Source organism: Armigeres subalbatus, chromosome 3 (assembly GCF_024139115.2).
Source record: "Armigeres subalbatus isolate Guangzhou_Male chromosome 3, GZ_Asu_2, whole genome shotgun sequence".
Lineage (NCBI taxonomy): Eukaryota > Metazoa > Arthropoda > Insecta > Diptera > Culicidae > Armigeres > Armigeres subalbatus.
The window spans coordinates 341,664,374-341,808,552 of NC_085141.1; the positions used below are offsets into that span (position 1 = coordinate 341,664,374).

Sequence of the window (144,179 nt, forward strand, 5' to 3'; positions counted from 1 at the left end):
TGCAATAAAACGTAGCTAAGAGACCCCCAGGCAATCGGGAGACATTTAAATGATGACGACTGACGGCTAATCTAACCCACAATGGAAAGCACACTCATGCTGCGAGGGGGTTCAGTGGTAATTTCCTATTTAATTGGCATGTAATTTTGGCAGTGGTGGGAGGTTACCTTGATTCAATATTTGTTAGGTCACACCGATACCAATCTGGACCATGCGAGTGTGCGCATCGGTAAACTAATGGATTGGCTATCGGTGCGGCGATGGGCAGTGGTTAAACAATCGATGCTTGCATAAGGGCAGCTTGTTTTATGCGGAACCGGTTTCTGGTTGTTTTGGGTGAAGGGAGAGTAAAAGTTTTATTTTGAAGCCGTGGTCCATTTCACCTTCGTCAAGGCTCTCCGGACAGGTCGTTGTTTGTCATCGAAATGATGGATGGTTTTTTTGTGATTATGAGAAATCTCGGATGCATTGTCGTAAGGAACCCGCCAGATGTTATGTAACATCTGGATCAATCCAACGACACAGTGCTATTTCGAATTTAGCAAACTCAGTTAAGTTATATGGAGACAATAATGGTTGTATCTGGAAATGCATTTAAAAACTAAGATGAGAGTCGAATATCAACTATTTCCCTACCTTCTCTGATGGCTCTTGAGCACCCTTAGGGGTACGCATGGCCAACGTAAAGAATAGCTATCCGGGCGCCTACTCGCTGTAAGCTTGACCAGGATAGACTCCTATCGACTTTTTCTAATTTGTTGAGGATTCGTCTCCACGAGTCCTAGGTCTACTACCTAGCTCTAGAGTTGATTAATCTGATTGGATTTTCAGAAATTTTGTAAATTCGCAAAAACAGCCATAAACATGCTGCGGTTATCTAACGACTAGTGTATTGTCCATATTAAGTCATTATTGATGTTTATAAAGAATCAATCGCCGCGAAATTGCTGGTGGGAATTCTCATCGATTTGTTTTCGGCGAAAAATGACAAAAACAAAACATTACCGTTTCGGTCGATTTACTGGCCTTCGACCATCTTCTGCGGACAAATCTTCCAGTCACTTATTTTCTAACAGACAGCTATTACTACTTGGGAAATTACATTGGCTGAAAGCTAAAAATGGCTGAACTGGTAATTTGGGCGAAAAAGTCGTTTTCCCATCAGCCCGAAATGCCGTTCCACCGAAATGGATGAAAGAATGGACCATTTGGCCGAAAATGTTGTTTGGCCCAACCAGTCATTTGGTCAAATGTCAATTACTTATTTATTTATTGTACACCGTCTTCAGATAACCTGTATATACTGTTTTTAAAACTAAAGTAAGAACTAAATTATATTTTGCAATCAAGTCAATAAACATAGAACTGCTCGGTTTCCATTTATCGTTATTTCTATGTGCAAATTCCCTAAACTTAACTCTGCGTGGCCAGGTAGTACTAGTCTAGGGCTCTACATTACGGGTGGGAAGATGTGTAGTTGTTTTGGTAATCCCAGCTTGGTGAATTTTACTACTCACACAGTGAACTTTTCGGTTTTCTTATGGCAAAATGTTCACGATTTGGTTTTCTTATGGCAACTAATCAAAACAAAGAAAAAATTTCCGTCGAAATTGAAGTATTGCACAAGATTTTTCTCATGCAGTACTAAGATTCCGTCAACACAGCCGTTACTTCCAGGGCCTGGTTCCCTTGGGAAAGTGGCCAATTTTCGTTCAATCTTGGAATCCACCTTGTGACATGTCAAACTTCATAATTTTGCAAAACAAGTACACTGGAGTCCATTTCGGTGATTTTCGATCGAATTGGCCACCTTCCGGGTACTTCAAGGTAGACCTGTGCGCTGATTGAAATTTTACCGGCGGTGGCGTGGCGTCTTCACGCCGTTGGTGATCGGTGGCGGCGTGGATCGGCGTGAATCAGTTTCAAGCGCCAAAATTTCTTCAGAAGTTCCTCCAGAAATTCTTCCAGAAGTTCCTCCACGAGTTTTATGAAATATCGACAAGAAATTGCTTTGAACATTCTTCCAGATATTCCTCTGTAAGTGCCTCTGGGAAGTTCCCCCAGAAACTCCTCCCGGATTTCGTCTGGAAGTTCCTTCAGGAATTCCTCCGGAAGTTTCTCCAGGAATTCCTCCGGATGTTCCTCCAGGAATTCCTCGGGAAACTGGAATTCGCCACATGGAATTCCAGGAATTCCTGGAGGAACTTCTAGAGGAATTACTGGAGAAACTTCCAGAGGAAATCCTGGAGGAACTTCCGGAGGAATTCCTGGAGGAACTTACGGAGGAATTCCTGGAGGAACTTCCGGAGGAACTTCAAGATGAATTCCTGGAGGAACTTCCGGAGGAATTCCTGGAGGAGCTTCCGGAGGAATTCCTGGAGGAGCTTCCGGAGGAATTCCTGGAGGAACTTCCGGAGGAATTCCTGGAAGAACTTCCGGAGGAATTCCTGGAGGAACTTCCGGAGGAATTCCTGGAGGAACTTCCGGAGGAATTCCTGGAGGAACTTCAGGAGGAATTCCTGGAGGAACTTTCGGAGGAATTCCTGGAGGAACTTCCGGAGGAATTCCTGGAGGATTTTCCTAAGGAATTCCTGGAGGCACTTCCGCAGGAATTTCTGGAGAAAATTCCAGGAGGAAATTCCTAGAGGAACTTCTGAAGAAATTTTGGCGCTTGAAAGTGGTTCACGCCGATCCACGCCGCCGCCGATCACCAACGGCGTGACGACGCCACGCAGCCGCCGATGGCTGAAAATGATCTATCACGCAACCGCCGGTAAAATTTCAATCAGCGCACAGGTCTACCTGGAAGTACCCGGAAGGTGGCCAATTCGACAGAAAATCGCCGAAATGTACTCCAGTGTACTTGTAGGGGCAGCAGGGACTATGTCCAAGGGCTTGACGACCCCTCCCCATGGCCACTGCGAGCTAGGGGGCCTGCCTAGGATGTGGTGGGGTTTGACAGTGGGCTCTGTTAAACCTCTACAAAAAGCTGCATGTGTCCATAAGCAGGCCCTATCAAACCCAGTCAACACATGAACGTATATGGTGTCGTGTAGGATGCTGAAGTGCAGGCGATAGAGGTACTTTTCCACACAACATGTATGAATATCGTCTCCAATTTAGCATCTTGTATTGCACCATGTGCGATTTTATGTAGACTGGGAAGCGACCGTGTGCCGCTCAAAGCGCACAAGCCCAACACGAGTGCCAACCGGCACATCAGGATTAATACCAGTGAGATCCTGATTACGGTATACTGGTCAAGGCAAGTGACAGACACGCGCGCGTGAAAGTAATGCAAAATAAACGACATGTAAAATGAACGTAAATCTACATTCTTACTTAACGTCAAATAGAGATAAAATAAGGGTTGCTGAATAACATTAGCTTTCCGATTACTATCAATTATTTTCAATCCCGTTTCTTTTTACTTTTCTTACGTTAATGAAATGATAACGCGGGCGCCCAATCCGAAATTAAATGAACAATCGCTCATTTTGAGCGATTGATTGTTTATTCTCGCGAAGAATGAACAATTGAACAAATTAAGGAAAAGGTAATACTGCTGTGTAGAAGTTTCATAGATCACATCACTTTCCATGGTGAATCCTGATCTATGTTACTGATTACCCCACCCAACTAACACTACTTCCTTCCCGTGGTAAATGTGGAGATGCAGAGGTATTCTCGGTCTCTAGTAGCAACAATTACCACACACTCAGATTCCCTCCCTTTCCCAACTGACTGTAAGGACTTGGCCGGCGCCGTTATTGATCAATATTTGCGAGCTGCTGAAACGTGCACTTCGAGAATAGTTGGTAAATCCCAACCACTATTTACTTGGATCGTAGTGCAATTTGCACCAGTTCTGATCAATCACGGAGTAGCAACCATTGATATGTACAGTCAGTCTAAGCTAAGCTAAGCTAAGAAATGTACTCCAGTGTACTTGTTTTGCAAAAACATGAAGTTTGACATGTCGTAAGATGGGTTCCAAGATTTACGGGTATCGGCCACTTCCCCAGGGGAACCAGGCCCTGGAAGTATCCGAAGGGTGGCCAATTCGATCGAAAATAGCCGAAATGTACTCCAGTGTACTTGTTTTGCAAAATCATGAAGTTGCAAGATGGATTTCGAAGCCGATCTGCAAGTGACCATTTTTTCCGAGAGGGAGGTAACCCCAGTACCCCGCGGAATATCTCCGAAACTATGGTCATTGCACGGAAACGGTTCCTAAAACTATAGGAATTTTGTGATCGATTCCAGAAGATTGCTTGAAAATCCGGTAGAAATTGGCTGAGCTACGTGGTTTTGAATTTTGAGTTTTGTCGTAAAATGGGGGTTGGGGACGTACGTGTTAATCACAGAGGCAATAATCAGCACAAAATCAATCAATAATTTATTCAACGTTTTCATCTAACAACTAACATCTAATCAAAAGCGGAGCGCGATGAAAACGGTGACACAAGAATCGTTGATCATCACATTTTTTTATTGATTCAATTCACTGAATGGATAATATGGTCAAAAATGTCCCGTTTGGCCAAATGACATTCACGGTACTTATTGAGCGAGATATCGTAGCCTCTCTACCTTGTAAGTCGATTTAAACCAAAAGTCATCTAACCAAATCCCATTAAGCTGAATTGAACGTATATTCGAAACTGTTATCAGGTCGAAAATAGTTTGTCCGCAAATGTAGTTTAGCTGAAAACGACATATACTGCCGCTAACCGATGGCATTCATATACAGATGTGCTCGACTTGCGGTTAGCGGCAGTATAGCCGAAAGAGACATTCGACTGAACTGGTAATTTGTCCGAAAAAATCGTTAGACCGAATAGCCCATTTGACCAAAAACGTCTTGTGGTAGGAATGGACATTTGGCCCAAAAATGACTTTTCTGCAAAACCATCCTTTCGGCCAAACTGTATTTTTAGCCAAATGACCTATTCGGCTAAACGATTCCTTAGCAAAATGATCAATTCAGCCGAACGACACTTTTCGCAGAAAATGCCATTTTTGGCTTAAATGCCAGTATCGACTTAAAAAGTAGAAAGGTTACGGCATTTTGTTCCATTTGTCAAACGAGTGGCCATTTTTGACCACATTATCCATTCAGTAATTGACATTTGGCCGTATATCAAATAACATTTTCGACCAAATGGCCAAAAGGCATTTTCGCCTAATGACTCCTGTGGACAAACGATCGTTTCGGCCAGACGACTTATTAGTGCAAACGGTTTTTTTCTGCTAACTTACCAGTGCTTTCGGCCAATCGAATTTCCCAAGAATTTTCTGTAGAAAAGGAAATCCATAAAAAGTTCAAGCAATATTCCGTTATATTTCTGCGGAAATTCCGGAAAATTTCTCGTGAATATTTCAGGGAGTCTTCCGAAGAAGACTTTTATAATGTTGGCTACGCCGAACTAGTCATCTTCATTTATCCTGAGAAGTAAACGTTATATTGAGAAAGCCAACGTTAAAGCATCCCTTCTTCCAGTAATAAGCTCCTATAATTATGAAGGATTTTCCGTGTACATTTTGAAGAGTACTCAACAGGAACTTTCCACGGATATTCCGACTAGTTTCTTGTAGAAATTTGAAACAACTTCCCGTGGATATTCTGATGAGATTCTCATGTAAAATCCTAAGAGTTTTTCGTTAAAATTCCAAACAATTTCCCTTGGGAAATCTGAAGAGCTCCACTTAGTAACTCTACTTGGAAGTTGAAACTCTTGAAAGTAGCTTCCGTGTAAAATCTGAGATTAATTTCTAAATGAAAACTCTTGAAATACTCAAAGTGTGTTCTGGGGAAGTTGATCAGATTTTTCTGGCGTAATTTAAAAGATTCTTCTGTTAATATCTTGAAAATATCCAAATGGAGCCAGTCGGCCAACCGATATTTTCAGACAAATGAATTGTTCAACAAAATTACATTTTCGGCCAAATAACTTTAGCCTACTTAGTCTTCTAACAAATGGTCTATTCGGTCAAACGATATATTCCAAAACAACTTTCAGCCTTGTGGACTTTGGTCAAATGGCTTTCTGATGAACGACCCCTTCTTTGTCAAAAATTCAATTTCAACGAAAAATTCTTTGGATTTTAACGGGAAATCCTTCGTAATTTCCACACGAACTTTTACATTGGTATCTTCACGAAAAAATCTCTGAAGTATCAACGTGATGTTGCAGGGATCAATCAGGAAATTCAACTTATTTTTTTTTAAATCTTTCGTTTATTTGGAAGGCTCATTTGCCGTGAAGCGTTACGGAGCCGAAATCAAGTTTAACAATACATTTCTTGATTCTTATACATAGTGTTAGTTTTGGGGAACCGAAAGACTCGCGGTTTAGTCGAGGTTAGGGAATACAATAATACAGTAGGAAAGGAAAGGATTTTAGGGTGCTTAAGTAATTACGATGCTGATGTTCACAAAGTTGACATTCCTCGCATTTTTACATCTGTAACGGGACAAACAAACTTTTTTTGGGAGACAACGACGAGAGGAAGACATACGGAAGGGATTAACGACAGATATGGAAATGTACAACAAGAGGAAGACATTCGATATGGGGTACGACAAACAAGGGAATGGGCAGACAATGATTACAGTTTTACATCAGCAACTTTCTGAAATTGGTGGACCAGGGACATGTACTCGAGATCAAGGCCCGACAACACTTCCCTAATAGGCTTTGGTTGTTTTCCTCGGACCCGGAGATGTTCAGTTAGCGCAGATCTGGGGCCACGATGCTCCTCGCACGCCCACACGACATGATCGATGCCCTGATAATTCTCGCCGCAAACACAGAGATTTCCTTCCGAGAGCCCCACTCTGAAAAGATGTGCATTTAGAGTGTAGTGATTGGACATTAGACGACACATGGTTCGAATGAAGTCTCGTCCCATATTCAATTTTTTGAACCATGGACGCTTCGACACCTGCGGGCGAATAGAATACAGCCATCTACCCAAATCCCCATTTGTCCATTTCTGTTGCCAGTTGTTCAAGGCTTCCTGACGAACTAATGTGAAAAATTCATCGAAGATGATTTTCCGATCGTAAATATCACCTTCCATAGCGCCCACCTTAGCCAGAGTCCGCTTTCTCATTTCCCGGGATCGAGCAATGAGAAGGGACCCAAGCCATGGTGATTGTGTAAGACCGTTGTGATAAGGCACTCAAAGGCACGCTGAGTGCTTAACCGGTTTCATTGACCGAACAGCCTCCAAGGAACTTAGACTGTCGGTGAAGATGAAAAAGTGGTCAGGAGGTAGGGATGCGATTTGCTTGAGTGAATGGTGTATAGCTGCTAGCTCAGCAGTATACACGGAACAAGGCTCTTTGAGCTTAAAGTAGGTGCTATGAAAAACGTTGAAAACACCGAAACCAGTGGAGTCATCAATTTTTGACCCGTCTGTAAAAAAGCTTCTCTCCTCACTGGTGTGCCCGTATTTGCTTGCAAATAATGGAGGTATGACCTCCGCACATAGAAAGTCTGGTATTCCATGAACCTCCTGCTTCATGGACAGATCAAAAGTAACAGAGGAACTGTAAGAGTCTAAGAAGTCAGCACGATTGGTATCTACCGAAGAAGGGCTTACCTCCAGCGTTATGTACCAGTGGTAAATACTCATGAATCGAGATTGAGGGTTTTGTTCGAGCAGCTTATCGAAGTTGTCAATGACCAATGGATTGAGAACCTCACAGCGGATGAGGAACCGGAGCGATAATTCCGCGAAATCTGTTAGTAGCAGTACTCCCGCAAGTACTTCCAAGCTCATCGTATGTGTCGAATTCATACATCCTAACGCGATACCGAGACAGCGGTACTGAATCCTTTGAAGCTTCAGCATGTGTGTTTTAGCCGCGGACTGGAAGCAGAAACTACCGTATTCGAGTACCGTCAAAATGGTTGTTCTATACAACGTGATAAGATCTTCGGGATGCGCTCTCCACCATGTTCCGGTTATTGATCGCATGAAGTTGATCCGTTTCTGGCATTTTTGTGTCAGATACACAATGTGCTTCCCGAAGGTACATTTCGAGTCGAACCAGACCCCGAGGTATTTAGAAGACATGCTATGAGTGATTGTCTTACCCATCAGTTGGAGCGGGAACTTTGCCGGCTTATGTTATTTTGAAAAGACAACCATCTCAGTTTTCTCCGGAGAGAATTCAATACCCAGCTTCGTAGCCCAAGTGGACAAATTGTCCAGAGAGTCTTGCAATGGTCTTTGCAGATCAACTGCGGTTGGCCCCGAAACGGATGCAACACAATCATTTGCAAGCTGTCTCAACGAGCAATTTGGCATGACACATTCATCAATGTCTCTGACGTAAAAATTGTAAAGAAGGGGGCTCAAACATTAGCCCTGGGGGAGACCCATGTAGCTAATTCGTGAAGTTGCCGAGTCACCATGAGAAAAACTCATACGCTTCTCTGACAACAAATTGTACAAATAGTTGTTCAAAATTGGTGAAAGTCCACACTCGTGGAGTTTGTCAGATAAGACATCGACGCAAACTGAATCAAAAGCCCCCTTAATGTCCAAAAACACTGAGCCCATTTGCTCTTTTTAGCGAAAGTAAGCTGAATTTCTGAAGAAAGCAACGCAAGACAGTCGTTCGTTCCCTGTTTCTGCGGAAGCCAAATTGTGTATCTGACAAAAACTATTCGATTCTACCCATTTGTCTAGCCGGAAGAGAATTTATCTTCTCCAACAACTTCCGAAGACAGGACAGCATCGCGATGGGGCGATACGAATTATAATCCGACGCGGGTTTTCCGGGCTTCTGGATGGCTATCACCCTCACTTCCCTCCAATCATCCGGAACAATGTTGCACTCCAGTAACTGGTTGAACAGGCTCAATAAGCGCCTCTTCGCGACATCTGGGAGGTTTTGAGTAAATTGAACTTGATTCTATTCATCTCAGGAGCGGAATTGTTACATGAAAGGAGAGCAAGCGAGAATTCATTCATCGAAAAGGGGTGATCCATATCATCCCTGTCAGCAAAAGCATCACGTAGCTCTTGCCTCACCGGTACCGAATCCGGACAAACTTTCTTTGCGAAGTCGAGTATCCACCGCGACGAACTTTCACGATCTTCGTTTACGGACGACGCGTTGCGCATTCTTCTCCCGACGGTCCACAGAGTTTTCATTGAAGTCTCGCGCGATAAACCTTCAACAAAAGTTCGCCAATATCCACGCTTCTTCACTTTGACCAGTTTCTTGAACTGGATTTCGAGCGCGGTGTATCGTTTGTGAAGAACGATCGCCCCGTGTTTCCGAAATTCTTTGAACGCGGCGGATTTCTCGCGATAAAGTTGCGTACACTCGATGTCCCACCACGGACTGTAGGGTTTCCTACGAACCGAAGCTCCTGGCACCGGCCGACGTTGTGCCTGAAGAGCGCTTTCAAGAATCAACTGCGATAGAAACTTGAACTCTTCCCGCGGGAGAAGTGCTTCTATCGACTGTATGCCATCGCTGATGGCGTCCGCATATTTGCCCCAATCGATGTGCTTCGTGAGGTCATATGAAAGATCGATGGAAGCAGATTGCTTATGTCCATTGGAAATCGAAACTTCGATCGGCAAATGATCACTACCATGGGGATCTTGGACCACCTTCCAAGTACAGTCCAACGATAATGAGCTCGAACAAATGGAAAGATCTAGACGGCTATCTCTTGCTGGAGGAGCCACTCGTGTAACTTCTCCTGTATTCAAAATTGACATATTGAAGTCGTCGCAGAGGTCGTATATCATTGATGAACGGTTGTCGTCGTACAGTTCCCCTCAGCCTGTTCCGTGGGAGTTAAAATCTCCCAGGAGCAACCGTGGCTCGGGCATAACCGAGCAGATGTGCGAGAGATCTCTTCGAGATATCGCGGTGTTTGGAGGAAGATATATCGAGGCCATACTGAGGTCTTTTCCTCGAATAGTCACCTGACATGCGACAGCTTCGGTGCCAGACATCGGCGCAAGATCGACTCTATAGAAGGAGTGCTGTTTTTTGATCCCTAAAAGCACCCCTCCATATCGATTTGTCCGATCGCGGCGGATTATGTTGAAATCAGGAAAATGAAGGTTCACATCTGGTGTTAGCCATGTTTCACATAAAGCAAAAGCATCGCATTGTAATTTGTTAACTAAAAATTTAAAAATATCTAATTTTGGAAGAATACTTCGACAGTTCCACTGTAGAATCGAAATCATGTTACCCCTATTGACTAAGTTAGCCATCGAAGGATACAAATGACTCGAGGAGGGGCATTTTCGAAGCCAGCTGCTTCAGGAGAGGAGTCAGAATAGGAAGAACAGTTTTGACCATGTTCTTCACGGGGTCGGAAGCATCAAAAAAGTTGAGGATGAGCTCCACGATGCCAGAAAGTGTGAACATTGGAGCGCTCGGGAGTTCTTCTGCTCGCTCTGTATGCTCTCTTTCTGGCTGAGAAATCGCAAAAAATGGGGCATCTGGGATTTTAGATGTTCCCGGAAGCGGTGGAAACTCTCGATCATCCCGATGTGAAACCACAAAGGTTGAACGTTTTTGAGTACTTTCACCCGCTTTGAATTTGATCATGTTTGATTGGGGCTCAGGCTGTTTTCTAGGCTTTTTTGAGGGTCGCTGGCTCTGTTTTATTCTCTTCCTCGTTGAGCCATTGAAAACAAAGGGAACCCCATTTCCAACTTCGGAGTCAGAGCTACCTTGATCGTCCAAAGGAAGAGACGAGTAGATGGTGTCAGAAACGAGTGGAGGAGCGACCTTCCTCAACATTTCGGCGTAACTTCGCCGAGAACGCTGCTGCAGAGACCGCTTCTGGTGTATTCGCTGCTGCATGTACGTTGGGCAAGCTTCAAGAGCATGTGGAGGGCTTTCGTTACAATAGACACATTTCGGTGCCGTCTTGCACGCGCCCTCCACATGCTTCTCTCCGCATTATGCACAGCGAGGTTTATTGCAGCAGTATTGAGCGGTGTGGCCCAGCTGCTTGCAATTAATACAATTCATCACCTTCGGTACATACAGCCGAACAGGTAGACGAAGTTTGCCAATCACTACGTAGTCACGCAGTGCGGACCCGGAAAAACGCAGAAAGACGGAAGACGCTGAAAGAGTCAGACGGAGAATAACTCCGCTTCTCTCCCTCCTGCGACACCAAATACATTTGTTTGCATTCCAGTATCGCAACAGGAGGCAAAGAAACGTTCTTGAAACGACCGAAACCTTGTTTCAAATCGTCGCATGTCATACTTCCCTCCGTCACCACCCCCGCGATCTCACACACTGCTGACGGTAAATACACCTTATATTCGAGAGTGAAAAGCTCACAGGTGGCAATCTCGTTGGCCTGTTTGCGATCACTGACCGTGACACGGAGTTTACTGGACCCAACCAAGTCAATGGTCGTGACAGACGAAAATCGCTTTTCCAGATCTTTGCTAATCTGGCTGATATTCAAACGTTTGCCTTTGGGTCGAAAGAAAACAACATATGGTTCACTAGAGTCGTGAGGGTAGACCTTGGGACGGGGGCTCGTAGAGGAAATTTTAGCGTTGCTGGTGTCCATTTCGTTTTGGTTTGGAACACCCGAATACAACGAAACATCTGACATGGAATACGAAGTACCCCCGCCAACTTCGCCTTCGCGCATTGCGGACACGAAATGCGCCGCTGCAGCGATGCACAATCTATTTTAAGACTAAACAATTATCACAAGGACAGAAAAAAACACACACGAACAAATTAATGATTTGGAACAGAGGGGAAGACGAGTAGAAAAGAAAGAAAAAACTATTCCAATAAGAGGGGAACAATGAGAGGGAGCTCAATTAAATACTTGTGTTCACACTGCTGTGTTGCCGGCTAACAGGCAGCACACACTAGCTTGATGGACACTCGCCGGTGGTGCGGTCGAAGCGAACCACGCTATTGTTGGTGTTCTCGCAGCACGGCAGCGTCTGTGTTGGTGGAGACGCACGATGGATGATGACTGTCGGCATGGGACGATGATGCCTGCGCCTGCGATGGACGCCGAATAAACTGCAAAGTTTTGCGTAGTTGCAAAACCAACGAAATGGCTACTTAACTGCTAGCTAAGCACCACTTCCACTCAAGCACTATGCTTCAAAACACTTTCGGAAAAAAACCACTACCTGTACTTCAGGAAAAAAAAACCGAAAAAGAAGCAGACCGTACGCGGACTTACAACCGTCTCGCACGGATGCTTGACGTGGAATGCAGGAAATTCGACTTCTTCAATTTTGAATCGGCGTGGAAAGTTATGTATCAGCGTGATAAAAAATTTAAACGGCGGCGCGCCGATGCAAAAATGTCAGCGGCGGCGGCGTGCCAAAAACTGTCGACAGCGGCGCACACCTCTCTACCTGAGAGGCAAGAGGGCTCCAGAGAAAATCATCAGCCCCATCGAGGCACATTACGAGCTCTTCTCCTGTAGAGTTCGGCACAATGGGGTCTAGTCCGGATCGTAGCTGGTGTGAGGCAAGGATGTATTCTATCACCGTTACTGTTCCTCATCGTAATAAACGAGATTCTGGTAGGTGCGATTGACTGTGAACCAAACCGCGGGCTGTTATGGGTGTGTATCAGCGGAGAACACTCAACGGCTGCACTGCCCTTCTACGCATAGTTGTCCCATGTTAGTTTTTGTGGATTTTGACTTTTCACCATAGAGCAGTCTATTTTGATGTATACTTTTAGAAAACTCCAACAGATTTCGAACTTTGTTCGGAAAATCATTGAAAACAACACCAAGTCTATTTGTCCCATTGCTTAATTTCTATGCATGATTGTCTCGCGGTGATTAAATTCATCATTATGGCGGATTCTGTTATTTTATGGAGCAACACACATTGAAATAGCATTTTCTGTTTAGATCTTGCAATCTTAGCCTGTTGCACTGGTTCAATGGGGGCAATTTGTACAATACTCATTCTTAGCGACATAATCACTTCAACCACGTGGAAGGTTTACTTCTATAGATAAAGCATGTGGAGACATACGTCAATCGCAGTAGTCATTCACGAAGTCATGCATTGAACGGGGTTGATATGCGTAGAAACCATAAAACAAGTGCTCTATTTCTCGGCATAACTGTCCCGCCGATCTATTTTCATGATCGTTGTCGCAAATGCTGTTTGTGAGTGAAAAATAAGAGTGATTTCAATGAAATTAAGTCTTCTGAATGGCTCTGTGATGTAATAATCTTATATTTCAAATGCCATTTTCTCATTTGTCGTTTTTTGAATTTGGTACAAGCAGGCGTAGAACGGCAGTGCAAGTGTTCATCAACAGATGCTCGCCGCAAATCGCAATTTGTACCAAGGTTACAGTGTCACGCGCCAAAGACTTTTGAAGTATAGGCCCTTTCTACTGTATTCTAAAAAAAACAAGAACATTGAAAAGGATTTTCCCACAATTACAATTTTTTTGTCATGAAAGGTATGTAGGAAGTATTGTAAGTTATTTTTTTTTTGATATTTTTATTATTACTACTTTTATCTAGAAATTGTAAATATATAAACAAAAAATTATCAAATATTAATCAATGGTTGCTTCAAATTAATTTTGAAATTATGAAACAATTGTTGCTCAATTGAATGAAATATAATCTCTCCTTTATCGCATATGTTGCTTAAATCAAGAAACCACTGTACTAAAACGTAGTAAACTCGCTCGATCCCTTTACGATATCGCGACATCAGGCTTTAATTATGCAAATTTAAATTTATACTCAGTAGGTCATAAAAAATCCTCCATAATATGCTCGACATTTATTATTGTTGACGTCTCGTTTGATGCTGCGGTGCTGGTTGTTGTTTTGTTCCGTAATTGCCATCGGTGCGATCAAGGTGTGCGGACTATACCTACAGCATCCACCCAAACAACTTATTCGATGGGGTCCATATGTGTGGACAGGTGACAATGAGGAAGTGGAAGAAAGTTTTTTTTTGTAAGAGCAGGTAAAGGGTTCGCTAAAATACCGGTCACACTCAGTCAGTCCATATTTTCATCAAGCTGTATGTTGCTCTGGTTGTATCTTTAGCAAATTTACTACGATACGATGACGGTCGGTTGGCAGTGTAATCGATGGGAAGCGGTTTTCCCTTTCTTATCGCAGACTTGAATTCGATCGAGTGTGCTATGCTAAGGCAACATGATCGTTTTACTGGTTTGGAGTTTTGCAACTATAAAGTTACATAATCCGGCTTATATTGTGTTACTCGACCAATTTGGGGCAGATCAGGATCTACCTACCAATTAGTTGTGTCGGACCCGTTGATAAACTATGGTTAAGGTGAAAGAATGCAACTTGCAAAGATTTAAATAAAAGCTAGTATGTGACGAATAAATTTCCGTTTATTCGTGAAACATGGTCAATTTCAAGTTGAATACACTATTCTATCGCATATAGAAATTTGTGTACTAATAGCTTTGTAAGATTACGCGGTTTATTACGTAATATGAAATAAAATGAAAATAAGAAGAGTGAGATTTGACATCAAGATAATCTTTATCATGTAAAGTCTGCATTGTGGGGTGTGTGGCCGTGTGGTTAGAGTCAATAGGCATTCATAGGCAGCGGAGTGTGGGTTCGATTCCCATCTCAGTGGCAAAACTTTTCGTAAGGAAAAGTGTTTAGCTGCTCCGTTCTCTTGTTCAAAGAGCGAAACACTTGGAAGCATTAAAACGTGTGTTGGCAATCTCATATCGATTCGAGATCGCGGACGGTTCGGAGGTGAAAACTTTTACCTCTTCGCGGCTGGAGGGTGGACGGATATGCGTGGTGCGCGTGTGAAAATCTAAACATTGTTGAGGTGGATAATAGCGGTAGTGGACAACGAGCAGACCAGGGACGCCTCGGACGTGGGTGCAGTCAAAGTTCATATGGTGTGAAAGGGAATGTAATAACCGTTTGCATCGTTGGAAAGGTTACAAAGTGATATCGGGATACAAGTGCCTGGCAGTGTCGATTACAAAACTGATATTATAAGGTAGATTGTACGCTATTCGTGCCTGTTGGAAGAAACAGTTGGGTTACTGAGAAATATTACAAAGTTTTACATAATCGGTGATTGTTGGAAAGTTAATGAACATTGCAAAAAGGGTAAGATATTGTGCTCAATTATGAACTACTAATCACAGGATACGAAATATGCAATGCAACGTGCATTTAAATTGAAGTGGTGTTTAGATAACAAAGATGGTGGTTATTTAACCTATTTATTGCCTGTAATATGCTTGACTGAAGAAGAAGAAAAAAGTGTTTTGAAATGGTACAGATTATTTCGCTAATACCAAAATAACCGTACGTTGCATCTTCGGTGCTCAAAAGAATGCGAAAATTGGAGTTGACATATAGAAATTTGAGTACTAATAGCCTTATACAGATTACGCGGTTTATTACGTAATATTAAATATGAAATAAAATGAAAATAAGAAGATTGAGATTTGACATCAAGATACTCTTTATCATGTCAAGTCAACATTGTGGGGTGTGTGGCCGTGTGGTTAGAGTCAATAGGCATTCATAGGCAGCGGAGTGTGGGTTCGATTCCCATCTCAGTAGCAAAACTTTTCGTAAGGGAAAGTGTTCAGCAGAGCTAATGGATGCTGCTCCATTCTCTTGTTCAAAGAGCGAAACACTCACTGGAAGCATTAAAACGTGTGTTGTCTGTTTAAAAGCCTATCATCTGAAAAGCCTATAGCTCATCGTAACTCATGTAGCACCTTTTGAACAGATTTGGTTACAGCAACTTAAAAGTGACCAAATTCGGTCGCATATAAGTTTCGGCAACTAACTTACAACATGCGGGATGACAAGTCATGGTCTTTTGTTAAAAAAGCTTCTTATTCTTATTTTAAAATGCATTGCAATCATGCTCGTAGATGTTTGACGATCCTGCGTCTTTGATCACGAGACCTCTAAAAAGCTAGAAAAGCTCTGGAATTAATTTTATGTTTTCCAAGCGTTCTGCTTCGCGAATTCGCGACACTAACCTACGAAGAGCCATGCATCTCCAAACACTTGAACGCCAGAAAGCAAATTGTTCCCTAAAAATTGTCAGCCAACTGAGGCAAAATGTTTGTAATATATTTACCAATTTGTTGTTCACATGTTCGATATTTGTTTGAGTATTTGGGTAGAATATCGCTCAAGATAATAGTACCACAGCTTGGACCATTAGTTTGAATAACGCACCGTAAAATTAGATTTTTTCAATTTACACATAGGTATCTGTTTCCGCGGCGATATTTTTGTATTGAAGGTACACAAAAGGTACGTAGAAAACCCGTCTTAGATCGGAGCGATTAAATTGAGGAATATCCACCATTGGCTCACCAACTCAGACCAAAGTAAATTAATTGCACTCAGCAATGTCGAACACGCCTTCCTGCTCACTAATCAACTACCGTAAGCTCCAAATTGGGGCAATTCATGCGAACCTTGTAAGAAAAAAATCATCCACGGATATGTACATCTGAACCAAGTGATGCACCACAATAATTACCCTCTAGCCACACAAGTGTGCGGCTACTTCACTGAGAGTGAGATCCCTCCGGAAAATACCTTACTCTCACTCTCGATGAGCAACTTCAGACAGCCTCAAGTCAAAACATGCACCCACTGCCACCGGGTGGCCGGCCCGCGGTGGTCGTCTGCAGGCGGATCATTGCATCGAGTTGCAGCAAGTGAGAAACGGAGGCGTGAAACTTGTTTGGTCACTTGCACTGCGCTGCTACTGGTAGGGGATGTCAAGGTTAAACAGAGTTCCCCCATTTGAACGCCTTGTTGGATTAATAATATAAAGAATGGAATAGTGAGAAACATTCTATTATCTTAAGTATAAGTATTGTATTTTTTAGAAAGACTGCCTTAACCCGCCTTCCCCCAAGTATGCGCGAATATCGCGCGATAAAGCCGGTCGGTCATTCGGTGTGACAAAGTCGTTTGTCACAAGCTCTGCGCCAGCAAGCGGAGTTGGAAGAAAAACTCGCGGAACGAAATTTATGAACTAACCAACTCGGATGCTGCGTTTGGTTGGTCAATCCATTCAACCACGGACCTGAGAGGGGCGAAAAGTTTAATATAGAGCAACCGATCCGGGGGTCCCAAGACCATTTGACCGTAGTCGCTGGTACCTAACGCGCGTGCATCGGATTGGCATTCCACCGCGTCATACCGTTTGTCGTCGTGATCGTGATCGATGCTCACTGTCGCCGTCCAAGAAGGAAAAGATCAATTTCTCCAGCCGCGCGCAACAGTCTAGACGGGATCACGTCACGACTGATTGGCGAGCGATCTGCGCTAATGAGGCACGATCTTTGAAAATTCCACCCATCACGGAGGAGGCCCGGCGCGCGTGCGCGTGTGTGAAAAGCGTCTAGATTTTTGGACCCCTGCTGCCGCCAAGTGGTCGAGTCAGTGCAGTGGAAGTAAGCGAAGGAAAACAAAAACAGAAACAAGTCAGCTTCAGGTACCGAGCAGTGAGAGTGTCGCCGCCTTCAACGGGCATATCCGCGAGAGGTCTGCGACGCAGCATCTGGCCCTGGCAATCTCATATCGATTCGAGATCGCGGACGGTTCGGAGGTGAAAACTTTTACCTCTTCGCGGCTGGAGGGTGGACGGATATGCGTGGTGCGCGTGTGAAAATCTAAACATTGTTGAGGTGGATAATAGCGGTAGTGGACAACGAGCAGACCAGGGACGCCTCGGACGTGGGTGCAGTCAAAGTTCATATGGTGTGAAAGGGAATGTAATAACCGTTTTCATCGTTGGAAAGGTTACAAAGTGAGATCGGGATACAAGTGCCTGGCAGTGTCGATTACAAAACTGATATTAGAAGGTAGATTGTACGCTATTCGTGCCTGTTGGAAGAAACAGTTGGGTTACTGAGAAATATTACAAAGTTTTACATAATCGGCGATTGTTGGAAAGTTAATGAACATTGCAAAAAGGGTAAGATATTGTGCTCAATTATGAACTACTAATCACAGGATACGAAATATGCAATACAACGTGCAATTAAATTGAAGTGGTGTTTAGATAACAAAGATGGTGGTTATTTAACCTATTTATTGCCTGTAATATGCTTGACTGAAGAAGAAGAAAAAAGTGTTTTGAAATGGTACAGATTATTTCGCTAATACCAAAATAACCGTACGTTGCATCTTCGGAGCTCATAAGAATGCGAAAATTGGAGTTGACTGATCAAAACTGAATATATCAGCAGCTGATAATGTATTACTAGAGCGCGAAGAAATATTCGAAGTGTTTGATAAGGTTCAACGGACCAATCATTGTGTCATCTTATACAACCTAATTGTTGAGACATTTTAATATCTTCTATAGCGACTATCTCTGTCATGGCCCATGATAGTTTCACGAAGCGAGGTCTAGACAAATAATTTGGCAGTATTTTTGATTAATGTTTTTTTTTGCTTAAATAAAATGTTGAGTTAACATTTGACAAGGGCGCCCAACATAGCATTGGTCCTCAAAGCCCCAATCACACGCTTCCACGGAGATGCCGATTAGACCTGTGCGCCGATCTACTTTGAACTGGCGGCGGCGTGAATGTATTTTTCTAACGGCGGCGGCGGCTCAGCCTGAGTCACGCCGCGGGTGTTTTCGGCGGCGGCGGCGGCGGCGGCTCAATCGACGTGGTCCAAAATTTTCCTTCAAACAGTTCAAGCAATTTAAATGCCGAGATGCAGACATTGGAAAGTTGACCAAGAACTTCTTCAAGAATTCCTTATAAATTTATCCAGGAATCCCTTCAGGAATACTATGAGCAGATTCTCATTAGATTCCTTTAAAAAAATCAGGAATTTCTTTACGATTTCCTCCAGTGATTTCTACAGGAGTTCTTTATAAATTTCCTTCATGAATTTCTTCAATGGTTCTTCCGGGAGGGAGTGTAATCTTATATATAAAAATGAAATGGTCTGTGTTCGTATCCGCATAACTCGAAAACGGCTGGATGGATTTTTTTCATTTCTTCAGCAGATATGTCCGTTACCGTTTCCGACGGGTTTATATGATATTTCCTCATGCAAAAATATTTAGTTAAATTGAGTAAATCGTGAAAAACTAAAATGAAGATTTGTATGGGAAAGACGCATGGGGCGTTCTCAACGCGTATTTTCGCCTACTATGCAGGACAACGTCTGCCGGGTCGACTAGTTTGTGATAAAAATACAAGCAAACATTCTGAATTGTGCCTCCTTTACCCTAGCAGCACACATATTCCACATAGGTTACTGCAACTCATATGTGACCACATTTAGTCGCAATCAAGTTGCTGCAACCACATTTGCCTGGCTTGTGCTGCTCGGGTATCCTGGTGGCTACAAAGCAAGGCCATGCTGAAAGTGACTGGATTCATTTCATGCTACGGTGTAGGATTTTTGATACTTCCCTGTGACTTTGAGCATCATCATATTAGTTTTATTACACAGGAATGTAGAAATGGTGAATTGGCTCAAAAACCTCGTAGTTAATAACTGTGGAAGTGCTTAATGAACACTAAGCTGTGGTGTCTACTACCTGGAAAAACCTGGAAAACCTGGAATTATCAGGGAATTTCTCCCCACCTGGAAATGCCTTTAGGAATATATTAAAAAAACTAAATTGGTTAGGATTTTTCAAAGCAATTCCTGGAGGAACTTCCGAAGGAATTTCGGGATCAGTTTTCCAAGGAATTATTCAAAGAAATCAATAAAAGAGTGTCCATAAGAATGATTAGCAATTTTCTAAATTATTTCTGGAGGAAATTCCAAGTTAAAAATCGAAAAGAATCCCGGAGGAATTTTAAAACGAATTTCCGGATGATTTTTCGTATGGTTTCTTTAAGAAATTCCAGAAAGGGAACCTGAAGGGATTAAAAAAAAGTGTAGATTGATTTGTGAAGAATTTTTGCTAAAGGAATTCTTGAAAGAATACCGAAGGATTCCGGAATGGAGTTTCTGAAGGTATTCTCGAAGTATTTCCAAAGAATTCTTAAATTCAAAATATCCGGAAAAACTCCTCCAGGTGTTTTCTAAAGTTTTCCTTTAGATACTTCTGAATGAGTTCCTAATAAATCCCAAGGAATTAAAAAAAATCGAAGCATTTTCCGAAAGTTTTTTTACAGTAAAGCAGTAATAGAACGCTAGTGGCGCTGTAACCATTGAAATTATTCTGCCAAAATATGCTCCGATAAGCTTACTAGCCTATTCATATTACGATTAGATTATTTATCGTAATTAATATCGTGTTAAAGCGGAGAAAAAAATTGAATGTATGGGGATGGCATCAGGTTGTTGTTTATCATGATATTTATGATCATAAATGGCGTAATCTGAATAGGCTATAACTTGGCTGTTTGACACTTATAGTACCGGTACCTTGGCTGCTAGGTCCAAGTAATCTAGATGTTGGTCACACGAACAGGTATAAGGACGTTAGGCATACACCTTTAAGCATAAAATGCCCCAAAAGCAGCCCACGACATTATGCCTAACGTCATGGACCCAACAATCTCATATTTTTGCATCAACGCATTTCCTGAAGGAGATTTCGTAACAAGTTCTGAAGGATTTCCTGAAGAAATTCCCAAACATATTTTTGGAACATTTCCTTAAGAAGTTTTCTCAAGTTTCTTTAAAAAAAACAGCTGAAATAAAATTCAAAGAGATTTCCGATAGAATTCTTAACCAAGTTCCCAAAGAAATTCCTAAAAAAAATATCAGAAGAAATCTGCAAAGTATTTTATAAAGGTATTTCCAAGGGATTTTCACAAGACATTTTCGAACAAACACCTAAAGGAATTAAAAAAAATCGTAGAATCGCCAAATGCATCTCTAAAGGAATTTTCGAAACAAACTAAAGTTTTAGCAAAGAAATTTTCAAATTAAATCCTGGAGGAAGTTCTGAATCAATTCTTAAAATCTGGAGGATTTTCTGATGGAATATTTGGAGAAATTTTCAAAGGAATACCTGGAGGAATTTCCTATGTGTTTCCTGAAGGAATTTTGATTGAATGGCTGAAGCAATTTCTGGGTGAACTTGCGAAGGAATTCCTGGAGGAATTTCTTAAGTAATTTACAACATTGTTTTGTGAAGCCATCAACATATTCTTTAAAATAATATTTTTTGCAATATTTACTTTTTTGAATTGATCATTTTGTTGCGAAATACTATATACTCATGGCACGTTTGTTTTTGCCTGAAAATTGATGTAAAACACCTGGAAAAAACCTGGAAAAATCAGGGAATTTTGTTTTTACAGATGAGTAGATACCCTGTGCGATCTTCAAATTAGGATGTAATGCCAACAAAGAAGATCAAAAAAAATTCACAGGAGTTCCTCATTCAGGTATATATTAAATATCCAGAACTTCTGGACAAAGGAATCCCTAAAACTCCTAGAAAATTAATTCTTCGAGTGAATGTGAAATCTAAGGGAAAACCCAATTACATAACGCTTTAGGGGTGGGTGGGTATCTGTTTGAGCGTTCGGCCTATACACATTTTCAAACCTTCCCTTGCAAAAAGCATTACAAAGAGGTGGGTGGGGGTGGAAAATGATCAATTTTGGCGTTATGTTATTTGTGAATGAACCCTTAAATTAGTTTATAAGCATATAGATGACAAAACCCTAGATTATGTTTCTTTCAAGATCATCCTGAAAGATAAGTGGAAAATTTTTGGAGAGAGGAATTATCTCTATGGCATATCTGAGCTGATGTGAGTATCTCCCCCGAATCCACAGATGAAAGATTCCTGGAAATACCTGAATAAGGAATTCCTCTTCAAGTCTGATAGAAGGATTTCCCAAAATTCGTGAGAGAGGAATTGCCCTGAACTTTTGTGAGGTCAATTCCCAAAAATGTTTGAAAATTTCTGTAGAAAGAATTCTTGAAGGAGGAATTTCCCAGAATCTCATAAGAAAGTACCATCAGAAGATTATACCACAATTCTTGTATAACGACTGCCCAGAATTTGTGACGAAGAATTTGTACAGAATATCTGGAGATTTACTGAGAATTCGAGAAAAAGAAAAACCGGTGTTGAGGGGGAGAGGGTATGCTGAAGTTCTTTAGATAATTTGGTCATGATTCCTACAAAGGTAAGTCCTCAGAGCTCCTGGGAAAGAATTTCCCAGAATTCCTAGAGATGGAAGAACTCAGAATGCTTGGATAATCAGTTTCCCAGAATTCATGGAGCAGGAATTCCCTAGGATTCACATAGAAGAGTTTTCTCAGAATTCAAAAAAGCCAAGGTTTTCCAGAATTTCTGGAGAAAAAAATTTGCAGACTTCCCAGAATTAAAGAAGAAGGAAGTCTATAGGATTCTTGATGAAGCAAATTTTCACAAAGCCACTCCAGGCATTTTTCTACAATTCTAAGAAGGGCAATTCTCCAAAATTGAATGAATTTTCCAGAATTTTAGAAGAAAGTATTTCGTAGGAAGGGCTTCCCAAAAATGTTACAAAAAAAATTACAAAAATGTTAGTTATGTAAAATGTGTTATGTTATGTCTAGCTCTTTTGTGTACGAAATGATTCAATTGTGGTTTTATCATTGCCTGAAATTCTATGCTGATCCCCTCATCGCATCCTCTGATGGCATCTTGCTTCAAAATGTCTGTCATCAGTGATAAAATCAGATGTCTTTAAAATTTCTGAATCGTGCAAATAACACATTATACGAGAATGTTTTTGTGATTATAAATTACAACCAGAAACAGTAACTTCAATAAATTGACAGAATTTAAAAAAAATATGAACCAATTTTTATTAGCTTTTCCTGTATCCAGACCATGATTTGAAAAATGCAAAATCTTATTTTTACTTCGAAGCATAGATAAACATGAGTTTGATTTTCTTAAGGTCACTCCTGACGGAATCCAAGTTTCAAAGTGCTCACGTTTTCGGAGGCACACCAATCGATACGGAAGCAACGCACAACTGTCATTTTTGTTGATTTAGTTTTGCTGCGTCGCAGCATGCGTGAAATAATAAAAATGACAGTTGTGCGTTGCTTCCGTATCGATTGGTGTGCCCCCGAAAGTGTGAGCACTTTGAAACTTGGATTCCGTCAGGAGTGACCTTAATCGTTTGAGTTGTCGTGAGTATAATCCGCAACCTCCAGCACATGTCATGCTTGTACTATTATCAGTTTGCAAGGGGAATAATAGCAGCGAAATGCAAATGTCTATTTTTGCGCACTATAAATCGTGTGCATTTTCCTAAAACGCTTAAACGAGTTCTGGATTGGAAGGCTTTACTCGTTAGTTCCTTGAATTTCGTGTCAGAAAAGGCTTTGTATTTACTACATATTGTTTTCAGCGGCGCAGCCGAAATTTTTAAAATTTATTTGGGTATGAACGGAGTTTTTCTTTTAACAATTTGGGGGTGGGGGATTAACCCCAAAAACGAAAACTACGTCAATAATATTTTATAATAAAAATATCTCAACGGCTCGCCTAAAACATACCGGCGGCGCGGTAAAAAAATCCAGCGGCGCGCCGGTCAAAAAAGGTGGCGGCGGCGGCGCTTGAAAACGGTTTTGAGGACAGTGATTTACTTTCCAAGTATGTTATAAAGCCTCAATAGATCCACCGATGTTACTAGGGAATTTATCGCCAGTCAAGCTTTCCATATGTGTCGGTTGATTTTGAGAGGATGCATATATTAAGACCAATTTTCGTAACAATTTGCATTTCCTCTAGATCAGGGTTTGCCGAAATCACTCTCAATAGATAACGAACAAATTTAAAAGAAAAGCAAAAACTGTTACGAATCATTATAAGCCATAAAAACAAATTTATCAAACTTGTATACAAGTGCGAAAAAACGGAATCGGATGGGCAACACCCACCGAAAAGTGATGGTAAAACGCTTTGCTTACGCTCGTTTTGTGTTAGGTACCATACAGCTGGGTAATACAATTTGAAATATATCCTCAGAACCAGTGCCCCTGCGTTGGGAGCTTTAAAAAAAAAAATAGTCATGTGGTATAGCCTTCCGAATCAGTACTTTATCATAACAGCCTGCGAAAAATGTTTTCACGGTATGCTACATATCGTATTGTATACAGAGATGATAAGTGATTTCTTTTTTTTTTCAATCATTGCACTAGATTTTTTTTTTCATATTTCCAAATGCGACTGGTTCCTATTAAATCATACCTGTTACAGCTTCCGTTGGAGCCACACTTGCCATCGGAAAATTAACCACTTCCAAAATGAAGTCCAAACAGGTCGTGTGACGGCTAAAACTTCATGTGAACAATAAAGATAAAAATAAGGATCTTACAGTTTCATGATTACAAAATTCCATGACCACTCTTGATCTGTTTACGGTACCAAGGATACTTTGGATTAATAGTATTATATTGGCTAGGATTCGAAGCATCTGAGAGTTGGGCAATCCGGATCTATCCGGTCATTTGGTCAGTTGACATTTCCCAAGTTGGGTCTAAGCACTAAACAAATCGCATGACGACTCAAGCATCAAACTGAGTTTTCATAATTCCAAGATTATTCAGGATCAAGCGTTATCGCCCATAATTCGTACACACTTAATTGTATTATTTGTTTTATGTTGTCGGGATTTGCACAGCCGAGTACCGTTTTGACTCAAATCTCGAACAGACTCATATTGCTGAGTGTTCGCAATGGAGATTTATATGAAATATTCCATTAAATGGAGAGGTTTTCGTATCACAAATTTTTTTCTCCTTACCGGGCCCGGAATCAAAACCCGCTCCTAAGCAAATGCTAAGCTGACGTCGGTAACCCCACGGTCACGAAGCCTACAAAACCATAAAGACCTCCGAAAAATGTACTTCAGACGAAGTATGCGCCAACTTGACCAACGGTTATCAGCACTATCTCAGAATTGAATGAAACTTGGTGGGCATAAAGATATGGTATTTCTAAGCCACTCTGCATACTGTATTCTTCAAAAACTGTCAAGAGTAACATTTGACAAGAGCCTAATATTTTTCGTTGATTTTTTTAAATAATCGATGAAACTCTAAAATGCCAATAACTACAAAAAAGTCTGTCGACAAAGACTGTCGTGAAATTCCCTGAAGTTTATCATATATTTATGCCCACCAAGTTTCATTCTATTATGAGATGGTGCTGCCAGCCCGAAAGAGGGGTTGGCGCGAAATTCGTCGCTTCCATTGCAGAGGTACGTCCAATTGGATGCAATCAAAACTGCTCTGAAGATCAAACGATCCCTGAATCTTCTTGAAGGGGATCTCGTTGGACATATGAGCATCCTGAATGAGTTGCGAATCAGTGGATTTGTTTTGAGTGCCGGAGATCCAGGGTTTCGGACAGGCTTCATAATATTTTATACAGATGGCTCCAAGCAAAATCAAATGGCATGGGCCGGGATTACTGGCCTTGGCAGTAACATTTCGATATCAATGGGAATTTGGCCAACGGTTTTTCAAGAGGAGATGTACGGCATTCGGGAATGTGCAGAAATTTGTTTAAAACGGAATTATCGAAATGCAAATATATGCATATGTTCAGACAGCCAAGCAGCATTGAAGGCATTAAAGTCAAAAACTTATAATTCAATGCTTGTGTGGGAATGCTCCAAGCTACTGCAGCTAATTTCCTATCGCAATAAGGTTAATCTATATTGGGTTCCTGGCCATTGCGGAATAGAAGGAAACGAAATAGCAGACCAGTAAGCAAAATGTGGATATATCAGACAGTTTATTGGACCCGAACCTTTCATCAGTCTATCACTTTGTGCTATTAAAATGGAGATTAGAAACTGGGAAAAAGTACAGATACAGCATAACTGGAAAAATACTTTAGATGTCCGACAATCAAAACAATTTATTAGTCCTTATGTTTCCAGTACATTACGACTACTTAGCCTAAGAAAAACATGATTCAAGATTTTACACTTGTTTGATAACAGGTCCCTGACCTTGTAAATATCACCTCAAAATCATTGGACAGCCTCAAGACGACGTATGTAGCTTTTGCAAGTTTGAGAGTGAAAGCTCTGAACACTTATTATGCAACTGTTTTTGCAATTTTTCATAATCGGCTCAAATTTCTTGACAAGGGTATTATTGAACCCCTGGGAAATATCGGATATCCTTCCCATTAAAGTAATACATTTCATTCGAAATGGTATTTCTGAATGGGAAAAATGCCCATGAATGTAAAGTTGATCACTCCCATATTAAGGCATATAAAAAGGGCATAAGTCACAATCAAGGAGTGTATAATTGTCGCTGAAAATGAAAAAAAAGAAACAAGCAACAAAAGAGAACAGCGTTAAGTCTTTGTCCTCACCTGCAGAGTATAAAGACAATGTTGCGTTCCATTTTATCTGCAACAAACATGGAGATGTAATTGTTGTGAACTTTTCAAACTGCGAAAACTGAACGTATATTTCAGAACTAAAACACAAACCATCTTAACAGATGGTTAAGTTTATGTCTAAACTTTGTTAACTGATACTTACACAGAAAAAAATAATGAAAACTAAGAAGCGCGTAAAAAATAAAGATATGGAAAATTACACTATTTTGGGCGTACATGGATATTTTTTAACAAGTACACCCTAAATATATGCAATTTCTATAGCATTATGTCAGTTTCTGTGGCATAAATCATATAAAAATTGACATAATGCAATGGAAATTGCAAACATTCCGGCGATAAAATCGTTTACTTACTTTCGTGTAAATTTCAACAACTTTTTCTATCTGTGTATTTAAACAAAAACATCATCGAAAACAATGGTACTGGTCGCCGAAACGACGGAACCTCGGTCTCCATTGCAATCGGATACACAAGCCCAACTCCTGGTGTTAGGTGGGACGCTAAACAGCCCTGACATGACGGCTCTCCGACGAGACAGGAGGTTTGCGCAGGCCCAATAAGCCGCCTTTCAAAACAACCATTACGAACAACATAGAATATAACACGACTCGATACAATCGGTTACGACCTAGGCGACGAATAAAGGATCACGATTGGAAGCTTGTAACATGGAACTGCAAGTCGCTAGGCTTCGCAGGTTGCGGCAGGATAATCTACGATGAATGACATGCCCGCAACTTCGACGTCGTAGCGCTGCAGGAAATCTGCTGGACATGACAGAAAGTGTGGAAAAGCAGGCATCGAGCGACTACCTTCTAGCAAAGCTGTGGCACCACCAATGAGCTGGGAACCGGCTTCATAGTTTTGGGCAAGATGCGCCAAAGCATGATTGGGTGGCAGCCAATCAACGCAAGGATGCACGCAGAAGAATGGATTATACATTCAACCACACATTGGGTTGAACTCAACGAATAATGTTATTAACTCAGGGCTTACAAACATTTTTGTTGAATTCAACCCGAAATGTTTGTTGATCCAAAAGCACATGATTTGTTTCCCGCTTAATTTGAATGCACCGGATATTCTAGGTTAGGTGCACGATCATTATTTTCAATTACATAGTACATTTTTCATTGATTGGAAAAAACTCATGTGCAAATAAGATGATAAATTTTGTGATAAAATGTTGATGATAAAATGTTTATTATAAGGTATGTATTTTATTTAATAGAAAACTAAACATTCCTAATAAATTTCCAAGAAAATAATCAGACGGAAGGGAGTCACAGGGTCGTGTTCCCTGCTGAAAAAAAAAAAACACGAACAATAAATTTAAAAAAATCTAAAAATACATGAAGCACTTACCTTATTAATAAATTGATTCTTTCTTTTATTATTTCCGATGCTTCCCCAACACAAATTTTGAATAACATTATTTCACAATTATCATAAAATCACAATCATCATAAAAACATGTGGGTTCTGTAAGTTTTTTCCAGCTAAAGGATTGGTTGCTACAAATAATTTGAAACATTTTTCATTGTTCAATAAGTTATGATACGGTTTCCAACCGACTGATTGGTCATTTTTTTTATACATCAACAGCTTCATCATGTTAAACTAAAACCCAGAACGTCGATGAGTAGTCTATAGAAGGTTAAAGACACGAGGATTACTGAGAAACTAAAATGTGATAAATGAAATTGAATCGAAGACCAACATTTTTGAAGGAGTTTTCTGGAAAAATCTACTGAAATTTTGCCAGAACAAAATCCAATGATTCCCTCCAGAATACTCCTATGAACTTCTCCGGAATTTCCTCAGAAAATTCTTTTGATTTTTACGAAAAAAATTACTCAATTTCTAAGCGAAATGTTTCCCGTAACACGGTAGATCACTTTGACGTAGTGTGTTACGGTGTAAGATCTACCATACAGAGCCCTAGCTTAATCCATTTTTCTAGCTAGGGATATAAGTTGTGGCAATTAAGCATTCATCGTATTTAGTCTCCGCTACCAATAGCAGTCTCAGAAATAAAACAGAATTAATGTTATCTTTCAGACAGTTAAAAAACTCGAATTCCTCTTGTTTGAGGCTAAGCTATATGCAGTGGAAACTGACTGCTGGAAAAATCGAGTTAGGGGTTTAAATAGTATTAAAACTCCTCATGAACAGGTGAACAATGGTAGTGAGAGAAACACACGAAAGTTCTTATTACTGAACAAATTCTCTTGCTTGAAATGGTCCTGTAGACAGAGCTAAATCTCGGGTTTGTAGCTTTACTGGTGATATTTGTGCAGTGTAATCTGACTGTACACGGAAAAAATAAACTACCCAATAGTGAGTTTAATTCACCCAACCTCCGAACAAAAGCCAAAATTGAGTAAGTAGGGTCGAATTAGTTTGTCTTTATTCCTATGTTAAAAAAGTACCCAACGGAAAATTTATTTACCGAAATGTAAGTTTAATTCACTCAATTTAGACCTCAAGTAATAAAACTCAAAATTGGGTTGTTTAGCTCAGAAAAATATCGAGTTTTTGCAGTTTAACATAAAGAGCATGCTCTCCTGATCTCCAACATATTTTTATTTTGTTTGTAAACCTTTTATTTACATTTTTATACAGCAAACAATAAGCCATTTCAATCGATAGAATGACACTAACATTCATAGAATGACAGTTGGCCCATGCAGCATAAGAACAAATTTTTAGCTCCATATAAATTTAAAATGCAAATTAAAAATAGTTCCGGGGCTCTGAAAAATTGGGGTTAGTCTCAGTTTTTTATGCAGATTCAGAATATGTAAAAACATATATACCCCTAAACAACCCAATTGGCTTCCCGTATTGAACTGGCGTCGTTGGATTGTTTGACTCTTTTGTTTTTGACAACAAAAGAAAGAGTGGATGAAAGAGAAGAGAAAAAATAACTAAAAAGTAGGTTTAAAAATACTCATTTTTTTTTTACTTATACTTTTATACTTTTTTTCTTCCGTGTAGGCAAGCGGGAGCCACGTGCACTTCCAACACTATATGCCATTTGATGGTTCACTGCGTGTGGCTAACGACACATTGCCCGATTGCTTTGATTGCTAATAATGTGACTGTCAGGTATGGTTCGCATTGAGCCTACTTCGATGGTTTCAAAGTAATTTAGTATTTGTTTTGTATGGCAAGTGCTATTTCGCTGCCACACAATATTCTAGAAGCATGACAAAGATGGGGCTAGGGCTCCGATGCATGGCCAAAAACAGCATTAGTAATGTGACCAGGTAAATTTTGTGTGAGCGCGGGACAAAAAAAAGTTCATAGTTTAATACGTTTTTACGTTTAGCAAGGCTTAGTTTGCTAACTGTTTGATAAACGGCTACTCATTTTAGAAGTCAAAGCTTTCTTCAAACGTTGATTTTGCAGCTCAATGTAGCTGCCATGGAGTTTCGTATAATTTTAAAGTTTAGCGGTTCCCTATCCGATAACTATAAAACTGTTGCAACTATCGAATTGCAGTTAAAAAGCGTTGCAATTAAATGACTTTCAGCTGTTGATCGTCTAGTGTACAGAATTTTGTTAGAATTTTTTTGAAAGCAATGAAATCGAATCTCGAAAATTATTTCCTGAATAACCTTAATAACTATTTTTAAAATATCTAACAAAAGTAGATACTGTGATTATGAATTAATTAGATCATATTTTTCTAAAAGTCTATTCTGGTTGAAGCTTTCGCCTTCAGGAATCAGGTCCACGGTTATTGTTCCAATTTATTTCCAAACAGGTGAGACTGAATAGATATCTGCTCAGAAAATCAAAAATTTCGTCCCATTTCAGATCGCTTGCGATTCTGCAGGGAGAGCATCGTGCTTGAGTTTTGCATGCAGAATCGCATCGTTCCGCTTAATTGCCAAAAAGGATTTTGCCTCAAAAAGCACCAAAACCCAATAGAAGTGTATTTTATGTTACTTATGGATTTATTTTCCAATGTTTTAAGCAGTCCATAAACCACGTAGACTGTTTAGGAGTGGGAGGAGTTTCGAAAAAGTCTACGATAGTCTACGAAGGGGGACGGGGGGGGGGGGGGATATTAAAAGTCCATGTAGTCTTTTTTATGTTATTTTATTTTTTATTTTTTTTGAAAACAATTCATACAGCAGCTTCGTGCGTAGTTTAATTGTTTTGATTTTTCTAGGATGTTCCGGTTTTTTTTCTTTTGCAAAACTTTACCGAAACAATCTCTTGCATTTCTCCATAAAAATCTAATAAATTTCACTAAAGTAAAAGTCTGAACTATGGCATAAAACTATCATGGATTTCTATACCAAATTTTCAAAACGACTTATCTGCTTTTGTAAACAAAGATTCAAACGTCAATTTGTCTCCCACGCAAACCAACACCATCAACACCTAAGTGAAGACTTTGGCTACCTGTTGATGGTGTTGGTTTGCATGGGAGTGCTCTCAGATTCGACAAATCGACGTTTGAATCTTTGATTACAAAAATAGATAAGTCGTTTTGAAAATTTGGCATTGATTTCACCACGGAATTCTTCTGTGTTGAGCAGAAAAATTCTCCAAAGTATTTTATAAAAAAGATTTAAAAAAAAATTCAAATTTTTTTACTTAAATGTCTTTGGAATGCCCAAAAGATATTCTTTGGAGTAAAGGAAAATTTCCCCCGAAATTTTTTCGAAAAACCCTTTATAATATCCACTGGAGATTTTCTGGGAAATCCTCGGGAAAATTTTCGCGAGGAATTCTTTGGACAAATGAGCGAAAATCTTCGAAATGCCCATGGAAAATTATTTCTAAATTTCTTCAGTAATTCTAACGCAAATTCTTTGGAATTATCGATGGAGATCTTCGAAATTGCTAAAAAAAATTGTTGAAAACTTCCACGAGAAATTATTTGAATTTCCCACCAAAAACTGTTTGAGTTTCATAAAAAAAGCCTTTGTAAATTTCATGAAAATTTATTCGATTTTTCAGGATAAATTCACAAAAAATTCCACCGAAAATTATTTAGTAAATTCTTTGGAATGTCCACAGGATTTTTTTTAAATTTCTTCAAGAATTTGTTCCATATTTGCAAGAGATATTAAAAAATATCGCAGAAAACCATTCCAAATTTCTACGGGAAATATTTCGGAATACATATCCGTTTAAAGTTGAAATTACCTCGAGAAATATTTCTAAATTTTCACGGGATTTCAATCCCGATTTTTTAACGGAGAATTTTTTGGAATTTAGAAGAAAATTCTTGGGATTTTAACAGATGTCTATTGACCGGCATATTGCATGGGAGTTTCAAGAAAAGCATCGAAATGATTACGGAGAGTTCTTTGGAGTATTTCCTGGAAGCTTTCAAGGTTATCAATTGGGAAATTTTACGAAATTTCCACGTAACACTTATTAGAATGTATACTTGACATTTTCAGAATTTCATCTCAAAATTTTGGAAATTCTGAAAATTCTTCAAACTGCCGTTGAGGTCAGATGCGTGACAGATTTTAGGCAGTGGCGCGCCGATATAAAAGTGTCGACGGTGGTGGCGCACACCTCTAGGAGGAATAGAATTCAACAGAAAATAAATCAATTGGCCTTGAGATTTGATTTCAGGAGCTATGAATGGAAGATTGAATTTGATTTAATTTCGAATTAATTTTTGTTTTGTTGGATTTTGTTCTGTTTGATTTTGTTATGTTTGAACAAGGATGTTATCGATCATTTAGTAATCTGCCTTCGATCATTTAGTAGTTTGTCAATAACTCATTCCAGAGGCTAAATTTCAAAATGTGTTGTATGGTGGACTTTTAGTGCGAAAGTTTTTCTACAACTCTCCTTAACAGGTCGATGTTCGAATTCCACTATTAAAGGAGTTACGGTGCTAGTTGCCTTACTTATACTAAATGATAACAAAATATGCAATCATTTAGTCTAAGTTACTGCTACTAGCGATAAAGCTCCGTTATTAGTGAAATTCAAACAACGAACTGTTAGGCAGAGTTATAGATACACTTTTGCACTAGAAGTCCACCATAAAACACATTTCAAAATTTTGCCTATGGAATGAGTTATTGACAAACTTCGAAATGATCGAAGGCAGATTACTAAATGATCGATAACATCCTTGTTTGAAATTGAGTTGTATTGTATTGTTTACTTGGAAATGAATTTGAATAGCAGAATTTAAAAGTGGTTGATTTCCATATTTTTCAATCACATATGATGTTTTGTAAAATTTGGAAAAGTCCACGTAGACTTCAAGGGGTGGGGAGGGGTTTCGGAAAAATCTACGAAAGTCTACTAGGAGGAGGGAGGATTTGAAAAAGTAAAATTTCGGTCTATGTGGTTTGTGGACAGCCCCAAAGTAAATTCGATTAATTCAACGGAGAATGATACGTAGAAATCAAGCAATGATTCAAACCACAAGTCGAATCATGAACGATTCTCTCTGCCATGAGTCGGGTGGTGTTTGACTCGCGCTTGATTTGAACTTTGGATGAGATCTAAGAATTTGAGTTTTTCCCAACACTGTTATCGATATCCAATATCAACACAGTAAAGGCCATCTTCTAACTGGAGTAGATTTTCCACAAGATTTTGCTCCGCATGGCATTTAAATGGAGTGATATTTTGGATGTTCCGTGTCGAAATACAAGCAATTACGCAGCAGGAAATACATAGAGGCAAAATCTGCTCACAAGATTCCCATGGTAAAACAAACAATAGAAATAATGTAGTCTGAGTCACAGAACATTTTATTCTTGATTTCTATGATCCATATGATTGTCTTATGAAACTTAGTATTAGTCAAAATTATAAATTTTAAAAATCTAATAATTTCTTTTAAAATACTAAGTAATGACTAAAAATGTATTCTATTTTTCTGTATTTCGCGGGACATTATCTAGAAATAAGCTGAATGCGGGACGTTTCGCGGGACCCTTTTCAGCGCGGGACAAATAGTGAGAATGCGGGACTGTCCCGCGGACGTCTGGTCACAATAAGCATTACTGTTCTGTTCTCCCAAAAAAAGGATTGATTTTCTATTGATAAGGGGATTGCTCTCTGTGAAGAAATTTCGTAATTTCGGTTCATTAATATTAGAATTATGAATGATGAATGTAATGAATGAATGAATGAATGTAAATTTGGTTCAGAGTGTAAACAAATTCTGTTTCGCAACTGCTCAGTACATTACATTGATATTAATGTAGACCATTTACATTCGGGCTGAAAACTCATGACAAAAGGTGCGTGATAAGAACTTCAATGGTTAGCAATATTTTAACAAAACAGTATTTTAATTCATGGTTTAATATTTTGTGAATACGAGTCATTCTTGTAAAATTATTGTCACGTAATTTTTGATTTTAAAATTATTTTGTCATTGAAGATGATAAGAAGAAAAATAAGAAGTCATTATTTTTATAATATTCATTATATTCATGCTATATACTTTATATTCAAATGTTCATATGCAACGACCTGTGTCCTGTTATTGATGTGAAAAGCCAATTGCATTGCACTAACGTTATTTGAATACCCGATAAGTTGGAGTCCAGTTGTTATTATAATTTTATACATTGTATTGCTCATACCAATTTATTTCTGATAAATCACTCAATTCATTGGTTGCATTCAATATTTGTAGTACCTATGTTCTTCATATTTATTATGTTTATTAGTTTCATTTATTCATTATATTCATCAAATAAATTATACCTATACTCAAAAAGTGCTTTATATTTATTACATTATTTTACGATATAAGCTTTTTTTAGGTTAAACAACCTGGGTATGACCAAAATTAAACTAATTTTGGCTTCCCGTACGGATGGTCGAAGCTGGGTGGATTTAACTAAATTTTGGGTAGTTTATTTCTGTCGTGTATATTGTATATTTCTATGATCATTTTTCAGTGGATTTATGGCTGGTTATGCCGTCAGAGATAATTGTTCTGATACAGGCCCGAGGTCCAGTGATAGCAGTATTCTTCAAGCGAAACGCCACCGTATTATGTTGTTACAGGAAGTAGTTGTACACCGAAACATCACCGTAAATTTACAATAAGTTAATTTAATGTTTCAGGTACAGTAGCTTTCCAGGATTATATGCTATTTCATATATTCTCTACACATGCCTAAATTTTCCATACAATATTACTTATTTAACTGTAAATATATGAAATGGGGTTGGGAGGGTGCATCAGGGCATCAATGAAGTTACAACTGGACAATGAAGTGGTAGCCAATCGGAATCAAAGAAGAAAAGTATTAGGGGAAAATCAGGGTAAAAAAGGGAAATTTTTACGGTACCGAAATTGTTGAAATATCTACAGTAAATTCTTCAGGCTTCCCTCAACAAATCCTATAGAAGATCCTCGTGAAACTCCTTAGAACTTCCACTTGATAATCATCGGATTATCCACGAAAAATTCTGTGGCATTCCCACGCAAAATTCTTCGATTTTTCACGTGAATTTTTTTTAGATTTTTTTCTGGATTTGAGGAAATATATGAAATTTGTTAGGAAAATTCTTTGATATTTTCTCGGGAAATATTTCACAATTTCCACGGAAAACAAACTTTACAATTTCCACTAGAACTCAAATCGTACTGGAATTCCTTTGGAAATTATTTCAACGGGAAATTTTCAAAATTTCCGCAAAAATTCTATAGATTTTCCACAGACATTTTTCTCGAAAAACGAAACTCTTAAGGCAAATTCTTCGAATGTAAAATCTAGACCAACATTTGAAAAGGGCGTAACAGCCAAAATTTATTCCTTCTGATTCTTCGTCTACATATATAGCTATATATGTGGGCAAAGAATCAGAAGGAATAAATTTTGGCTGTTACGCCCTTTTCAAATGTTGGTCTAGAAATATCCACGGCACTTTTATGTACGTCTCATCCTGCGTTGGTGATTCCACAGATTTACCGTCGTTGGACGTCGAATATACCAAGCCGGCCTCAAATCATCATCATACAAATCCTTTATGTGCTTTTTCTGCGACAAGAAAAAAAACAAAAAAAAATAACTAAGCACCTACAATACAATGATAAAATAATTACATATTGGCACAGTGAAATTCATTGTTTACAAACGCAATTACCACTCCCGAACCCACAAACGCGGAACTCAAACACCGAAAGCGTCGACATAATCATAGATGTTTGTGGGACGGACGAGAGCCTCTCCGCACCCTCCAAAGGAAACCATTTATTCAATGATAATTATCAAACACTTTGGGCAGTGTTTCGATTTGACATTTGTTCCTAAATGTAACACCTCGGCAAAGCTGCTTACTGTTACATAACTGCCTCTTTCGGGTGCGCTCAGTTTCGGCGAAGCCATAAGCTTTCTCCAATGTCGGATCTGATTACATCTACGAGATGAAGTGGAAATAAAACCTGACCATGAACAGCAGAAATGTTCAATTAAGGAATGATGCAAAAAGATTCAATTCGAAAAGAAATTTGATTTGTTTGTCGAACCTGGCCGAGCATATACAATGATCCTTTGTTGATTACTCCTTCAATGCGGGTATTTATTTTTTAAATAAATAACGTTTTAGATTTATAAGTACAGTATGCAGGTAGCTGCAAAAGAAATACAGATTATGTGAACTCGATAAAGAAATAAATCACAACAAGTTTTTAAAAGCAAAAATAAATTGATCTCATTGAACAATAAATAAAATGTACAATTTTGATGGTTATTTTCGCTGAACTATACAAGAAATTAATAAAAATTAGAAACATGTCGAATCGTTTTTATTCAAAAAGATAAGGTTACTAACAAAAAACTGTGTGGGTCGCCAAAATGGACTGTAATCTGAATTTCACTAATTAAATTTAAAATGAGCCATGGTGAGATCGTAAGTCGGACATAAGACTACACACTATATGGGTACAAAAATGTATGCTTTGAACTTAGGGGATATTTAAGGACAAGCCTCCCAGCATCCAAAACGAATTTCACTCGATTTTTTGAGGGCATTCCACACACTGCGGAAGCAACGCACAACTATTATCTTTATTATTATTTCAGTTTTGCTGCGTCGCAGCATGCGTGAAATACCTAATAAAAATGGCAGTTGTGCGTTGTTTCCGTATCGAGTGGGGTGCTCTCCTCGAAAACGCGAGTGAAATTAGTTTTGGAATTCGGGAGGCTTGTCCTTAAAATATTTTCTTAACATCTCTAGCAAATTCGATAAAGTATATATCAATCAAAAGCGCATTCAATATTGATCCAAATATTGAGAACTGAAGCTTTGCGTCGGCGCATTGGATCTATGCCGCTTTATACTCATTTCGACACAACAGAAGAAAATGGCTAATTTGTTTTTCGGCGCGATGTGTATAAAGCGGCATGTGATCAACTGAATAACTAAAGCCAAAAGAGCATATGATTCACTTAACATACATTATTTGCGGCGCTTACCTGAATGAACCGAATACTTGGCTGCCAAGAGTCGCCGCACTGGTACCGCTTCCTGGTCCAAAATGGCTCAATAAATATTATGCAGATCACCCGAAACTGAAACTGACTTTCAATTGCGTGAGAAAACCGTTGAAAACAAGCGACAATAACAGTCGGCGCTTCGCAGTTTGCTGCCGGCAATCATCGTACTGCCGCAGTTTTCCCCACCGGTTAAATGAAAGCAAAAGAGATCAATTACGGCATTTTTCTCAACTGTCAATGGGTCACCCCAACGGATGCTGCTTCTGCCATACACAAAGCCAAATGCAGTAGCAGCGAACCCGAAGGTGAAATTATCCACCGACCGAGGCGAGGTCTTAATCGGTGCTCGTTTGAGGTCCACCACGCTGAAGTTGCTTTTGAGGCATACCACCTCAATAGGCTACAATTTCGTCCGAAGAAAGACATGAAGCAAATGAGGTAAATCGCGAAGCACGTGAATGGGTTGAGTAAAACACCACATTGCTGATGAAGCGGGGAATTGCAGTTCAGTAAGTCATTCATTAAAAGCAATGCATAGCGTTAATTGATTCGAATCTTCGGGTCGTATAAAACATATGGGGAATATGAGAAAACCGTAGGACCATACAATTTTATAAGCAATCAAGTCGGGACAGTGCTCGTCGATGAGAGGAGCTCGACACTCCATGTTTTCGTTATTACCACCTTGTAACTGTATCCCGCGAATAATTTGCGGAACGTTTAACAAGCGATGGTATGTTGTTTATCACCGGTCGAAGCAGTAAACGTACTTCGATAGCAGGATGCCTTCGAATTTATTTCAACCATTTAACCAATCATTATTGTGGAAAATGATATACTTTCTGCCTAAGGAAGAATTGTTTCAAAATTTAATTTAGTTGTAGAACAACATTTGAAAAGGGCGTAACAGCCAAAATTTAATCTTTCCAGTTTTTTGTCTATGAACAGATCGGACTCAATTATCCGGAGTTCGATTATCCGGAATTTTGGACTCGATTATCCGGAGTTTTTTTTTTCATCGAATTTTATGACGTAAACTACGTCTAAGGGGAAGACTCGGATGCAGGGTGTAAAATGGAAATTTGCAGATTCGAAACCGTCACGAAATTAGGAGCGATTTCAAATGCTAATAGCGTCTTTATCATTCGATGGATTTTCGAGAATTTCTTATCAATCGATTCGGAAACTCTTCAGCAATTTTCCAATTCCATCGTTACTATCGATTGTCAACGTTAAACTATTGAAATGCTATTTCTTTCCAAATCCGGTAAAAAATTCAGAATTTATCAACCCCGTTCAAGCAGCCCCAACACGGACATCAGATCGATGTGAGGTACAGACCTTTTGGCCCAATGCTTGGTTTTCCCTGTGTATAAAAAGACCAGTATTTCGCGTGCGCGCGTCATTTTCATTCATGATTTCACAGAGAGCGGACCGGGGCGTCCAAAGCCAATCCCAGCTACAGCGGCTGTCACAGTGGTGGTGGTGTGCAGCAGAAAATTGTTCGCTACTATGGCAGTCAGTTATGTGCTGTCAGTGATTCAAAAAGCGCATTTTTGAGAAAAATAAAAGATGATTCTAAACGAATTTTCTTCATAGAACAATTGCGTCAGTGTCGGTCCGAGCGGCGGCCATGGAAATGAAAGCGGTTGCGATATGAATCTTATTCAAAGTGCAAAACCAGGGGTTGCAGAAATCGCTCTCAATAGATAACGAACAACGATAAAGGAGGGGCAAAAACTGTTCCGAATCATCACAAGCCATGATAATAAATTTATCAAACTTGTATACAAGTGCGAAAACACAGAATCGGATACGCAGCCCCCACAGAAAAATGGTGATTCTCGCTTTGTTTTCTCTCCTTTCGTATTGGTTACTACACAGCTGTGTAGAACAAGTTGAAATGCATCATCAGAACCAATGCACCCCGCTTTTGGAGCCTTTTAAAATAAATTTATCATGGGGTATAGTATCCCGAATCAGTTCTCTATCATGACAGCTTGCGAAAAAAATCTCTCACGGTATGCTACATAGATGATAAGTGAGAGACTTGTTTTTTCTCTTTAGGATTCAATCCCTGAGCAAAACATAATCGCTTGGCGGACGGCGCAAAGTTTGCCATCGGTAGCAGAATCTCAAGCACGTGTCGGAATGAGACTATGCAACTAATTTATTAGCATGATGACTGGACGAAAAATCGATGGCGTTAGTATCGGCCCTACATAACGACGGCTGTCGTCAGGTGTTTGCCCTCGAAAATGTATTCACTGCGAAGATTGCCTCCGAAAATATATTCATAAGAGAAGGTTGATTCGAGAATAATTTTCTTCAAAGTACAAAACGCAATTGCTTGGCAACGGCAGAATGTTGCCGTCGATAGAAGAACCTCAAGTGCCTCAAGTACGTGTTGGAAAAAGACGCTTCAATGAATTAACTCGTACGGTTACTGGAGAAAATTCCATAGCGTCAGTGTTAGTGGCCGTCTGCAGCTTTTTTTTCCTTTATCTATGTGAATTTACAAATTTTTAAATTCTTCACTCGTCGAGAATGACAAGGCCAGGGGCACTTGGCAGGGGGAGGGGGTAGGATTGCGACCCTCAGGTCCAACCGTGGGACCTTCTATTGACAAATTTCAATACAAATAAACTTAATATATGAACATTTTAAAACACATTAGAACTTGAATAGAAATGGGTAATGACTAAAAAAGGTCGACGAAAAGGAAACTATGACCTAGCATAACAAACAATAATTATTAAGTTTGAAACATCCAACTACGGCAAAATCCAGATAATCCTTGGTAGTAATAATATAGGTCCAAGTGACGTTGAGTGCGCTGCTCTCCGGAGATAATTGAAACGGCTTGAGGCGGAAGACTTACCCCAATTGTCGCGGTCAAGCCTCTTATTCCCTCTGGTCATCCAAATTCAGAACGGAAATTAAATTCCGAAAATGTTCAGATGTATCCGACCGTAATTTAAAGTATGCAGAACGCAGGAAAATGAATTAAATAAGATCAGAGTGCTGGATATCAGCTTTAGAGCTCTGAAATTGATTTGTTCTTGCATTGCTGCGGTAAAAGACCAGGGAATTTATGACTATGCTGATAGGGCAACAGTAATGGAATTGGGGAAGTGGGAAATCGGTGGTTCATGTTGCGAGGGACTTAGAACCCGGGTTGGGGCTCCTGGGCAGCCCGATCACTGGAGGGGTGGGGACTTATAGCCTTGAGGTAACCAAGCCCGAAAGCCTCGTGTTGTGGGAGCTTACTTCTTAGATTGACCTCGGGAAGCCCGTGAAACCGTTAAATTAGTTTGTATATGCCCCCATCTTTTAAGAAAGAGATGAGGCATCGTCGTCGGATAGTGCATCCCTGATGCTAACAGGTATCCCGTAGGTATCCCTGAGAGCCTGATATTTGGGATATTGACAGACATAATGTTCAACGGTGTTGCGAACATCACAGACATCGCAGGTTGTATGGAAAGGGCTCCCATCGAAGTTATGCGAGAGCCACGGTTCGGTTCGGAGCCGGGAGATGAATTGCTGTTCTTTCAGGTTGGATAGGTCTTTTGTTAACCCTTTATAAGGCAGTGGCAACCAGGGTTGTTAATCGTTAATTTATCGTTATCGCCGATAAAGTTGATTGTGATCAACGTTATCGGTTGCTACGATAACGATGAATCAACTGAACTAATATCGGAGTTCAATAAATTAACGTAAGTTAACTCGATAATTTTGCGATAATGGGGTTACTAGATTACGCGAATGAAGTTGGTGAAAAATTTTGACAGAAGCCGAGAATGAAATATTTTTTTTACAGCTGGTTGATGAGAGGTAATTTTGATTGAAGCGAGGCACTCTAAATATATTGCTTAATGCCTGCTACTCTACGAACCGATGAGAAGTGAGGTGCTCTGTGGGTGGTTGGGGGTTTTTTCACTATGCAGCATATATGTTCCAATAAGAAGATCGCAAAAATTTGCAGTACCCAGGCGGACTTAATTCTCTGAGACAGTGACACTTAAATATAAATACGCTTTTAATGAAAGAGCATGAGCTAATCCTTATCGTATAAGCAAGAATATTCACCTGGATTCGGAACCCCCACGGCAATATATTAGGATTCAAGTACTAGGAATTTATTTGATGCAGCGATCTGTTGTGGTGCATTCCAGGCAGCACCAGTACGGACCAGTAAACATTCTCTCAACAGTTTGGTGGACTAGCCTCGTCACATATTCAATATGATTTAGTTGCACTAAGCAGTTTAGTCTTTGAGTCATAAAATATTCATATAACTGGGTGCTCCAGTTCTTCTAAACAGAAGTTTTGTTAAACATGCTAGATTAAACAAGTATGGGTAGACATTCAAAATGCTCTCAGATTCTCTACTATGAACAACTGCGGCTTTGTAAGAACATTAATGATTGAATAAAAATGATTTGGTCAATTCGGTGACCTCCTTGAATCCCAATTTAATTTCAGGATTTAAAGGCGTTTATGAATATTGTAAGGCGATACAATATTTTTTAAATAGATATTGCAAATCCAACTTGTGAATATTTGTACTTTGAACTATAGTACATGTTACAGTTAACTCGATAATTATCGATAAATCAACGAATACTCGATAACGATAACGTTAATTCAACGCTCACTTTATCGCCAACGAAGCATTATCGTAAAAGCGTTATCGTTATCGAAGTTGGCGTTAACTTAACGATGATAATTTATCGATTAACAACCCACCAACCCACCAACCAACAAATTATATGTTTTTCTATTTATTAACAAGAGCTCTACTTATTATTTCACATGTAGTGGCTTTATTTGCTTCCTAGTAACACCCCAGATGAATTTGAGCCATACAAAAATTGAAATGTCAATTTGAGAACAGTTTTTTACGAACAGATCGTAAGTTTCGAGTGGAAGAAGGATTTTCAGTTATAATTCGTTAAAAAACGACAAAGATATATTTTTTCCCGTTGGTATCAATTATTTTGAATCTCCTGTGTTAGATTATTACGTGATTAGCGTGAAAAAAGCTTTGCCTTTCTGTATATTTGGTTTTTGGATTTTTGACGAAATTGACGAAAGCTCCCCCCTTGGGAGAAAAAACGCGAAATTTTTTTTTCACTTATAATGCGTTTTCTGACTAGGACTCTTCACCAAAAAATGTAACGTACCTTGATTTGATTGGTTCTACGTAAAATAATTTTTTTAAAAACCTTTTTATATGTTTGTTGTTGCCTGTTTTCCCGCTTGCCGGGCAGTGGCAACTATATTGCCACCAATGTTGTCCCGCTTGCTAGGCAGTGGCCATGTCAACATTGTGTCCTATTGTTGTTTTTGTTAATTTATTTTTTAGATTCGTCTGCCTTATAAAGGGTTAAAGGCTGGCTTGCAGGGCCTGACACCAAACCCCCTAAATTTCCGGAGGACCATTCCTCCTTATTCCCGGTGGACCATGGTGTACAGTTTCACTTAGAGTCCCTCGCTGGCACTCGGACAATGATCAGCCGCCCCTAGCATGGAGAACAGACGCTGTTGTGAGCCGATCCTGACATGGAGAACTCCCTGTCAGCATACGACCATAGTTCCCACCGGGGTTGGTTACCCGATCTTCCCTAAGGTTGCTCGTATCCCGGCCAGCACCACGGGGAGGTAGGGATAGGAGTTGGTGGGTAAGCAGCTAAGGACCGCGAAATGGGGTCTATTTTATTCCTTCAGGTACGCGAAGTACCAATGGTACGCTTTAGCCAGCATTTGCCGCGAACCGAAATGTGCCGGGATAAGGATGGGAACATCTTGACGGACGAACGTGTGGTGATCGAAAGGTGGAAGCAGCACGACGAGGAACATTTGAATGGCGCTGCCCGGGTAGAGGTGAATAACAAACAAATAACATAATAATAACAAATTTTGCTATGATCACACTTCGAAAAAGCCATGTAACTTTAGATGCTTCGAGACCGACACCCACGAGCATCATTATTGATGCGAAATTGTGTCATGATAAATGTGAAACTAAGTTCACTTTTAAATTTACACGGCTGTATTATTTCAACAAAAATGATAAAGTACCAGACGGGAATCGAACATTGGTTCACTGCGTGAGCGCCACTCACGCTACCACACAGCCAGCACCGCTTCATGAAGAAGCAGAGTTCAAAGTGAAACAAGTTCTACATTCTTCTGCGCATGCTCTGTTCATTGCATCAACCCGTCGGCTGCTTGGCTGTTGGGTGCGTGTGTTGTCGTTTCATACGTTCATCGCACCGGTTGCTGTGCTTTGTGTTCGATGGATGTAAATTTCAGTTTGTTTTTCATTAAAACTGTGGCGATTGTACTGAAACTTTTGTGTGCATCCAAATTGACTGAAAAATACATCTCAATTCATATTACGTCTTGTTGTATTGTGTCAGTTTTTTCCATTACGTCACCTGTAACATTAATAATTTTTTGGTGTGTATCAGATTTAGTTATTCTTATGTTATTCATAAATAACATAAAATAACATTCCAACAACAAATTTTGTTATAATAGTAAAATAAGTTATTTATATGTTATTGTAAGAAGGAGCAGAACAACAAATGAAGAACACATTTTGCAATCATAGCAAAGTTTGTTATTCATTTATCATTTGCATTTTCAACATACCAATAATAACTAATTTTGATATTTTCTTTTCTTCAAATATTTTGCTATTGGTTTGTTATTATAATATCAAAATGAGTTATTTATGAGTTATTTACTAGAGCAATGTCTGTTATTATTTTTGCTATTTTAGCAACTATATCAAACAAACTAATAGCAGATTTTGCTATTCAGTTATTCATATATTAATAGTAAAATTTGATATTATTTTGCTGTTTTCTTCTACCCGGGTGAGAGTACAGGCAGTGAATGTCAAGGCTGCGGAGGAGATGACAACGTCAGTTCAGCGGACGATGTAAGCCAACCAGCCCCCACCTTGAGGGAAGTTAAGGATGCCATCCAACAGCTAAAGACCTATAAAGCAGCTGGTAAGGATGTTATCGGAGCTGAGTTCATCAAGATGGGCCCGGAAAAGATGGCCACTTGCCTGCACAAACTGATAGTCAGAATCTGCGAAACTGAACAGCTACCGGAGGAGTGGAACGAAGGTGTTGTATGCCCCATCTACAAGAAAGGCAACAAGCTGGAGTGTGAGAACTTTCGAGCGATCACCATCCTTAATGCCGCCTATAATATGATATCCCAGATCATCTTCCGTCGTCTGTCACCATTAGTGAATGAGATCGTGGGAAGTTATCAAGCCGGCTTCGTTTACGGCCGCTCGATAACGGACCAGATTTTTATTGTACGGCAAATCCTTCAAAAATGCCGTGAATACCAGGTCCCAACGCATCATCTGTTCGTTGATTTCAAGGCGGCATACGACAGTATAGACCGCGTAGAGCTATGGAAAATTATGGACGAGAACAGTTTCCCTGGGAGGCTTACCAGACTGATCAAAGCAACGGTGGATGGTGTGCAAAACTGTGTGAAGATTTCGGGCGAACACTTCAGTTCGTCTGGACTTTCGTGCCTGTTGTTCAACATTGCGCTAGAAGGTGTCATGCGGAGAGCCGGGTGTAACAGCCGGGGTACGATTTTCAACAGATCCAGTCAATTTATTTGTTTCGCGGATGACACGGACATTGTCGGCCGAACATTTGCAAAGGTGGCAGAACTGTACACCCGCCTGAAACGTGAAGCAACAAAAGTTGGACTGGTGGTGAATGCGTCAAAGACAAAGTGCATGCTTGTGGGCGAAACCGAGCGCGACAAGGCCCACCTGGGAAGCAGTGTTACGATAGACGGGGATACCTTCGAGTTGGTCGTGGAATTCGTCCACCTCGGATCCTTGCTAACGGCTGATAACAATGTTAGTCGTGAAATACGAAGGCGCATCATCTGTGGAAGTCGGGCCTACTACGGGCTCCAGAAGAAACTGCGGTCAAAAAAGATTCTCCACCGCACCAAATGTGTCATGTACAAGACGCTAATAAGACCGGTTGTCCTCTACGGACATGAAACATGGACAATGCTCGAGGAGGACTTGCAAGCACTCGGAGTATTCGAGAGACGGGTGCTTAGGACCATCTCTGGCGGTGTGCAAGAAAACGGTATGTGGCGGCGAAGAATGAACCACGAGCTCGCCCAGCGGCGAACTCAGTATCCAGAAGGTAGCTAAAGTCGGAAGGGTACGATGGGCAGCACATGTTTCAAGAATGCCGGACAGCAATGTTCAGATGTTATGGCAAACCTGGAACTTTCCCAGTTTTCTCGTACGTTTTTCTTTATCCAGGTTTTTACGTCTCCCAATGGGACGGATGTCCTAAACCGCTGGCCCTGATATCTGACTTCGGCAAGGAGATCTGTCGTGATGTTTCCAGGCACTCCGCAGTGCCCCGAATCCAAGCAAAGGTCGTGTTCGGGAGCATGTGTGCAAAGATGTTTTGGATCCAGGGGTGCTTAGGTTCGTCGCTCTGAAGTGCGGAAATGAAGCTGGCAGAGTCAGACAGGACGAGGATTTCTGGATGGATAGATGCTGCGATAATTGCAGCGGCCGAAAAGATGCTGCACATATCCGGGAGGCTGTCTGACACAGTGAAACCGGTCCCGGTAACCCCAATACTCCAACTCCACGGCCGAAACCGACCCATCCGTAAACCTGTGTACGTGGTTGGTGAAATCTCTGTTAAGGAGCTCGGCCACCGACCCCTGCGGAAGTTGCAATCTATGGAGCTGCTTATAGTGGCTACTGAGGAGTGCCAGCTCCTCGCTCCATGCCAGGGGGAGACCGACACCGGCCAGAGTGTGCAGGATCCGGCCCCTTCAGTGAGGAGAGGGATCGTATGTTCTCCGGAAATGGCTATGGCGAAAGAGGCGGCTGTGTGACAGATGGCCGCCACCGCACGGTGGCGAAAAGGCAAGATGCCTGCCTCGGTACAGCAGACTCGGCTGGTGTTGATGGTAACAGTCCTGAGGCGGCACGAACGTAGGAATTCAAAATCGGTGACATAGTTTCGACGAGGTTACGGTAAACGATACAGGTCAGTTCCAGGCCACAGAATAGGTGGTTATCTATGATAGCCTCCCCGATCTTTAACCGGAGCCTCCTGTTGTTGGTTCAATGAGGCCTACCCAAGTAACATTTTAAGATTTATCTTGCTCTATAAGAGGTTTTTATGACCAGTTGCTAATAAAACTAATAACTCCACCAAAACCTCGTCATAACATCATTAAGATAGCCTTCCGGCCTAATGGACCAATCTAGAAGAAGTTATTAAAACCGTATTAAGAGTAGTAATAAAACTGCAATAAAACATTGTATTGAATTTGTTGATACTCTAGAAGAGGTTGTCATGACCATCATAAGAGCAACAATAAAACTTTTTCAATTTATGGATTATATTTATTGTCGTTCTAGTGCCTTTGTTTGCATTTTCACTAGATAACAATGTCCCCTATGTAAAGCTGATGTGTGGAAATGGATGCTTCTGATTTCACTTGAAATGGTTGATGTTGAAAATGAAGCATTTTTTAAGTAGTTCATACATCAGAATGACATGCGCAACCAAATTTATCGTGAATATTGTGGTTGTAGAAGCTTAAAATCAACGCGCCTCGGAATTATCGAATAATAGGAAATTAAATAATTATCCAAACTGCTCAAAATATTGAAATTTCAAATAGTTTGTTATAAAGTAAACCTCAGAAATAATTTAATTCCACTAATGAATAGCCTATTTGATCGTAATTGATTTATTTTTTTAATCAAGGCTATGACGTTGATGATTATTTTAACATGCCGACATTCCTTTTTATGAAAACGAAAAATCTGGTGATAAATAGCTCAATGGCTTTTGTTTGTGTGTGTGCTTTTGTGATAACCTCAATAATTCTCTTTGGTTACTTCATGACCGTTTTAAACTTGTTATAAAACTTTGCCATAATTACACTTCCCCACAACAGATGGCCTTCGGTTCGATAACATGCAGCCTAGTGGCTGATGCGGGAAGCACTTTTTCATCCTACGGACAACGATGCCAAATCTGTGGAAATTAAAGCTCTCGGCGGATTTGCGGATCCGTATAAGAAATCTACGAATGCTAGTAATTTCCTGAAATTAGTGAACCTACGAATATGTGGAACATTACCAATTCGTATTTTCGGTGTAATTTGTAGCAATTAAATATGTGTGTATGTTACAAGGGCAAATTCTTTAATCAGGAGGACATGTGCATGGGGAAAAATGCAAAAATTATTTCCTCCTTCTCTTTTTTTTTAGAAACCAGAAACTCGAAATCATCGTGAATTAAAATAATTCTTCATGAAAAGCCGCAATTCAATTATGTGCATATATTTAACAGCATTTCATATTTATGTGTCTCATTTCCCAAATCAAAATCAAAACTAACATAAGAGTTACAGTTCAATAATTTTCAAATAACCCTGCTCATAGAACAAAATTACTTTTGACAGAAATCGAATTGTTTTTGACAAACCTTTATTGGTATTATTGGATAGCACCGGAGATTCGTATGACCAGGGGATTTTTTACTTGTCGTTTTTAAGTTTTTTTTTTATTTTGGAAGTGATAAGCATCGTAAGTTTATCAGAAACACCAAAAAAAAAAATATACTAACCTCATTATGCGTCTTATTGAATGATTAAATTATAAGTTTTACAGCAACACTGCACAGTATTATTTTTTGTTTAAATTTACGTTTATTTTCATGCACATATTTGGAGCATAAAAATAAACGCATTAATGAGTTAGTTCTTAAATTTACACGAATTAAAAATGTAGTCATGCATAATTACATAAACATGTATTTTCATTTTAATCTATTCAATCATTTAGTTTTACACGATCATGTAAATTTAAACAATGATTTAATTTTACATTTCGCTCACGATGTTTTTTTTAGTTTTGAAACTTTAAGCAGAAAAAAAAATTGCTTAAATGAACGATCTAAGTCACAATTTCAGAACTCAAAGCTGTATATAGTCCATTTTGGGAATATTCCTGAAAGAGAATATGATATTCCAAATATATGTGAATGCAGATATATATTCATTCAATTTAATGGTAACTCTAAATATATGTGATAGTTTTATTTAAATAAAATGACGAGCTTCATAAATTTTATTTGTTTATTCATACAGTTAGACATGTCTTAAAAATAGCAGTAGTATCAGTCTCCCATTACTTCAAAGTTCGACAACGCAGAATATTGGCTATCCAGAAGGCAAGTGTGCGGTCACATCAACTTAATATTCTGATTCAGCGCAATCCAATGAACCGCAAGTCAAAATAGAACAACGGAAAATACGACGTGACTTGAAGTGTCACTGAAAAGCAGATGGCTTTTATATAACTAGTTAAACTTGCACCGTGTACGAGTAAAATGCACACTCAATTGTACATTTAACGCACTTTTGGAAATTGTTTACTCGCGTATTGCAGATCACTTTTCCTCATCTTCAAAACAAGCTTTGCAAAACTTACAGTTAATCTCGTCTCAACAAATAAAATCAACCACCACCTCACTAAGTGAAAAAAAACTGAAGTGCACTTGAGGCATCCATTATTTCTGTTTGCTTATGTTACTGTACTTCTACACGACGATTGAAAATTAAATCGAAATTGATTGAAAATTCAATGTATATTCATTTAATTTTAAAGTAGCAGTTCAAAATTACACTGTATTGTAAAAATATGTTAAATAAAATTTAAAATTATGTGTTTTTCGATGCTCTTATTATGTGCATTAAAATACATGTAATTTTCAATCGATTTCAAATTTAAATCAATTTTTTATTACAGCAATTATAAAATCTACTTAATTTTCAATCAAATTCCCGATTCAATCAATTTATTATTACATCATTTCTAATTTACATGTCGTGTAAATTTAATTATTTTTTGCTGTGTGCTTTCCAAATTCAACATGGCGAATAGATCGATTCGCGTTGAGTAGTTTTAAAGCAGTGATCCAAACTGGTTTTATGACGCATTTGAAAGCAATAATAAAACTATTATTAAAACTTTAAAGCTAACAAAAAGTTTAGTTTTAAAACATGGTTTATAAGAGTTTTATGGATATCTCAAGAGTGATATAAAACCTTTGTTCGTTAGCATTGTTTATGACCACCATAAAACAATAGGCTTTAATTATTCCCATAATAAAACCTTATTAAAATTCATATAAAACTCAACGGTCACAGAATTGTTACTTGGGTAGATAAGGTCCGAACCAGGTTGACTCTGGTCCGACAGCTTACTTTGACATCGTGTAAGTGCGGGAGGAGGTGGGCCCTCCTTAGCCGTGCGGTAAGACGCGCGGCTACAAAGCAAGACCATGCTGAGGGTGGCTGGGTTCGATTCCCGGTGCCGGTCTAGGCAATTTTCGGATTGGAAATTGTCTCGACTTCCCTGGGCATAAAAGTATCATCGTGCTAGCCTCATGATATACGAATGCAAAAAATGGTACCTGGTTTAGAAACCTCGCGGTTAATAACTGTGGAAGTGCTTAATGAACACTAAGCTGCGAGGCGGCTCTGTCCCATTGTGGGGATGTAATGCCAAGAAGAAGAAGAAGAAGAAGTGCGGGAGGAACGAGAGGCTGATTGCTGCAGAAATTTGTTTTCGAACGACATTGTTCACTATGTGAATGAATTTATTGCAAAACTTTTCTCCAAGCTGTCTGCTATCATCAAGCGATTGTGCTTTGAAATATAAAGAAACATTGACTCAGATTAACAAATGATGGTCTAATTATTTTGAATAATGCACATTTTCAATCACTAATAGCAACAAAATCAAACCCAGAATCTTGCGAAAAAATTTCAATTTTCACCGGCAACAGCCAAACCGATGAACACTCCAACATAGTAAAGAAATTTTCAGCCGTCTTATCCCTGGACAACAAAACAAAAGTTAGAACTTAGAATCTTGAAAGACAATGTCAATTTTCACTGGCGCCAAGCAAATGGATGGAGACGCCAATGAATTTCTGCGACAATCACCTGCCGATTGCCTCCGCTCTGACCGACTTGGAGGCCATGATTCCACTATACACGCTAAGCGATTTTCTGTGGTTCGTCTCGGATCAATTCTCTTGTTATTCGTCCCAAAAATACCCATTTCGAACCATTAAACAGTACATAATCAAACTCAGTATCTGGCGAGAAAATTTCACTGGTCATCAGTGTTGGTAAAAACTCAAAATCTCAAAACTCATGGATGAGTGAAATGATGTGTTTTGGCATGAAAAATTCAAGCGTGATGCATTCCTTTTAAATCGCAGACGATTTCGTTCGTACGGGAGCGCTCGTTGATTGAGATTTATGAGTGATTTTACCAACACTGCTGGTCATGTATTTGATAAGTCACAGTACCTACAGTCTTCACTTCCTTGCGAATGTAATGGTGGTCCAAACGAGAACAGATTTATTTTCAAAAATATCACCAGCCTTGTTACACGTCATTTCCATTCGCGCGTGTGTCATTTTCGTTAGACATTTTCAAGGAGGTCGGTCTTGCTTTGAGCCACGCATCTTACCGCACGGATAAGGAAGGCCGAAGATCATTGGCCTTCCTTCTTCTTTCCTCCTTCGTCCATTCTTATTCTTTTTTCGTTCTTCTTTCTTCTTTCTCTTCAATCTTCCTTCTTCCTCAAAGGTTCTGACTTCTCACTTATTCCTTCTTCCATCTACATTCCTTCCCGTCTTCGTTTTTCCTTATTCATTCTTTATTCTTATTCTACATTCCATCTTCTTCCAAATCCCTCATTTCTGCTTTCATCTTTCTTCCTTCTTTTTTCTTCCTTTCTTTCTTCTTTCTTATTTATTCCTCTTCCTTCTTTCTTCTTGCTTCTGCTTTGTTACTTTTTTTTCCTTCTTTATTCTTCTTTCTTTTTTCTTTTTCCTTTCTCACTTCTAACTTATTATTTATCCTCTCTCACTTCTTACTTCTCACTTCTCATTTCTCACTTCTTACTTTTCATTCGGCTTAATGGCCATTAGACCTAAAGACCTTTAACCTTATGACCCAGTATCGGATATTCAATTAATTTTTAAATTGTTTTGACATTGTGCTTAAGTTCTGCAGTAATTGGCCAAACACAATGAATACTTTGGCGTGCGTTTTACAGTTTTCTCATGGGAAAACGTATCAATTGTGTTTGGCAGATAAGAGTTTGTCATTACAAGTAGACATCATCGATGCAATATAAAACATTTCGACGGTGCGGCATTGCATAAAACAATCGGCGGCGTGTTTGAATAATATTTACCGTGCCGACTCGCAAGGAGTGTCTGTGCAGGTCCAATGTCATGTACCTACTCACATCAACTATGTGTATCAATTTTCTTTCACTTCGGCTCTACTAAGTGCACTTGAAAGCCAGTTGCAACACTTCATCAGTTCTCATCGATTCAGACAGTCCGACAAAAACACACCAATGGCTCCTGTCTTACATCCAACCAAGTGCCATTATCGACAATTTACACAACTATTATCGTCCGTCAAGCAGTCAAATGAAAAAGGCACACAATGCTGCGCAACACGCTTGTGTTATGTTCTCTGAAAACGTGAGCAAATAGAAACATAAATATCGGACATAACACACTGAACTGCCGACATGGAAGTGAGGAACACCAGATGAAAAAGGGCAAAATCACTTCCAGAGAGTGTGCAGAGGAAACAACAACGACACTCGCGGTGTAGTTTCTTTTGACGCTTACAACCGTTTATAGTAGGTGCTAACATGCGGTAAGAGCGCTAAACTATGGGGCAAGTCAAGCGGTGGAAAATGGACGGAGTACAAATGCCGACCGTGGAGCAGCTTCAACATAATATGCCCCGAAGGGTTTTCTTTCCGATTTATGTTTCCTCTGCTGCGATCGTTTCTGGTTAGTTTCGTATGAGAAGGCGAAGCTTGTCATTGACTGGTGGCACACCTGTGGACTAGTTCCTAATGGAACTTGGTCTTACCTTCCATCTTCTTTAGCATTTCCACGGTTATTGATTGCAGACTGTTTATGTTTGTCATTGCATTATACTGTATGAATAGTGACATAAATATATAACACTGTTTCGGAAGTCGATAATGATACCCAACCGAAAACATCCTAGAAAGACCCAGAATCGAACTCTTCGTCTGCGTGAGATTTAACCGATTCAACACGGATTTTTTTACGTCTTGTTTCAACATAAATGTTGGACAAACTGCCTCAAAAACTTCAAAAACTGCTTCAATATAAAGAGCAAACAAGTTCTTCTTATCTAGCAAAAAAAGAATTAAAAAAAAATTTCGTAATTTTTTCTCAAACTAATAGCGATTAGTCCTCGCAGCTCTTATTTTATCACTTGTAAATTATTTTACTTTGGTTTTTACCAGAATGAGAATTTTTTTTCGCCAGTTTTGCTATTTTGCACAGTAACGACTTGGTGCGTCCCGAGAAAAGCGTTTTGAGAGCAATATCTTCAACTACCGCAAATTTCACCTGCTGCTCGAGTCCAGCCCTCAACCCAGAGGTCAGTAATCATCACTTTCATGGCCCGCGCGCTCTGTAGCCTCTCACGGAATTATGGCAGCGACGACGTAAGACTTTTCAATAGGACTGCCTGCGGGTTTTAATGATGGTGGTTAAAATCTGCCGTAATAGTTGCCTCGGTGTAACTCCAGTGACGTTATTTATTACGAACTGTTAGGTGAAATATCAAAAGGCAAAGAAAGGATCATCACTTAGGATACCAATAGTTAAAAAGTCAAACTAAAACAAGTGTGTTTGTTAAGGAATTGCCTAAGGTTTTCCTAAAAGAATTTCCTGAAGGAATTGCTGTAAGAACTTTTATGCCCAGGGAAGTTGAGAAAAGTTCCAATGCCGGACCGAGAATCGGGCTAAGGAAAGTTGCTTTTGTTGACGGCTAGTTTGCAATTAAACTAAACGAAGTAAAATCAAAATAAAAATTTGCCCATCTTTTGCCAAGCTTTCACACATAGACTGGAACTAAGATGAACATCTATTCCATGTAAGGGTAAGAGATTGTGGAAAATGGAAAGCTCTCGTTTAGGAGTAAACGTTTCCGATGTCGACCGTAAACTATTATTTTTATTGACATGGCAATTAGAGAGCTGTCAACACCCACAGATGCGATATTCGCATAAAACCGCAGCTTCATAGAGCCGTATAGTTCAAAAAGGTATCAGGCCATTTGACCGAATGACGTTTAGCCGAATACCGTTTGATCGAACGTCATTTGGCCGAATGCCGTTTGGTCAAATACCGTTTGGCCGAATAGTTAAAAAATATGAACTCAGGTTACGAGTAGTGAAGAGTGAGAAATGAGAAGTGAGTAATAAGAAGTAAGAAGTGAGAAGTGAGAAGTAAGAAGTGAAAGTGGAAAGAGAAAAGTGAACTGAGATCTGAGATCAGAGAACTTCTTTATTCTTAGTTTTTTCTTCCTCCTTCCTTCCTTCTTCTTCTCCCTTCTTCCTTCTTCCTTCATCCTTCTTCCCTTATCCATCTTCCTTCTTCATTAATTCTTCTTCCTTATTCCTCTCCCTCTTCCTTCTTCCTTCTACCTTCTTCATTCTTTTTGCTTTTCGCGTATACTAAGTATACGTAAAGGCTATAGGACCACTCTAAAACCAAACTTTCGATAGAAGGCTCGGAGACCCATAGTGTTATATACCAAACGACTCAGCTCGATGAATTGAGATGATGTCTGTATGTGTGTATGTATGTATGTATGTGTGCGAGTACGAAAAAATGTAAGACAAACTTTTTTGTACTAAGCTTTATCCGATTTGCTGGAGTCCTTCTTAATTTTTCACTATTGAAAATTGGTCCAATCGGCCTTGGCCTTCCGGAGTTATTGAAAAACAATGATTTCTTTCCATTTTTCCCAAGAGTCACTTGGAAATTTTTTTTTAAATTAAAAAAAAAATCAATAAGGCCGATAAAAATATTTAAAAACTATTTTGTCTCCTCTCCCTCGGATTGATTGCCAAGAAATAATATTTTTAGGGTGCAACGAAATAAAATTGGTGTAACTTGGAGGATTTTCAAAACATTCTTTAACAAATCCGAGGAGTTTTTTATTTATTTTTTTTCATTTCAATATTTATTATTATTTTTTTATTGTCTTTATTAGGAAGACTTTCAGCGTCTTCGATTTATTTTTTTATTTTTTTATTATCCCCCCCCTTAAACTTTCGGAGACCAGTACGACAAAATGTTAATTAAATATTTGCAACGGCCTATATGCTGCAATGCATTAAAATGAACGCAAATGATTTATCACCCTAAAGTGCAATTTTGACCTCTCTTATGTGCTTTTCTTGTTACTATTATGTGTTTTCTTTTCGCCGCTAGGTGGATTATTCCGGTTTTTTCCTTCTTCCTTCTTCCTTCTTCCTTATTCCAATTTCCTTCATCCCTCTTCCTTCTGCCTTCCTCATTCTTTCTTCTTCCTTCTTTCTTCTTCCTTCTCCCTTCTTCTGCCTTCATTCTTCCATCTTCCTTCTCCCTTCTTTTGTTTTCCTTCTTCTTTCTTCCTTCTCCCTTCTTCCTTCTCCTTTCTTCCTTCATCTTTCTTCCTTCATCCTTTTGCTTTCTTTCTTTATGCTTGTTTCTTCATCCTCTTTCTTCTCCCTTCTTCCTTCATCCTTCTTCCTTCATCCTTTTTCCCTCATCCATCTTCCTTCTTCCTTAATCCTTCTTCCTTCTTCCTTTTCTTCTTCCTTCTTCATTCTTCATTCTTTCTTTCCTTCTTCATTATTCCGTTTTCCATCGTCCCTCTTCCTTCTTCCTTTTTCTTTCTTTCTTCTCCCTTCTTCCTTCTCGCTTTTTCCTTCTTCCTTCTTTCTTCTTCCTTCTCCCTTCTTCTGTCTTCCTTCTTCCATCTTCCTTCTCCCTTCTTATGTTTTCTTTCTTCCTTCTTTATTCTTTCTTCTTCCTTCTTTCTTCTTCCTTCTTCCTTCTTCCTTCTCCCTTTTTCCTTCTTCCTTTTCCTTCTGCTTCCTTCCTTCTATCTTCTTTCTTCTTCCGTCTTCCTTGGCATCTATTCCATCTTTCTTCATTCTTCTGCTTTCGTCTTTCTTCTTCCTTCTCTCTTCTTATGTCTTCTTTCTTCTATCTTCCTTCTCCCTTCCTTCTTACTTCCTTCTTCTTTCTTCTTCCTTTCTCCTTCTTCCTTCTTCCTGCTAAATTCTTCCTTATTCCTACTTCCTTCTTCCTTTTCCCTTCTTATGTTTCCCTTCTTCTGTCTTCCTTCGTCCCTCTTTCTTCTTCCTTCTTGTTTCTTCCTTCGTCCGTCTTCCTTCTTCCTTCTTTTTTGTTCTTTCTGCCTTCTTCTATCCTCCTTCTTCCATCTTCCTTCTTTCTTCTTTCTTCTTTCTTCTTTCTTCTTCTTCCTTATTCCTTCTTCCTAATCCTTTCTTCCTTTTTCTTTCTTTGCTCCTTTTTCCTTCTTCCTTATTTCTTCTTCTGTCTTCCTTCTTCCTTCTTTCATATTTCTTCTTCCTTTCTCTATCTTCCTTTTTCCAGCTTTCTTCTTCCTTATTCCATTTTCCTTATTGCTTCTTGTTTTTCTTTCTCCATCTTTCTCCCCCTTCTATCCTCTTCCTTTCTTTTTTCCTTTTTCTTTTTTCCTTTTTCCTTCTTTCTCTTCTTTTATCCTTCTTTATTTTTCCTTCTTTCTTCTTCTTCTTATTTCTTACCAATAACTTCGCACTACTAATTACTGATTTTTCACTTAAATTTTCTTGCTTTCCACTACAAACACTTCATACCTCTAACTACTCACTTCTAACTTCACGCATTTATTAAGGAAACGTATTTCAACTATTCGGCTAAATGACCCTTTCGACCAAATGGCATTCGGCCAAACGACATTCAGCCAAACGGCATTCGGCCAAATAAATTGTATAACATTTCACCGAAAACTATTTCGCGGAGTTCGTTTTCGCGGTTAAACATTTCGCGGTACGACATTTGGCGGATTGTACCTTTTTGCCGAATGACTTTTGGCGGAATGTACCATTTTGTGAAATGCACCATTTCGCGGAATATTAATAATAATAGCTTAGTGTTCATTCATTAGTGTTCACAGCAATTATTACCTGTGAGGTTTCTAAGCCAAGTTACTATTTTTATTGCATTCGTGTAACTCGAGATTATCACGTTAAGACTTTTATGCCTAAAAAAATCCAGAAAAATTTTCATCAATGAATTTCCTAGACTGGGCCAGAAGTTGAACCCAGCCTCCTTCAGCATAGTCTTGCTTGACAGCAACAAATCTTCCCGCACGGCTAAGAAAGGCCTCTCAGAATATGTAGAAGTGGTTTTTGAAATTTCAATTGCCTTTTACAAATCTTTTATTATATCTGACAGACGGGCCAGATATAATGAGGGGATTATCTCGTCTCTTTACTTGTTACGAATAGATGTTTCTATGATTTATCCTTTATTTCTTCCTTTCGCCCCTTATACCGAGAAATCGTGTTCAGTTGCACGAAATATGCTGAATAGGGAGAGTAGGAGTCGTTTCAAATTACAAGGTCAAATACAGTTACGCCTATTTGAAAAAAGGTCCTGGATATGGCATTATATCCTCCCTTCGTTTTGTAGCGGGCAGAAGCAACCATTCAAAAAAGGCATTACTCCTTCCTTCGCGTTATGCAGTTATGCGTTATTCAAAAAAAAGCATTACTGTGGGCTTCGTGGCCGTGCGGTTAGCGACGTGAATCGTCTAGACGTGTGTGCCGTGGCATGTGGGTTCGATTCTGCCCCGGTAAGGAGGTGTTGTGTAAATTTCCTGTCCGTTGTCTCATGCTAGATGTTAAGTGTTCAGTCTGTGCGACCTCTGGTCGAAGACGGTGATTCTGTCTTTATTTCCCTTCACTTCGCCTTATACTGGGCACACGCGTTCTTTTAAAGAAGGCATTATAAACTCCTTCCTCCTTATACCGGGGAGATGCATCCATTTAAAGAAGGCGTTACCCCTCCTTTCGCCTTGTCCCGGGCAGAAGCGTTCTTTAAAAAGAGACATTTTTAACTCCTTTCGCCTTATACCGGGCAGATGCATCCATTTGAAGAAGGCGTTACCCCTCCTTTTATACCGGGACGACGAGTTTTTTTTAAAGAAGGCATTATCAATTCCTTCCGCCTAATACCGGGGAGATGCATCCATTTAAAGAAGGCATTACCCCTCCTTTCGCCTTGTCCTGGGCAGACGCGTTCTTTTAAAGAAAGCATTATCAACTCCTTTCGCCTTATACCGGGCCGACGCATCCATTCATAGAAGGCGTTACCTTTCCCTTTTGCTTTATACCGGGCACCTCCTTTCTTTTCTTTATACGTGTCCATTTCAAGAAGGAATTCTTTCCTCACTTTACATCATACCGACCGGATGCAGTCATTCGAGGAAAGCATTATTGTACCGCGCAAATCTCCGCTCATTTTTAATCGCAACAAAAAATAAGCGCCAGATAGTTGCCTAAGAAAAACATACCTCCAGAAAAAAGCTACTTTGATATTTTTGAAAATTTGTTCGCCACGTGGTGGATTGTGGCGGTGATTGCTTTGATAGCTGGTGCTGCGGATAAACTTTACACATCTGTGGCAGCCTTGGAAAATGATCATGAAAGTTGTCATTTTATTGCAAGGCACAATACCTTATTTCATTGCTTTAAATGGCAATCCAAAAGAATTTAGACAGGATTGCATGTAATTAAGCAGAATTCAGTAAATATTTCAAAGATAATTATTCTAACAGAATTCCGCCAAATGGCATTCCGCGGAATGACTTTTGATGAAAAGGTACATTTCGCGAAGTGTCTTTCGGAGCATAAGGTGCATTCCGCGAAATGTGTTTTGGATATTTGATTTGGTGGTGAAACTATTTTACATTTGAACCCTAAAACCATTTACTATGGCTATTGCAGATATTGTTGACACTAAATGGAACATCATTCCGTTGCGATCTCACCGTATAAAACTGTTCTTTATGCTACTGCCGTAACAATAAATGTTTAATATACATGCACTTGCTTTCCTCGGGTTCACGATCTATAGTGCGTTCAAATCTTCCATGAATACTCATACTGTTCTAATTTCTATATTCTGATTTTAAGTTCATCTTAGGAATTATATCATGTGCTTATTTCATTGGTTCTGAGCACGTATGTTTATTTCTGAAAGATGACAAAAACAAGAAACAACACCTCCTCTTTATTACTTTGTTATAAAATACCTATTGTCACCTGCTATTATAAATATTATATTGTTTTAGTCAACAAAATTGAGGCTATTAAATAACAAAATGCGTTGTGCTGTTTACTCAGTTAATTCAATCTGGGAATTGAATTGAGGGAACCTGAATCTGGTCATGGATTGGATTCAATTTGTGGGTGGCTTTTCGAAAATTTGGATTAGCAAATGTAAACGTTGTTGTATGTTTCGTTTTCTTTACTGCAATGCAAAAACATCAGCCTTATGGCATTGAACATCTTACTGAGAAGCTATCATTGCGTAACTGCGTCCAAACAATAAACCATCGTAGGTCATTAAGGCGCACCTGAATAATTTGACGCAGCATCTGCGTTCCTCCATTCTTCACCTCCGTGTGGATAATTTTAATCGAATAAACAAACCACTGCCACCCATAACTGTGTTAGGAATGCAAGTTTCACTTCAAGTTATAAAATATGAATTTTTATCTTCGTAATTGATGACAACGAGAAAGCTTCGCACCTCCCGTATTTATTGTCTTGCAATCCTAGTACTTGAAGTTGTACTGAGAAGCTAAGTGTTGATTTATTCCAATGTGCAACCAATATGCAAATATTTCAGTTCTTCGTAGTGCTTCAAAGAAAAAAGTTTTAAAATTACATGTATAAAATAACATGTATTTTCATTTGCCTAAGTGTATAGTCGCTTGATTCTCTAGTTGTGGACGATAGTTGTAGTAAATTTCCAGATCACCGCGGAAAGTTGAATCAAAAAGTGATATCATTTTGATCCTCAAACCATTTTGAGAGAATCATGCTTAAACACTTAAAACGGATATATGGAATGGCTTATTTGACGATGGTATTACCAAACAAGAGAGGTTTCATAACAGCAAAGGGAAATGAATCTGTTTTTGCTGTTGGGATTCACTCTTGAATCCATTTAGCAGAGCGTGAGAAATGCTCACGCTTTATCAACGTCCGTCCATCTAGATATGTCGGTTGGCAAGAAAAATGTTGTGTGTCACACAACTTACCTTCAGGGTAATACATTGGTTGAATATTTTTCACACAGATATCTATTAACAGAGGTGTGATCGAGACACGATCCATCTTCTTATGTTGCACCGAGTAAATCATAATTACATAGCATCTTGTTCCATGACGACTCGGAAGATTATCACGTTTAATTGCCCTTTACTGTTTCAGTTCATACATTCAATAACCATCCTTTCGCCAGCCAATCATTCATAATTGCATTCCTCTTGATTTTCCATTTCAGATCTCGAGCCTTGATGACCCAGGATGCTGACGATGATAACACTCTTGTTGGTCACGTCTGTGCTCCGGACGGCTGCTCTGAATCCGCCCCCAAATGACCCTCGTGTGAAACCGGTCCGAACGATGCTGCTGCCGACCGTTCCACCGGATGTGGTAGGTGTGGTTCAACGGTGGAACTCTTTCGGGACCCAAAATTGCTCTCAAATCTGTTTTGCATTTTAGTTGTTTCCCGCAATCCACGCACAACCACCACCGCCAACAGCGGGACCACCTCAGCTGGAGGGCGGCGTTCATTACGAGCATTCGATATCGCTGGGGCCTAACAGCAACTACTACGTGTACTACTCGGACAACGTACAACAGCAGCCACAGCAGCAGCTGTCGCAACCGGTGGCCTATCAGCCGCTCGTTGGGTGAGTTTGTCGGGAATTTCAAAAATATGAACTCCCAAACATGTAAATTTTTAGTTCCAGTGATTGGATTTCTGTACCCAACTAGCACATATTAGAGGGTCTGGGTCATTTGGCATAAAGTCATTTGGCATAAGGTCATTTGGCATAAGGTCATTTGGCATAAGGTCATTTGGCATAATGGTCATTTGGCATAACGGACATTTGGCATAATTTTGAACTGCAAGAAAGAGTGATGAACTTTGTATTATCTTAAAAATCACTCTAATAAAGATAAAAAAAAACTGCAAGAAAGGAGTGGGTCATTTGGCATAACGGACATTAGGCATAATTTCGAACTGTGAAAGCGAAAGAGATTTTTTATTCCTTTCTTTATTTGTTAAGCACTCTGTGTTACTTAACCGCTACTGTGCCGAGATCTACTGTGGTATTCTGCTGAACAGAATCTACACAGAATCTATTTTTAGATTTTCCATTACCATTATTGTTGTCGTTGCCAGTCAATCTCATCGTGAGTCCATTGTGTCCGTTTGTCCATGTCGTGCATCCAATGTTCGTTGCATTGTTCTGTTGTCATTAAGCCGGGTCCGTTGGAGGAATGCCTCCGAGAAGAACAAGTTGTCAGTCGTCATCAGGCAACCGTGACGGTAAGACGCGTTCCCCAATACGCTACCGCATCCGGCGACTGACGAGGGCTTGGTGGAGGGGCTGGTAAGCGAAAGGGATATTTCATGTAATGTTTAGCGTAGATAAAGTAGGTCGAGGCTGTTTTCTGATAAATTTAGACTGATGGTAGACATTTTCCGGACGAACGAAATAACAAAACGGCAGAATTACTTCCGAGAGAGGGATCACATCTACCATTGACTTATTTCGGCCACATGCCTTCTTTTAAAGTAGATATAACATCCACCATTGCTTCAACCCGGGCATGCGCCTTAAGACCGGATCAAATCCACCATTGCCTTACTCCGGGCAATCGCCTAACTTTAAAAACTCAAGCAACTCACTTGTCGTAGACGAGTTACTAAAACCAATCAAGTCACATATGAGTTATTGCAACCAAATCAATCAGAGTTGTGCTTTTCGGGGAAGATATCACATCTACCATTGATTTATTCCCGACAAACGCCTACTTATAAAGAAGGAGTCACATCTACCATAATCCGCGCAGGGCCTACTTTTAAAGAAGGGATCACATCCACCATTGCATTGCCACAATTCAGGCCACATCCCTACTTTTAAAGAAGGTATTACATCCACCATTGATTCAATTCGGACAAGCGCCTACTTTTAAAGAACAAATCAAATCCTCCATTGCCATAATCCGTGCAAGCGCTTATTTTTAAAGAATGGATCACATCCACCATTGCCTCAATCCGGGCAAGCACCTTCTTTTAAAGAAGGAATCACATCCACCATTATCATAATCCGGGCAAGCGCCTACTCTTAAAGAAGGGATCACATCCACCATTGCCTCAATCCGGGCAAGCGTCTTCTTTTAAAAAAGGAATCACATCCAGCATTGCCATAATCCATGCAAGCGCCTACTTTTAAAGAAGGGATCACCTCCACCATTGCCTCAATGCGGGCAAGCGCCTTCTTTTATAGAAGGAATCACATCCACCATTACCATAATCCGGACAAGCGCCTACTTTTAAAGAAGGGATCACATCATCCATTGCAATAATCCATGCAATTGCCTACCTTTAAAGAAGGGATCGCATCCACCATGACCTTAATCCGGGCAAGCGCCTACTTTTAATGAAGGCATCACATCCTTCATTGCCCTAATACTTTTAAAGAAGGTATCATATTATTCACTGCCATAATCCGGCCCCACGCCTACTTTTAAAGAGAGGATTACATCCACCACTGCTCTTATCCGGGCATGCACCAACTTTTGCATTGCATTCTTTCCACGAGAGGATAATGTCTTTTTAATATTGTTATCGACGGTATCATATTTACTATTCCGGGGTGTTTCCCACACCACTTAGTCACCATTTAGTGAACGCAAAGAAAAATTATGCCAAATGTCCGTTATGCCAAAAGACCCTCTCTTTTGACGTTGGTTACAATTATGCCAAATGTCAGTTATGCCAAATGACCATTATTCCAAATGGCCTTTATGCCAAATGGCCTTATGCCAAATGGTGTTATGCCAAATGACTTTATACCAAATGGCTCGCTCCCCATATTAGAGTATCTATGAGAACCTGTCATGTTTTCAAAAAGTATCGAGAATTCAACCGGTCAGCCCAGAATCATAATTTTTATGCTAAAATAAGCCTCCTGTCAAATTTTCAGCTAATTCGGATGAAATTTCGAGGTGGCTCAAATAGATTTAGTGTTTTTGGGCTATTTCCAATTTTGAAAAAAATCTAACTAGAGATATAAACGCCGAAAACTATCGCAACAACTCTATACGAAAGCTTTTGGTGTGATCTAAAAGTCTTGTGAACATTGCGATTCGTTCCGTTGACGTTTTGACCATGTTGAAGTGATTTTTGTAAAAGCTGCATTAAAATATTAGTGCATTAAAACACTGTTTCCCCTGAAAGTCGTTGTTCTACAAAATTCTTGAATTTATTACAAACCTTTGCTGATTTACTATTTTATTATTCCTCTTTTTTCCCTGGATATTAGAGTAATATAATTGTCAATGTGCGACCTACCGTTAAGTTCATAAAAATCAGAAGATGAATCTTTCTCATAAATTTGCACGTTAGGATTTCTCCAAACAAGTTGTTCAAAGAGCTCAAAAATTATTTAACCAAAACGTGAACGGAAGTTCACAAGACTTTTAGATCACACCAAGAGCTTTCGTATAGAGGTTGCTGCGATAGTTTTCGGCGTTTATATCTCTAGTTAGATTTTTTTCAAAATTGTAAATAGCCCAAAAACACTAAATTGACTTGAGCCGCCTCGAAATTTCATCCGAATTAGCTGAAAATTTGACAGGAGGCTTATTTTAGCATAAGAATTGTGATTCTGGGCTGACCGGTTTAATTTTCGATACTTTTTGAGAACATGAAAAGGTCACAAATTTAAGCTAACATTCAGAAAAAAAGTGTATCCGAATCCGTAAACCAACAAAATTAAACCGTGATTTTTATGTCATGGATTCGAAAACACCAGCCACGTTCTCCAGATTGTTCCAGAAACCGTTTCCAAAACCGTGAATCAAAATACCACGGGATCTTTTTGATTCACGAATTCATGAAAGCTATTTTTCGCGTATACAGATATTGTAAGAACGAAATCTTCGCAAAGTTTTGTCGTCCATTGTTGCTATGACCAGTCTCGTAAGCTTCCTGGAAAAGCTGTTCTCGTCCATGATTTTTCACACTTTTACGGGGTCTCTACTGCCTATTTGAAATCGTTAAACAGCGGCGTGATATTCACGACATTTTTGAAGGCTTTGTCGTACAGTAAAGATCTGGTCCGTCGTTGGGCGGCTTATAACGAAGCCCTGATTTCTTTCACTATTGGTGATAGACGGCGGAAGATGATCGGGGACTTTGAACGCAGCATTTTGGAATGGTATTCGTTCGAAAGTTCTCATGCTCCAACTTGTCGCCTTTCTTGTAGATAGGGCATACGACCCCTTCCTTCCGCTTCTCTGGTAGCTACTATTCTGTTTCCCATATTTTGACTATCAGCCTCTGTAGACAATTGGCCAGCTTTTCCGGACGTATCTTGAAGATTTTTTTTATTAACATGATTAATATCATGAAGAGATCAGCCAAGATACAATTCTTACCAGCTGCGTTATTGTTCTTGAGCTGTTGGATGGCATCTTTAATTTCCCTCAAGATGGGGACTTGTAGGCTTCCATGGTCCACTGAACAGACGTAGTCATCTCATCCGCTGCCTTGACTTTCACTGCCTGTACTCAGGTGTTCCTCGTAGTGCTGCTTGTACCTTTCGATCACCACAAGTTCGTCAGTCAAGATGGTCCCATCCTTATACTTGCACGTCTCAGCTTGCGGTACGAAGCCTTTGAAGGATGCGTTGAGCTTCTTATTATTTTGTCAAAGTCAAAGCTTATTATTTTGAAGTTTGTTGCAATAGCACCCTATTATATATATACCACTACATTTTGAGATAAAACTTCTAAACAAAATAAAAAAAACTAATTTTAGCATTGTACGATGCTCTAGAAAGTTGTTCCTTATTTAATTTTGAGGCACTTTGCTGAAGAAACCATTGTTGTGCGTCATTTGTATCATTTGTTATGATAATTTCAAAAAATAATGTGTGGGTGACCCTAAAAAATCAATATTTTGTTTGTAGTTTTTTGGTTTTAATTTTTATCGAAGTGACGTCTTCTACAAAGTGTTAGAGGATAAAAAATGCACGTTTTGGTTACTCAACTGAGTGAATACATTGGTGGATTGCAGAGATATCACTCTTTTTTTTTGGAAAAAATCCGCCCTTCTGATGGTGTATATCTGCCAAACTATCACAAATATTGCCCTCCGCTCGCTTTCAAATAGACTTCTATGAAAACATTCTCCATGCCTGCCGTATCCTAATGGAACTATCAGTTCTATACTTTCGCCTCTAATTCTATCATAAACATGTACGTCTAAGTTTGGAAGATGATATTAGCATTTCCATATCATTGTAAATCGTTTAACTTCACGTAGAAGTAATACACTCAAATCATTAATTAGTGGGAATGTTGGTCGACGAGACACGGATGTACACCTATCGGCTGTAGAAGCGCACGGATCTATTCCTGAGTTAGTAAAGTGTGCGCCTCCTGATTACTATAAACATGTTGTCATTTTGTTTTCGAAGAACTGGGCGGAATTTTCGGTTTTACAACACTATAAGAACTGATCACAGAGAAACAGACGTCTCACTCAACATATGTTCCATCGTTCACCTTTTCAACGGAAGATTAAATTTTTTGTAGGTGGTCGATCGGCCACCGATGGCGCTTCCTTCGATTTTGCTTGTGTTTGACGTTTGCACACTACCGCCATCTGGTTTCCGATTGTCCAATCACAGTGCATTTAGCATTGGGCGATAATGTTTCCGTGACGATGATTTTGATTGCATTTTGTTCTAAGTGAGACGTCTGTTTCTCTGTGAACTGATCATTTTGATTTCCTCGTACAAATAACCATTTCTAAAAATGATGAGAAACCTCAAATTCCCCAGTTTCCAAATACGCAGAGCAATCCTCAGCCCTTCCTTTGTTTAACCCAGGTCTAGCCCCGTTTTATCCCCATTCAAAAATACAGGCATTTGAAAATGGTGGATCTTTTCAAGAAAAACATTGATATCTGTGGGGTTTAAGCAAGTTACTTTCATCGTGTGATTATACATCAATACCTCAGCGTGTCAATTGGTGATCAGCAAGCCATGACTCGGCCTCTTCTTGTCAGATCTCCGTGGCGTGCACACGTAATCACGGAGAGCTGCTGTCATCGCATTTCGTTCCGGCCATTTGGGGCCACACATTTTGGCGATCCTCCCAGGTTATTTTTGGATCCTGACGCTGATTTCAATAGGTGAGTTGAATTCAAGGGGTTAATGTGCTGATTAGTAAAATATTGGGAGGTTTAAAAAAATCACAAGGCAAGGTGGTTTGTACTACCACAAAGATGGTTTGGAAAATCACAAAGCGCGTCTGTAAGACTACTGGAAAACGGATTGTGTTTTGGAAAATCACAAAGCGCGTCTGGACGACCGCTGGAAAACGGATTTTGGTTTGAAAAATCACAAAGTGCGTCTTGACGACCGCTGGATTGTGTTTTGGAAAATCAAAAAGCGCGTCTGTAAGACCGCTGGAAAATGGATTGTGGTTTGGAAAATCACAAAGCGCGTCTAGAAGATCGCTGGAAAACGGATTGTGGTTTGGAAAATCACAAAGCGCGTCTGGAAGACCGCTGGAAAACGGATTGTGGTTTGGAAAATCACAAAGCGTGTCGGGACGACCGCTGGAAAACGGATTGTGGTTTGGAAAATCACAAAGCGCGTCTGGAAGACCGCTAGAAAACGGATTGTGGTTTGGAAAATCACAAAGCGCGTCGGGACGACCGCTGGAAAATCACAAAGCGCGTCTTGAAGACCGCTGGAAAACGGATTGTGGATTGAAAAATCACAAAGCGCGTCTGGAAGACCTTTGGAAAATGGGTTGTGGGTTGGAAAATCACAAAGCGCGTCGGGACGATCGCTGAAAAACGGGTTGTGGTTTGTTTTGGAAAATCTCAAAGCGCGTCTGGAAGACCGCTGGAAAACGGATTGTGTTTTGGAAAATCACAAAGCGCGTCTGGACGACCGCTGGAAAATGAATTGTAGTTTGAAAAATTACAAAGCGCGTCGGGACGACCGCTAGAAAACGAATTGTGGTTTGAAAAATCACAAAGCGCATCTTGAAGACCGCTGGAAAACGGATTGTGGTTTGAAAAATCACAAAGCGCGTCGGGACGACCGCTGGAAAACGGATTGTGGTTTGGAAAATCACAAAACGTGTCTGAACGACAGCTGAAAAACGGATTGTGGTTTTGAAAACCACAAAGCGTATCTGCTAGACCACTTCTCGCTTAACTTTTCAAAAGGACCTAAGTAACATTTTTTTTCATGAATTAATTTGAGTACTGCAATCAAAAGCATTCATATTGGTCATAGCGCTATTCAAAATAATTCGTGAAGTATTCAAAATAATTGAGTTGAGCTTCTGTACGAAATTATTTTGGACTTTACTTTCAAACGGATTCCTTTTAGACTTTCGAAAGGAATACTTTTGGAATTCCGAGTGGAGCCATCTGGGCTTCTGAATGGATTTTTTTTTCTGTTTCTGTACAAGGGATATCTTTTTGGGATTACGAAGCCTAAAAAGGTTCCATTCGGAAAATAAATGATTTTATCCGAAAGCCCAAAAAAAGTTCCGTTCAGAAGCCCAAAAAAGTTCGAAAGATCAAAGGCTCTCCGTTTGTAAACCCAAAGATTTCCGTACCGTTCTTTGGGTTTCCAAACGGCTTTATTCCTTCTATGCCTCTCCTCAGAACCGAACTCTTTTTGATTTCCCAACGGATTTTCAGTGATGGAGACTTATGGATGTCTTACCCTAACATAAATGTCAATAATTAGCATTTTTGTTTTCTGTATAACCTTGCTTACAGCAATCCGATCGCTACGCATCAACAACTATCTTACATAATAGGAAATATTGAATGAAGTATTCGAGTTGGTTATATTTAAATACTAGCAAACCCGGCGAACTTCGTTTCGCCTAAAACTTATTTATTCTTTGATTAGTTCTCGAGTTATGCAGAATTTCCTAGTTCTTTTTTATAGGAGCCCCCCTATCCAAAAAGGGGAGGGGTCTGGAATCATCTTAAGAACCTTTCCTGGCCCCAATAACCTCTGCATACAAATTTTCACACCAATAATCAGTTCAATAGTTTCTGAGTCTATCCAGCTTTCCACGTTCGCCATAATGGCGGCTGCTATAAATAAATCTGACAGTAACTGCTTCCGACGCTTCCGATGGTATCTTAGCAACTATTTTCACATTGTTTATTTATTATTCTGTAAGCAGGCACATCATGAAAAAAAAAACCGGAGAAAATTCGTAAAGAGCTTGCAATAATTAGAATTAATTAATTAATTTGACGAATATATATTCATCATTTTTATATTTTAGGTGAAAGAATGACAATCACAACGAAGGATTAATACAATACCAACAAATAAACATTGCTCTGAACAGCTTGCAACGCAACAAAGTTTATTTTAGTTTTTGCATTCAGATTTAAGTACTTCTGTAGGATTCGAATGAAGGCACGTGGACATGCGTACCCGACCGCTCTTCCCAAGTAACAATTTCCATGCTTGTTGGATTTATTTAATTCTTATAGTGGATTTATGACAGCAACCGCCATGACTAGTTTTCAGTTTTATTGGCGCTCTTATTACTATCAATAAATCACTCATAAATCTACTGGAAAAGCTTCAAACGTCAAATTCCGATTGATCTTATGAGCAACTCTACGGTTGTGGTAAAGAGCTTAATAAGCCATATTTTCAAAGCTCGATCAAAGCCACAATTTTTAGTCGTAATGTGGTCAAATGAATAACCCCAATAAGAATATTTGCATTGCAAAGAGTTTATAACGGTGTGAAATAAGAGCAACATTTTTCTGCTCGGAATGCATGATGGCCATATTGGAAAAGGAGAAGTATTTTCAGGTCGGTGAAATTTATCGCTGAAATCCATAAATAAATGATATTTTCATCGCGTAGACCACTTTTCTAGCTAAATGATTGGAATTAGGAGAAACATCGACATATTAGGTGGATATTTACGATGTTAATGTTTTAGTTGTTTTCAGCTTGAAACGCTAAACTACATTATTTTGCCGGCGCGTGGTATGCAATCTTATTTTTTACCTAGATTTCACCATAAAATCGAAAGCGCAACTTATTTCAAAGAAAGTATATTGAAAAACAAACCTGATAAGTTTTATTTTGTTGGCATCCTCTTCACGAATTTCATCATCAGTCCATTTTGTTATTATTTCCCGCAATATTTTTTTCCCTTTTTAAAGAAACATTTTTGACAGCTGCCGCAGCCAAATTCCCTTTTTTGCAGGTGGTTCAAAAAGGGTTTTTCAAATACTCTTATAAGAGGTTTATAGTGGTTATCTAGAGAGGGCCACTTGGCCATATTTTACTCTTATAGTAGTCATCAGAAGGTTGTCGTGTAGTTATGAGTTTTATTGTTAGTTCTTATGATTTGATCTTGAAAACCATTCCAAGAGGGGAATAAAACTTAAAATGTTACTTGGGCTTGCTTCTTGTATTTTTTTTAACAATCAATTCTCCAATGAAACTGCATGTTGATGAGTGAGAACTAATGTTAGCTCTCTTTTTTTTTAAACCTCACACTCGGACAAATCAAAATGTGCAGTTCTGTGTTTTTGCCCATTTTAAGAACATTCGAACTCCTCGGCTGAAATTGGAATTGAGTGCTAAAATCTTATACAATGAACTCCGTTTCGTTGAGTTGCGTAAAGGACGTATGCTCAAGGAAAATTCCGACAACAAAAGCAGATACGTCATCTGTAATAAGTATACTCACAAATGTAATTGCCATGCCATATCAAGGCGGTAGCGCAAGTAACCCAACGCAAAATAAAAACTAGTGTAAGCATAATGTTGAGCACCGTATTTTTATTCTTAGCCACGATCGAAGGATCAGAAGGGCTGTGGATATTTGGAGTAGTTCTGCGAGAAGGAATACGTGATGGAATTACGTTTCCCCTGCTATCGTCGCAACAGAATATATTTTTATTATTCCTTCTGCGTGACGTAGTAGGTATGAAAAATAAATTGTCAACAAATTTGCTTCAGAGCAGCCAGAACGTTCAGTCGGATGCAGGCTAGACAAGAATAACTGTTACTTTGGTATGATAATCATCCTTCGTTGTAATTGTCCTTCCACCTAAAATATAAAAATGATGAAGCTATATTCGTCGAATCATTAAATTGTTTCTAATAGTTGCAAGCTCTTCAGGTCACTCCTGACGGAATCCAAGTTTAAAAGTGCTCGCGTTTTCGGGGGCACACCACTCGATACGGAAGCAACGCACAACTGTCATTTTTATTATTTCACGCATGCTGCGACGCAGCAAAGCTAAATCAACAAAAATGACAGTTGTGCGTTGCTTCCGTATCGAGTGGTGTGCCCCCGAAAACGCGAGCACTTTGAAACTTGGATTCCGTCAGGAGTGACCTTCACGATTTCCTTCAGTTTTTTCTATGATGTGCCTGCTCACGTAAGAAAGAATAAATAAACAATGTGAAAATAGTTGCTAAGGATACGGCCACCGTCGGAAGCGTCGGAAGCAAATCAGCGTCGGAAGCAGTTACTGGCAGATTTGTTTATAGCAGCCGCCATTATGGCGAACGTGGAAAGCTGGATAAAGTTCGGACAGACAGAAATTCATTTTTATGTATATAGATTTAATGCCGCCTCCCGGAACGATCTTGCACAAACGGGACGATTTCTATAGTAGTTTCCATTCAAACTTCAAACTGATCGTGCTCAGTCAAATTACAACAAATGCAGTTACCAATTTAGGAAGTTCATTAAAACAGCAAATGTTATCGTTCAAGCATAGGGAAGCGAAAAACTCAAAATTTGAATCACTCTAAGCTCATGCACAAACCAGTGACAGATAATCAAATCTGTTTTACGAAGGTTACGTCGGGCGGTTGTATCTTGTAAACCCTGCTGATGTTTTTTTTTTTTCATTTCTCCCAGCACGTTCATAGTCCGTGTTGTCTGAGCCAATCTTCACATCGAAGTCGCCCATGTAGATCTTGTTGTCACCTTTCTGCACTTCATTAACGACGGCATTCAGTTCACTGTAGAAATTCTCCTTGTCCTGTATCTCGGCAGCACCTGGCAGGCATAACATTGGATTATCATGAGGTTCTTTACCCATGTTCTGAATCTGGCAATGATTATTCTCTCATTAATTGGTTGCCCTTGCCTGGGCGCTAAGCAGAAAAACAACTCATCGGTGCCGGGAAGCGTTGTTCCCTCGAATACCGGAATATAACAATACCTGTCCCGACGGTAGTTTGTGTTCTCCAAAGTTTAGCCAACAAACTTCACTCAGTCCCAGAATTTTGAGCTTCATGCGCCTACGGGACTTAAAAAAACAATACAAATCATCTAAGGATTCTGACATGAAAATTTTGATAATTTCAAATTATTACCAACGTATCGGTCCAGGGATTTGGATCTTCATCAGTTCCCGATTATCATTAAGCAAATGTGAAAATATAAGAAAAGTTAGATACAATTTGTTAGGTGATCAATTTGAAATGATAAAAAGTGTGGTATTCTGATGATTAGGGAAAATCAGAAGAATTTTATTAAAGTTTTTTGATAGGCCAAATAGCCCAAGAAAATTTAATAATTTATTGATAAGGGACCGTATACTAATTACGTGAGAAATTTTTCTGGGTTTTTCAACCCCCTTCCCCCCCCCCCCGTAAGATATTTTTTTCAACCGTCTAAGACGAGTTGAGTATTCTCCATTTAATTCCACCAATTATTTCGATATCTTTGCGTATTACGACCACAACTGTGTGGTCGTCTTCAGTGTCTCGTACTTGACTCGACTTCGAGAGATAAAGATATCGAAATAATTATTGAAATTAAATGGAGAATATTTAACTCGTCTTAGACGGTTGAACACATTCCACTAAAAAGAGATTACATTTTTTTTTCTAATTTTTTATTTATATGGAGCGTAAGAAAATGGCAGACCCCCCTCCCCCATAAGTGCTTACGTAATTAGTGTACGACCCCTAAGCACATATTGAGCAACGTATTCAAAATGGAAAACAGCAAAAAAAAAATAGAATATTGACTGAAATGGGAATATTGAGTCAACCGGGTTGATCATATTGGACAAATGATAAAACCATTAAAGGGATCATCAGTAATGCTTTCCTAAGCAGTGCAGTCCTGCACCTACCCAGCAAACATAAGATCGTATATAATAGCGAAAAAGTGTACAAAGTGGAGGCAATATAAGTACACTGTGCATGCAGTCAAATAGAGGAATGCGCCTATATCGCCTCCACATTGTATACTTATTCGCTAGCATATGCGACTTTGTGTTGGCTGGGTAATACCTTATTCTTTCGAAAGGTCAATTTAAAACTACGTAGTTCTAAGAATTTTCATAGACTTTCAGCTGTCTACTCGAGTGGAAAGAATTGAATTTGATAAGCCCGAGCGAATATAATTTTTTATGAATTTTTTGATAGCTTAACAGCATTTTTAATATTTTGATTTTCAGGAACCTTTGCTGAATATAGGAAACTACACATTAAACAACACTTCATACTTTTGTAAATCAGTCATTCATGAGATACCAGGAATCTTTAAAAAAAATCCGTTAGTCAATAAACTGCTCATAAAAACAAAGCTATCCCATATAAGTAGGATGTCCAGCAAATAAGAGACAGTTACGCTTACAGTGGCAGTGAGGTGCAGGATCAAATACTAATATTTTCCATCTTTTCCCACAGTTACACCAACGAACAGTCTAGTCAGATAATGTTCAACTCCAACTCCTTGCCGGTGCAACTGGTGACCCTTGTCCAACCCACGGTCGACGCAGCCATACAACAGGAGAATGCTACCGCTGAACGACAGCTCTTGCCTACACCTTTGCCACCTCCTTTGCCATACGTGGATATCAACGAAGAAGGAATTCAAAAACTGGTCACTTCTACGCAGAATTTGGTAACAAACGAAGATGTCGTGAGCATCAACAATGCCGAAGAAGACGAGGTTCAATCCACGGATGTGATAGAAGAAACGGCGAAAGCGAAAACTTCCGATAGTGAACCAAGCGAAAGCTCAAAAAAAGAAAACCGACTTAACGACAATATCGCTGTTCCATCGTTTGATAATCCAATCGTTGTCGGCGATACAGCTGAAATAACGCCCCGAAATCAACGATCAGGAACCAAAATCGATAACCTGCTCAAGCAGATCAATGTAGAAATTCTGGGAGAAGCTGATGATCATAACAAAGGTCAGTTTTTGAAAGAAACCAGCTACAAAAGTAACCAGTTGATACCAGAACCTTGCGAGGACGATGGTAAATCCATTCCGGTTGAAATCAAACATGAAGTTACTACAATCCGTCCAATAACCTTCAGTACCAAGACTCGAGGGTCAACGGCATCGAGACTGAGTACTCGTTTCCGTACGACTACTTCCAATATACCTTCGCCCACCGCACGTTATACAGCAAAAGATTCGATCACTCCAAAACCTGTTACGCCGAAATATTTACCACCGCTTCAAGCCGGATTACGCTTGTCCAACTCTGACAAAAACGGTGAGGATTGTATTGATGACAATGGTTCAAAAACGGTTGTGGAAGTTCAAAAGAGTATCAACCTTAAGAATTTGATAGTAGGTCCACAAATAGTACAACCCACTAATCAGCCCGAGTTTGGCGCTCGAACAACGGTTCTGCATCAACCGATCATCGTTGAGAAACCTGTTGACCGAATTATCAAACAGAACGTTTTTATCGAGAAGCCAGTTGAACGTTTGGTTCCTCAACCGGTGTACATTGAGAAACCGGTTCACCATCCAGTAGATCGTATCGTTGAGAAACAAGTCCCAGTTCCATACCCAGTAGAAAAGATCGTCGAAAAACCAGTGCCTACTCCTGTTCATGTTCCATATCCTGTAGAAAAGCAAGTTCCTGTTCATCACTATGTCGATCGTCCAGTACCTCATCACATTCCTATCCCTGTGACAGTGGAGAAAATTGTCGAAAAACCAGTCACCATAGAGAAGGTCATCACAAAAGAAGTACAGGTTCCGTACCCTGTGACCCAAATCGTGGAAAAAATCGTAGACCGCCCCATTCCTGTGGAAAAAGTAATCACCAAAGAAGTACAAGTTCCCTATCCCGTAACTCAGATCGTCAATCGACCTTACCCGGTTGAGGTCCCGGTAGAAAAAGTCGTCGAAAAATTCGTCGATCGACCAGTTGAAACGGTTGTAGAAAAACACGTTGAAGTTCCCGTGCCCGTTACCGTTGAAAAGGTCGTCGAAAAGTTCATTGATCGCCCGGTTCCCTATCCAGTTCAAGTTCCCGTTGAAATTCCGGTTCAGGTCCCCGTTCACTATCCCGTAGAAGTCCCCGTTGGGGTTCCCATCCCATATGCCGTGGAAAAACTCATACCCGTCACTATTCATGAGCCTAAGCCAACTCACGCAATTATCAAAACCACTCATCACGAGAAACTTTTCGACTTCCATAAGTTTTTTGGATTGAAGAAGAAACACTACACTGAACACTATTTCTTAAAAGCTCCACCTCTGCCAAAGCCCCCCTTGATCGAAGCCCCTGGTAAACACTACTACTTCCACAACCAACATCCAAAAAATGATCTACACTTTGGGGCCTCGATTGCGGCACCGTCCTATGTGGACGTGGGTCAGATCAACGTCCTACCCCACCACTTTCCAGAAAAATCCAAACACATCTACGGTACCCCACTCACCGGAGAGGTCTTCAACGGTAAATCATCGTACCATTTCAACCCGTATCAGCCATATTCGCTAATCGATCAATCGCACTTTGTAGGCAAGTTCACCTACCAAGCAGCACCGTTACCGCCGCAACCGCAACCGCACCACCACTACCAAACGTCAACAGTGCAGCTCCTGCCCGGGGTCTACAAGGACGATTACGTAGGGCCGACGCCTTTGCTGGAGGATCACTGGGCCGTCAAGAGCGATGTGAAGTTCCGCCGAAGTCCCACGTACGGCAAGAGCCTGCGAATCGAATACGGAGGTTTTAAGCCCCCGCTAGTGCCATCGTTGGAGATCGACGAGAACGGAGTGCCGCTGAACAAGGAGCAAAATGCGAATTAAGCGAGGGACCCGGCAAACGGCTGGGTTGCACCCCCCTTGTAGACTGAGATTGTTGTTGACTGGTGCGCTCTGCACCTGTTTCTGTTTTTAGAGTAGTTCAGCTGGAGAATGCTGCGAAGACTCTTCTGTTACAGGATTAGGTTAGAAGCTATAGGGAAGGCTATAGCGATGGAATAATGCCCAAAATGCCAACATAAAAGCCCATTTTATAGGTAATAGAATAGTAGAACCTAATGATAAGTAATTTATTGTTACATCGGTTAGAATTAGGAAACCAAATAAACGTAAATAAAATTTTATTTTATTTCGATATCGACCCATGTCCCGAAATCTATAAAGGTATATTTAATGGAAGTTTGATGATTCTCATATTCATATTTCATGAAATATTAACTAACTGCAGTGAACTCTCCATTACAGAAAGTATCAGGTTACGTAAAACGAAAAGTTAACAATTTACAAACGTTCTTTTCTTTCCCCATGTCTGACTTTGTGCTGTATTGTCACACTACTCAATTGGATCATTCCCTTCTGAGCGCTATTTAATTTATGATTCTTGGTACTTTCAATCCTCATACCCTCCTCCCACAACTCATGGAACCCCATCCCTTTGTACGTACATGTGTTATTTTCATTATGATTTTTCTTTTTCGTACATAATTTTTTCCTATTTTTTGTTGGCTTCCCAGGGCATAAAAGTATCATCGTGATGATATACGAATGCAAAAATGGTAACTTGGCTTAGAATCCTCACAGTTAACAAATGTGGAAGTGCCTAATGAATATTAGGCTGCGAGGCAGCAACGTCGAAGAAGAAGACGACACTGTAGCCACATCTGCCTGTCATCTTGGATCTGTCTGTATAAAGAGCTTTATGAATCCTGTATTTGGTAGATTTTATCATGATAAACAGTATTCTCATTTCAATATCAGATGATCCCTGACAAAAAACATTCAGCATTGTCTTATTAACAGCCATTCAGTATTGTTCACAATTTTTCGAAAACTTTTACTACACAGCTATTTAGATTTATTGGCCGGCGGATACTTGGGTTCGTTTTTTCCACTTGCTTTATAAATTGGAGTCACTATTGATTAATACCATTCTCTGGGATATATCGACCTTCGCCACCACTTATCATAGGTTTCCAACCTGTAGCCTTGCGGTAGGTTTCTCAACATTGCGTAGTGCCCGTTTTCTTAACCTGGTGAAGAATCTTTCATGCTTTCTAGAGACTGTTCCAAATCATATATTGTGAAATCCTTGTGGTATTCCTCTTCTGCTACATTTTTAAATTCCCGGAAATTTTCGTCATAATCGCTAAACATACTTCAATATGCTTCCATTTTTATTTCGGGAATTCCTGAGCTTGTCGTTTCTTATCGTCCTTTATATCTGATTCCCCTGAAGCTGAAGCTTGATACGGATTTTGTCCAGGACCTTAGCTAGGCACTTTTTATTACAACTCGCGTGGTCGATCGAGCTAATTTGAAATAATTGGTTAATTGCTTTTTAAGATAATCATTTATCTTCTCAATGTTTTACGTCTTGCAAGTCCTGCAGTCCGGGATACATATTTTTCAGCTGCGGTTAGGATACCCAGCGTGATTTTCCCCATTTGTTCTTCCGGTTCGAAGTGTCATGGAACTCCCATATCTGCCTCGTGTATTTGGTGCTTAGCTTGTTTTTGCTGGATAGTTTATGAGAGTTGGCATATTCTCTCGGTAGCTAGTTTACATTTATGATTACCACCCAAGTAACCCATAAGGACTACAATTCGCCAAACCGGCCATATAGAACTACTTTAATGCTTATAAAGCCTATCCACGTTAAATTTCGGACAGTTAGATAATGTTCAATTGATTTGTCGAAATTTCATCAATTTGGACGAGAGCTAAAACATGTTGAAAGCAGCAGTAAAGCGAAGAGATTGAGCTGTCATGTAAATAGATCGTCTCGCGGTTGCTAAAAAAATTTTAAAATCGCCTTGGAAGATGTCCGAAATTTAACGTGGACAGGCTTTAAGAATTTGAATAGTCGTACGTGGGTCCTTCTTAGCTGTGCGGTAAGATGCGCGGCTACAAAGCAAGACCATACTGAGGGTGACTGGGTTTGATTCCCGGTGGCGGTCTAGGAAAATTTTTATTTGGAAATTGTCTTGATTTCCCTGGGTATAAACTTATCATAGTGTTGTTATCATGATATACAAATGCAGAAATGGTAACTTGGCTTGGCTCGAGATCAGTAACTGTAGAAATGCTTAATAAACACTACGCTGCGAAGCGGCAATGTCCCAATGGGAGATGTAATGCCAATGAAGAAGAAGATGTTAGCCCTATGCGATTTGCCGAATTTGTCTCAATTTCTATCTCTTCGCTTTCTAGTCCAGTTCGTACTCCAATTAATACACCTCCAGACGCCCATTAAAAGCACGATCGCGGTCGATTTTAAGTTGAATATCTTTTAAATTTTTGCTGACCTCGGATTTTTGAATATTAGATCTAAATCTTGTTTCCTAGTTTGTAGCCCCTGTGTAATGTAATTGGTGTCTATTTTTCTCTGTCCTTGGATTTGAATGTTGCGTTACTTCAGTTGTGATATTGATGGCAGACCGTCGAGGCCACTGGCAAGGTACAGGTGGGAGGGGGATCTAGCCCCTCAGACTGGTCTCTTTACTACTTTCTACTTTCTACTTTCTTCACCTAGCCCCGACCAACTCACCATTGCGCTTCTTCCTTGTGATATAATAATGTTCTTCGTTAAATTGTCTGGTCAGTGAAGGTGGATTAATCGGGGTTTTCCTTTTGAGCTGGCTTAATTTCTACGTTACGGCTTTGAGCAGGTAAATTGACGTTTCCACTTCTAATGTTTCGACTCCGATCAGCATCGTACTTTTCTTTTTCTCGTCCATTAGCCACTTCCGTCAATTTAGCCACTTCCTTTTGCAATTCCACTACCTTCTGATCGAAGTACGAGTGATTGCCGTGCAGTGGTACGACGTACCTGTGTGCAGGGCTGCCAGATGATTTTTCTGGAAATCTGTATACGTACGATAAAAAATCTGTATTGTCTGTATTGGACAAAAATAACGATAATAATGTTAAAAATGTCTTTATATGTATATTCATAAATGAATAAATTTGTGCTAACCTAATCAAACAATATTTACATATGTTTGAGCGATATATTGGGTTGGAACTTAAATAAATATTTAACAGACAGGGCATGAACAATCCAACTCAGATTAAAACAATATAATTGAATAGTTTCAATAATTTGTATTTAAAAGTGGTTGATAGGAAACTGATTACAAAATCACTTACCAGTATAATTTAGTCTTACTAAGTATTATTATCCATCATGTAGTTAAAACGTTTCGAAATACAGGGTCGTAGATGAGGCTATAGATAACGTTGACAGAATGATCATTTACCAGGTCGCCTCAGATCAGATTGCATCTCCTGTGAAATTTGTATAATATTTATGAAATTGTATACATGTCTTTTGTCAAACGATTCCTAGCTGCTTCCGTCACTTCGACCAGCCCTCTTGTGGGCTTTTACATACTCCTTTGCAGCAAGGATGTTATCGATCATTTAGTAATCTGCCTTCGATCATTTAGTAGTTTGTCAATAACTCATTCCAGAGGCTGAATTTCAAAATGTATTGTATGGTGGACATCTAGTGCAAAGGTTTTTCTACAACTCTGCCCAACAGTTCGTTGTTTGTTTTCACTAATAACGGAGCAACAGCGCTAGTAGCAGTAACTTAGACTAAATGATTGCATATTTTGTTATCACTTAGTATACTTATAGAAACTAGCACCGTAACTCCTTTAATAGTGGAATTCGAACATCGACCTGTTAAGGAGAGTTGTAGAAAAACCTTCGCACTAAAAGTCTACCATATAACACATTTTGAAATTAGGCCGGTGGAATGAGTTATTGACAAACTACTAAATGATCGAACGCAGATTACTAAATGATCGATAACATCCTTGCTTTGCAGCAAGGATTCCCTCCATGGTGGATGTGTTCAGGCTGTTCCGGATCTTAGTTTTATTTAGATTGTACGTTGAAAAAATCCGCTCCACTGCTGCTGACGAATGCGGTAAAGAGAGTAACGCCGGGATAATTATCTTCAGCAAGGGAAAGGCCAACTCACCGCTCATTCGTCGAGTTGATAAAACCTCGGTCCAAAATGTTTGTCCATCAAGCAACTTCTTTTCAGCGCTCCATTCTCCTACCAAAATTCTTACCTCTCTGAATTCATTATCTATTTCTTGAATTTTATTGGAGTCGTACAATTCTGGGAACAGTTTCAGTAACGGGTAGATCGATGGATGGGCTTTATCAATGACATTTTTAGGGTCGATTATAGCCAAATTGATGAGCACAGCGTTATTGAAATCGAAACGCTTCTGTATTTGATTAACGACCGAAATGAAAAATTTCATTGCATTTAATCTAACCGAGTGAAGATCAATCGGTGTGAGCTGCTTTGTGCTTCCGTATTCATCAATTAATATTTGGACCTTTGTACCCAAATACATTTTTTCCAGCTCAACGTAACTGTGTGGTTCTAGTTTTAGGGTTCCCAAATTCTCATTTTTAAGGCATTCAGGTCTTATGAAACATTCGAGTATTGTGCGTAATAGGCGAATTCTCGCGTGATTTTTGAAAACGTCGTAAGTCCAAAAGAGAGGCTCTCTTTGTTTACTTTCTCTTTCGATTATTACAAAGCCATACTAACATTTACATTGGATTTTCCAGTACCGATCTGAAGAAAATAGCTTTGCCTAGTGTGCTGAGGGTAAAATACTGCAACAAATTTGAAACTAGCCTTGATATTAGCAAAAGAGAGCGTAATGAAAGAGAGTCTCTCATTTGGACTTACGACGTTTTCAAAAATCATGCGAGACTTGACTCATTGTGGAGTCTGTAAATTTGCGGGGACTCCGATTGGAACAATTTGTTGAGATTGTTTATCATAGGCAGCACAAATGATAAAAATTCCAAATAAACATGCGTTGAAGGTTTCGAGAGTACATCGTATATTAGGCGAATTTTTTCCGCATGTCGGGCATCCAGACTTGAATCTCCAAAACTGAAATATATTTTCAGGACTTCGTATCTCTCTAGCAAACGTTTAACTACTTGTTCCAATGATAACCAGCGAGTGATTGAAGGGTGCAGCATTTTCAACGGTTTTAGCTCCATCACGCTTTGAAGCTCTTGAAATTTAGCAGATCTGAGCGGACTGTTGGACAGAAAAGAATAAATTTCTTTGCACACCCATTCGACTTCTTCGGGAATGTTTGTACAGGATTACGAGGCGCAAAGCGCAAACGAATGGCATACACACTTCATAATGAACAATTGAGGGCAATCTTTCTTTAAGTGAACCGCCACGGAATTGAGCCCACCCATCATAACATTTGCTCCGTCTGCTCCAAATCCTACAAGATTTTTTATGTAAGGTATGCACCCCATTACAAATTTTTCGGTGATAAGCTGGTATATTGTGGCAGCATCTGCTTCCGCAAGCTCAATCACATGATAAAATTTATCCCGGATTTCAAATTTTTCATTTTCCCACGACTGGATTCTAACCACCAACACTAATGCTTTTTTGGTCGATATATCGGTTGACTCGTCAATCATCAAACTAAACGGATGCTTTATCATGTTCGTTTTTAATTCCTCCTCATGTGTCTTACCCAAAACGTGTTTCATGATCGCTGTAGCTTTCGTTCGCTTTAGCGATATGTGACGAGCGGTTTTACTATCACTGAAAACCGTTTTGACGAGTTTTACGAGTTAATCAATATCGGTAGCAGATTTATTCCGTTCGGCAGCCCAAGCACAAGTTTGGATTTCCGCATCTTTATATCTGCTTAGTGGATCAAGAAATTTATCCATATTTGAACCCGTTAGCATTTGCTTCCCCAATTTGAGGTGACTGCTTCTACTGCCATGTTTCACAAGATCTCGTAACCCACCATTAATTTTCATATCCTTGTGACAGATCTTACAAAATGCGTAGTTCGAACCTTTCGTACTATGGTTGAGCCAGTTTAGTTTCTCTTCCCAAGATATGCAATACTTTTGCGTAGCACGTTTGCTATTTTTTCTTATACGGCTCATAGTACCTAAGATAAACGTATACGTATACTAGAGTTTAAAAACTATTCATTATAGCATAACATTTGAATAATTTTCTCAATATTTTGTAAAAATTATGCTGTTACCATTTAATATTACAATCAATTGCTTGTAGTGAACTTTCTATAATTATATACTCGAGTTTCGAGCAAACTTAACAGAAAAAAAAGTTCACGATTCTCCCCAAAAAATGTGGTATCATTACTTTTTATATTTTTATTTTACATAAATAACTAAAACCTACCTTGTTCACGGTGATCTTCGGAACCAGAGCTGCTGTCTGAGTAACTGTCAGTATCTAAAGCGGTAGGATAATCAAAGGATAACTAGCTGGTACGTAGAATTTGAAATAATTGGATACTAACCTCGTTCCATCGCTCAATTGTTTTGTAGAGAACATGAAGGTGTTTGTGTTTGAGTGGAAGCCGGTATTTCCATCGACCGAACCTCTTTTGTGTTTACTCCGGTATCTACTGGGTTGAAATCATTCAACTTGGAGCTGCATTCAGCTTTCGAGCCAGTTATTGTGGATTCATTTGGAGAGCTTTCTGGCATGTCTCCCGGTTGACTCTTCTTGAATTTACTGGCCGTGCCACGATGTTCCGTATCTTGATTGGTTGCCACTGAAATCAAGTATACGATATAAGGAATCGGCAATTAAATATGCGTGATATTAAATGGGAAACTGAATTTTATTTTGGATAAAATCTACAAATTACTAACCTTGTTCCGGAGTTGGTGCTTTCGGTGTAAAAAACGAAGATATCGGTTTAGATCCGATTGCTGGAATACTGATTTTCCTTCTGGGCATTTTAAAAATTATCGCTGATACTTTGAAAATCAAATGGGATTGTTTCTATTCACTTCACTCTCGGCATAAATGGCGTCAAATTCGAAAAAATGAGGCTTTGAATTATTTAATTTAAGGAAATACAAAACGCAACTGGCAAAAGCAATCGCACGCGAATGACGTTTTTCGATCCACTGTAAAAAGTATGATTGCTCATACCAGTGTAACGCAAACGTCTGATATGATTCTGGGTAGGTCCAGATTAGCGTGTGCAAACGTTATTGGTGACATTTCGAATTAGATAACAATAGGGTGGATACACTGATCAATTTTTAGATGTTATATTTCTTGACATTATTAAATATACAAACACCAACCTTTTCAGGTTCGAATTTAATAAAAATCTGTATAAATCTGTATTGTTTGAAACAAATCTGTATTTAATCTGTAATCTGTATCATATCTGTATTTTGGTGAAAAAATCTGTATAATACAGATAGATCTGTATATATGGCAGCGCTGCCTGTGTGTGTGCTTCTGTCATCCTAATAGCTGCCATATATGTCACTACACGGAAGAAATAAACTACCCAATAGTGAGTTTAATTCACCCAACTTCGAACATCCGTACGGGGAGCGGGGAGTAAGTAGGGTCGAAGTAGTTTGCCTTTACTCTCATGTTAAAAAAGTACCCAACGGAAAATTTATTTACCCAAATGTAAGTTTAATTCACTCAATTTCGACCTCAGGTGATAAAACTCAAAATTGGCTTCCCGTATTGAACTGGCGTCGTTGGATTGTTTGGCTCTTTTGTTTTTGACAACAAAAGAAAGAGTGGATGAAAGAGAAGAGAAAAAATAACTCAAAAGTAAGTTTAAAAATACTCAATTTTGGGTACTTTTTTTCTTCCGTGTACACTGTTGCTAATGTTCAGCTTTGTGTAATACTAAGGACACACCTGTGGTACTTGTACCATGGTACAAGAGGACAAGAAAATTATTACAAGGCTATCTTTAATAAAGACAATAATTGATATGGTACTTATTTCAAGATTCTTGTACCATGGTACTTATACCACCAGTGTGTCATTAGTATAAAGCGTAACTACATTGATAATGACTTAATTTGAGTTTTTTTTGCTTATTTTTTGCTCCTTTGTTCCTTTGTCTTCCATGATTGCTGATTCAATGTTTTCTCCGCATGCATCAGTTGAGGCTCTCCCAGACCTAATGGCCCGTTTACATATAGGCTAGTTCTAGCGGACAATGCACTGTCCGACAATACTAGCTCGATATTAGCATAATGTAAACACTATTAGCACATGACAATTCCTGTTTACATTATGCTAATTTCGCGCTAGTATTGTCGGACAGTGCATTGTCCGCTAGAGCTAGCTCATATGTAAACGGGCCATAAGCGAATGCATCGCCGCGACGGCGACAACTATTCGCTGAAGGCAATGTTCTACTTACCCTTCCATACCAATGGCGGCAGTCGCCAAGCGATACCTTTACTGATTTGCTCGCGATGAATAGGCTGTATGGCAGACTTTCTCCCTCAGTTGACCCTACATCCCTTGTCCATCCATACTGGTGTAAAGTTCGATCATTTTGGTTTCCTCCTTGTTTTGAAGGACCTCCCCAGAGTGGATTGCTGATGTGGCCATGATGGCCAATAGCAAATGTGTAGAGTTTTGCTTTTCCGTCAGTGTTTGCTCCTCTGGCTTGAACCGAAAGTTTCCATTTCCGAATGCGTTCTTGCCTAAGCAAGTAACGACTACATTTTCTACGTCACCCAGGGGTGGGTTGAAGGTCCAGGTGAATGAATTAATTCAAGACAAAATTTTCAAAACGACATATCTGCTTTCGTAAACAAATATTCAAACGTCAATTTGACGAATCTGATAGAACTGTGAGGCAAACCAACGCCATCAACAGGTACCCGAAACCTCAACCTACCTATTGATAGTGTTGGTTTGCGTGGGAGTGCTATCAGTTTCATCAAATCGACGTTTGAATCTTTGTTTACAAAAGCAGATAAGTCGTTTTAAAAATTTTGTCTTGAATTAGAGAAAATCTTCCTCCTAGAGCAGTCTGGAGGATACGCTTGGTGATTTGTTGCAGATAGTATCTTCATCACAGCAACAAGGAGATTTCCCAGAACGAAGCAGAGCTTCGTTTATTGGCGAAGCATACGATTGCGCCTAGCTGGTGGTAGCCACTGAGCAAAGCTTTGGCCGTGCCTATAGGTCTCAAAGCGTCATGCATGCTAGTCGTCTTGCTCACTAGACTGGCCCAGGAAACAAAAAGTTGTCGAATTTCACGAGGCACCCCCCAGGATTGTGTCTTTGGGTGAGAAAATCCGTTCCTCAAAATTTCAGCTCAATCGTTGCATAAGTTGCCGCATTTGATTTGAAGTTTGTATGGGGATTTTAGCCAAAATATACAGGAATACACTGCCTGTAATCGCATAAGTGTCCCACATGAATAGAAAACCCAGCAAAGATGGGACAACTATGCGGTTATGGGCAGTATACACAGTATACACCTCAGGCACTCATTCGATCAGGAAATTTATTCTGATTGCTTGATTGAGCTCAGAACTGCAAAAAGGGCAGTTGGTATGTTACAGAACAATCTCACAGAAGATTGTATGATAATTAAATGCACTTATATAGATATAGTATAGTTTTCGGCTGATTCGATTCGATCGATAAATCCAAGAATACACAATCTAGCTCCTAATAAATCAGCCGAAGCAAAGTAACAAAGCTTTACCTCTCCATTCGGCAGTGATCACCCGCAGATGTGGGGCGAAACTTGTGAAACAGCAAATGTGGTGAAAGCTTATTTTGTGGGGACTCTGTTTCTTCTATTCACCGCCAGTGACGCCACAAGTTGCTGTTGCAATAAACGAAATGCAATAGGGGAGAACAGTCCAAAATGCACTCCTTAAGCTTTTTCGATTTACCAATATAAACGAGAAAATCGATAAGAAAATTATTTTGAGCTTTTAGTGGAATGTTTTTACTTGTCATGAAACAAGTTTGTACAATTTCAACTAACTTCCCACTTGATTGTATCTTGACAGACACGTATTTCGACCTCAAGAGTAAGGCCGTCTTAAGTGTCTCAGCTCAGTGTCAGCTTATACATACCTTGAAAGTGTGATACGGGTCATATATGATGATGCCTTTCAGTCAGAAAGACAAAACAGGAATAGCTAAGCCAACTCGGTTTGCCAACAGCGGGCTGAAGCTAATGATCTTTCGGCACAAATTCCTGTCTTTTTCTTTCAAGTGACTGTATTTACCCATGAATTTATATAGGGCCGTCACTTTCACGCACCAGCATGGGCGTAGCCAGGATTTCGAGAAGGGGGGGGGGTAACTTTTTTGGTCTTCTAAATCGTAGTTTTATAGTAGTTTTATAAAAACACATGAGTATTAACAAATGACACCAAATCGAAACAATAATGATTAAAACAATAATGGATTTAAAAATGCGTGATTTATTGCTCATCATTGTCACTGGGAGATCCTCCAGTAGTTTCTCCGAAAATTCTTCCTGGAATTCTCTAGGGTTTCTCTAGGATTTCCTTCGAGACTTATTCCGGTAGTTCTAACGGCAGTTCCTCTGAAAATTCTTCAGGGAATTTCGGCAGAATTGGAATTTATTTAGGCTTCTTCAGGAATTCATATAGATTTTCCACCAGAAGCTCCTCCGAGAATTTCTCTGCGAGCTCCTCAGGGAATTCTCCGGGAGGTCCTCTGATGATGATGATGGTCCAGCTACAAACCCCAACAAAGGTTTCAGCTAGACGAGATTTGTCTATAAGATTAATTCTCTTGTTTCCGAGAATGCTTCTGGTAGTTTCCCCGGGGTTCCTTTGAAAATTCTCCCGGGAGTTTCTTCAGAAATTCTTCCAGAAAATTCCTTCGAGAGTTCCTCCGGGAATTCCACCAGCAATTCATCCGGGAGTTTCTCCGGAAATTCCTCCGGGAGTTCCACCAGATGCTATTCCAGAAAATTGTTCAGGCTTTTTTCAGGAAATCATTTAAGCTTTCTTCAGAAATTAAGCTGGAAATTCCTTCCGAAGTTCTTCCGATACTTTCTCTGGGAGCTCATCTGGGAGGTCCTCTAGGAGTTCCTCCTGAAATTCCTCCGGGAGTTCATACGGGAGATCTTACGGGAGCTCATCCGGCAGTTCTTTCGGGAATTCCTCAGAAAGATCCACCAACAGTTTCTACGAGAATCCCTTCGGGAGTTTCACCGGCAGTTTCTCCGGGTGTTTCTCTGAAAAGGAACTCTCAGAGTAATTTCCGGAGGAACTTCCGGGGGATTTTCTATAGGAATTTCCGGAGAAATTGTCAGAGGAATTCTCGGAGGAACTGCCGGTGGAACTTCTGGAGGAATTTATTGAAGAACTACAGGAAGAATTTCCGGAGGAAATCCTGGAGGAACTCTCGTAAGAATTCTTAAAAGAACCTCCCAGAGAAATTCTCCGAGGAACTTCTGGAGGAGATTGTATATAAATGCTTCAGAGCTTCAGAGGAACATCCGGTGAAATACCCTAGAGGAAGAGAATACATATTTCTGAAGGAACTTCCGAAATCCTATTTCCTGTGAAATTCCTGTCAAATATCGTCCAGGAATTCCCTGTGAAGTTCCTGGAGATATTACCGGAGAATTTCTTGGAAAAACTCCTGGAAGAACTCCCGGAGGAACTCCCACAAGCACTTCCGGAGGAATTCCCACATGGAAGTCCTGAAATAATTCTTAGAGAAGTTCTTGCAGGAATTTCTGAAAAAATATCTGAAGGAAGTCCCAGAAAAATACCAGGAGGAATTAATGCAGAAATTCCCAGATGAAATCCTGAAAGTATTCCCAGATGAGTTACTGAAGAAAACCCCTGCGGATTGTTCCGAAGAAATTTCTGGAAGAACAGATATCCGAGTTAATATCCGGCAGATATCCGAGTAAATTCCGAGTGAAGTCCGGAAGGAATTCAAGTACACAGGGAAAATCTCCCGGAGAAATTCCTGAAGGAATTCCTGGAGAAGTACCTGAAGAAACTCCCGAAAAAATACCTGTAAGAATTTCTGGGGAAATACTTGGACGAATTCCAGAAGAAGTTCATAAAGATATTTCTAGAGGATTTCTTGAAGGATATTCTGAAGCAATTGCGACCAAATTCCAGATTGGAATGCTTCCTAGAATGTTCCTAGAAGAATTTCCGAAGGAATTTCTTATAGATTTACAAGTGAAATTATGGAGCTAAATCGGAGGATTTCCGTCATAAATTTTTGAAGAAACTTCTGGTAGAATTTTGGGAAGAAATTCCGTATGTATTCTTGGCGGAACTCTCGAATGCATGCCTGAAGGAAATGCCGGATTCTTCCTGAAGAAAGAATAGCCGAAGAAATATCTAGAAGTTAATCTTGGAGAGAAGAAAAGAAATATTTAAGGAATTTCCTAAAAAAAAAATATTGGGGGGTTTCTAGATAAGGAGGAATTACAATTACATGAGAAGGATTTTCGAACGATTTTCAGAGCAATTTGTGGCTACCTTTCCGGAGGAATTCAGAAGTTCCCAGGGGAGCTTCTAGAAGGATTTCGAGGAGAATTTTTGAGCCCGAAATGTTTCGAATTGTTTTGAACTTTCATATATTATGGATCCTGGATGCCCTAATAAGTTTTGGGAATCTTTTGAATTTCAACCACCTATTTCTGTGTATGATTGGATCGTAAAGTGCACATGTTTGAGGGAATTCATTTCAGTACCCGTTCAATCTTTCCACAATTTAGGGAAGGGGCGGTGACGGCCCCCTGCCCCCCTCTGGCTACGCCCTTGAAAAACCCTAAAACCCACCTTTTCCTATTGTGTATTTGTGATCCCCAACCTTAAGTCAGCCGCGTGTACTTCGGCTACCTAAACTAACTCTAGTTGTAAGAAGAATCACAAAAATTGTAAAATAAATTGTACAAGTAAAAAAATATCCAGCTCCGCATCGCCAAATGGCAAATGAACCTTCCAAATAAACGCAAGATTAAATAAATAATATTTGTTGAAGAGAATCAGTTTTTATTGGACGATATATTTGTCTACTCATTTGTATGGAATTCCCCATAGAGAAATGGTGCGCGAATTGTTTTTATTTCGAATTTGTCGTTAGTTCATTATTATCTTCTGGTTCGTTATGCGTCAAAGTCGGTGTAAACATGATGAAGCCTATTAGATATGTTTGCTTTTTCAGAGAAAGGTTTAGGGGGATAAGTGCTATCATTAAAGATACAGTATCCCCCGCTTATCCGGACCTCGCTAATCCGACGACTCGTTAGTCCGGATCTCGCTAATTCGGAATTTTCCGGATTAAAAAGTATCAACATCCATTTAAACACATTATGCTGTCAGTTTTCAAATTTTTGCTGTGATTTTGTTTTGGTTCATTTGTATGGATTTGACAGTCGGGTGCATGTTGAACGAACTAAAGTTGGGTATGACAATGTCAACAGAAGGCGTCAGTTGAATTTAAAACGATCGTTGAGCTCACAGTCGATGGAAATTCCATCAGTGTTACGTCTGTTTGTCTGTGGTTTCATGTTCCGGACCCCGAACAACAGAAATTTGAAACCTGCTTTTTTTCAATACTGATCATGCATCATAGAAAAAAAGCAAAGAAGATAATGATTGAGAATACGACATATATGATAGAGAATACGACTAACATATATGAACATGGAATCAATTAAGATGAAGAAATTTTACCTTCTCATTGTTTAAAACATTACTTAAGCTTTCAATTTCTATCATATTACGTGACATATTCTGACTAATACAGAAACAGAATTGTGTAAGACTCGAAGCCTATTTTTGTTGCAGAAACCTCACGTAACAGTACCCGTGTAACAATCTTCCGCAAAGTGTGCCAAACAAGCTAAATTAGGTCATCAGTGCCAGGAAAACCGGTAATCGTCAATCACAAACGTAGATCACATAAAATCACTGTAATATCGCTACATTCCCTTGCCCAACAGTGCAATGGGCTGGAATTTTCCTGCAATCAAGTGACCAAAAGCGTCCTCAAGTCACGCCGACAAATCATTGACGTCATGCGATATCCGATTTCCGGGGGCCATGTCGGAACCTATTTAGTATGATGACTTCAATTAAACGATAACATCGTTATCGTACATGCCGACCACTAAACGGATCTCATCATGATCGGTGTCATGTAAATTAGCCCATAATACCTGTAGCAGCGAATCACGAGGTTAGTCGCGATTTTATGACACCCTTGATGTCTCCAAGTTTGGCCACACCGAGTCAGTCTCCATTCATCAAACAAGGATATTGAGAGGGCGTTGCATAACTATCCGATCAAAACAGCACGGGAAGCACGCGTGGTTATTTGTTGTTTTGATGGCTCGGAACAGGGACTCCCACTGATGTTATGAAAACTCATATGTGAATATGTACGTTATGTGGTAACGTACATATTCACATATGAGTTTTCATAACATTGTAAATTAACGTCCAAGTCGGGTGGTTTAATCCCCGGAAATAGGCAATTACCTTTGATTGAACTCCCACTGATGTTTATCAATCTTCAAAATTTATATTCCATAACTCGGCACATAGTGTCCAGTCGAGAGCCACTGCTGCCGCCGATCCGATATTGGTCATGTTTTTCTTCCTACTCTAGGGTTCAGACTGGGCGACTGGTTTTCCAGTTCATCGATCCAATGAGGAAACTGGCTCACGCGTCATTTAACGCGGGCGATCATCGCATCATCTCGACCAGAAGGGGCCATGCTTAAGTTTTAGTCCCGCATATTGACGTGGACACGAACGAACATGCACCAGCGATGTCTGGTTTCGGGTGGTCTTAAGTAGGCATCTATTGATCGTTCGTTCGTTTGAGGATCGATTAAAATTTTTCCACCCATAGAAGCGGTGGTTGGCAAAATTGGCAAACACAAACACGGTGGATGTTGTAGCGCCGTTAACGGTTCGCCATTCTGTTTCTGTAATCAGATCGTATTTTTTTGTAGCAGTTGAATAGGATACTTCAATGAATAATATTAAGTCGTTTACTTGCAGATTTATCTTTAACGACCTCAAATAGCTGTTTTGAACTTTAAGATCTTGAGATATCCAATATCTAAAAATTAGACTTACCTGAATGCATTAAAACCTAAGAGCATTATTAGCATAACAAAAATATTGCTAATAGAGTTGTATAGAAAAACGCAAACTTCATCCAATAAAGTGAGACCAAGGTTTTTTTTTTTTAATAATCCGAAGCGGACAATCAACTGTGCAAAAGATGAGGCTTGATTTGTTGAATCTCCGCTTTTTGCATTTGGTTTCAAAATTTATTTTGAAATATGTATGGAAATCCGAACATTTTTGCTCCTAGCTGTTTCAGATTTGACAGATAAAAAAAACTTTAACTTTATTTCTGTGTTGTTGAAGCCTTAAGAATCTCCGCAATCCATGAGAAATCTTTCTCGCGCAGTAGAGTTTGGCGACAAATATGGCTCTCGTAGCGTTCTGTTTTTTTTTTGCAGAGTATCCATATCCGACAACTGGCACAATGGCACTGATTTTCATAAGATAGAAATCACTTTGGGAGTTCGCCAAGGAAGGAATCTGAGCGCATATTTTATTAATTCGATTGGATTTCTTCAATTCTATCGATCCAGACACTGTGAACAAGAATCTACACCACGACTCTGGTTTTGACTATAAACCGAGCTAATCTGAAGTAGTGTGGCCTTCGGAGCTCCGAAGAAATCTGGAAGAAGAACTCTAAGTTTCGATTGGCATTGAAGACGTGGCTGTAACAAAAATCAAATTCTGAATTTATTTGATATCTCAGCCGTTTCTCGATGGATTTCCAACATTTTTGAACCGTTAAATAGATTTGGACCAAAATAAATATTTTCAACTATTAATTAGGCCGATACAAATATTTAAAATCTATTTTGTCTCCCCCCCTTGGATTTTTTTTGCCAAAAAATAATATTTTGAGGAGGCAACAGAATAAAATACGGATAATTTTGAGGATTTTCAAAACATTCTTTAACAAATCCGAGGAGTTTTATTATTTTTTTCATTTTAATATTTATTTTTTATTATCCCCCCCATGACCTTTTGGAGACCAGTAGGACAAAAAGTTAATTAAATATTTGTAACGGCCTTATTGAAAATTGGCAAACAATTTTGAAATAGTAAAACAATCAATCCCGTGCATATATCGCAAGCACAGACATCAAAATCAAGCAACTTGCGGTTTGGGTCTAATCCTCAGTTCGAACAAGATTTCACGCAGAAAGGACGCAGCGGAGCGGACGCAATTTTGATACCCAAGAAGTTGTCAACCGCTGAACATCCCCAGACAGAGCTGGAGAACTATTCACTAGTATTTTTTACTTTGCAGAAAATTTATCCTAAATTACATATCTAAACTTAGTGGAACTAAATGGAAAGTACAAAACTCGTCTTAAACGGATGAATACATTTCATCTAAAAAGAGCTTAAAATATATTTTCCAACTATCTTGTTTAGAATGCGGGTTTCAAAATGTTCGGTTTTTTCAATAATGAGCAGAAATTGCTTTCAATAGATAACGAACATCGATAAAAGAATGGAAAAATTGTTCCGAATCATAACAAGCCATGATAACAAAATTATCAAACTTGAATACAAGTGCGAAAAACAGAATCGGACAGGCAATGCCTGATAATGGTCTTGCGCTAGTTTGTCGATGATTTCATGGTTTGGTGTGACAAAGGATGATTGTATCTTGCACCAGAATCAATAATATACGGTTGTAGCTTTTGAAACAATTGAGTTATTAACAAAATATAAAATCGATTGAGAAAAATCGATCAAAACAGTTACGCCCCTATGCAACTAAGCGTGAGAGCTATGGAGCCGCCTACACTGGATGAGCTTAGAAAAGCTATTAAAGAGCTGAAAAATAATAAGGCTGCGGGGAAGGACCAGCTACCGGCTGCACTTCTTAAACATGGCATTGAGTAGCTTTATGAAGTTCTGCACCATATTATGTCGAAAATATGGGAAGAGGACGAATTGCCCGCTAGCTGGTTGGACGGCCTCATTTGCTCTCTTTTTAAGAAAGGACACATACTGGAGTACGCCAATTACCCTCCTTAATTCGGCGTTCAAAATTATGTCCCGTATTCTGTTCAACAGATTAAGACCGTTTGAAGAGTCCTTCGTTGGCGAATACCAAGCAGGTTTTCGTGAGGGCCGATCAACGACGGATCAAATGTTTACCTTGAGACAAATCCTTGAGGAATTCCGGGAGTACAACTTGCAGACACATTATCTGTTTATTGTTTTCAAGGCGGCGTACGATTCAGTGAAACGAAATGAATTATGGCAAATTATGCTTGAACATGGTTTTCCGGCGAAACTGATTCGTATAACGTAGGACGGATCGAAATCAAATGTAAGGGCTGCGGATGAAATATCGACATCATTTCTTACCATAGATGGATTGAAGCAGGGTGATGCACTCTCGAATCTACTGTTCAATATAGCGCTCAAGGGAGTGATTAGGAGAACTGGTGTACAAAGAAGCGGTACCATTATCCCAAGATCGCATATGCTCCTGGTGTTGCGGGAGGTAAAAAAAGCACTTTGGGAGGATAGATCGCATTTTTTCTATCATTTTGCATGTTTTACATTAATTATTATGCATTGCCACCATTTTTGAAAAAAAAAATACGAGAAAGGCAGAAATATTCGGTTTCGAAATTTGGGAAAAAACAATAATTGTCTAATAATTCCGAAATGCAATGTCCGATCAGGCCAATTTTCAATAGCAAACAATGGGACCGCCATCCCCGTCGAATGCAAATCGTTGCGAGTAAATCGGATAATGCTAAGTTCCAAAAAGTGTGTCTACAAAGTTTGTACACATACACACATACACACACATACATACACATAAGCAGACATCGGGCTGCGAAATGGTGAGTTGACATCTGGGTAGAAGCGACCTACACAGCTCTGGTCCTCACAATTTCCAATCTCACGCTTCCACGGGCCTTCCGATGACAATTGACCGCCAGCTAAGGGTTGCGTACTAAGCTGGTAGTGCAGCCTGGGCACTGTTGTCCTTCTGACATCAGCTAGAGTGAGTGGGTGCGACCAACGGGACCATCGTCTCTAACCTCTAATCCCAAGGCGTTAAGCGACCCGTGCCGAGGGGATGCATGGCTAGGGGGTGAAATAATGAGCTAGGCCTTTAACGGAGCCTGTGGGGTACCTGGGCACCCTCCACAGTTGTCCAATTGTCCCTTACGCGTCATGCTGGGCTCTAGCGTGGTGGACCTCTTTTCCCGAGCAACTCGTGGGACCAAAATGGAAAACCAAGTCAATTCTTCAATTAGTGGTAGTAGTGTAGGCGACAACCCCTTCGCAAGAGGTGGGTTGTTCAGGTCTTCGCCTAGGAGGCCAGAGGCAATAGTCGGCAGCTCAGTGCGCAGCGCCAGCGTGGGTCACTAAACCATCTCCCAGGCTCCGCCGGTGGAGGTTATAGACGGCCCATGGCTTGTGAAAGCGATATACCGCAAACGCGATGGGCTTTCGGCCTTCGAAGTGGCGACGAAACAGCTGGACGCCATCATCGACTTTGCGTCATCGAAGCATAATATCAGTAAGGAACTCAAGAGGAGCTTGTTGAAACTTCGAAAGTCGATGTTGGACGCCAAGCTGGAAACGGCGGTCGGGACGGCCAAGTCTAAACCCGCGAAATCCGTGGAGTCGAGGTCTACCCAAACTGAGGCCCAAGGATTCGCGGACTCGGGCAAGGTCGAATCGAACGAGGGCGTGCCAGCGAAGACGGTGGTATCAAAGTCTACCCAGACTGAGGCTCAAGTATTCGCGAGCACGTCGGGGGTGACTGCTCCAACGGAGCAGACACAAAAACGGGGGAGACAGTCTCTAGGGGATGAGCTCCCTGGGGGCCGCTCCAAAACGCGGAGGGATACTACCCCGAACAAGGGTAGTGGGCTGGGATGCTGAACCCCGGCCAGGTACCTCCAAAACCGGGGGAAGAAGGACCTGGAAAGGTCCGTCCACCCAGGAAAGACGGTGGAGAGCTCTCAGCCGCCCCAGACCAGGGAAATAGAGGGGGTAGACGCCTCCTGGACTCTGGTCAAGAACAAGAGAAAACCGATGACGTCAAGGGCCGAAAAGAAGCCCCAGGCGAATGAGGGTAGCAAGAAGTCTAGGGTAGGCGCCAATCGCTCCAGGGGCGATGCCCTAGTCATCACGGCGGACGAGGCTAAGTACTCGGACGTTTTGAAGGCGATGAGGAGTGACGTCAAGCTCGGTGAACTCGGCGCCGACGTACGTCGAATGAGACGTACCCGGATGGGCGAGATGATCCTCGAGCTGAAGCGGGGCGTCTCGCAAAAGGGCGACGCCTACAAGGAGTTGGCGGAGGAGGTCCTAGGCGAGACGGTCAAGGTGAGGGCACTCATGACGGAGGTGAATCTAAGGGTTAAATACCTGGACGAGATCACCGAAGTCGAAGAGCTCGTCACGGCACTGCGGCGATAGTGTGAAGTGGAGACGTCCACCGCAGCCGATCAGATACGGAAAGGTCCGGCAGGGACGCAGGTAGAATTGTTTCGGCTATCTGCAGCGGACGCCTCCAAGGTAGTCAAGTTAGGGAGCGTCAAGGTGGGATGGTCGGTGTGCCCTGTGGGAATACGAGAAACCCGAAGTTTGCTTCAAATGCCTGGAAATGTGCAAATGGGGCACAAGCAATGGTACTGCAAAGGCCCTGACAGAAGCAATCTCTGCCGACGCTGCGGATTGGAGGGACATAAGGCACAATGCTGCACGAACCCTCCCAATTGTTTGATTTGTTCCAGCAAAGCTGCACAGATAAAAATATGTTGTGATTTTAAATGTATTTTCATGCACATATTTGGAGCATGCAAATAAACGTAACATTCAATCGATCTCACTATTCTTTTAAATTGAAATAAATGTAAACGGTGCTTACTTGTAAAATTCAATCAAATTCAATAAAATATCAAATGTTAATTCGTTTGATGGGATAAGCTGCAATTTTACACGTCGTTGAATTTTCAAAATTATTTGCTGTGTGTGAACAGCAAGCACCCCAAAGGGGTTCGAAGTGCCCGGCGTTAAACGTGCTGCAAAATCACAGTGCAGGTAATGCAGCTGGCTTGCTCGGCCTCGCCCGAGTGTCCGGTGTGCGCAGGATTAGAGGAAACGGCACAACACGTGTTGTTCGTGTGCCCATGCTTGCCACATGTGGTCTGGACACTACCCCGGACAACCTAGTTTGGAGGATGTGTAAAGATGAAGTTGGCTGGAACGCCGTTTTATCGGTTATCGTCCAAATCGTCTCGGAGCTACACAGAAGGTGGCGCGTGGACTCAAGGATGGCTAGTTCAGGCGCAAATAAGAGGTGGTCCAAGGGTTCGGAGTCGGCTTCATGGGTCATACCGGTGGTCATGCCCTGTGGTCGAACTCGATCCTTTAATGGAACAAGTGGTCACGTGAAGAACAACATGGTATCGTCGCTTTCGCGGCGTCGGTCAACCGGGCGGGTTCCGAACCCGATGACGGAAAGGGGTCCTCTTCAAGGCTGGGGCAGGCGTAGGCACCGCGTCGGCTAGTCCATCTGTGTGTTGGAGAATAGACCCTATCGCAGAGAGGTCAATTTGGGGTGCACGCGGCATTATAATTCTTGATACCAGTCGTGCAGAGGGAATCAGGCGCGAAGTCGATCCTTCCCACCTTCCGAGGACATAGGGCGTGGTAAGGCCACCTGGAAAGCCGGCAATGCGCCGGCACGATACCATGGTGTTCTTCTAAAAAAGCGAGTCACGATGTTCGGTGCTGCAAGGACACGCAGCTAACCTCGAGTGTGCGTTGAGTTGACAACGCAGGATGTCTGTTGAGCAGATTCCATTGCTTAGGAAGAAAAAAAAACTCACGTACACACACACAGACATCACTCCAATTCGTCGAGCTGAGTCGATCGGTATATAACACTATGGGTCTCCGGGCCTCCTATAAAAAGTTCGTTTTTGGAGCGAACATATAGCCTTGACGTATACTTTGTATGCGAGAAAGGCAAAAAGTAATAGATCAGTTTTGGACTTGTTCACCATTTTCAAAAGTATGCCCCTCACCATAAACAACGTAAAAATGTTAATCGCTTAATATTTCCAACAGACCTCAGTAAAAATAAAAAAGCCCATTTTTAAACTGCAATTAACAGATTTCATATTGATTGGATTTGTTCACCATTTTGAAAAGAATTACAGATTGGAAGTGCCACCCCTCCATTTCAATCAACATCTTGAATAAAGTCTCCAGACAAATTTTCAACCAAATTCATTTTCTTTTTCTAAATTTTTACTGAGGTCTGTTGGAAATATTAGGCGAGCATTCCTTTGTTTATGGTGAGGGGCATTTTCCATCCACCACTTTTTTCTACGAAATTAGGCTTGGAATATAAATGAAAATCGTGACTGCTGGACGAAAACCTTTCTTCGTTTCATCCCTTCACCTGATAGTCGAACCTTAACAATAATAGCCGTGGGATGTGCTTACTCTAGTAACACCATTACGCTATCTGCATGTAGGCATTAGGTTACAGTGCCAATTGTCCCGGATTTTGCGGGACAGTCCCTGGTTCAGCTCTCTTGCCTCACATTGCGTGGCGCCCCGGAAAACGTTCTCCATTCCATGATGAATCTGTAAAGCCTGGAGATTCAATCCATTTGAAAAGGAATGTAAAGAAATCTTGATTTGAAAAAAGATTTGAATATTTAAGAGAATATAGGGAACTAGAACCTACTGAAGTTGAGGGTCTTGAGAGTCTACTGAAGCTATAGGATGAAGGCAATTTTGAGTATCTAAACAATGTTCGCAATATTAAAGAATACACACTACACAGTTAGTTTTTATTTCTGCAGGTCAAACCGCGCCAAGCGGCTTTTTCACTGACTTTGGTATTTTGTTCACAAAAAGAAATTATTTCATATCAGTTCATACATATATTTGTTGAAGGATATCCACAGTTATAAGGTTGAGGGATATCCGATACTATTTGTAATCAATTAAATCCGCTAACCAAAAGTTTGGACAGAAAAGATTCAGATTTTTTTAAACCACAGCGATATAAAAATCACCACGCCCATTAACGCCGCCGCCGCTGACCAAAATTATGACAAAATTCGGCTACACAACTTCCGTTATTCTATGAACAAAGACGAAATTCACACTGCATACTGCCCTGATTCTTTCGGTGGCCTTATTATGACATGAAATATTGTCTTTAAAAGAGACCGATCCAAGAGTTTTCTGAGTATTTGAGCGGAAGGGGCCCTCCTTAGCCGTGCGGTAAGACGCGCGGCTACAAAGCAAGACCATGCTGAGGGTGGTTGGGTTCGATTCCCGGTGCCTGTCTAGACCATTTTCGGATTGGAAATTGTCTCGACTTCCCTGGGCATAAATGTATCATCGTGTTAGCCCCATGATATACGAATGCAAAAATGGTAACTTGGCTTAGAAACCTCGCAGTTAATAACTGTGGAAGTGCTTAATGAACACTAAGCTGCGAGGCGGCTCTGTCCCATTGTGGGGATGTAATGCCAATAAGAAGAAGAAGAAGAAGAAGAGCGGAAGGGACAATACAATACTAGGCAGTAAACAGAAAAACGGCATCTGGCGGCGTAGTATGAATAGGGTGGTCTAACCGGTAGTACCGAAACCGGTAATACCGGTATTACCGGCCAATTTTGAGTACCGAGAATACCGGTATTAGAGACGGAAAAATACCGGTATTATCGGTATTACAAATTTTGCTATCAGTATAAAAAATCTCGAATAGCTTTCACCTACATGTATCAGCTAAAGATTCACCGTGCAAATCATCACTTACAACAATTGAATGTGCGCATGAATGAACCTTTGCACAAGTAACTATAATCAGCATTGTCATTAATCATAATTATGTGTTGCATTAGCCATCCGTCAAATTGCCAATGACTTTTTTGTTCAATGAACATTGTTTACATCGTTGAAAATTTCCCGCAATATATGAAATTGTGAAAAAGGTACGTGCCGTAATAGTTCTCTTCCGGAGATCACCTGTGAAAAATTATTTTCGCAAAAAATATGTCCGTTCTGAATTAGGAAAAGAACTCGTACTGGTGACTGATACTAAGACACGCTTAAATATCATGTTATCCGTGCTCCAACGGTTCTATCAGTGAAGGGTCCCATAAAAAAGCTGATCGATTTGAAGCTTCATTCCAAATTCAACTTGACGATTTTTGACGGTATGTGAAATAGTTTAAACACTCGAACCTGTTCAATCTGCTCTGGAACTACTACGAAAAAGATGCCTCTATGGATATTTTTTTGGTGCAGTAGTTAAAGAACAACCCGTAATGAGCTGCAGAAGAGCAGAGCATATTTTTTCTGTCTTGTTTCGCTGATATTTTTTGGTTTCAGCTGGTGCTATGTCGCCGGGACACGCGTCTCGTTAGAAGTAGTGATCGAGCTTCCTAGGAGTGCGCGGGTGCTTAATATTGCTAATTGTTGGATTAGCAACGTTTTCTTCAGCGATTGTGTCATATTGTTCCATTGCTTTGGATTATCGTCAAACCACTGTATTGCCCGTACCGTTAATAGTTTTAAGCTACAATGCTTGGTTCCTCATTGCAAATATGGCGTTCAAATCCAGATTGAGTCTACGAAGTGTGCAGATAAGTATTTTTCCTATATTATTCAGTTCAAATTATACGGTGGGTTTCCGTTAATCTTGACACTTGATTACGAACCGATTCACAGACAGTGACGGGAGTTTTAACTGAGCTGTTTGAGTTTAGAGCGGAGAGGATTTAGTGTCGGTTTTCTCTTTGATAAAAATTTAATTGCCTTTTTTTCATCATCCTTTTTTTAGTCCATAAATCAGTTCGCCAAAAACAATCATGCTCCGGTACGGCTACTGGTAACCGCGGGTACAATTGCTATCGAGCTGTTAGAATTCAAGTAACCATTCACAGAGTGTGAGTGTGAGGAAAGAATGATTCCATTTATCTTATTTGAACCTTCACGTCCTAAGTCACATATTGCTAAACATAAGTGAAATTTTATTTCTCCTATTTGCGTTTAGATCATACGAAAACTAATCGAAGTGACGATATCTTACAAGCAATAAAACTCTTTTACCGTTGGAAGATGTTTTTCTTAATATTTACCAAGTTTAGTCAGTTAGATGAATTTTGAATTGTGTTTTTGACTTTAGACAAGAGGGCAGGCACATTTTCTTTTCACCATTATATCCAGAAAATGTATTCATAAAATCAAATATTGGTGTGTGACTTAAAAGCTTTCGATGACACCATCGGAAATATATCCCTATAAAACACTGCTTTACTTGAGCTTGTCTGGATATTTCATCGTATGCTGATATTCTGACGATATGGGCTATTCAATAAAAATTGAACGTAGTGTTCATGTTTATTCATTTCCTCATTCAGAATAGCGTGTAGTGCAGTTGCACAGAGCTCAACCATTTGTTCAAATATTATGGAATATTTCTATATATTTTACATGCTTCAATTTATCTTATTATCACGCTTCGATTTTGAATCGACATTATTAATTTCGAATCATTTGTTTATAGGAATACGGAACTTAAAAATGTCAACAAATGGTTCTTTTACATCTAATGATATTTTCGCAAAGCTGGCATCATTGTATGAAGACTTTACGTATTATTTATATTTGCATAATCATAGAAATCATTTAATGATAAAAATAATTCCATAATAAAAATTAGAAAGTTATACGGGGAGCGGGGGAGGGAGATTTTTTAATTTTTTTCTTCTTCTCTTTGTCGTTTCAGAGAGCGAGCATAGGCGCTTAAACCTAGGCTAAATAGCCAGGGCAAGGCTAATACCTTCACCCCATCCGAGAAGAATCATCAGCCAGGAGAACGGAGTGACACAAATTTCTTAGCCAAGACACTTCCAACGTCTTTTCGCAAATTTGATATCATTTGCTTATGATGATACTCCTAACCAATATACCCTACCAACCATCCAACTCCTTGACATCTATGAGGGCGTCGGTGAGTCGCTGGCCTCTCGTTAAGTAGATGTCATATCAACATTTCCTTCCCTTTCCTTAGTAACGGAGAAGATGGGCGTGGCCGGCAATGGTAGCTTTCATGCTTTATCATTTTGGACCTCCAATTGGATTTCCATTAAATCCCAAATGGAAATCCATAAGCAATTGGGGTAAGAAAGGTAAAGAATACACATGACAGCTATCAGTATGCAATCTACGAAATACTCCGTTACAACGCAACGCAACGCAACCCGTAATGAGCTGCAGAAGAGCAAAACACATGTCGGGACCGATTTGCGATTTGGGCGTAACTTATTTTGTAAACAAACATTGTTTTGTTTATTCCGTAGAGTGCAAGCGTTTTTCTCCATAACTAATTCCATTACCTGGTAGAGGAAAGCCTATTCTATCGGATACATGCCGTGGTTTTTTCAGGAAATGCTTGCTGTAGCTGGAATTCGCCTACCAATGTTTGTTTACAAAATAAGTTACACCCAAATCGCAAATCAGTCCCGATGTCTTGCCGGTGGCAACTACATTGACGCCTAGATCCTTGCAATCAACCGGTAAAAAATCTCTTACTATAAATCTGAAGGGATGAAGGGCAAGTACTTGAGTCAAATTTTCGACGCTCTGAACTATTCGTCCAACTTCGGTTGAACCAGAGTGGGCATTCTCAGCAGCTGGCAGCATTGTCAATAAAATCTGATGCGGTTTGGGAGATGAATCTCTCAGTATGTTAGACAACCAGAATGCATGCATAATTGAATTGTTTTTCTGTTATGCGATGCCTTTGCGCACAAATTTCATCGCATAATAGTTGCGAAAACGCTTTTTACGTACAAAAGTGGAGGCGATATATATGTATTTCTTATCCGACGTTGCACGGTAGTGTATGCGATGTGCACGATTTTTAGGCGAGTTTGTTCGGTGTACATTGCGATGTAGTTTGTGATAACAAACTATATTTGACAGATAATCCGATTTCATTTGGGTTTATTTGCAGGAATATGCGATGTCAACAAATGAAGCTTGAATAAACTCGTGAAATAGCCTACTGTGCGAGAAAGGATATAAATGAACTGATGAAATTCGCACCACAATGCGATTTTGATGAAATATGGATCGGTAAACGATATTAATCGTGCATTCTTATGCGATGTGTGGTTGTCTGGGTTATGTCTACTTTAGTTTCACATTGCTCAGCTCAACAAGCAATGGTTTTATCATTTCAAGTTTGTTAATAAATACAGTGTTTCAACAAATTTCTGAAATTTTCACAAAACCGGTATTTTACAGGTATTACCGATATTGACTCCACTAAATACCGAATTTGACAAAAATGGCCAATACCGACCACCCTAAGTATGAATCATTAGTTACGTCAGGTATATAGAGGGATGGATATTTTAGGCTTTTACAACACGACAGGCTACGGTTGGCTGGACACGTGGTTCGTATTGACGTAAGAACGTCAAGTGAAGATAATGTTCAGTAGGGAATTCAGAAGAATTGTAGACTTTGTGCTAGGCCGCGTACATGATGACTTTTTGCAGTTGGCGTTAAGACTGAAAGTGATTGGCACAGGAACGAGCCCAGTGAAGAAGGATTTTGCATTCAGCGTAGGCCTACCGAGGAGGAGCCGTAGCCTATCAAACATCAGGTAAGTAAGAATGCAAAATTTCAGTCAAATGAAAAATTTAAAATGAAAAGCTTGGAAATGATTTACCGAAAGAGTCGCAGAGGACTCAGTCGAGAGGACCGTCGTATGTAGTAGAAACGGTTTAAGGAAGACTAACTAATGCGTATTTAGTAAACCGCAAAGGGGTATTAGGAAAACCTCGAGATTTGAATTGTAATTTATGTTTTGGATGTTATGAGTGTTGCAATAACGTTCAGTATTTGAAGAATCAAAGGACGCTTATGACAATGCAGCGAAGAACTTAAATACAGTAGCTATTCACCTTAACTGACAATACTTTGTAATACTTGAGCTTATTCAGTTAAATTTAAAGCGTTTATGTTATGTAACACTCTATCTTGTTCACAGTAAGTACTTCCACTGCCATATCATTTTAAGTCAATAAAAGTGATTTATTTTCGTTGAATTTACTTTGAGATGAATTCCTTTTCAGTTCCTAGTTTCAGTACATATTAGGGTGTTGCAATTGCATAAACGGTCCTTTCAATTCGATTGTGAAGAATTATGCAATACACACCTTTTTCATTGCTTATTTGGATTCGTGCATAGCTATAGAATGCTGAAACTAATTCAAACGTTTAAAATTTATAGCATTTGAAAGTTTTAGGCATCTCACTTGTCTTGATTCATGTGCATATATTTTACTTTTTTTGACGGCAATATTCCGCAATGAAATGCAAAACACCTTCGGTTAAATCCTTAAACAATTGGGTAGCAAACATTTATCACCAAACTGGTTCGAAATGGCAAAACTCACATTATATAACACGTTCATCGCCAACTTCTCCGATGCATAATTGTTATGCGATCGTCATCAACATCCCACCGACCAAGGGGGAAAACCGGCCAGGTTCCAATCCAACCCCATCACCGCGCAATGTAACGTAACGCACTTGAAATATGTAGCTGCAACGTCTATATCGATGGTATTAACTCCGATGCGAATACACGAAGTCAGTAGTCCCAGCTTGCATAAAAACGTAACAATTTCCACTTTTCATTTTGCAACGATTTGCAGTGATCCTGATTTGAATTCATTATCGCCTATCGATATACTGCTGCACATCGATGTGGTGTCTCCACATTTTGACGATCTGCTTTTTTTTGCACTTCGACTCGTTGCAGCAACGTGAGAAAGTGGCCCGACTGGTTACTTCCGACTGAGTAGTGGTCCCGCGAGCATTCCAGTTGAAGCGGCAGCATGACATCAACCCAGGCTTGGACTGCGAAAGGGAAAGGCTGCACCTTGTTTTGTGGGTTTATTTGTCAATGGAATCAGTAAACTTTGGATTCGAAGCTGGTCACAAGGAAACTGAACTGCACATTGCTGTTTACTTGAGGTCAATGTAATTGCTCAACATGAGCAAATTGAACGCAATAATATAAAGTAGATAAATTGCAATTTTGCACTCAAGATTGCAATTATTCCCTTATTATACTGGTATTCTTTCTCCAATAGAACAACTCCTTCAAAGTTGGATCCGGTGCTGGCAGGCAGCAGAAGAAGATAATGATAGATTGTTCAAATCGTATGCACTCAAAAGCGTCTCGCGGTGTACGCTGTTTCTAATTTACTCAAATCAAGCAATAAGCAGATTCTTTGTTCACGAGTGCCCGGTTCTGCCACCGACCGATGATTGCTGTTGTTGAGTTGTAGAAAGGAATCGTCAAAATAGCATTCATTATTTTCTCGCTCGTAGAGACACCGGAAACGAACCGGAAAATCATGGGCAGAAGTAGTTACTCATAGAAGATCAACGCCATCGCATCGTCGCCAGTGGTCAACAATCATTATTTCTCGGCGTCAGCGTCAAGGTAATAATCGGTCGGTTGATTCCATGGGATAATCTGTTTTGAATTCTACTGATTGAATTATCTACAGAGCTGATGCAACGCTTATGAAGAAAACCGTTAAAAATAAAAGCAAATTCACTTACGCTTCGTAAACTTATTAATTTACATAAAAAAAATTAACAAAATTTGCAAATTTAGCAAGAAGTGCAACATCCTTGAATGGTTCGACCTGTAGTAACTTAGATGCCCTTATTTCATTTGCCCTCTTTCATTCCTGCACTCGTAGTACACTCCCCCCACAATTATGAAACACCCACAATTATGGAACACTCTTGCCAAAAAGTAATAATTTCACCATCAAATTCACTATTACCAATGGAAAATGACTTTCTATCAGCAATATTAGATATCTACCTAGCAATCCATCATAGTTTTGACTGTTTCACATAGGGACACGGCAGGTATTTCCGTCCATCGTCGTAGGGGCTAAAACCAACGAAAGCAACGTACATTTGCTAGAGCTCCACTATAGCAGAACGTTTCTCCTGAGTTTACGATTTGGTACGTATGAATTTTACAAAAAAGCGTCTCTTTTATTGGTTTTCGAGACTATGACGAACAGACGGAAATACCTGCCGTGTCCCTACTTAAAATGCTTTAAATATGATTTAGTCGAAAACAATTGAATTGATCAGTGTTCCATAATTGTGTCCACGGCAAAATTTTCCCACAGTTATGGAACACTTTAGTATTTCCTATATAAATTGCTTGTTAATCATGTTTTTGTGTCGACATCCATGATGGTAAGCAATAATTGTAGGTTATGTTATTTTGCAGTAATAACATTGGCGGTATGAACGAATTTGTAGCTAATATTTGCAAGGATGTTAACCCCTGGGATATGGATTATAATTCTCCAGAAGACACATATGGTGGGGATCTTCCTGTGTTGCAGTCCGTTTCATGGATCATTGAATTTCAGTCAATGTAATTTGTTATAAACATCTTTCAACATGATCTTCAATGGCTCTATGGTGATTGAGTAATGCAGAATGGTTCCTCGGCATGGTTTTGCTTCGGGAGAATGAATGTGCTGGTAGGATTGTACGAACAGGGGCTTAATTGGAACCCATCTAGTACCGTAGATGGAATGAAGTTGTGTAAATTTGGAAATTACATTGGAGGTTCGTACTCTCCTATACGGTTTCCTCAATGACCAACAGGCCGCGTGCTACCGGTCGCGGATCGAAGCTAAGGGAGTTTAAGTATAATTCGACTGAATTTATTGAATAAAGAGCCTTTTAATAGTCAGTCAGTTCTACTTAGCCTACTATATTGTGTTATAACTGTATACTGCCAAAGGCGGTAATCAGCTGATAGAAATTTTCAAACACCTTATTCCACAACTTAATTTCTCTAGAGTTATATAAACTTAGTTAAATTGTCCTACGATATACACCTGTGTTCAGAGTAATAGCAACGGAGGTCGATTTTCATACAAAATGGTCAATTTTGACAAGCTGTATCTTTGCACCCCGATGACCGATTGACCTGAAATTTTGGCAGTGAACTACAAATATGATGAATTTTACACATACTAAATATTATTTTTTTCGAATGGTGCGTTCAAAATTACACACTAGGTCAAACTGTTCAAAATAAAAGCACTTTTTGTTTTGGAAATATCAATAAAACAATTGATTGGAATGTTATCAATTTGAATTCAGGTGCTACGAGACACTAAGTTTATAATTTAAAAATATAAATTGTTGAATTTGACATTTGAATTAGCCAATATAACAAAAATAAAACTGCTATTTTTTGAACAATTTGACCTAGTGCATAATTTTTGAACGCGTCATTCGAAAAAATTGGTACGTAGTACGTGTAAAATTCATCATATTTGTAGTTCACTCCCAAAATTTCAGCTCCATCGGTCATCGGGGTACAAAGTTACAGCTTGTCAAAGTTGACCATTTTGTATGAAAAACGGCTTCCGCTGCTATTATTCTGAACACAGGTGTAGCTTAAAGGAAACACGTCAGCTGATATCAAAACTTGCCGACTTCTACCAGAATGTAACCGGTCCTTGGACTTATTGTGAGTTGGGTTAATGTTTAAAATGAGTTGTGAACTGGGGTGCACGATTATTTTTTGCTAAATCAGTTACAACACAACGTGGACCACATTGAGGAAAAATTATTGTATTTCGATATTGTCATCGAGAGGCCCAGCTATGCTGTTACAAAGACAAACTTTATCATAAATCAGGGACCATGTTACAAATCATGCACTGATCAAACACTAAAAATGAAGGGGGCTTATCAAAACTAACTAAAACCGACTCAAGCATACAATGACCAAACACAACTTATACAAACAAACTTATATAAATAGAAATTAACCTGAACCAACATGTAGGAAAAAAAATCGTTAGATAAATAAATTATTCTAAACAATGCATCACATGACACCTATCGTAAGTCCACATATGACGTCCCGAATAACAATTAATTAATAAGCCAACAAACCATCATAGCTATTGAAATAACTTCCACTAATACAAATTTTGTTGTTTTTTTATTTCTTCAATACCGATAATTGTGAATGTCTTCGAAAAAACCAACGATAACGAGACAACGATGTGTATCAAGACCCTAATCACATCAAGTAAAGCAGTGGTGATCCGACTAATATAAAGTTGAGCGGTGGTGGTGAGTAGTTAAAACAAACTCATGAAATGTAAATCACAATAAATTTATTAAATTGTATAAATGCGGAAATGTGTATCACCCTTTGTATCACCTTACTTACACTTTAAACACAGAGAAACAGACGTCTCACTCAACATATGTTCCATCGTTCACCTTTTCAACGGAAGATTAATTTTTTTGTAGGTGGTCGATCGGCCACCGATGGCGCTTCCTTCGATTTGCTTGTGTTTGACGTTTGCACACTACCGCCATCTGGTTTCCGATTGTCCAATCACAGTGCATTTAGCATTGGGCGATAATGTTTCCGTTACGTTAATTTTTTTGCATTTTGTTCTAAGTGAGACGTCTGTTTCTCTGTGCTTTAAATTAATCCCTTATATGTGTGTATGTGAATGTTTGTGTATCTGCATAATTCATCAACTTGATAATTCATCAAAACTTGTAAATCTGATTAAAGGCATAAAACATAAATTGAAAACAGAACATTGACACAGCATTAGTGGAAAAAAACTCTTAATTTTACGGTCTCATATTTATAAAACACGGTTGCATTAAAACTTATAGTCTGCTCAGACTGCGGGTTATATCACTTGATAAAGAGTGTCTTGATGTTACAGCTCACGTAACTTATTGTTATTTCGTATGATATTTATAAAACATTCCAGCTTTAATACAAATTATAAAAACAAATGATAAATAAATATAACTATATTAAATACACAAGTAATTTTTGGATAACGGCGAGAAGTGAAGTTGCATCCTAACGATGGTTTTCATGTATTAATTCTAAAATTGGTTTATTTTGTGGCGTGTTAGAAATAATTGAATGTTGAGAAAATCGTTAAGCGTTCCATAACAGTGGGGGTAGTTTATTTATCCTCGTACAACTTGTGCTGGAAAAAACATCTTTTTGCAACTAGTTGCACAAATTACTATTTACATTTGATTTTATTTATGTTCTGGTGCTTTTATAGTTATTTAAAATAGACATTACACTAAATAAAATCTCAATATGCCAGATTGTTGTTATCGATTCAAAAGGTTTATTTTAGACATTATTGAATTCCATAGGCAGTCTATTGACTGAACTAGAAGCACTTTAATGAAATCGAAAAAGTCCCTCGGCTATTAAGTTCCATGCTTCTTTTACAAAATTCAACTTCAGGACATAAATGCCCTCTATTTCTTAAACTGAAAAGTGTTTTTCGCAACACAACTAAATTTGACTAGCTCCCTTTGTTGGTTTTGAAAACAATCACTTCGTAGTTTCAATGCCACATTCATCGTAATTAAAATGGTCATCATCATTGCGCACCAACACTCACTACTGCCCCTCTTCAGCACCCATATGAAATAATTTGATGATTGCTGCATTATTGTAAACAAATTCAATTAATTCTAATGTCTTAACAATCACTCAAAAACAACAGACACCCAGTGAAGAAGCTGCATCGTTGGCGATGGTGGTGTCGTTGTCGCCCATTCATTTTTTCCTATGTTTGTTCACGTATTTGCGTGCTCGGCTGTATCACTGTACATTTCTTAGGAACTTTTGTCGATTCGTCGAACCAAGTCAAAACGAGGAGTAAAACAAAATCGTTGAAAATTTATACTTCCACACCTCATCAGAAAACATGATACATTGCCATTATGCGGCGTTATCTGATCTGCTAAGCGAACAATCATCCTAAAGAGGAGCGTTTCTCGATCTATGCATCGCAATTAATCGATTTGCGGCCTTGTCGGAAAGAAATATAGTTGATTATCAGCTAGCAGTTGATCATAAGAAATTTCCTTTTTATTGAATCAGTATGACAAAAATTATCGAAAGCCAAATTTTATCTAATTAAACATTTATAGGGTAACCGTACCCTTAGTGGAGGTAGCACCAATAGTGGAGGTAGTGGGGTGTCAATAAGATGTAGGGTCATGGGTTCGAGTCCCATCGAAGGGAAAGTGGTTACCTCCAATACATTTTTCAAATCAATATCTTCCACATAACGTACATATTCACATATGAGTTTCCATAACATTGTAAAATATTTATACAGTTTACGATGGTTTCAGCTGATGCGTCGTGCTTAAAATATCCTGTTAAATGCAACATATCTTAAGATTTCGCTTGGTAAACTATTGAAAACAATGATTTTCCTTAACAAAATTGACTTCCTTGCACCTATAGTGGTGCAGCTGTACCAATAGTCGCGAGTCTCATAAGAAACCAATGGATAGCACCACTATAGGAACCAAAATTAATTTTTATCGCCACTAAAGGAACAGTGCCATAGTGGTGCAAGCAATATTTGGTAATTGTTGATGTCAAATGACATCTATCTCATTTTTGTTAGCAAATTTATTAGTTTATCTATTGACTAAGATATTAAAGCAGTAAATTTCCCATAGCTATCAATTTTTAAAACATATTTTCTTTTGTGGATCTACTAATACCTCCACTATTGGTACCGTTACCCTATCGAATAAATATTTGGAGGGCACATTAAGGAACGCAAATGAAGACCAAAACCCCACCAACCATACAGTGTCAGTCAAGCAGTGGAGGAGGTCAATACCTTGGCAGCCGGTAATCATCGAAGTCAAGATCGACATAGGAGCACCGATAAAAAAGGCTTGGACTGCTTTCGCTATTTTATGAAACATATTAATCAGTCAGTGTTTCACATTTCGAATATTCAACTCTTATGTAAAATCTATGTTGTTATATATGTCGGTTTGCTATGGGTCACGGAATCCAATGTTGCTTACAAATCCTGAAAGCTGAACCAGAGATTTTTTTTGCCGGTTTAGCGCATGTATTTTAAAGCGGATTTTTCATCTTCGTTTCCGAAGTCCTGTGAATTTTAACACATATGAAAAACCCACGACAAGATTTACGAGCAGTAAGGCCACTAACGAGTAGTTCGTGTACTGTCGTTCTAGGTATGCTTGTATCATATTGGAAATATAAATATGCGTGAAAAAATAGTAAAGAGGTTAGGTGGATTCGAATTCATCGTCTTGAACAAGACATGTCAGCAATTGATAGTACCCCTCCCTCCCTCATATATTAGTGTAACAAAGTATAACGCAAGGTGGATCTCCTTCCTCCCCCAAACGCGTTACGTAATTTGTGAACAGACACTTACGTTTTATAATTCGGGCCGTTGTTTGATCAGTCAGGTAAGCTTCCCACGGAAGTTGTTCTCGTCCATAATATTCCATAGCACTACGCAGTCCATGCTGATGTATGCCGCCTTGAAATCAATGAACATATGGAGCGTTGGGACCTGGTATTCACGACATTTTTGAAGGATTTGCCTTACAGTGAGGCCAGCTTGATAACACGAACTCATTTACTATTGGTGATAGACGACGGAAGATGATCTGGGATATCACTTTGTAGGCGGCATGGTGATGGTGATGGATCGAAAGTTCTCACACTCCAGCTTGTCGCCTTTCTTGTAGATGAGGCATATAACCCCTCCCTTCCACTCCTCCGGTAGCTCTTCAGTTTCCCAGATTCTGACTTTCAGTGTGTGCAGGCAAGTGGCCAGCTTTTCCGGGCCAGCTTTTGATGGCATGATGAGCTCAGCTCCGACCATACTTACCAGCTACTTTATTGGTCTTTAATTGTTGGCTGGCATCCCTAACTTCCCTCAAGGTGGGGGCTGCTTGGCTTCCATCATCCGCTGAACTGACATAGTCATCTCATCCACTGCCTTGACTTTCACTGCCTGTACTCTAAGCGCCATTTGAATGTTCCTCGTAGTGCTGCTTCCACCTTTCGATCACCTCACGTTCGTCCTTCAAGATGCTCCCATCCTTATTCCTACACATTTCGGCTCGCGACACGAAGCCATTGCGGGATGCGTTGAGCTTCTGATAGAACTTGCGTGTTTCTTGAGAACGACACAGCTGTTCCATTTCCTCGCACTCCGCTTTTCCAGACGGCTTTCCTTCTCCTGAAAAGAGCGGATTCGCTGTCTCCGCTTCCTTCCATAACGATTCACGTTCTGCCGGATACCTTGCTGCAGCGCGACCGCTCGCGCTGCTTGTTTCTACTCTAGAATATGTCTGCACTCTTCGTCAAACCAATCGTTCTGTCGACTTCGTCCCACATATCCGACGTTGTTCTCCGCTGCGTCTCGTTAACTGCTTCAGCTGTACTCCAGCAGTCCTCAAGAGGGGCCCCATCGAGCGCACCCTCTTCCGGCAACGCTGCCTCGAGATGTTGCGCGTATGCAGTGGCGACATCAGGTTGCTTCAGTCGCTCTAGGTCGTACCGCGGCGGTCGTCGGTACCGAACATTGTTGATGACGGATAGTTTTGGGCGCAGTTTAACCATCACCAGATAGTGGTCAGAGTTGATGTTAGCGTCACGATATGTCCTAACGTTGATAATGTCGGAGAAGTGCCGCCCATCAATCAGGACGTGGTCGATTTGTGATTCTGTCTGCAGTGATGATCTCCAGGTGCACCGATACGGGAGGCTGTGTTGGAAGTAACAATGTGTGTTGCAGCAGCTCTGGTAGATGGTATGATTACCTTTAAACGTTTGCACCATTGATCTCTCCCAACAAACCTCCTGCAGCGCTACGATGCCGAATCCACGGCCCTTGAGCACTGAAGTTGAGAGATTTGCAGTTCCACGAACCGAGTTTCCAATCGCCAGTCTCTTTTCGACGCAGTGGTCTGCGCCGATTGTTCCCGTCCCTACTCTCTTGGTGATTATTCGTTGCGTGAGTTTTTTGTCATAGGCAGTCTCTCAGGGCCTGACACCAAACCCCCTAAATTTCCGGAGGACCAGTCCTCCTTATTCCCGGTGGACCATGGTGCACAGTTTCACTTAGAGTCCCTCGCTGGCACTCGGACGATGATCAGCCGCCCCTAACATGGAGAACAGACGCTCAGTAAGATTTGCACCTCTGGTAAGAAGCAATCCCCCCCCCCCCCCATTCCCTGTCAGCATACGAACATAGCTCCCACCGTGGTTGGTTACCCGATCTTCCCTAAAGTTGCTCGTATCCCGACCAGCGCCACGAGGAGGTAGAGATAGGAGTTGCTGGGTAAGAGGCAAATTAGCGCGAGGTTGGGTTCATTTTTTTTCTCTTCGCGAAGTACCAATGGTCCGCTTTACCCAGCATTTGCCGTGCCATTACATATTTGTTTATGGAATGATGCAAAGGCAATTACTTAGAAAAATATTGAAAATAACATTTTTAAGATCAATTGTGAAAAAATAGTTAATAAAAAGCCTAAATGCGTCCATTTTTGATAAATTAGAAGCCAAAAATAGTGAAAAATTCAAAAACACATTGTTCAAAATTTGAACAAAATCCAGAGTTCTTTCAAAGCATTGAGAGTGCATCTAACACTATTTTGATAGCCTATTCAGAATACAAGCCTTTGGACTCCGAAAAACGCTCCGATCGAATAGAGTTCGCCGCCGTATCAAACTGACAATCTACAAAACGCTCATTAGACCGGTAGTCCTCTACGGACACGAGACCTGGACGATGCTCGTGGAGGACCAACGCGTACTTGGAGTTTTTGAAAGGAAAGTGCTGCGTACCATCTATGGTGGGGTGCAGATGGCGGACGGTACGTGGAGGAGGCAAATGAATCACGAGAACCTACCATCGTTCACACCGCGAAAATCGGAAGACTGCGGTGGGCCGGGCACGTAGCCAGAATGTCGGACAGTAATCCGGTGAAAATGGTTCTCGACAACGATCCGACGGGAACAAGAAACACTCCGAAAGCTCTCCGGTCAGCCTCCTTTCACGTCCATGTCTTATGGCCGTATAAAGCCACCGGAAGAATCGGAGTAGTATACATCGCGAGTTTTGTTTTCGTTTGTAGTCTACGGGACTTAATCTGGTTACGAAGTCCGTAATAAGCCCTATTTGCAGCTGCAATACGCCTTTTCACCTCGCGGGTAACATCATTATCGCACGTTACTAATGTTCCAAGATACATAAATTCTTCCACCACTTCAAATTTTTCATTTCGCTACCAACACCACTAATGAACCCTCGTTGATTGCCGGCGACCATATACTTCGTTTTGCTGGTATTGATCGTGAGTCCAATGCTCGCTGTCTCCCTCTTAACAAGCCACAAAAGTCTCTTCCACGGCACGGCGATCAATTCCGATAATATCGATATCGTTCGCAAATCCCAGGAACATATGCGATTTTGTGATAATGGTACCGTTATTTGCACACCAGCTCTCTTAATCACTCCCTCGAGCGTTATGTTGAACAGTAGATTCGAGAGTTCAGCACCCTGCTTCAATCAATCTAAGGGAACAAATGACGTCGATATTTCATCCGCAACCCTTACACTTGTTTTCGATCCGTCCAACGTTATACGAATCAGCCGTATCAGTTTCGCCGGAAAACCATGTTCAAGCATAATTTGCCATAATTCATTCCGTTTCACTGAATCGTACGCCGCCTTGAAATCAATAAACAGATGATGTGTCTGCAAGTTGTACTCCCGGAATTTTTCAAGGATTTGTCGTTGAACATTTGATCCGTCGTTGATCGGCCCTCACGAAAACCTGCTTGGTATTCGCCGACGAAGGACTCTTCAAGCGGTCTCAATCTGTTGAACAGAATACGGGACATAATTTTGTACGCCGAATTAAGGAGGGTATTCATCGATAATTGGCGCACTCCAGTCTGTGCCCTTTCGCAAAAGAGGGCAAATGAGGCCGTCCAACCAGCTAGCAGGCATTTCCTCGTCTTCCCATATGTTCGATATAATATGGTGCAGAACTTCATAAAGCTGCTCACTGCCGTGTTTGAGAAGTTCAGCCGGAAGTTGGTCATTCCCCGCAGCCTTATTGTTTTTCAGCTCTTTAACAGCTTTTTTAACCTCATCTAGTGTAGGTGACTCTACAGCTTGTCCATCGTCGCTAATATTTATTCTGTTCACCGATGCACCGTCACTTCCTCCATTCAACAAAGTCTCGAAGTGTTGCTTCCACCTGGCAGCCACTTCGGTTTTATCTGTCAGCAAATTCCCTTGTTGGTCGTTGCACATGACGGGAGATGGCGCTGTCTTTCTCCGCACGCCATTGACAGACTCATAAAACCTTCGCATATCGTTCTGCTCCATTTTTTCCTGCGCCTCACTAATAACTTGTTCCTCGTGCTCTTTCTGCTTCTTGCGGTGGGTTCGTTTTTCGACTGCTCTTGCTTCCTTGTACCGATCTCTATTCGATCGGGTACCCGACACCAACATCCGACTTCTGGCAACGTTCTTCTCGTCTGTCACTCTCTGACACTCCACATCGAACCAACCCTGGGTCGCCTCTGTGGAGTGCCTAAATACCACTTCTCGTGCGGTTGTGCTCACCGCTCCATGGATCGACTCCCATAGATCGTTGATGTTGTCGCTAACGTTGATTGCACTTATCCGTTCGTCGAGCTTCTGGCGGTATTCAGCCGATACTCCTTCCGCCGACAATCGCTGGATATTGTAACGCATCGTTCGCTGTGATCTTTCGTTCGATACAGTTGACAACCGTGATCGAATTTTACGGACAACGAGGCAAGGATGTTAACGATCATTCAGTAATTTGCGTTCGATCATTTAGTATTTTGTCAATAACACATTCCAGAAGCTGAATTTCAAAATATGTTGTATGGTGGACATCTAGTGCAAAGTTTTTTCTACAACTCTGTCTAATGGTTCGTTGTTTGAATTCCACTAGTAACGGAGTTATAGTTATAGTTTCAGTAACTTAGACTGAATGATAACAAAATTCCAATCATTTAGTCTAAGTTACTGCAACTAGCGCTCTAACTCCGTTATTAGTTGAATTCTAATAACGAACCATTAGGCAAAGTTGTAGAAAAACCTTCGCACTAGAAGTCCACCATACAACATATTTTGAAATTCAGCTTCTGTAATGTGTTATTGACAAACTACGAAATGATCGAACGCAAATTACTGAATGATCGTTTACATCCTTGCAACGAGGTAGTGATCAGAGTCAATGTTCGGACCTCTGAATGTCCGCAAATCGATAACATCCGACAAATGGCGCCCATCCACCAGAACATGGTCTATCTGGTTGCAAGTTTCACCATTTGGGTGTCTCCATGTGTGCTTTCGGATGTTCTTTCGTGTAAAGTAGGTGCTACTGATGGACATCCCTCTAGCAGCAGCAAAATTTACTAGCCGTAGGCCGTTGTCATTGGTAGCGGAGTGAAGGCTCTCCCTACCGATTATGGGACGGAAAAAGTCCTCTCTACCGACCCACAGTGTTTTATTTCGTCGTTTTCACGATCGAAATACAAAAACTCGAAAAGTGTTGATTTTTGATATATAGTTTGTTTACAGAAGTTTCAAGATATTTAGGAGCGCATCTTTCGATAAAAACAATTTGATGATTAATCCCCCTAAAAGTGAGTTGGGAAAATTATTTTTCCACCTGAATGAGATAGACACATAGTGTCTTCCGCAAAGCTGTAGCAAATTGTAATACGAGCAACTTTGCTGAACATACCGAGTCTCTATCTCTTATATATAACAAACTTAAGACGTTTTATGCAAAAATCCCCTTTAAAATCAAATTTTTTATTCTAACTCTTTCCAATGATTTTCCCATTTTCCGTTTCTTCTAGGAAGTTGTTGAGCAAGCAAAATAACATATTTTTGCTGAACATTGTAACATTCCATCTCATATACAACAAAAGTTATTTTTAAATTATACATTATTTTAGAGGTATTTCCACTTATAATTACTCCCTTAATTGGAAAAAGTCGCAAATTTCTTCACGATATGCTGAAAGTCGCTCATTTCATGTTTCTACTGACATTGAAAAGTTTTGTCGACAAGAGTCTTCTTGAATGCTGTGTTAAAAAGTTGAAAACCCATGAAAAATCATAATATTTAATAACTTTGGTTTTATGAGAGATAGGAAGTTGCAATGTTCAGCAAAACATGTATTTTTGCTGGTTTGACAACTTTGTATAAGAGACGGAAAATGTGAAAAATCATTGGAGTTAGTTAAAGTTAGGATAATGATTTTAAAAGGATTTCCATATAAAACATGCCTGTGTTGAAGCATGTTCAGCAAAGTTGCTCGTATTACAATTTTCTACAACTCTGCGGAAGACTTTATGTGTCTATCTCATTCTGGTGGAAAAATATTTTTCTCAACTCACTTTTAGGGGGATTAATCATCAAACTGTTTTTATCGAAAGATGCGCTCCTAAATATCTTGAAACTTCTGTGAACAAACCCTATATCAAAAATCAACACTTTTCGAGTTTTTGTATTTCGATCGTGAAAACGACGAAATAAAACATTGTGCGACCTGAGCGTTAGCGTCTCCGATAACAATTTTCATGTCATGCTTTGGGCACTCTCCATAGGCTTTATCAAGACCTTCATAAAACGTGTCCTTCACGTCGTCGGATTTATCGTTTGCCGGTGCGTAAACGTTGATTAAGCTGTAATTGAAGAATTTGCCCCGTATCCTATACATACAGATTCGTTTGCTAATGGGTTTACACCGCATTTTTTTTTTTTTTTTTTTTTTTTTTTATAGAGGGATGAAGGCAAATCTGCATACAGACACCTGAAATTATCACTCAGGGAGTGGGGTTGGCGCGGTTGGCAGAAGGCCAGACCGCCGGACCCACTAAACCCACCCAAGCAACAGAAGGTTACTTGAGTTACCCTCTCTTCTAATGCACAATTCCCCCCGGGACTACCTTTCAGTATTACTTCTGTGGGAAAAAGCAGTACTAAAAGTACTCCTCCCAAAACAACACCTTTCACAGTGCCTCTCTTCGATGTTTTGTCATTCGTCTGAGCCCTTTGGCTCCCTTTATTGGTGCCAGCAAGCACACAAAAGCGTGGGCCCTTAAGCCCTTTACTTTTTTTTTTCCTTGTGCCATTCAGCAACGCATCTACTTTCCTCTTTATTTTTAGAGCCATTTAGCTCTCAACGTGCTCGCAAGCTACTCAGATAGTCCCCGGCGGCGGATCTACCCTACTCCGACGGGGAGTCCCCGGCGGCGGAAGCTCCCCGATACCGACGACCCGCATTCGTGGATGGCTGTTACATTACCAACACTACACATTCACCTGGTATGCATGTTCATAGATCCGCTCAAGTCCTACGCACATTCTCACTTCAACGGGTGACCGGACGAGTGCCGAGGTCAGGCCAAAGATTCCGGGTGGAGATAGCTTCCGGTTCAGTGGTGCCCTGACGACCCGAAGCAGGTGCATTCACGCGGCACGATCTACTCAACTGGTCCCCGGCGGTGGACCTAGCCTACTCCGATTAACCGATTTCCCATGAACTGCGCCTTTCAGCTTCTTGCTTAACCGATGAGCCATTCAGCTCTCACCTTGGTCGCGGACTACTCGGATAGTCCCCGGCGGTGGATCAATCCTACTCCGACAGGGAGTTCCCCGACGTCGGAAGCTCCCCGTAACCGACGACCCGTCTCAACGGGTGACCGGGCGAGTGCCGAGGTCAATCCAAAGATTCCGGGTGGAGATAGTTTCCGGATCAATGCTGCCCTGAAGACCCGAAGCCGGTGCATTCGCACGCCACGGTCTACTCAGCTGATCCCCGGCGGTGGACCTAGCCTACTCCGATAACCGACTTTCATTTGCCTTGAGCCCTTCAGCTCTCACCTTATTCATTGAGCCATTTAGCTCCCGCCTCGGTCGCGATCGCGAACGACTCTGATAGTCCCCGACGGCGGACCTAACCTACTCCGACGAGAAGTTCCCGAAAGCGGGAGCTCCTCCGAACCCGGCCGTTTCGCCACGTTCTGCGGCTACGCGCTCGCCGCAAGCTGAATACAGTTGCGACGCTGTCGTTCCCATCCATTATCGACATATATATTCACGACTTCCACGACTCATGGTCCGCTATCCGTAACGGCTGCCTGCTGCTGCTCTATGCGCCAACTTCGTTGCAGGATGTCGGCTATCCTGGACGTCGCTCTTGCAACCGCTCTCCACTGTTCTGGGTTCTGGCACATTTTTATGACGATGTTATCGGTGTTGGTGTCCGTTCCGCATGCCCCCAACATCGCACTCCTCTCCGTTTCGAACCGAGGACATGTGAACAGGATGTGTTCAGCCGTTTCTGTCACGTCTGGGCATTGCGGACAGGTGGGAGAAGCCGCGTGACCAAACCTGTGTAGGTACCACTTGAAGCATCCATGGCCTGTTAAGAACTGGGTCAAGCCAAAGTTTAGCTCCCCATGAGGTCTGCTAATCCATGCCGACACACTTGGGACTAAGCGATGGGTCCACCTTCCCTTGGGCGAGTTGTCCCACTCTCTCTGCCATTTGGCTACCGTTGCTGCCTTTATATTCCTTCGAGCGTTATCGGTGCCCCTGAGGGCGTAGCACTCCTCGTCTTCCTCTACCACCAGTTTGATAGGCATCATGCCCGCGAGTACACATGCCGCTTCGCGAGATACGGTGCGATATGCGCTGATAACTCTCAGGCACATTAGCCTATGAGTACTCTCCAGCTTTCGCACGTTGCAGTTTACGCTCAACGCTGACACCCAAGCTGGTCCTCCGTATCGTAGTATTGAAACCGCCACGCTTGCCAGCAGCTTGCGCTTGCTGGAGCACACCCTAGAGTTGTTCGCCATCATCCTCGATAGTGCCGCTATCGCCGTCGACGCGCGCTGGCAGGCGTAGTCGACATGACTTTTAAAGCTCAACTTATCGTCGAGCATCACCCCCAATTGTTTCAGAGATCTCTTGGAGGTGATGTCACAGCCGCCGACTCTAATTGTCGCCTCCTGAACCGATTTCCGATTGTTAACGACTATCATCTCCGTTTTATGATGCGCCAACTGTAGCTTCTTGCTGCGCAACCATTCCTCCACTAGGCTGATCGAATAGGCTCCATTCAATTCGACCACCTCAACGGACTCTCCGTACATGGTCATGGTTACGTCATCGGCGAATTCCACTAACTTGACTCCGGGCGGAGCTTCAACCTCAGGACGCCATCTACGTCACGTTCCGTAGCAATGGACCCAAAATTGATCCCTGTGGGACACCTGCCGTGATGGGGCGGTAGCCAAGCCTTCGTCTGTCTCGTAGATCAATAATCGATTCTGAAAGTAGCTTCCCAGAATCTTATACAGCCCTACCGGTACTCCCAGCCGAAGCAACGAGTTCGCGATCTCCATCCAGCACGCACTGTTGAATGCATTCCGCACGTCGAGTGTTATTACTGCGCAGTAACGTATACCGCGCCGCTTGCATTCGATGGCGACCTTTGCAGTGTCAACCACCGATTTAATGGCACCCAGAGTGGACCTTCCTCTCCGAAAGCCGAATTGCTCGCTCGATAATCCTCCTACCTCCTCGACGTACGGCGACAGTCTGTTCAGGATCAACTTCTCCAGTAGCTTCCCTACCGTGTCTATAAGACAGATTGGTCTGTACGCTGAGGGGTCTCCTGGTGGCTTGCCAGGTTTCGGTAACAGGACCAAACGCTGTCTCTTCCATATATCCGGGAATGTCCTCTCGTCCAGACACTTCTGCATGGCCAACCTAAACATGTTCAGGTTAGTCGTTATGGCTGCCTTCAATGCCATATTCGGGATCCCGTCCGGACCAGGTGCTTTACTCGGGTCGAGGGACTTTGCCACCGTCAATATCTCTTCTACCGTCACCCTCTCCACCGCTTCATCATTTGCTACCCTCGCTGCTGGCGGCCAGTGGGTTGGGCCGTGGTGCGGGAATAGTGCCTCGATTATAGTCTTCAGCCTCGTTGGACATCGCTCGGGAGGAGCCAGTGCTCCTCTTGTTTTGGCCATCACCACCCGATAGGCGTCTCCCCATGGGTTCGAGTTGGCGCTCTGGCACAGTCTGTCGAAGCAGGCTTTCTTGCTTTCTTTGATGGCCTTGTTTAGAGCCAGTCTCGCTGCTTTGAATTGCTCGATGCGTTCCTCCCTCACTTCCGCCAAGCGTGTCCTTTGCGTTTTTCTTCTAGCCCGGCTGCTCGAAGGGCTGCAATTTCATCGCTCCACCAGTATACCTGTGGCCTGCAGTTCCGTGGTCGCACCTTCCTCGGCATGGTCGCGTCACAAGCTCGAGACAGGACCGCAACCAGTTCGTCGCCGCTTAAACTTCCCGTGTTTTCTTCCAGACCCATAGCTTCACTGAAGGTCCCACCGTCGAAGTGGGCGACCTTCCACGACCGGGTTGTGGGAGTAGCTCTCCGGCTTTCTCTTCTTGCCTCGCTGCCTATCCTGTACCGGATAGCTAGATGGTCACTGTGGGTGTAACCGTCGTCGACCATCCACTGCATATCACCGACCAAACTTGGACTGCAGAACGTTACGTCTATTATCGATTCCACTCCGTTTCGCTGGAAGGTACTTTTGGAGCCTTCGTTGCACAGCACGACATCCAGCTTGGCGAAAGCCTCTAGCAGCGTTTGCCCTCTCCGGTTAGTAAAGCGACTTCCCCACTCTATCGCCCACGCATTGAAGTCTCCTGCAATTACTACTGGCTTGCTACCCACTAGGTCTGATGTTAGCCGATCGACCATCTCGGTGAATTGTTCTATCGGCCACCTTGGTGGGGCGTAGCAGCTGCAGTAGTACACTCCATTTATTTTCGCTATAACAGTACCCTCCGCTCTTGTGTTCAGCACTTCCTGGATCGGGTATCTTCCCGTCGTACAAATCGCCGCTGATTTGGATCTATCCGCTACCCAGTTCCCATTATCCGCGGGGATGCGGTACGGGTCCGACAAGATAGCGACGTCCGTTCTCGCTTCTACTACCGACTGCCACAGCAACTGCTGGGCGGCCGCACAATGGTTGAGGTTGAGCTGCGTTACTTGCACGGCTTCCTCGTATAACCACTCAACGGGCACGCAGGTCCACCCATAGCGTGGTTATGTTCCTGCTTCCTGCTCGCGCATAGCGTACACGATGGTGCTTTCTCGCACGTGTGCGCCTTATGGCCCTCTTCGCCGCATCGCCTACATAGGTTACTCCTATCCGGTCCTTTGCACGCCCACGATTTGTGTCCCGGTTCGAGGCAGCGGAAGCACTTGTCGACTACCGGTGGTTGGTAGAGGCTGACTGGACATACTGACCAGCCAACTTTCAGCTTACCAACTTTGATCACCTTGTTAGCGTCGATGGCCGGTAACTTCACCGTGGCAATCTGCGTCCCCTGCGGTCCTCTTCGCAGACGGATGGACGCATTTGCTACCACCACTCCACCTTGGTCCTTGATGGCCGAGGCGATCTCTTCCGATGTCGTGACCTCGTCCAGCTGCTTGCATCGGAGAGTCACTTCGTCGTGTAGAGCCCTCACTTCTACGCTCTCGCCTAGGACTTCCTGGGCTCGCGCTCCATATGAGGTACCGTTCGCCTGTGAGCCCTTCCTTAAGACAAGGATCATCTCGCCCGCTCTCGTCCGCCTTATGCTACAAACCTCTTTACCAAGGTCCGCCAGTTTCTCGGCGCTGCGCATCGCCTTGAGCACGTCGGCGTAGCGCTCTTTCTCTGTTTTAATGAGAAGTGCTTCACCCTTCTGTCTGGCTCTCGCCGGGCGCGTGATTGCCGCTTTCACCTTCGGTTTATTTACTACCGTTTGCCAGGGACCGTCCGACCGCAGGTTGTCTTGGTCGGGTTGGCTTCCCTCCTCCGGTGGCCGACTGGCTCGTTTCGTCCTCGCTTTCTTCTTACGCCGTTCTCCCATGTTTGCAACTTCCGTGGGCCCGCTCTTCTGATTTGCGCTCTCCCGACGCCTTTTTGCGTTCTGTTTAAAGCGCTTAATGCCAGGCGAGTCCCTGGCTCGCTTATCTGTTCTCCTCTCTACCGCTCTGTCTCTGAGGGCAAAATCTAACGCCTCCTGTGCCATGGTTGTGGTACTATGGAAGGAGAAGGGAGCAGTCTGTGCACTCTTCTCCGCTTTACCACAGCCTTCCAGCCTGGCTGCAAGCACTTCCTGTTCTTGCTTGGCTGCAAGAACCAAATTGCGAAGCTTAAGCAATTTCAGCTTCAGCTCCCTCGACATATTGCCCCGTTCATTGGTGAAGTCGATAATGTCATCGAGTTGCACCATGACAACGGTCAAGCTCGGCAGAAGGCCACTCGACCCTCTCTCCACTGCATTGTGCTGCTGCTTATCGACTATTGGCGTATCGTTATCGCTCCACGACGACTACTTTGCTACTCGTGTCCTTCGTCTCCATTTCTCTCGCACCCGATGCGTTGGGTGGAGATCTCCAAACCTCTCCTTGCGAAGTGGTTCACTTCCGATGCTTGTTTGTTTACTTTAGCTTTATTCATGTTTGTTGGGTCCCCCTTAGGGCTGCCCTCGAACCCAACTGGAATAGTCGCCTTCTTGATCCCATGGTTATCTTTGCAGATGCAGTGAGGCCATGCGGGGGTTGACACCTCGGTGTTCAGAGCCGGATCGGCGTAAGCCAGGAAGGAATCAACTGGTCCTACTCCCATCTGGTTGGTTAAGCCAGACGGCTGGATTGGGACGGCGTGCCCCAAGGCCTGCCACGGTTTTACGGGACGGAAGGCAGCTGTGGCATTAGCCCACCCGCCATTTCAAGACGGTGTCACCCGGCTTTACTCAAGGAGTGGAATGACACAACTGTCAGCCCTAGATTCGTTGTATATCTCGATTTCCGCTCGTGTCCGTTGACGTTGCCTTTGTCGATGCCACTGGGTTGGGCTAGTGTGCTTTGAGCGGCGCACGGTCGCTTTGATAGGACCTGCTTACGGATACATGCAGCTTTTTGTAGAAGTTTAACAGAGCCCACTGTCAAACCCCACCACATCCTAGGCAGGTCCCCTAACTCGCAGTGGGGAGGGGTCGTAAAGCCCTTGGACATATACCCTTGGGTTTATACCGCATCACTCGCTTCATCTGCTTGTCCATCACTACGAAACCAAATCCATGCTCTGCTTTTCCACCGCCGCTGTGATAGATGTCCACGGGTCCACGGCTTGGAATTCACATTCTCCGGATCTGGGCCATCGGACTTCTTGAATAGCGGCAACGTTCACTCCAACCTTGCAGTTCGCGAGCCAGAAGGCTCACTCGTCCAGGTTCATTTATGGTCCTGACATTCCAGGTAGCGAGTTTCCAATCATAGTCCTTATTTCGTTGCCGGGTCGGTTGCCAAAAATAACGTTCTCTTTTTCTTCTATCTCCATTTTTCGTGATATTTGAGAGGCTTCAGTAAGCTACCTTACCGGGGTCGCGTTACCTACATCGCGCCTTAGGTATAGCTGACGCGATACAGCATTTCGTTAATCAGCCGCTGGGTACCAGGCAGACGCTGTTTGAGCCGCACCTCCTGGTGAACAGACGCTCGAGGCGTACCTTCTCACTCTAGCTGATGTCAGAAGGGCAACAGTGCCCAGACTGTACTACCAGCTAAGTACACAACCCTTAGCTGGCGGTCTTTTGTCATCGGACGACCCGTGGAAGCGTGAGATAAGGACTTGTGGGGACCAGAGCTCTGTTGGGCGCTCCTTCCTTGATGTCAACCCACCATTTTGCAGCCCGATGATTGCAGTATTCAAATAAATTCATGAAAAAAATGTTACTTAGGTCCTTTTGAAAAGTTAAGCGAGAATTTCCTGCTCCACGAAAAGTTTTCTCCTTACCAGGGCGGTAGTCGAACCAACACTCCACAGCACATTCATCTAGACGGTTGGCATCGCTATCCGCACGGCCACGAAGCCCACAAATCCACATTATTGTAATACAAACTGTGATAATTCTAGTTTTATGTTGCCCAACTCTGTTCTCAATTGTATTAAACATCAAACAAACCTACGATCTTGTTCGGATAGTTTTTTTTTTCGACCTAACTGTTAGTCGTTTAGTTGATTGCAGTGTCGCTATCTAGATCGATTTCAGCTTGAGATCGATGGATTTCTCCAGAACTTATGAAAACTTTCTTTTTACCTTTCTCGCTTAACTTTTCAAAAGAACCTAAGCAATTTTTTTTTTCATAAATTAATTTGAGTTATGCAATCAAAAGCATTCATATTGGTCTGTTGATTGCAATATTGAAATCAATTCAAGAATAAAATGTTACTTAGGTCCCTTTGAAAAGTTAAGCGAGATTTGTTCAACTCTCACAGCAAAATGTTCTTCCGTTTCATTCATATAAACACAGCTGATCCTAAGATGAATCGATTGGTGTGGGAATCTTGAAAATCGGTTCATCCGTTCATGAGTTATATTGCCTTAAAGAAAAAAACTTATTTTTAAATATAGAAGAAGAAGAAGAATACAAAGAAGAAGAAGAAGAAGAGGAAGAATAAGAAGAAGAAGATAGAAGATAAAAAGAAATCACTAGAACGCATATCTTTTGGTGTTCTAAGCTTCCAATCAAGATTCATTACAGATTATATCAAGTAATGAATGCAAAATAGAACACAAGTGCCATGTCAAAATTGCATAAATTGCGATTCTTTGAGCACCTCTCGCCTAGGGACAAGTATCGATCGCGACGTGTTTTCACAGTAATAGACCATATAATAGGCATACTGGTCAACTGGTAAACATGCCTTTCATTGATATACCCAGGTGAAGTACATTTTGTTTTATTTCTTTATTTCACAGACACCAGATGAGAAGCGTCCAAGACAACGAGAGTTTTTACCGGCCGCCTTGAAGCACTTTACCCACATTTGGAGCCCGCGCAATTCGACGCAGAGCCTCGAGGGAGGATCGCCACTCGGTACAGAATTATTTAATCACAATAAAAACAACTTTAATAGCATCTGGCACTGGAATAATAAAATGATACATTATGGCATTCGAAGGGGAAAAATATCGGCAAACAATCCAATTGCCGGAGAAAAATTTACATTTTAAGGCGTAAATTTTATTGTTTCGCTCGACCGCTAGATTTTCTGATGGAGATTTGCATTCCGATTTAACGGACCAAAAGGAAACGAAAAACGATTGATGCAACATACGGGCATTTCATCTGAAAGGTGCATGCTGAAAAAAATATATCGGGTCACCGTAACTGTGGGAGTCAATCTATAAAATCGCCGTACGGGCGGCGTACCGATTTTGCATGAGGGTGGAACGATTTAGATTCAGCTCTCGTTTTTGTACCATCACCGGCCGGTCAGTTCGCCTGTGTAAGACTTTCGATTTCGACGTTTATTATTGGCCATCATCGGGTTGATAGTGGCACATGTTGTGCTTTCCATTAAACGAGTTTTACGTCTATGGCTGTCTTCCTTGATCAACCCGGTAGAGTTGGGTCATCAGTGGATCGGTAATGTTCAGAGTTATGGCATCCAACCAATCGAGGGGAGCTAATAGACATGTTTCGTCAACTGTCAAGTGTGCTGTTTACTTAGAGTTAGTTGCACCGATTGTTTGTAACATCTGAACGTCGTTATGGTCGGTGATTGTGCTTGAAATTTGATGCTAAATTGATTTTATTTTATAACAGTCTCTTGACCGATAAAGTTTTGGAACTTCAGAACTCCAGATCAACTATTTGGTATTTACTAGTTTGCTCTAAAACCGTAAATTGCAATAGTTGTTATTTACCAACTGACCATATTTTGTAATGTGCACATCTCGTGATGCTTCAATAAGGAGTTCGTCGATTCACGACGTTGAAGTCTTTTCAGAATTTGGAATGCGGTCACATAGATTGGTGGAGACGCATAGTTAATGATGCTTAGAATCAGTTTGAAAGCTTTAAGGCTCCCCCAGACCTAAGCGATTTCATCGCAGCGACGCACAGTGATTTCGCGATGGCGAAAACCCAAACAAAAAAATTCTGATATCACAATTATTTCATATATTCCGACTTCTATAATACTTCGAGAATCATCAGAAAAAAATTCAAAAATATTGGATGAAAAATGAGATTTCCAGGATTTTTCTAAGTTGAGCTGTTTTGATGTGTTTTTTCTCGTCCCATAGAAAACGTATGGAAATTAATGATAAAATTCAACTTGATTTTTAACTAGGAAGAAAAGGGCTAAAATGGTCGTTCACTATATCATTTTGTAGCATTTTTGCCTAGTTTTAGGATATCATAATGACGAATTGCGCAAATCTGCGCCCGGTCATTGGATTCGATGTTTAGCCGCTTCTATAACTAAGTTTTACTGAAAGGTTCTCATTTTACACCAGAACCTATTTTCGTTAGAAGTGTTGTGGTATACAAACTCAAATACAATTCGACTCAGCTCGAGTAGTTGAATCAGTCTGATCGTGTGTTTTTGGTACATACCGGTGTTTGTAAATTTGTATTTGTGTATGTGTTCTGTTAAACCGATCTCGATACAATAACTAGTTGCAAAAAGTTGATTTTTTTCAGCACGAGTTGTACGTCATCCACCACAACCATCAAGAATGAGGATAAATACTACGAGTGCTGGAAAAATCCAGTTTTGCAACGTGTTACATACGCAATTTTTTTCAACAACGAAAAATGGACTTTAATATAATAAATAATAAATCTGTACCAGATATATACAGTCTAATTAACTTCAGAAGATCATTCTTGCTAATAAATCATATTTCTGGAGAACAATTGAGTTCCATGTTATCTTCTCACTTTGCATGGCTTAACAAACATCGAAGCGATAAATACCTTGCCAATTACTTTGAAAAAAATTGATGTCATGTTCATCGAACTATTTCATTTTTAACGCAACGCAGAGAATAAACTATTTGAACACATATCCAAGCTAATTCAGCAAAATGTAGTAATGTAACTACTGTTCTGATGTTGCATTTTCATTATAGCACTCAAATAAGTTGCATAAGGTACACCGGGGCAAGTTGAAACGGTTTTTTCAAAGTTGAAATTCGAAGTGCTGTAAAAAAATCACCCTTTGATATATTTTGATTCTGTTTGCGGTGTTTGCTAGTTCGTTACATTCAGGCGAAAGCTAATTCTGCCGTATTAATAACAAAATGTATGTACTCAGTGAGACTCAAGAAGTACGAGGTTGTAAAGGTGACTATAATACTGCCAGGATTTGCATAAGAGTCCTATGTAAGTTTTTGACGATTTTGATATTCTTCCAGAAATTAGCTTAAGATTGTCTCCTGTTTAAGAGAAAATGATAAAATAGTAGGCTTTGCTCTAGAAATTTGAAAACAAACCCACTTTTGTTGTCTCATCTTGGTATTTACTCGCATAAAAATCAGATTTCAGATTACACAAAAAATAAACTTAAGTATGGTCCATTTTGATAAGAAAATTATTTTGAGCTTTTTAGTGGAATGTTTTCACCTGTCATAAGACGAGTTTATACAATCCCATTGAATTCCACCACTTAATTGTATCTTGACAGATACGTATTTCGACCTCAACGGTAAGGCCGTCTCCAGTGTCTCGTACGTCGTAAGTCGAGTCGAGTCGAGTCAAGTACGAGACACTGAAGACGGCCTTACCGTTGAGGTCGAAATACGTATCTGTCAAGATACAATTAAGTGGTGGAATTCAATGGGATTGTATAAACTCGTCTTATGACAGGTAATGGTCCATTTAATTGTTCCACAGCAATAAATACGGAAAAAAAATATTATGTAAATTTTTTGGAAAGATACCAATTTGGAAAGATAGATTCAATTTATTAGTTTTTTTTCTTGTATTTCTCCATGTAAAACAAGTTTGATAAATTCAACGGCAAAATACTCACTTCGGCGAAAATGACATGGGACTCTTATGCGAATAAGGGCAGTGTACAACAAAGTCACAAGCGTATTTTCAGAGACCAAATTCTGGAGAACGCACTAGGCTGAAAATTTATCAAATTGATTTCCTCCTACTGGTGACAACTCGGATTACTATTCAGGATGCTTCCTTATTTGTGTTCACTTGTATATTGCGCAATTGATTATTTCGTCTGTGGCTTCTTCATAAATGCACATTAATTAACCAGCCATCATATCTCTCATAAACTCATCGATTGGAGAAATAGGCAGCTGAGGAAGTGAAATATGGAGTTAACGAAATGTTTACGTACTCTATGTTTTATTTTTCTGAGAGTCAGTGCTCAGTAGATTAAGAATTTCAAAACTGCAGTTTAAACATGACATCTTTTCATTCTAGTGGAGATTGTTGGAGGGTTGCATTCATGACGAAATGTGGTGAAATTTATTAAATTTATGTTCAGAAGTTTGCATGTTTTTATAAATTTATGTTTTTCGAATGTATGTATTTATGGACCATGTTGAATTCTGAAAAAAAAAACCTTTAATTCCGAGGGTGACGTTTTGAATCGTTGTTTCAACTTGCCCCGTACCACGCATTTCTATTTGCCCCGATGAGTTGAACATACAGAGCAATATCAAACAACCAAAATACAAAAAATAAAACGGGTCTTTCATCGATTTTTCATAATCATTATGCTTATTCAACATTGAATGATTACCTACCGTGAAAATTTGATGAAAAAACTCTTCCAAACATCGTTTTAAGACCTGTTTCATTAGCACGTCAAATAGTTGGTTTGGATTTTGCAAAGGGCGAAAAATAAACAATGGCAGGGATTGCATTTGAAAGCTGCAATCTTTCGGGAATGGTAGTCAGAAGGTGCGTTTAGGCGAGTAGTTTGTTGAAAAAAAATATCAGAGCATTCGGTCATGTCCTATCTAAATTACAGCTTCCGTTTCAACTTACCCCGCATTTCAACTTGCCCCGGTGTACCTTAATGAATTTTATACAACTCATTTTAGTTGCATAATGGTCATTAAAGCACCCATTTCATTGGTATGGAAAAGTAGGTCGTTTTATCACTCAAACAGGAACTGTAAATCAGGTATTATGATCAGGAATCAGGTCGCTCTCGAATATAATTGATCTGTGATTCGTGTGGAAAACAATTTGATGCCGTACAATTTTATTGATTTTCTCATGATATAGCAAATTTGTTTGTAGGGCTATGGATACTATTCGTGCAAAGTTCAAAAAATCGATTTTGCTCTTGTGCTAAGTCGGTTTTTACCCAAATCAGCTATAATTTTCGGAGGACATCCAGAACATGAGACACAATGAAATGGGCGATTTTTTTAACCACCCTACTATGCATTATTTCAATCAATTTCAATCCCTTGAAATTTGTAAAAGTGGTTTTGACTTTTAAGGAGTAGTTTTTCCACTTACCCTGGTGGCAAAAATAGTATTGTCATCCACCAAAATCATCAAGAGTGAGCCTATCGACTGAAAGAAGTATATTCATCAATTCGTTTGGGCAGGTAATATGCATCTCATCAAAATTGAGGCTATTATGTTTCTGTCGCCTTATAAAATAGAGCTTGCCGAGCCTTCTGCGTCACTCCAAGCTTTCGTTGCTTGGCAGAACTAGGCCCACATATTGCAATTTTGCACGACTTTGATATAATTTACTCTTTTAGTTCACTGTTTCCGTAAAATTTCTTCGCTCATTTTTTACCGTAAGCCGGTTTCTTCTTCTTCGTTTGTCTTTGGGATGGCCAGTATTACAATTTTCCCTAACCGTTCGACTACGGTATGTGATCGAAAGCCTTCAGGACCGATTTCACTGAAAAAAAAGTCATGCATCACTGTAGGATTTCATTTCTACCATCTATTTCGAAGGAATATGCTGTACTCGACCAATTTCGGCTAAATAACCGAAAACAAAGCTCTGTTCTATCCGGTTTGGCATACAACTTCACTTTCCTTGTTAATGATTACCAACTGACTCAAATTCGAAATAAATATCGGTCAAAATTATTATATTATATATTTTTTGCAAAGTGATGCTATTATTTCGCCATTTTTTCATGAATTTTTCGGCTTAACCCTTAAATGCGCGATGTAGTTTTAAAACAACAAAACGAAAACACGTTCAATGTGAATGAATTCCCAAGCAACATTCATACAGCTCTTTGGCATTCGATGTTATTTATTGTGGTTTTATTATGGCAATTGGCTTGCTCTCCAGTTTTGATAAAGCATTTACCACGCATAAATTATGATCCATCTTCAAGCTGTTGCCAAAACCTTTTGTGGCAGGTTATAAATTCCGAATACTATGAAGTTTTAAATATGAATTTATTAGAGCAGCCCTTGCCTTGATTAAACTTGTCTGGGAAGTATCATTAAAACTGTTTGGTGTTTGTTTTATTTGTCATGATGAAATACTTCTTAAACTCGTTTTGTAACTATAAAAGTTACTTTCAGCTTTACATCAGATCAATTGGCATTTGTGCTTGCTACATAAAGAGTCTTATAAAATCCAAACTCTGCAGCTCTGAAAAAAAAATCAAAACCAAAAAAGTGGGAAAGTGAAGAGAGTAGTAAGAGCTGAATCTTTCATTTTTTCAAAAGAAATAGCTCTGAAACATCATCACGCTGCTTGCTTACTCACAATATGCATGCAGACAAATTTTCAGCTTTATTAATCACCTTGATATAGAAATTTTTATTTCCGAAATCGCGAGGTGACAAATTTTTAAGCATGAAAGATAGAAGGAAAACACGGTGCGTAGACCCGCTCCAGTCACTATAAAAAATACACTTTTTCCATTAACGGTGGCACGGAAACATTTATTTATGGGTCCGACTGATAAACCGCCGTCACCATGTTTTACTTACGTGCATCAATGATCAATTTGAATTATTTACCCGTAACTTCTATCCATGCCTTCTGTTTTTTGATTTGGTAAACTTGAACTGTCAAATTTACTCTAGTTATGATCACCATATATGTCGAAAAATGACCATTCAGCATTTGTAACAGTCATTCGAACCTTCATATATGCCCTATCTAAACATTATGATTTTATGGTTGATTTCATCGAAGCAAAACAATGTGAATAAATAGATGGCGAAAAATCATCTCGGATGCCATCGCCATATTTTTTTCACTACAGATTAGGAGAGAATTTGAAATGAAATATCTATTAGTAATGTATTACATTTATGATTTTATATGACATTTTCTAAACAAATCAGCTGCAAATAATAAAACAAATTAATAATATTCAATTACCAGATTTTTGTTTTTGTAAACAGATAAGTGCAAATTTAACATAAATTTGTTTTTCGAAAAATATTTTTTAAAACGGGGTTCACTGAGGGCGCATCAGTTATATCGGAGTTTCGCACCATATGACGCAATAAATCTCATTTGGCACCAAAAATTGAAGCACCACACATCAAATCTGCTTCGAATATTTTTCTCGATGATTATAAATATTTCATTTCGATATTTGGATTCATGTACAATAAACTTTAATTTATTTTGTTGGGACTGAACGTATTTTATTATTTCATGTCAATGTTTGCATAAAGCTAGATCTAGAGATCTCCACAGGGATCAAGATTAAATAGCTTAAAAAGGGTTTTAAATGGTGCCAACTATCTATTATAATGGTTTACAAATCTATTACGAAAGGTTTTTGGTACCCGATTCGTATTCGTGTTCAGTCATATTCCGATCTTGAAAACCGTCTTGCATTTACCCTTCAAAACCATTTCAAGACTGGGCCAACTAGGCAGATACTACTCTTCAAGAGGTTGTGGTATAAGCGATGAAGAATAAAATGCCTTGACTATGGTTTTATTGTTGTAGGATTCAAATACTCTTGCAGTAAATCATAAATCTAAAAATGTTACTTGGGTTTAATGGTTATATACGCCCTTAAGGGTTAAATGCAAGTGGTCCACTGAAAATATTTATATCAAGCTTGGTGGTGCTATTTTTATATGATTTTTATAAATAATTTAATTCAAAACTGTTATTGCTCTGAGAAAATTTTATTCAAACATTCTATTAAATTAACGGGATGGCTTTCCAAGGAATGCCCAAAGGGTCATTTTGCCGAATGCCGTTTGACCGAATAGAAGAAAGAGATATGGAAAGTGAGACGTAAGTTGAGATAGTTAAGAAGTGAAAAGTAAGAGAGTGTAGTGAGGAATGTCTAGAAGTGAAGGAAGAAGGAGGATAAAAGAAGAAAGAAGAAAGAAGGGAGAATGAAGAAGGAGAAGGAAGAAGAAATAAGAAAGAGGAAGAAGGAAGGAGGAACATGACAGAAGGAAGAAGAAAAAAGAATAAGAAAGAAGGGAAAAAAAGAAAGAAGTTGAAAGTAGCAAAAGATAGGTGAAGGAAGGAAAAGCGAAGAAGGGTAGAGGAAGAAGAAATAAGCTAGAATAAAGAAGAAAGAAAGATGAAGGAAGTATATTATGGAAGAAGGGAAGAAGGAAGCGATAGGGAAATGAAAGAAAAAGGAAGGAAAAAAGAAAGAAGGAAGAAAGAAAAACGAAGAAGGATAAAGGAAGAAAGAAGATGAAAAAAGGAAGAAGGGGCTGTCCACAAACCACGTAGACCGAAATTTCACATTTTCAAACCCCCCCCTTCCCCCCTTGCAGACTTTCGTAGACTTTTCCGAAACCCCTCCCTCACACCCTTGAAGTCTACGTAGACTTTTTCAAGTTTTACGAAATATCATATGTGATTGGAAAACATATAGAAATCAACCACGTTTTCAGCAATTCAGCTATACAAATCCATTGTGAACATTACAGTAAAATTAAAATTTCAAACATAACAAAATCAAACTGAACAAAATTCAACACAATATCAATGATAAATTCAAAATGAAATCAAATTCAATCCTCTGTCCACAGCTCCTGAATCCAAATCTCGAAGCCAATTAATTTTATTTCTGTTGAATTTGATTCCCCCTAGAGGTATGCGCCACCACCACCGACACTTGCATCGGCGCGCCACTGCTGAAAATCTGTCACGCATCTGAATTATAATTCTTCATGCCGGCTCAAATTTGTAGAAAACCCAAGAATTTTCAGAATTTTGAAAAATTTCCAGTTGAAATTCCGAAAATTTCAAGTCTACATTTCAATAAGTTTTTCATGGAAATTCCGCAGAACTTCCCGATTGATAACTTTTAAAGTTTCCAGGTAATACTCCAAAGAACACTCCGTGATCATTCCGATGTTTTTCTTCAAAGTTCTATACAATATCCCCCTGAATAATCATCCGTTGACATTCCAAGAATTTTTTTCTAACCTCGGGAATTTGATCCGCGGATTTTTTCCCCATGCATTTTTGCATATTACAAATGCTTTCTTACAAAAATTGCAATATATTTTTTCGTAGAAACTCAAAGAGTTTTTGATGAGAAATTCGAATAATTTCTCGTGAAAGTTTTCAACAATTTCGTTCTCTATCGAAGAAATACCGTAAAATTTCGAAGAATTTCGCTTATATATTTGTCCAAATAATTCTACGCGAAAATTCCAAAAATTCTTCTCCTTGTAAATTCCAAAATGCTTCTTTTGTAAATTCTAAAGAATTTTCCGTTGAAGTGCGACATAAAGTTCCTACTGAAAATCAAAAGATATTTTAGTAGAATCGCAATGTAATCCAAGTGGAAATTTTGAATTTTTTCGAAACTTTTTATAGAACACTTTGGAGAATTTTCCTGCTTAACACAGAAGAATTTTCTGTTCAAATCATTATATTTTAAGCCATCATCATCTCATCATCTTATTGGCATTACATCCCCATTCTGGGACAGAGCCGCCTCACAGCTTAGTGTTCATTAAGCACTTCCACAGTTATTAACTTAGTTACCATTTTTGCATTCGTATATCATGAGGCTAACACGATGATACTTTTATGCCCAGGGAAGTCGAGACAATTTCCAATCCGGCATGTTTAGACCGGCACCGGGAATCGAACCCAGCCACCCTCAGCATGGTCTTGCTTTGTAGCCGCGCGTCTTACCGCACGGCTAAGGAGGGCCCCATTTTAAAGCCATAGTTCAGACTATTACTTCAGTGAAATCCATAAGATTTTTCTGAAGAAATTCGAGTGATTATTTCGGTAAAGTCTTGCAAAACAACGGAAAAATCTAAAAAAAAAAAAAAAAAAAAAAAATAAGTCTACGTATACTTTTAGTATACCCCCCGTCCCCCTTCGTAGACTAACGTAGACTTTTTCGAAACCCCGCCCTCCCCCTCAAGAGTCTACGTGGTTTATGGACAGCCCCGAAGGAAAAAAAGGAAGTTGGAAAAGGGAACAGAAAGATGGAGAAAGAAAAAAAGAAGGAGGAAAAAGGGAGCAGAAGGAAGGAAGAAGGAATAAGAAATAGAGAAAAAGGTAGAAGGAATAAAGAAGAAGAAAAAAGAATGATGATGGAAAAAGGGAAGAAGGAGGTGATAACAAAGAACAATATCACAATTTATAATCCTTCTTTTTCACTCCTCACTCTTCACTTTGCATTTTTCACTTCTCACTTCACATTTTTCACTTCACTTCCCACTTCCAATTCCTTATGAGATGTGAAAAAATTCTCATTCCTCACTTCTCGCTTCACACTTTATGTAATTCTCACTACATGCTTTCCATTACTCACTTTTCTTTATCCACAATCTAAGATATGTTTTTCAATCATTCGTCCAAACGACATTTGACCAAATGACTTGTTCGGCCAAAAGTCATTCGGACAAATGGCCCGACAGCTCATGTATATTCGTCCAACAAAGGAGGAACATATCGAGATTTATAGGTATCGAAATAAAACCTGAAAGGCAGGGACAGCACATTATCCACTTTCCGCGCACTGTTTGGAATGGGGGTAATGTATTCCCCTTTTTTTCTAGCTATGGCATTATGGCGTATCGCTATTGGAAGTGAGCGATACGCCATTGTTTAACTAATATCTTCTCCTCAACACGGCTCAGCTTTTCGAATGAAATGCACCACCGAATTGGGATTTGTTCTACCAACCTCAAGTGGTTCTATAAGCCCCTTGGTGAAAAACTTTCGGCTTGTTCGAAAAATTGCCCAAAAACGGCATAACAGATGCTCCAAATCTTCTTTTTCTATGTCACAGAAGCGATACAGATCATTTTGAAGTTTCCCTAGAAATGATATCCGCTCGGACAATGACCTGTAATGAGACCTGTATAAGTGCATAGGTCTCTTTTAGATAATTCTAAAATGTTGCGAGTCGTGGAAAAATTTGGAGTGCTAAAGCGTTGGTTGTGTTCCTAAAATTGGTTTAATTTTCATAGCTTCAGCTCCACACCTCCATACTAAGAGAAGAAGTTGGCAAGCTGCAAAACGGTTCCGGTCCTGTAAACCGATTTGATGATCCGAGTCTCGCCAGCATATCGGCTTTTTCGTTACCATCTATTCCACAGTGTCCTGGAACCCAATATAGATTGACTTGGTTGCGACAAGACAGTTTTTGGAGGGACTGAATGCATTCCCAAACTTGTTTTGAAGTGCATGTTGCATTCAAAGCTGCTTGGCTTGCATATATTTGAGTGTCTGTAATTTCTAAGCAAACATATTATGGAACACTCCAGAATTGCGTGAACTTCCGCTTGGAATACGGATGGTCCTTCCTATGGCAATCAAAATGTCTATCTCAAGGCCAATAATTCCTGCTCCCACTTGGTTGTTCAGTTTTGAACCGTCAGTATAAAACGTAATTGATCCTGAGCGAAGTTTCGGTCCTCCGTTTAAGTGCGCCCTGGATCAATTACTTTGAGCAGTCGATTGAAATTTTAAATTAAATACTTTTTCTCCATCCAGTCTTCACTCAATGATTTTCCAGGATGCTCTCTTTGTACTGGCTGCGTTCGATTAGATTAGATTAGATTTTCTCCATCCAGTCTTCATAGTTTAGTACTAAGGAGTTTATACTGAAGTTTTTTAGAATGCTAAGTTGACCCTTAAGGCCACTTCATAAGAGGTTTTCTGAAGAGTGCTTTGACTCTTTTCAGCTTCTAATTGTACAATTTGATGCAGAGGAAGTATGTACAGTAAAGTATTTAGTGCACTTGATGGTGTACTGCTCATTGCACCTGTAATTGAGATGGTCGCTAATTGTTGAAATTTTTCGAGCTTCATCTGAGCATTTGGCTTACAAACCTAATAACTGTGGAAGTACTCAAAACATTAGGCTGCGAGGCGACAAATGTTTCAGTGAGGGATGTAATTCCAATAAGAGAAGACCTGGAGGAATTTCTGAAAGTATTGCTAAAGGACCTTCTGAAAGAAAATTCGGAAGAGGAAAAAAATCTTAGGAGATTTTTTAAAGGTATTTTCAAAGGAATTTCTGAAGGTATTTCTAGAGTTTCTTGCGGAGGATTTTCGAAGAAATTCTTTGAGGAATTTTGTAATGAATTACTGGATGAATTTCCAAAGACTTACTAAGAAAAACTTATAATGGAATTTTTGAAGATATGCTGGATGACTAACCGAATCAATTCCTGGGTATTTGCGAAAAAATGTCTGGAGGATTTAAAGAACGAACTTTTGTAACTTCATAAAATATCACCTGGATCAAAAATTTTGAAGCAAGGTAAAGGTTAATTCCCAAGGAATTCTTGAGAATATCCGATGAAATATGATGTAGGAACGACCTAAATCAAAATTCCTAAATCAGTTTCCGAAGAAATTTCTAGAGCAATTACAGCAGTATTCCTAAAGAAACTTCGTTAGGATTTCTTCTAAAAAAATGCCGAAAGTATTTTTAACTAAATTTCCATTTTTGTCCCATTTTTGCTGGGATTCCCTAGATACATGGGACGTATAACGGCAGTATACCTAATAGCTAGAATAAACTAAACATCAAATATGTCGAACCACTAATTAAAACCCAGATTAATCAACCTAGCGGTGATGGTGCCTTTCTCGTTCGTTCAAAAGGTTTGGAAAAATCTAAAATAACACCAATATGTGAATTGGTCTTATTTTTCATATTTGTTTATATGCATAAAAAAAATTCTCGCCAAACGCAATTTGTTGCAAACAAATCGGATTAGCATAAGAGCAAAAAATGGCATTTTATTTTTAAGTTTTAAAATTAGTATTTTCGCCATAACTTTTGACCCAATTGTACGATCCGGCCAAGTTTCTATAGGAAACAATGGGACAAGATTCTGCGTCGAATGCAATCTGTTGTGGGCGACCTGAGAAGCACACATATTGCACATCAATCACAGTAACTTATATATGACCAGATTCAGTCACAATATGGTTACTGCAACCAGATTTGTTGAACTTGTGTTGCTTGGGGAATAGATGAAGTCTAAGGGCTGAAAAAGTTAGCTAGACTTTTTTGAACTCTTTTTAACAATAAATAGTAATTTGACCATAACTTTTAAGCCCATAGTCCGATCTGGCCAATTTTCAATAAGAAAATATGAGACATTCTACGTCGAATGCAATTAAATGCGAGCAAATCGGTTGAGGAAAAGTGCCTGAAAAATGAGTGACATTTTTTTTAGCGATTTTTCCATAAAAAAATGGTATAATTTTCAATCCCATAGTCCGATATGGCCAATTTTCAATAGGAAACAATGGGACAGGATTCTGCGTCGAATGCAACTTGTTGCGAGCAAATCGGTTGAGGATAAGTGCCCGAAAATTGAGTGACATTTTTTACGCGATTTTTTCGTATGAATTTGTATTTTGACCATAACTTTCGATCCCACAGTCCGATATTACCAATTTCAAATAGGAAACAATGGGACAGAATTCTGCGTCGAATGCAACTTGTTGCGAGCAAATCGGTTAAGGATAAGTGCCCGAAAAATGAGTGACATTTTTTGAGTAGTTTTGCGCACACACACACACACACACACACACACACACACACACACACACACACACACAGACATCACCTCAATTCGTCGAACTGAGTCGATTGGTATATAACACTATGGGTCTCCGAGCCTTCTATAAAAAGTTTGTTTTTGGAGCAATCATATAGCCTTTACCGTATACTTAGTATACGAGAAAGGCAAAAATGGTACAATTTTCGATCCCATAGTCCGATTTGGCCAGTTTCAAATAGGAAACAATGGGACAGGATTCTGCGTCGAATGCAACTTGTTGCGAGCAAATCGGATGAAGATAAGTGCCCGAAAAATGAGTGACATTTTTTACGTGATTTTTTCGCATGATTTGTATTTTGGCCATAACTTTCGATCCCATAGTCCGATCTGGCCAATCTCACATAGGAAACAATGGTACAGGATTCTGCGTCGAATGCAATTTGTTGCGAGCAAATCGGTTAAGGATAAGTGCCCGAAAAATGAGATTTTTGAAAAATGACATTTTTTACGCGATTTTTTAGCATGAATTTGTATTTTGGCCATAACTTTCGATCCCATAGTCCGATCTGGCCAATTTCAAATAGGAAACAATGGTACAAGATTCTGCGTCGAATGCAATTTGTTGCAAGCAAATCAATTGAAGATAAGTGCCCGAAAAATGAGTGACATTTTTTACGCGATTTTTTCGCATGAATTTGTATTTTGGCCATGACTTTCGATCCCATAGTCCGATCTGGCCAATTTCAAATAGGAAACAATGGGACAGGATTCTGCGTCGAATGCAATTTGTTGCGAGCAAATCGGTTAAGGATAAGTGCCCGAAAAATGAGTGACATTTTTTACGCGATTTTTTCGCATGAATTTGTATTTTGGCCATAACTTTCGATCCCATAGTCCGATCTGGCCAATTTCAAATAGGAAACAATGGTACAGGATTCTGCGTCGAATGCAATTTGTTGCAAGCAAATCGGTTGAGGATAAGTGCCCGAAAAATGAGTGACATTTTTTACGCGATTTTTTCGTATGAATTTATATTTTGGCCATAACTTTCGATCCCATAGTCCGATCTGGCCAATTTCAAATAGGAAACAATGGGACAGGATTCTGCGTCGAATGCAACTTGTTGCGAGCAAATCGGTTAAGGATAAGTGCCCGAAAAATGAGTGACATTTTTTGAGTAGTTTTGCGCACACACACACATACACACACACATACACACACACACACACACAGACATCACCTCAATTCGTCGAACTGAGTCGATTGGTATATAACACTATGGGTCTCCGGGCCTTCTATAAAAAGTTTGTTTTTGGAGCGATCATATAGCCTTTACCGTATACTTAGTATACGAGAAAGGCAAAAAAATCAAATGGTTAAATTGTTCAAAATAATAGAAGTATTGTTTTAGAAATATCTGGAAAACATTTGATTGAAATGTTATCAACTTGCATGTAGGCAGAGACACTGAGTGCAAATAGCAATAATAATTGTGGAATGAGTCATTTGAATTGGTCAGCACATCAAAAATAAAAACTGCTAACTGCCATAAGACGAGTTAGTATGAGACACTGAAGACGGCCTTACTGTTGAGGTCAAAATACGTATCTGAAAAGTTACAAGCAAGTGGTGGAATTAAATGGGATAGTAGTAGCTCATCTCCTGAAAAGTGCAAATTTTCCACTAAAAAGCTTTTAATAATTTTCTCATGAAAACTGCTGTTAATTTGAACAATTTAAACTAGAGTGTATATCTTTGACTAGAGGGTCGAAAATATTCAAATGTAGTATATAACAATTTCAACATATTTGTAGTTCACTGCCAAAATTTTAGCTCAATCGGTCATCGGGGAACAAAGTTACAGCTTGTCAAAGTTGTTTGTAAATCGCCCTCCGCTGCTATTTTTCGAAACATAGGTGTACGTACCCTCCCCTATTTTTCTTCACTCCTAAAAACATGCCAGGGCCTAACAAATGATCCAGCAAAGTTTATTAGACCCAAAGTTATGTAAATAAATCAAAAAAAGGTCTTTTAGGAACCTGTTAGAGGTTTTTGCCATCTTTTGTATGGAGTGGAATCACTGTGCGACGGCGACAACTAGTCGTCGCGATTCTATCGATGGGTCACTGCAGGCCATGCTCTATTTAAGCTTCCATACCAACGGTGACAGAACCGCTGTCGCCAAGCGATAGAATCGCGTCGCGACTGTCGCGTCGCGTGTGTTTGGGGGAGCCTTTATTCATTGTATTAAAACTTTGCAGAATTGCATATGCCAAGATGTTATACCTTTTTGTTTTTTGGGTGCATGATTGATTCTTTGAAGAGGAAATCTTAGTAAGTCATTTTATGTTTGAATAATCATGTAAAGTTTTTCAAAATTCGAGGTGAATTTGGTGAAGTCGGCATAAAACAAGAGAGGATATGGTTTCTTCTTTCAATTTAGGCGCTTGTTCATTTTAAGGCGAAAGAAGATATGATCCGATCTCGAAATAAAATATTCTACAACTTTGTGGAACATTGCATAGGTCTATATGTAACAATTTTAAAGTTGGTATTGTGAACTTCTTAAATATAGGTACCAGCCTAGTTTCACTAAATTGGAAAAATGTCCAAAAATATGAAGTATTTGTTCCCAAAGACATCTACAACTAATAGTTTGAGCGCAAATATTTTTGTCATGCTAGATTCGGCTCTTGGATCATACTGCACTGTCCCGATTAGAGATGTAGCAAATTAATCGATTACTTCGATTAATCGAATAATCATTGTGCTAATCGATTAATTTTGAATCGATTACTTCTCAACGATTAATCGATTCAATAATCGACAAGAATCGAGAGTAATCGATTAGTTACTAATCGATTTGTAAGCGATTCTCCTCATCGCCTTTATCTATGCCGAATTTGCAAAAATACTTTTAATTAGCTGTGTCGATTTGAAGAGAAAGTCGATAGTATTTTTCTAATTAATGTTCGTTGCCCAACACGTTTCGACACGAGAATTGTGTCTCCCTTTATTCTTAATAACGCCCCCATTATCCAAGAGGAAGATATGAGCAGGGGAAAGGGTCATTTGGCCGAAATCTATTCGGCCGAAAGCCATTTGGCAAAAGAGTCGTTAGGCTTAAAGGTTCGTTTGACCGAAAGGGTCGTTTGGCCGAAAGGGTCGTTTGGTCGAAAGGGTCATTTGGCCGAAAAAATCGTTTGACTGAAATGATCATTTGGCCAAAAGGATCATTTGGCCTAATAGGACATTTGGCGGAATAAGACATTTGGCCGAATAGGTCACATTGAGAAGTGAGAAATGAGGAGTGAGAAATGGGGCGCCTCTCTCTTCACTCCTCATTTCTCACTTCTCGCTGTAAAACTTGAGAAGCGCCAAGTGATTAGTGAGACGTCTCACTTCTCACTCCTAATTTCTCACTTCTTACTGTGAAAAGTGAGTAGTGCGAAATGGGTAGTGAAACGCCTCACTACTCATTTCGCGCTTCTCACTTTTTACAGTGAAAATAGAAAAATGAAGAGTGAGAAGTGAGACGTCTCTCTTCTCATTTCTAATTTCTCACTTTTCAAATGACCCTTTCGGTCAAATGACCGTTTCGGCCAAATGGCTTTCGGCCAAATGACCCTTTCGGCCTAATGACCCTTTCGGCCAAATGACCCTTTCGGCCAAATGATCCTTTCGACCTAATGACCGTTCGGTCAAATGACTTTCGGCCTAATGGTCTGTTCGGCCAAATGGTCTGTTCAGCCATATGGTCTGTTCGGCCAAATGGTATATTCGGCCAAATAACTTTCGGCCTTGCGGCATTCGGCCAAATGGCTTTCGGCCGAATAGGTTTCAGCCAAATGACCCTTCCCCCTGCTCATATCTTCCTCTTGGATAATGGGGGCGTTATTAAGAATAAAGGGAGACACAATTCTCATGTCGAAACGTGTTGGGCAACGAACATTGATTAAAGAAATACTATCGACTTTCTCTTCAAATCGACACAGCTAAAAACATTAGTTATGGTACTAAGGTAAACTTACAAATAAGATTCGATGCAATTAAATAATTTGAACATAAATTGACCGAATAATATTGGCTCAGTAAAGACCTGTTGCTTTCGTTTACTTAAGAGGTTTGGTTAGAAAATATTCGATGGACAAACTTTTTCTCACTACAAGTTTTTCTTATCCCTAACAGGAAGAATGACAAATGCCAGAGGGAATAAGAGCAATGAGATTGACCGGAATGGTAGGCTTAGGTGTAGGTTGGCCAGATAATTTCGATGAAAAAATGAGACAAACGCACATGCAAACCAGGACATGTCAAACAACCGTGTGAATGTATTGAATTTAGGAAAAAAGTAAGGAAAAAATATCCAAAAGCCAGATTTGCCATGTTTCCCAAGTTATTGATTATTCCATGCTTCCCACAATTTTCCATGTCATTGATATGCAGAAAAATCTTGTTTGTTTTAGGATTTACATGGATTGTGAAGCACTCACTTTACTTCAAGCACGCATTTGGGCTTAAAACCTCTTGTCCTTGGTTAATTGTTATCGATAATATCAAGTTTCCTAGTGCATGGTAAGAGTTAGTTATGGGACTATTGAAGACTCCTCTTCTACTCAAGTATCTTTTATCGACGTTGTCGTTACTTACTGGTCGTCTTCGTTGTCGTACTTCGCAAGCTACCACGCCGGATTACGTGAACGAACGGTTTAAAGAGTTTCGTCGATTTTGCAACGTGTGTTCAATTCAAACACTCATTGCCTCTCTAACGGCTGAAATTGGATGATTAATGAGAGTGATCGACGCGAGAGATGCAAATTTGTAGGTGATTAGGTCGAATTTGAGCTGTGCGATTTTTGCCTGTCGCTACGACGACGTCGTGCGCACTTACACACGTGTTCGTTCGCGCGGGAAAACAACTGGAAAAAATGTTGGTCAAGCGTTGTTAGAAGATCGCACCGATGTCTGAGCTGAAGCGGAATCAAATGTGCTGTTGGTGTTGTCAACTGTGGATGCGTCGATAGCGATTGGCGATTGATTAAAAATGAGGTCCTAATTTGACTGCGACAATGCCTATGATCCGTTTCGCAAATTGGTGGCATCACGCCGCGTCGTTAAGGTGCTTCCGCAATGCATACGAAATGGATCTTATTATGTACGCATGCTTCCAGCAGTGACAAAACTGGCTTGGTTACCATGCAGAAGCCAATGCAGATGGTGGCGTGGCCGGTCGAAAGATGCCATGATCAACCTATATTCAATCTGAAGCAGTGCTGCAGTCTGAGCCGGTAGCAGGATCTGCAATTCGATTTGAGTTAACCCAAGCTGTGACAGGAAACTAGATTTTTGCAATGAATTTTCCGGTTCGATTTGTAGTGGTTGCGAACCATTGCTGCTGCAGTTACATAATTTAACCTGAGGCGGCGAAATGTAGCACGTGTTACTATTGCATATAGGATTTTCCTGGCTAATGTTAAGTTGATGTGAATAGTGTAATTAATAACAGAACAGTTATGGAACAACATTAAATGAGTTTTTTTCAATTCTAATGGTAAAATACTGAAGAGTACATAAAATAAACTAAGAAATATTATAATTTTAGCTCTAGAATTTATAGACAATGTGACGAAAGTCATTCATGGCAGGATTTTGAAAGTTTAGTCGGCGAGATAAACCGTCTTTGGTAATGTCTAGTTTTGCAGAAAACCCTTAATGCTGGGTATGGCACTTTTAAGTGATGTCTTTTAGAGTAAGAACTACCATGTTTACATTGTTAGCTTCAGGAAAATTCTGGTCAAATGCATATTCATCTCAATTTACAACAGATTGGTACTTATGAGGGATTCGCTATGCTAGTGGCTCCTCGTGAATAAGTAGCACATCCTTCCGCTTCCAAGTTCCAGTGAAGTTGGGTGTGACTGGGAGTATTAATAATCACTTCCTGAATTTTGTATCGGAGGAAAAGGACCTAAAATGCCCTCTGAGGCAAAACGCCTTTCGGGTATTTCCTCATATTTATCGTGGTAGAGATGATGGTAACAAAACTAGACCAATAGTTATGTAGGTTAGGCAAAACAAGTGTCGAAACATTGTAGAAAAAATCGAAATTTTCCACATGTTGATGAATCATCTAACATTTTGGCGATACAAACGCGGACTAATTTACAATGTACTACGCGCCTCCTCGCACTGTCCAAACCAGGTGTTGCATTGCGCATCTCCTTTCGATAGCTCTTTCGTATGAGAGTTTGCATGGTTTGCTCGTTTCGAGTCGAGATGCACAATGCCACCCCAGAATGTTGATTCGTCAATATTATTGAGATTTTCTACAATTTTATGATGATATCAACTAGTACAAATCGTTACACTTATGGCATCAACCCAATCTTTGCTTAGCTTGATACAGATCTCGCGCTTAGTTTCATAGGGGCGATTTTTCTTCGTCGATGTTTTATTTTTATTATAGTACCGAACTGCGCTAGTTTGTCGATGATTTAATAGTTTGGTGTGATAAAGGATAATTGTATCTTGCACCAGAATCAATAATCACGAAATTAATGATTTTGTGTGTGTTACTTCTACGTGAAGTTAAACGATTTACAATGATATGGAAATGCTAATATCATCTTCCAAACTTAGACGCACATGTTCATGATAGAATTAGAGGCGAAAGTATAGAATTGATAGTTCCGTCAGGATACGGCAGGCATGAAGAATGTTTTTTTCATTATTTATTTATTTATTCAGACTAAGGCCGAAGTGGCCTGTGCGGTATATAAGAGTCTCCTCCATTCGGCTCGGTCCATGGCTACACGTCGCCAACCACGCAGTCTACGGAGGGTCCTCAAGTCATCTTCCACCTGATCGATCCACCTTGCCCGCTGCGCACCTCGCCTTCTTGTGCCCGTCGGATCGTTGTCGAGAACCATTTTCACCGGGTTACTGTCCGACATTCTGGCTACGTGCCCGGCCCATCGCAGTCGTCCGATTTTCGCGGTGTGAACGATGGATGGTTCTCCCAACAGCTGATGCAATTCATGGTTCATTCGCCTCCTCCACGTACCGTCCGCCATCTGCACCCCACCATAGATGGTACGCAGCACTTTCCTTTCGAAAACTCCAAGTGCGCGTTGGTCCTCCACGAGCATCGTCCAGGTCTCGTGTCCGTAGAGGACTACCGGTCTAATGAGCGTTTTGTAGATTGTCAGTTTGGTACGGCGGCGAACTCTATTCGATCGGAGCGTCTTGCGGAGTCCAAAGTACGTACGATTTCCAGCCACTATGCGTCTCCGAATTTCTCTGCTGGTGTCATTTTCGGCAGTCACCAGTGAGCCCAAGTACACAAATTCTTCTACCACCTCGATTTCGTCACCACCGATGCAAACTCGCGGTGGGTGGCTCACATTGTCTTCTCTTGAACCTCTTCCTATCATGTACTTCGTCTTCGACGTGTTGATGACTAGTCCGATCCGCTTAGCTTCCCTCTTCAGTCTGATATAGGCTTCCTCCATCTTCTCAAAGTTACGTGCCATAATATCTATGTCGTCGGCGAAACCAAATAGCTGGACGGACTTATTGAAAATTGTACCACTCGTGTTAATCCCTGCTCTTCGTATTACCCCTTCCAAAGCGATGTTGAATAGCAGACACGAAAGACCATCACCTTGCCGTAACCCTCTGCGGGTTTCGAAGGGACTCGAGAATGCCCCTGAAACTCGAACTACGCACATCACCCGATCCATCGTCGCCTTGATCAACCGTATCAGTTTATCCGGAAAACCGTGTTCGTGCATTAGCTGCCATAGCTGGTCCCGATCGATTGTATCATATGCGGCTTTGAAGTCGATGAATAGATGATGTGTGGGCACGTTGTATTCGCGGCATTTCTGCAGTACTTGGCGAATGGCGAACACCTGGTCCGTGGTGGAGCGTTCGCCCATAAAACCC

The 144,179-nt window shown here is 40.3% G+C and overlaps 1 protein-coding gene across 3 annotated transcripts; it reads left to right on the forward strand.

Moving 5' to 3' along the window:
• Positions 1-14,742: 14,742 nt before the first annotated feature.
• Positions 14,743-74,577, forward strand: LOC134225862 (titin-like). Of its 3 annotated transcripts, XM_062706278.1 has the most exons (5): positions 17,149-18,000; positions 59,418-59,569; positions 59,639-59,829; positions 71,902-73,922; positions 73,989-74,577. In XM_062706278.1, the coding sequence occupies exons 2-5, from the start codon at positions 59,441-59,443 to the stop codon at positions 74,276-74,278; spliced, it is 2,631 nt and encodes an 876-aa protein (XP_062562262.1). In that variant the 5' UTR covers positions 17,149-18,000; positions 59,418-59,440; the 3' UTR covers positions 74,279-74,577. The 3 variants fall into 3 exon arrangements, with proteins under 3 accessions (XP_062562261.1, XP_062562262.1, XP_062562260.1); XM_062706277.1 differs by lacking the exon at positions 17,149-18,000 and adding an exon at positions 14,743-15,146 and having other exon boundaries at positions 71,902-74,577; XM_062706276.1 differs by having other exon boundaries at positions 71,902-74,577.
• The last annotated feature ends 69,602 nt before the right edge of the window (positions 74,578-144,179 follow it).

What these genes read in the sequence shown, in the direction of transcription:
- LOC134225862 (XM_062706277.1), top strand. Translation starts at nt 59,441, where the DNA reads ATGCTGACGATGATAACACTCTTGTTGGTCACGTCTGTGCTCCGGACG. An exon ending in CGACCGTTCCACCGGATGTG is followed by an intron (nt 59,570 to 59,638) that starts GTAGGTGTGGTT and finishes TTTGCATTTTAG; the next exon opens with TTGTTTCCCGCAATCCACGC. An exon ending in GCCTATCAGCCGCTCGTTGG is followed by an intron (nt 59,830 to 71,901) that starts GTGAGTTTGTCG and finishes CTTTTCCCACAG; the next exon opens with TTACACCAACGAACAGTCTA.